This window comes from Netta rufina (assembly GCF_964035555.1).
Source record: "Netta rufina genome assembly, chromosome: 8".
NCBI classification, from domain to species: Eukaryota; Metazoa; Chordata; class Aves; order Anseriformes; family Anatidae; genus Netta; species Netta rufina.
The window spans coordinates 22045428-22172745 of NC_140131.1; the positions used below are offsets into that span (position 1 = coordinate 22045428).

At 42.3% G+C, this 127318-nt stretch overlaps 4 protein-coding genes across 7 annotated transcripts; 1 reads left to right on the top strand and 3 right to left on the bottom strand.

Moving 5' to 3' along the window:
* Positions 1 to 1339: 1339 nt before the first annotated feature.
* Positions 1340 to 3010, bottom strand: METTL18 (methyltransferase 18, RPL3 N3(tau)-histidine). The gene is made up of 2 exons (XM_084290720.1): positions 2963 to 3010; positions 1340 to 2540 (listed from the first exon to the last, which is right to left on the bottom strand). Exon 2 carries the CDS (start codon positions 2381 to 2383, stop codon positions 1346 to 1348), a length of 1038 nt encoding a protein of 345 aa, XP_084146846.1. The 5' UTR covers positions 2384 to 2540; positions 2963 to 3010; the 3' UTR covers positions 1340 to 1345.
* A 758-nt stretch (positions 3011 to 3768) lies between these two features.
* FIRRM (FIGNL1 interacting regulator of recombination and mitosis) lies at positions 3769 to 22198 on the top strand. Its single transcript, XM_084290824.1, has 23 exons — positions 3769 to 3808; positions 4534 to 4622; positions 5842 to 5946; positions 6442 to 6582; positions 7490 to 7652; positions 8031 to 8115; positions 8645 to 8783; positions 9228 to 9308; positions 10457 to 10521; positions 12219 to 12367; positions 13186 to 13294; positions 13810 to 13996; positions 15023 to 15105; positions 15482 to 15533; positions 15833 to 15922; positions 17010 to 17195; positions 17881 to 18003; positions 19172 to 19267; positions 19695 to 19808; positions 20188 to 20292; positions 20656 to 20736; positions 21542 to 21655; positions 21940 to 22198. The coding sequence occupies exons 1-23, from the start codon at positions 3772 to 3774 to the stop codon at positions 22123 to 22125; spliced, it is 2580 nt and encodes an 859-aa protein (XP_084146950.1). The 5' UTR covers positions 3769 to 3771; the 3' UTR covers positions 22126 to 22198.
* A 423-nt stretch (positions 22199 to 22621) lies between these two features.
* SCYL3 (SCY1 like pseudokinase 3) lies at positions 22622 to 37453 on the bottom strand. 4 transcript variants are annotated; one of them, XR_014618699.1, is made up of 15 exons: positions 37369 to 37453; positions 35604 to 35896; positions 35056 to 35241; positions 34313 to 34426; positions 33390 to 33446; positions 32474 to 32576; positions 31773 to 31884; positions 31035 to 31112; positions 29337 to 29476; positions 28424 to 28611; positions 27810 to 27981; positions 25893 to 26036; positions 24514 to 25241; positions 22886 to 23261; positions 22622 to 22685 (listed from the first exon to the last, which is right to left on the bottom strand). XR_014618699.1 is itself a non-coding variant. In XM_084291610.1 (14 exons), the coding sequence occupies exons 2-14, from the start codon at positions 35766 to 35768 to the stop codon at positions 23199 to 23201; spliced, it is 2250 nt and encodes a 749-aa protein (XP_084147736.1). In that variant the 5' UTR covers positions 35769 to 35896; positions 37369 to 37453; the 3' UTR covers positions 22788 to 23198. The 4 variants fall into 4 exon arrangements, 3 of the variants coding, with proteins under 3 accessions (XP_084147736.1, XP_084147737.1, XP_084147738.1); XM_084291610.1 differs by lacking the exon at positions 22622 to 22685 and having other exon boundaries at positions 22788 to 23261; XM_084291611.1 differs by lacking the exon at positions 22622 to 22685 and having other exon boundaries at positions 22788 to 23261; positions 37325 to 37406.
* Positions 37454 to 42952: 5499 nt separating this feature from the next.
* Positions 42953 to 114986, bottom strand: KIFAP3 (kinesin associated protein 3). The gene is made up of 20 exons (XM_084291609.1): positions 114862 to 114986; positions 109992 to 110123; positions 109078 to 109232; positions 107891 to 107946; positions 107256 to 107397; positions 105782 to 105881; positions 104729 to 104853; positions 104203 to 104301; positions 103328 to 103506; positions 100863 to 101025; positions 83336 to 83436; positions 78432 to 78540; positions 77106 to 77218; positions 75987 to 76152; positions 75652 to 75777; positions 75167 to 75265; positions 73650 to 73735; positions 64587 to 64776; positions 60281 to 60380; positions 42953 to 43385 (listed from the first exon to the last, which is right to left on the bottom strand). Exons 1-20 carry the CDS (start codon positions 114891 to 114893, stop codon positions 43277 to 43279), a joined length of 2382 nt encoding a protein of 793 aa, XP_084147735.1. The 5' UTR covers positions 114894 to 114986; the 3' UTR covers positions 42953 to 43276.
* Positions 114987 to 127318: the final 12332 nt, after the last annotated feature.

A 127318-nucleotide genomic window follows, 5' to 3' on the forward strand; every position in this document is an offset into this window, starting at 1 on the left:
TCCTTATATCCAGTTCACTGCAGTGCTTGGCTTGTCTCCGAGTTTATATTTCTGCAAGGGCGCCCAATGCGTTCTTGCTGCAGTAAAGCAGCGTACGCTGACAGGCAGTACCACTGATGTACCTGGCAGAGCTCTGTAACAGCCTGCTGCCTGCTTTAGTTGAAGCAAAACATACCATGGTTGACTTTTTTTTTGTGAATTGTTGGTGACACCAAACATTTGGGACCAGATTTTGTATTTCTTTGGGTTTATTTGCATCTTTTTGATTAGGTAATTTCTTCAGCAACGTGCAGTCTTGTCTCACCATCAATATCATCAGCCTAGGACACAGGGGTGTGACTTGCACATGGCCTTTTTTTCTAAAAGCCTGCTGCCCTGCCAAACTGCTTAAAAGACTGAGTAGGTATGAAAGTGTTTAGTAAGCTTGGAAAATGGGTTGTAACATACGGTCAGTATCTGGAAAGATCTTACCAAAAACGGTACAGCACTCCAGTTAGTCTCCTTTCCTAATTGCAACTTAAAACTCAGATCTGTCGTCCTCCAGTTTCTTAGATTGTGTTTGTAGGTTTATTGGTTGTTTGTTTTAAAGAACATCTTATGTAGAGTCAGTCTTCTTTCAACTCAATTTCTAAAACAAATTTTTTTTTCATTTCTGCAAAGCAGATGCCTTTTTGCAGTTCCTCCCTGACATTTTCTTAGGAATGTGTCAAAATATGAATATGAAAGTTCACAAACCACAGTACTAAATATCCTCTGGTATGCTTCTTCAAAGGTTTGAATAAAAGTAACATGCATTCTATATGGAAAAACTATAAAGATTTGCGAGATTGTTACCAGAATGGAATACAAGTGATAAATACGATCACATCCCCCTCTGGTGGCAAAACAGCAGAGCACAGTTACGCAGTTCAGGCTGAAATCTGTCACTGCAGTTAAGTCATGGCCAGGTTGAGAGCCTGGCCCTTAAGAATTACCTTTTGCACTGTATTAGGATGCTAAATGGTCACCTTCAGGCTGTGCTCAGTGGCTGTTCCTGTAATTTAGTGTTGGCACTGCCAAAGAATGGGAGAGGGAGACTGGGGACAGTGACTTGCTTAATTTTAAAATAAATATAAATAGCAAAAGTGGTATAAACAGATGCTACTTGAAGACACTACATTTTTCTCTGCAAAAACAGAACCAGAAGAGTCCCTTCCTTCCAGGCAAACACCAAAATTTGTCAAACAGTTCCAAAGCTAGAAAAGGGCAGATTCAGAGTAACTCAACAGCAGAAAAAAGCAACGATAGGAGGATTGAAGTAGTTCTTTACTAAGATATTTTTGAAGCACCAGTGGTTGAATTAATTTTAACAGGAATCTTTAAAGGCCATTTCCATGACAAACCGCTTCAGCCCTTTATCAATTTCTTTAACCGTGCTGATTGTGAACACCTTCCTCTCCTCAACGAGTTTCTCAAAGAGGTAGACGCCGCCCCCGACCCCAAAGTAATGCACTTTGCTTGCCAGGTACACGCGGCCGTTCTTGTCCAGCAGCTGAGACAGCGCGTCGTGCAAAGCACCGTAGTAGTCAGGGTTATAGATGGTCTCGGATGTGAGGATGACATCGTATTTTGAACAGGGTTCGCTGCTGCTGAGCAGGAGCCGGCTGACTTCTGACCACTCTCCAGAAAAAAATCTGCATCTGCTGAGCGCGTCAGGTAAGCACTCTGCTTTCTTGGGCTTTTTTGAAGGAGGCTTAACAATTTTTCCCTCATCTGCCCCACCAGTCCCGTTGCCATCGTTTACACAGTTAGCCACCACATTAGGCAGGGTTATTTCATCGATCACCGTGCTGTTGTAGTCCTGGAAGTGGACTTTTGCAGCTTTTCCCTGTAACGCAGCTATTCCCAGCAGTCCAGCCCCGCACCCAAGATCCAGCACTGCCTTGTTGGCAAACTGCACACCAGCCTCAGCCAGGTACTCCAGGAGATCGAAGGTGCACTCCCAGATTTTCAGCCCCCCCTCGTAGACCCCTGGGATGAGGTCAGAGTGAGCGGAGATGCTCTTCCACACGATGTCTTCCCCGTGCGTGCCACCCCGACGCGTCATTTCCACCGCGGACACCTTCACGTAACGCAGGTCTGACGCCGTTTCCAAGACTTTATTTTCCAGTACTTTGCTGACATCTTTGGGAACGTGGTGCTCCCTGGCAGCGGGGAAGCACAACTTCTTCTCTGACAGGTCCTTACCTGTGTGCTTAGCGGTGCCGGGCTGGGGGCTGCAGGTTGCTGCTGCATCGGCGGTTTGCTCGTGTTTTGGAGGGTCCAGCTGCAAGTCTGCCTCACCGTGAGCATCTGATTCAGTGCTTTCATTGTCCTCGATAGCAAAGTTAAATCGAAACGCCATTTTGAAGAGCAGCCCAAAAAGTCATGGGCAGAGATGCTCGCCCAAGAGAGACGGGATGGTTTTCCTTTTGTACGCTTCCATGCAGGCACCACGGTGGGAAAGCACGCTCTGTAGGCTGAACACCGGCTGGTTTGCCAAGGGATCAGCTTAATTATTTCTGCAAAAAGAGTGAGAAGCAGTTTTAGGCATCGTTAAACGGCGAGATGGGAATGGTAAGGAATTAACAGCGTGTTAAGAGAAAATGCTGATAGCATCCTACTGGAAAATGAGAGCCTGTTTAAAAACCGAAAATAATAAAGAATAAAATAATAAAGAATAAAAATAAAATAAAAATAAAATAATAAAGGATAAAAGAGTAAAGAATAAAAGATTAAAAAATAAACCAGTAAAAGATAAAATAAAGAATAAACTAATAAAAAATCTGAAAAATAAAAAAATGAAACAGTAAAAATAAAAAACGAAATAGTAAAAATAAAATAATAAAAGGATAAAAATAAATAAGTAAAACGATAAAATTTGAATGATAAAAAACAAATAAGCCGCTAAATCTCAGCAGCCTTTCCTGGGGGGTGCCCGTACCCCGCTCTCCCCCTGCCCCACATGGCAGCGCCGCCTCCTTCCGCGTCGCGACGCGCATGCGCGGGGCCGGGCCTGACAAGGGACGCGCGCACGCCGCCGCCGGCCCGGCCCCGCGCGGGGGCTGCTGGGATAGCGGCGGGAAAAGCCGCGGCTCGCGCCGGTTCCCGCCGCCGTGCGCTGAGGTGAGGGGAGCGGCCGCCATGTCGCGAACCGACCCCGAGCTGCTCCTGCAGGAGCTGGGCGGCTGGGACTGGGAGCTCTGCCGCCGGGAGCTGCCCTCCGTGCTGCCCCGGCTCCTCATATCCTTCCCCCGGAGGCGGTTCGGCTTCTGGGTTGTTGTGGGGAGGGGGTCTGTGGGGGGCTCCGCCGTCGGGGGGAGTGACCCTAAAATGGCGGGGGGGCGGCACGGGGCGAGCAAAGCGGCTCGTGAGAGGGAAAAGCGCTGCGAGCTTTGCAAGGGGTGAAACGGGAGAGAAAAGCCGGGTGTGCTGGGCATCAAGCGCTGCGCTTCACCGAAATAACAATAAAGTAAAATAAAAAACTGCAGCAGAAAACACCGTGTGGTTCTTCTAGCCCCTTCAATAACACCCCTGTTGCCCCCTTAAAAATAAAAGAACAAAACACCACAGCCCACAAATCTTACTCTCTGGTACAGTGCTGCTGGAACGTGGGTACTGAGCACGCACCCAGGTCAGCTGCGGAGCATCCCTGGTAATGTCATGAGGTGCTTAAAGCCCACACAGCACATAGCGTGAGAAATGACATCTTTATGGCAGAATGAGCTTGAGTTTCTTTAACGATTTTACTGTATGTACCAAGAGTCTGAAGACTGGACTGAGCATGTTCGTAAGTAGTGGCCAAGAGGTGCTGCTTCTTCCTAAGGCTTATTTTATTGCAAATATTAAGGTCTGCACAACTTACAAATACTTAAGCTATCGCTGGTGTCCTACTTTCACAGTCTAGCAATCCTGCTGGACTTTGCATGTTACAGGAATTGCATGTTGAATAGACTTTAGAAAAACCCATAAGCTATCCATGTAAAGCTGCTTTTTCCTTTTGGCTACTTGTGATTTGTAGACTCCTGATTTGTAGAAAGGAGTGCTTTTTGTCTTGTATTTTATTGTATTTTTGGCTGTTATCTTACAGGTGGTTGAACTCTTGTAATACCTGAGAGTGATCTAGAAAACGCTGATATGCACCTGGTTAGGACTCTCACTAACATTCACTGCTCAGCTGTGTGTTAGTGCCAGCCATTACATTAGATGTGTAACTATTTACAATTAAGAATGTGGAAAATTGCCCAGACTATGGGCAAACAATTGTGCCCCACCTTCAACTAAGTGTAGTCAGGTGTGATGCAGTTATTAATGGCTTTATGCACCTTGGAGCTTTTATTGTTACCTGATGATTCACAAAATGCATATGTTGCAAATGCTCTGTTACTTGTTTCAAAATCAAGTATCTGATCAGTTTCCACTTCACTCAGTTCTTTCTTCCATGTGCTTGGTAGCTACATACTTCTGATAATCACATGGCTTTCAGTAACATTTTAGACATACTTTGCTTCGCAGGTGTTCTGAGGATCATGACTGAAATGTTTTTGCCTCATATCAGCCTTGCAGATGTGGAACAAACTTTTTTCTCAAAAGTATTGCCTAAGGTATGACACCTTCAATGAAATATGAAAATTTCAGTCAGTGCAGTGCTAAAAACCTGCTTAGAATGCCTTGATTCTTCTGAGGTCTCATGATAGAATCATTGCTTTGCAAGCACAGCTTGAAATAAACATTTTACCCTTTAAAAGTTTAACAGTTTTACATTGTTGGATTGTTTCTATGATTTTTTACCATTCTTTACAGTAGGGAGAGGATCAAACGTATGATGTTCTGCTTTCTATATTTAGTAACAGAATTGTTTTTTACTTCTTCTTGAGAAGGTCAGGCTTTGTATAAATGACCAAGGTTGTTTTCACTTGGGGCAGGCTCTCAGGACAAATAAACTGAAGAACCCAACACCCATATATCATGAATAATTTTTGTGATATTTGTGAGCAATACGATGAATAAACGTTTAGGCAAAGACTAACAGAAGGTCTCTTTTTTGATTAAATAATAATTTTGGGCTGTAATATTAAACTCTTCAGTGCATATATCTTAATGGACTTAAAGCAGTAGTGAATTGCTGAGATTCAGGCCCCAGCTTGTATATTTTAACCAGCCTGTAAAAACGTCCGGTTGATTTCCATTTCCTTTCTTGCATGTCCTCTAGCAGATTTCAGAGATTACAAGAAAAATGGCTCATAACATGCATATCCTGAACAGGGATTACTGTACCATACCAGTTTATGTAGTACCCTGCACGTGCCTAGAAGCTGTTCTGTCTTTGCAGTCTCAGCAGGATCTCTCGTAAAATATACATAGACCTAGACCAAAGCAGAAATTATTGTTATTTGTACGTCTTAAAACGTTATTTCTTTATTCAAAATGTTGATGATTGTTCTCAACAAAAAGCACTTTCTGAGACAAAATGAAAATAACCTTTTATCTCAAAATGGTGTGGTTTTAATTAAGAAAAAAATCTCTGTGAGGATGAGGTATCTTATTTCAAGTTAATTAGCTAGGGAGTTTATTTTGGTAACAGATTTTTAGAAAATAGCAGCTAACTTAACTTCTGTCTGTAATTTGAGAACAATAGGTGGTTTTCACATCTTGGTATATCAAGTTTTATGATGCTAGAAAGCATTATTTACTCCTGTGAGTTATCTCAGTAGACTATGACTGCAATCTAAGCAAGCAAACAGATATAAACATATGTACACAAATAGTAACACAATTGTATATATAAAATTTTTAAGTGTTTCTTTTTTTTTTTCCTGACAGACTCTACAGCTATATGATAACTTGATGTATGAATTATCCATTGAGGCCAAAGGATTAACCAGCCAGAATACAGAGTTATGCAGTACTGTAAGGAATCTATTACAGGCAAGTCTATTATGCTTTGATTTTACCTAATAAATTATCAGATTTTAGAATACTTACACTACTAGCCAAGTCGTAAAAATGTAATCTGAACTTCTTTGCAGTTGAAGTTCAGTTAAAATTTTGTGAATCACATTTAGCATGTGATGCTAATCAGAATTCAAAGAAAATCTCAAATTCTGCTTAGTATCTAATGTAAATGGAATTTAATTTTCCAAATTTAAATAGTGAATCTGGCAGCTATTTATACAGTCAATTATTTTGGAGTTTAAAATTTTTTGTAAGTTGAGGACAGTGATGAAAAAAATACGAGTCTTTCGAAGAGTGTATAGTACCAGAAAAAGCTATGGAATTCATCTTTAATAAACAACTTATTTATGCAAATAGCTGTGAACTTTAAATGTTGTAAGAACCTAGGAGCAATTCCACAAAAAAGTGCTTCTGAAATTAATGCAGGATTGAAAAACATTGATTCCTGTTGTTTGTTCTTGATTGAAGACTGTAGTGCAACTGTTGGAAACTCTGACCGGTTGTGTACGCTACGTCTGCACGCTGCAAGAGTGTGTGCCTCTGGAGAGTATCCGCACCCTTCCATCCTCTGTTCTTTATGTAATAAAGAACACGTTTACACACTGCAAGGTAGGTCTCTGTTAGAAAGAGAAAAATTCTCCTTCTGGTTGGTTTTTAGGAAATGTTCACTTTATGAGAAATTCCTAATTCAAAATAATATTGTTGTAGATATTTTTTTTATTGCTATCAAATCATTTACAGAACGTACTTAGTGTACAAGTACAAAGATGTTTTTTCAGCTGTTTGCCCAGAATTTCTGACCTGGCAGTACTAAACATGGGCTCTGCTATTTTCAAATTTCACATCAGTGTCAGTTGAACATTTTGCTTTTGAATTTAGGCTGTGACATCTGTGTGCTTCTGATAGCTGCAGTAGTTTTCAGAGCTACAAATGGTGACCAAAACGCTGCTACTTACTTCTATGCAAGTTCCCAAGTGGATTGGAAGTTGAGATTAGGACCGCTATGTTAGTTACAAGGAGTATCAGTTTCAGATACCTGTTTTCAGATGCAACAGTAATTCTCCCTTAAACAGTGAAAATAAAACAAGGTTATTGTAAGGGCACAGTAGCTTTTGGTCAGCCTTCGTTTTCACTTATCATTTTTTTTCTTGATGAAACATTTACAGCAGTTTTCCATGTTAGGACTTGAACTCATTTGCCATACCTTTTACTTAACAACTCTAACTTGAAAGTATTGAGAAATATTTGAAGTAGTGTACTTCCTTGGTTGCTAAAGTTGTACTGCTTTGTTCAGAAACATGATGATAGCTTCATGCATCAAAGCCAGATAAACTCACCACAGCCAGACTTCATTAGCTGTTGATTAGACTGCAGGTGAATAGCATTTTATACTTAGCAAATAAGTGTTGGTATCAAAACCTATAGATCAGGTTCAATAATGAGTTAAAGTAGTTACCTATATGCCTTCTCCGATTGTGATTCCTGACTTTAACCTCTTCTTCCCCATTTCCTACAGGACAGTGAATCAGTGTACTGTGGGCATCTACACTTGATTGCTGATCTCCTACAAGCTATGTTCAAGGAAACTTACTCTCTTCAGAAACAGCTGATGGAACTATTTGATCAGATTTCCGTGGGCTCTGCTTCTGCTGAAGATAACGTCACAGATATGGTGTCAGGTATATGTGGTTCTAAAGCTTTTTGACTTTTGTTCAAAAAACAGCTTTTTTTTTTCCTCTTTTCTGTAGGAAGTATGTTTGAATCTTTAACACTGATCATGCTCAGGTCCTGCTGTCCTGACCAGCACTTCAGAAGGCAGCATTTTACAGCTTGAAACATACCCATTTTTCTCCTGAAGCTCTTTGTGAGATGGGGGATGTTGCATAGATTTGTAGGAAAGGAGAGGCATCTAAGCACTGAGCCATTCCTGATTCAGTGTCAGCATGGTGGTATTCTCTAGTGTTTGTGGTTGCTGTTGTTTTCCTAGGAGAGAAGCATAGCCGTGAACTTAGGAATCTGCTTTAACTCAGTTGTTGCCATTATTATTTCCTTCACAGTAATCCACACTGTGCTAGAGATCTGCTCTGTCATCTCCAATATGGACCATGCACTTCATGCCAACACGTGGAAGTTCATCATCAAGTATGTCTTTAAACTCCTTGCATTTTTTTGTAATATGACTAGACTGTGTTTTTATATAAGCAGAATTTCACTAATTTCGTGTTCAGAGTTTCTGCTGAGATCGAAACTAGAGAATTCGATTCCTTTGTAAATTTAGCTAGTAAGTGGAATTAAATGCACTGCCAGTGAAAATGCTTAGGAGTTGTGCATGAAAAAGTAATAGTAAAGTAGTAAAAGTAATGACTATACACTGCAATACAGAAGAGCATTTGAAACACCATTGTATGAATAAATAATCGTAAGAGGCCTGACCTGCAGTTTTGTAGATGTTTTTGGCTTGAGTTGTGCTATCCTGTCTTTCCTTTGTGCTTCCATCATGGCTATGAAGAGGGCTGTTCTCTCTAAATTTGTGGTTTCTTTGTACATGGATATTGCACTGATTAGTGGGGTATAAAAGCCTAAATAGAAAAATGAGATACTTGGATTTATATTAACTTAATGCATGATCACGTCTGACAATTCAGTATCTGCTTATATTCCTGCCTTGTAGGCAAAGCCTGAAGCATCATTCTCTGCTGGAGTGCCACCTGAAACACAGTGACATCCTCAGTGGTCTGTGCAAGGACACTCTTCTTTCTTTCCAGTCCTGCCTGCAGCTGGCTGAGGAAATGAAGATGTCAGACATACAGGTAAATTAGAAAGGTTCCAAAGCTGCTGTTGAACTTGAGGAAGATAAATGCACTTTGCTTGGAGTATTTTTTTTTTAGTGTTTTTTAATGTGCTAGGCAGAATCCCTTATTCTTTTGAAACCACCAGAAAATCAGGCCCATTGACTTTGTTTACACTGGGGATGTTTTAGTGAGGCACTGAAAACAAGTTTACACCATACCCTGGGAATTTTGTTTGTTTTCTGAACTGATGATATCCCAAGGTCAATCAAAGGATAACATTTCAGTTGAATATTGGTATAAAAATATTGAGGCACACTGAAGATTTCTAAAGTTTTTCTCCTGTTGCTGCAGAATCTATGGAGAATCAGGTTAGAAATAGTTTTTGAGTACTGTTTGCAGTTTAACTTTAATCCGTAGCATGTTACTCTGTATATTAAGTTTTAGAACTGCTTTTTTGGACAGGAGGGCACTGACCTCAGGCTGTTTCAGAAGACTGTCAAACTCTGCAGATTCTTTGCTAATTCCCTTGTACACTACACCAAGGTAGGTTTTATTACTTGAATTCTACATTAGCATCGAATATAAGCCTCTGGTCTGCACACAGAATATTCATGTACTCCATAATATCTTACCAACTTACAACTGTACTATATGAGTGGTATAACCAACGTTCACTCATAACCTTCTTGCAGTTTCCACCTGAATATACTCACAAGCCTAAGCAGGATTATTGATGTGATTTAACAGGAGAAAAAACAAATCTGTTACAAGCACTGCCACTGAGGAGTTGGTAGGAAATAGCCAGTCTTTATTTGTAGCCTTGAGTCAATGCAGTAGCACCTTTTTATCTGGAAGAGTTAAGCAGGTGAATCTCGTTGCTAAGGTTTCAGAATTGTTGCTCATTTTTCCCTAATGATTTGACTCATGGCTCTAACTTTTTGAAGTTGTTATCCTGAGACTAAGAGAATTCTCAAATAAAGACATGAGTAGCTCCCTTTTCAGTTGTATTTTCACCCAAATGTTTTTCTGAGTAGCGCTTGTAACCTTTTGCCATGGGACAACATACTTGAACAGGCAGCACAGTCAAATAGTTTGGATGTGGCATTCATAGTAAGAAATGAAACTGTACTGGTACTGGCTCTGACAGTAACTTCCTGCTCTCTCCCTGGCCAAACCACTTTGATGCTGTGATTTAATCTTGTGGTTATTAGAAGGGATGCCGTAAATCTACCCATTTTTAGAATGCATGTGAAAGAGTTTTGCTTTCTATGAATAGCAGTGGTGGTGTGCTCTGCACCTGCTTTGTCCAATGGTATCAAAGCAAGGCTTTGGTATTTTATTTTTTTTGTCACAAAATGAACAGCATTATGACAGGATAAGACAGCTTTATAGCGTGTAGAGCATTTCAGATTTTTACAGCTCTCTATGGCTACTACAACAGTTCTTATTTTTTAAGTAAGTCTAGAAACATAACTTTTCAGAAATGTATATATGTGTGTGGTAATTAATCCTAGGAATATACTTTGTTTATTATTTATTTAGCACTTGCTTTGTGCTGTGGGTTGTTGCAACTTAACCGGTTTTTGCAAATGTAGTATTTCACACATTAATATAGTAGAAAAGAAAAAAACAAAAAACATAATCATGCATTTTACATTAAAAGTACCTTTCAAAATTAATGCCTTTTGCAGGAATTTCTTTCTTTCTTCTCTGATTTATGCTCGCAGTTACATCAGCTGTTTCTTCAGATATACAGGTAAGTGAAGTACCAGTAACTAATTACTGATAGCACCTTAATAACATTTCCAAGTATGGAGATGAAATATTTTTAAAGTTAGAGTATTCTGAGGTGAGTTCTTATTCAGAACTGTTGCTTTCTTTTTCACACACAGAAATCTAATTTTTGTATAAATTGGGCTTCTTTGTGTGGTTCTAAGTTATTAAATTCATTTTTCATCAATGCTGTGAGTTTGAAATACTGACAAACCACTAACTTGGTTGCAATTACCTATGTCAGTATTTCTCATTAAGTTTTGTTAGAATATGTGCATTGATTGGCTTGGACACTGGGTCTGCTAAGGAAGGATTATTTGGAAACTGTTGTTCCTACAGTCAGAATTCCTGAAGGTAGGAGTTGTTCTTCAGTCACCCTGCCATGAAGCACTGAGGCAGAGTTAAAACAGTGGCCCAGCAGTTTAAAATAAACAGCACTTTAATACAAACAGTAACATGATATTAGTCAACTCATGCAAAGTCAAGACAATACAGAATTACCATTTCCTAGCAATCCTAATTAATTTCTCTTTCAGATATAACTAAATGGCCCTGCACTCTTTTTTTTTTTTTTTTTTTTTTTTCCCTCTCAAATTCTAGTGGGGGAAAAAAAAAAAAAGAATAAATGCAGGTGTCAGTAGCAACACTTGGACAGATCTTCTATACTTCAATACAAAGTATTTCAATATTTGTCCTGAAGGGAATTTGAAACAGTATCTAGGATTTTTTTTTTTTTTTTTTGTCACAGCTTTACTGCTGTGCTTGCAGTCTCATGAAATCTCCTAACAGGACTCTCATTCTCCTGGAAACAAAAGCTTTATTAATATGATGCTCATAAGTATTCCCTTCTATAATCTGCAAACTGCTTGTCATTTTTCTTGCAAAAGACCTGTTCTGTGTGCTGCAATAGTGGGGAAGAACAGGGTGAAGTGAAAGAGAGGTCTGATTTCAGTTATTCCTTTGGAATTGAAACCAGATTCTGTAGTAATGTGTGTGTGAGTCCACTGAATGAATTGGTGCAAGATCAGGTGGTGGGTGTTTTGTTTTTTTTTTTAAAAAGTAAAATCTTCTGACTTTACTTACCTTGTGGATCATTCTCAAGTGGAAGGTTCTAAACTTCTATTCACTTAGCAAAACTAAGCAGACTTTTCAAGTAGGAAGGTACCATTTTTACCATCTCTTTATAAGCTACAAAAGTAGGTTTTCATTTCATGATCTCTTTTACTTTATTCTCATATCACCTTCTTTTACTGTGCAGCTTGCTTTTTTTTTTTTTTTTAATTTCAAAGAAATTAAGTGGTACCCTTTTATTAGTGTTGTCTGCTTAAATAAGTACTGTCATTTTTATGATTATCAATTTTTCTACAGGTGTCTTCTTGGCTTGTCATTGCTTGTCTTTTTTGGTGATTCAGTATATTTCTTCTTAATATTACGTATCTTACATGCCTTTTCTGTGAACTTGTAAGTTTTTCTTTCAATGTTTAATACAATGTAGGGTTTTGAAGCTTACTTTTGAGGCTGAATACAAAGTTGTAACTTTCAGGCTACAGTAGATACTAAAAAATGAGGAGTCTTTTCTGTCTTTTGTTTAACAATAACAGGGAGATCATGAGTTTGCCTTTTTGTAGCTGTTTTGAAAAGTAACTCTACTGAGAATATGTTTCTTTCCACCTCCCTCAGCAAATTTCCTCCCAGTCTCTATGCTCCAGTGATCTCAGAGGTTCATCGAGATGAAATATCCCGTGTTTTTCTTGTGGCTCTAGACCCTCTCATCAACCAGCTTCTTCCCTTTAGCCCTTTCATGGAGCAAGTGTTAAGTGATAATTTAGGTGGGTTTAAAATACAGCTACCACTGTTTCAATACTATGCAATCATCTCTGAGGGATCTGGCTTGATATTTTGTCTTTCTGGACCACGTTCTGTACTGGTTTGCTTGCCTCTTTTTCTTTTGTAAGTACTATGGTGTAGGCAGCTGCATGCTTGTTCAGATGAATTTGTATAGCAGTTGATGTTGCTGTTGAATTTGTGTTTTGCAAAGCAACCGAGTTAATATTGCAGTTATTGTGAGTAACAGAAATCCTATTAGTTTTGCTGCCTTGCACAATTTCAGTCTGTATCTGTATCACAACCTTTTGAAGTAAGGTAAACACGTTCTGCTGTTCTGTTGATGGAGGAAGACAGTTATTTTTCCTAAATTATGTATTTTTAGTGGAAAATAATGTCTTCAAAATGAAGGATCATAACCACCATTAAAAATTCTGCCCTGCCCAACATGCCATGATTCTGAGCTGTTCTACTGTGTGGGATTTATGATGTGAGCAGCAGTTCCTCCTTTTGTCAGTGCAGGCTGGGCTTACTTCTCTCTCATATGTGCACTCTGGCCTTGTGATTATCACAGCACACTTGGAAGAAAATGCGTCCGGTGTCTGAGGCACCCAGTGCTTTCAGGCAGATCGGAAGCATGAGGCACCTGGACTGTAACTCCTTTGCAGTATGTTGCAGCAGCACTTCAGAACTGCAATATTGTAGCTTCAACCAGATGCAGGATATTGCATTTATTTTTCATTTCAAATATAATGTTCATGTTTACACAGCATATATATTTCCAAGAGTGACTAGCATCACACTTCAAAACAAAATTCTACAGGTCTTCCTCCTGAGCAGCAGCTGCCCCAATGTCTCCTTCTGATTACCATCATGGACAAGCTGTCTTCTCAGCCTGAAGAAGTGCAAACCCTCTGGAACACAGGAAAACGGTACTAAAAAGGTTCTCACTGTAATTCTTCACCAGAGCGATCTGTCAGTGTGGGCGAACAAAGGGGCTTACTTGCTCAGGTTTCCCTCACAACCCAACAGTAACGTTTGACAGACTATCAATTTACGTCCTTATGCTGGGAAAGACATCATCTGATGTTCTGCTTCAGGGGTGAAGGACACAGAGCCAGAGATGCCTTTGTTATTTTGGGAAAGGGATGGTATTTAGACTAAGTCCAGGTCAAAGAAAGAGATAAATATGTAATTTGTTGATACTTGCATTTTTATGCCTGAAAGGTCACTCTAATAGTGACCTTTGTAAGTGAGGAAGGTAGTCAGAAATATAAATCTAGTATACAAATAAAGCACTGAAGTTACTGCTGCAGCTTCTAGTCAGAAACACAGATTCTGTAGTAGAGATGATGTTTGCAGGATTTTGGACTTGTCTGTCTGTAACCCAACTGTTCTTTTTTTTTTTTTTTCTCCTTCCTTTCTTACCCCTCACCCTCATCCCCAGCCTGTCTTTTTTCTCAGCTCTTTTCCTCAGTTTCCAGCAATGTTCTGCCGAGCTTTCTCTCCCTGTTTGTTTGCCAGAGGTGATTGGCACAGGACAGCCAGCAGTTCCCATCACTCTGTATCACTATGTCTGCATTCACCTGTGCTCCTACATTGCTTCCACACTCCCATCACACTTTCCTCAGCTGGTAAGACTGATTTTTCCTTATCATTTCTTCAGCTGTTCTGATGCATAGATAATACTTGAAAAAGAATGAGCTCTTGCTAATGATCTAGTTCTGAAGAGATGATTAGTTATGAAGTTCTTTGAGTTATTCTTCAGACAACAGCCATGATGCAGTTGCGTGGCAGAAGTTTAGGTATCCAGAAAATGTCATTCGTGAGGCAATGGGGGAAATCGAGCTTTTTACAAGTTTTTGGGAAACTTAATTGTATTAGAAACTTTTGTTCTCTTTGCAGGGGAGCATGAAGTTGTTATTAAAAGTTCAGTGCTTTCTTTTACACGGTATTCAACTTGTATTAAGAATACCTGGTTGTTGGTCTATACTGTGAAGTAATAAGAAAGTGCCATTTAATATTTCGAGTAGACTGTCTTCTTATGATTTCAGCTAAGAACACTCCATAAAATGGTAATGAGAAAAATTTTCTACTTCAGAGGAGTATTCTGGGATTTGATTGCTGTTATGTAATGTTTTAGAAGTTTTTCGCTTTTTATTATGCATAGATGAAAGAACCTCTAGATAAATGTAAAGCTTTAAAAAGTTAAGAGCTGTCACAAACATTATAGCCCTAATTTATTCTTTTTCCTGCATGCTGCTTTCAGATAAAATTTGTGTTCCTAAAAGAGGAAAGGTTTGATTTGTTTTTTTAGTAAGGTGCCAGTAAAGTTGGCAAGAAAATTGGTGATACATTGCTTTATACATATTAAAAGTTGCCTTGCAATGAAGAGATGCGCATACAGAAATATTTTGAAAGGTGAGGGATCTTCAGCTCATTGTACTGAATGTACATGTACGTACAAAGTATGCAAAACTGAGGATGTAGCTGTTTGGTTAGTACTGCAGCTGAATACAGAGCATGAAAATCGGTTATTAGAACATTTCAAATTGGGAAAGCTGAAAATCTTATTAGGTTTCATGCCAATTAATGGAGTAAAAGTAATTGTAGGCCTCCAGTCTGTTTCTACTTGAACTTAAAGAATACGTTTTCCTCAGGAGTATGCTCTGCTGGATGCTGTGCTGGGTTCTAGTATGATCACATCTCTGCTGGCAATAGACTCGTGGTGCTTCCTTGCCCGGTAAGATGTTTTCATTACAGGTCAAGCAGGATTTCCACAGATCCAGTTAGTTCTGTTGTTGCTTGTAATTCCCTTTTTAAGACAAAATTGTCCTAGAATTGGATTATTTTCAAACGTAAAGCGTATTTTGAAAATTAAGAGCAGAAATGGCTTAGCCATGTTTACATTCATACAAGGGGAACATACTTTTTCTATTGCTTACTAATTTTTTTATTTTCTTTGGAGCAGTTGTCTCATGTAAATTGTATCTGTGCTTATTGAGTTTAAATATTTTAGGGAAAATGGCTGTCTCTGAGACAAGACTTATGATGATTAATTTGTAGAAGAGTAGAAAACACAGACTCACTATCTTTTGTCTCTCTTTTTTGCATTCCAGGTATGGAACAGCTGAGCTGTGCAGTCACCACTGTGTTGTGATTGCTCAATTGGTAAGAGCTTTCTAAGTGACCAAAGACAAGAGTTTAATGTTTTTTTTCCAAATCCAGAATGGAGATTGCATTAATTCCTCCTATTGGGCTAACAATTAGCAAAAGCAGCACTGTGCAAATATAAAGCTTTATACCCAGTATTTCTGGTATGTCCTTCACCGTTTTATTTAGTGCTACTGCTCTGACCTAACATAGCAGCTCTTAGAACATTGTGTAAGGAACTCATTTGCTGTGGTGATTTGAGTGGTGATTTTTTTTTCTTAATTTAATTAGATGCATTTCCTGTTATCCTAATTCAGATAAAGTCTTGGCCCAATGAGTGTTACCAGGTCTCTGCCCTGGGTGTTCTGCTGAGGCGTATGCTGTTCTTGATGGCTCCAGATCATCAGGCAAGTACAGTGCCAGCACATTCTGACTTTAACAGAAGAGCTTTGAATCAGTGGCCTGTGTTTAAAATATTTTCTGCATAATAAATGGCAGGATGTTGAGTGCTCGCTTGCTGTACTTGACATTGCACTTGCTATTACTTTGTCATAGTGGATCCTGATTTGTGCAGATGTATACGTGCCTTTCTTGTTTTGAAGAGCACTTCTCTAATAGTGGTCTTACTGGGTGGCAGTGATGTCCTGTTTCGACTAGGTATGAAAAGAGCATATCTCCCAGTTGCTTAAACTGTATGCCCTGTATTGAATCTGCACCTGGTGTTTATGAGGGCATAAACTCTTGTAATCGTCACTTGTGTTTGTTTAATAGAGATTGGATTGTGACAAAGAATCATGCTGGAATACATAACTAATACCAAGGAAATCATCAGGGTAAAAACAGTTCTAGACAAAGTAATTTCATTATTTGATAATACACTTCTAACTTTTTTGTTACATACTTGTGTGGGCAGAGTGCATCTGCTGCACAGGGAGACGACAGTGGCTGTTTATATGTTCATTCCCTGTAGCATTTCTGAAAAGACAAGTAGGCTCAAATTTTCTTGCCAGGTTGTCTCAGGGTAGGAAGAAAAACAGCCTGCTTCTGCGAACTCTTAAGATTCATCATCGCAGATGATCAGCCTATTTCTGATACACAGATGTTGGCAGAACTGATTCATTGTTAATAAGGAGACTTGATTGCTGCAGGAAAATCCACTGGTATATTGCTCTTCAGGAATAAGAAAGGATTTCATTGTCAAGTTCTCTAACTTAGTCTGTAAATATGAGTTTGCTTTAGCAGTGATACATATTTATGATCCTTAAGCTCTCTTCTACTGTCTAGGGCTGTTGCTTCAAGTAGATAAAAGAATAAATTGCTTAACTGCTCTATGTCCTGTATGTGACAGGGAGCTGGTGGTATTTCTAAAGCAAGTAAGTAGTGCCTTTTTTGTTTGTTGGTTTCTCAGCTTTTTGACAAGTTATCAAATTCTCTTCTAGCTTCTTTACTTCATATTATTTTATGAACTTATTTATTTTATACTCCTATCTGCAGGTGGAATTTGCTCATAAGTTTCTTCCAGAAGAAGTGGAAAACTTGGCTGTGTGGCAGCATGTATCTCTCAAGGCCCTGAATCCTGACCTTGGGAAACGAGTGGCCCATCAGCTGTGTGTGGCAGGACTCGCACAATGCAGGCGATGGCTGAACAGCAGACGTGCTGTGGGAGAGCTCCAACCTGTGGTAAAAGAGACTGGCTTCTCTTTGTGAAAATGCTTGACCTCTGGATTTACAAACTGAGGATGCTGTGGCTGTCCTCAGTTTTGTTTTTCTGTCTGTTGCACTGCTTTCTTCCATTACGAATTGGCAAATGCATAATCAAGAGCTTTCATTTTAATGTTTTCTTACAGTACACAGTGCCTTAGGACCCTCTGCTCTGAGAGTGATAGTGGAGGTCTTGTGATTTACTAGTCACTCTAGTTGCTGTTTGCTCTCTGGGTGTGTGGATGTATTTTTCTTTACAATTTCCAATTTATACTATGCCATACAATTACTTTGAAGTTTTAAAGTTCTGGCTGTTTTTACGTGGCATCAAATCTAAGAGATGCTCACTGGTCTCCCTGGCAAAGGAGAGGAGCGAGAGAAACCAGAGATTTCCACACAAAGTACCAGCTGCCAGCTTTTGCCTGGCAATGCAGCTAACAGCTCCAGCACCATATGAACTCCCACAGAAGGAACGGATGGTTTCCTCACTTTAGAAGCTTTATTGGCCAGTGGCCTGGTGGATTAGCTGTACTGTACAGCTGACGCAGCACATTAGGCTTCTTGCCATCTTGTATCATTTTAGATGCTTAATTACAAGCCTGGGGCTTGGGTTTGTATTACATGTAGGTTCTTTTTGGTCTTATACAGTGTTTTTTCCTCCTAGAATATTGCCATTTCTGTCTTGTTGGCTGCCTGCAGTTTTGCTGGTGACACTCTGGAGGCAGAACTTCAGGCATCTATCTTGGGAGTGCTTGGTCAGTTCTGGACTTTTCTCCAGGCTAAGCAGGTGAGAGGATTTGCTGTTCTGATGGTGAAAGCATCATGTCTTTGGGAGGCTGGTGCTGCTGTTTCATCATGTTTTGTTTTACTTGGATTAGGCCGTTTCTATAAAGCAGAGTATAACTGTGCTGCCCATGTGCTGTCAGCTGGTTTATTGGACAGGCTTGTTCTCTGGGAAATGGACTTTGAATTTTCCTGAATGGTACATATATGGCTCCTTCCTGCTCCATCTGTTATGCGGTGTCAGATTCAGATTCTCTTAAGGAGAAGCCTGAAATACCTCATCCTGATTCACACCGGTTATGTATTTGGCCTTTTTAAAATGTTTGTTAGAATGTGGTTAACAACCATGGTGATATTGCTTAGCACATGGAAACCCACAGAGCCAGTAACCTTTCTCTCCTATTTGAGAACAAGGAGGTAAGGTGACCCCTCCTGCTTGTGACTATATACCTAACCGTTTGTGTCTGCAGCAGGAGTAAAGAAAAAAGGATTTGTCATGGTTATTACTCAGATAAAAAGGAAAGCTTGAGAGAGGGGATTAAGAAGTGTCAAGCGTGCCCTTGAGGCAGTGAAGCCTAGTGATATCCTGGGCTGCGTTAGGAGGAGAGTTGCACATCAGGTCAACGGAGGCAACACCCTCCACTCAGCTCTGGTGAGGCCACACGTGGAGCACCGTGTCCAGTTCTGGGCTCCCCAGTACAAGAGGGATGTGGAGCTCCTGGAGAGAGTCCAATGAAGTGCCACAAAGGTGATCAAGGGACTGGAGCGTCTCTCCTCTGAGGAGAGGCTGAGAGAGCTGGGGTTGCTCAGCCTACACAGGTTTTGTGAGGGCCTTATCAATGTCCATAAATACCTGAAGGGAGAGTGCAGAGAAGACCAAGCCAGGCTCGTTTTGCTTATCCTGGTGAGTGGAAAAAGTGGAATAAGAAAGATCCTTAATAAAAATCTAAGGAAAAAGCCTTGTGAAATATGACTACCTAAAGATATTTGTATCTCTGCTTTGATCTTCTCTTCTGCTGCTTACGATGTATTGTTTTGTGTGTGTGAAACTAGGCTAAGTATTTTGGAATGCTACTGCAACTTCAAATTCCTCAAATAGTTATTCCATAAACTAAAATGCATTAACTACATTAGTAACTAAGCTACTACTACTATCTTGTGATCTGTTCAAGGTCTCAGATGTGCCGTGTCTCCAGCAAACACTGTGTTTATTACTTCGTCTTTTGGAATTTTTCATCCAGGCATTAGATGCTCAATTAATCACTCAGGTAAAAACAAAAACCAACAGCACAACCTTACAAGTAACTTACTTCATGAAAAGCCAAGTTCTTAGTGATTTCCTGAAATCTCAAATGAATGATTTCATTGTCTGGCCTTAAAACATGGAGATTCCTAACTTTTTTTTTTCCTTTATTGCTTTCCTGGTCTTTAAACCAAGTATGTGGCACTTAGGATTCTCAAAAATGGTATTAACCAATCATTCTGTAAGGTAACTGGGATGTATGGATGTGCTATAGAACATATTTATTTCTGAGATGCACACTGCAGCTTTATCCTAGCCAGTTATTCAAGCTGTAGCATATCTCCTTTTGTTTTCAGTCCTGCTTTCTGAACTCAGCATCCTCAGATTTAATGATTGGAGTAGTTTTTGTCTGCACTGTTTGATGGAGCTTTGCTGGGGTTTGTTTCCGGCAGGTGTTTGCACTGCAGTCTTCCCTTTTCCAGTTGGATCCCCCAGATCATGTTCGTCTAGCAATGTTGGATTTTCTCTCTTCTGTGGGAAAGGTGTTCATACCCCAAGAAGCACAGGTAATGGTAGCTGTGGCCTTCTTTAGTCTTTTTATGAAGTGATCCTCTGTTTAAAGGATTGGGTTAAATACATACAAAAGCACCATGACATAATCATCTATGAGACTTAGCTTTCATTGAGGCACACTGAGTGCACATAAGAGGCTAGGTTTGCTCATTTGCTTCTCACCAGTTAGAAAAGACTGATGTTTGAACCTCCAAGAAGAAAGAACAGAACGTGTCATCTCCCTTACGGTGCTTTTCTGTCAGATAGGGCAGTAACACTCTTCATTTCACAAACCTGTCCCTTGACCTTAGAGCAATTCTTTAGTAATAAATCATGATGGTAAGATATGCACAACTAACTCTTTGTAATTGACAGATATTTGTTCTTTTCCAGAGGCAAGTCATCCCCCAGTTGTCATTTCTGTTTGCTTCCCTGCTAGCTGACCAGACGTGGCTTATTCATCAGCATGCGCTGGAGGCATTCAGACACTTTGCAGAGGTAAGCACAGCAGAACTTTGGGTTTGTGTATTCAGCTCAGTTACCTTTCATCACACAGAAATTCTTCTCTCTTAAATGCTCATTGCTCTCGACTGAACAATTTGGATGTCACTGATGTAATTGCACATGAATAAAAGTAATGAGGGCTAATGTAGTTACCTGTGATTTCAGGAGCTGGAAGTAAAAGAAAATTAGGCATCGGTTGCAGCAAGGAAGGATGTTTAAAACGCTGTCATCACAGAATTCTTCCCAGAGAAACATTTCTTTCTTTGTCTATTCCTTTGTTAATATGAGCTGCTGTTACCTAATATTTTTACAACTTTTTTATATTTTAACAACTGCTGTTACCTAATGTTTTTACAGGAGACAATCCATGAAGATGTTGTTCCTCAGTGCCTTAATTCAGAAGAAATTAAGAACAAAGTCGTTAATTTTATGGCTAAGGTATGTTGTTGAACCATTTTACTGCTTTCTTAGTTGGTGCTGTACACATCCGTAACACGATTTATGAGCTTGTCTTCACTGCTATACGCATGTAGGATTTGGCTTATGTCTGTACCATCATCTACATGCAGATTAAATAGCTGAATTTTAAATAAATTATTAAATTGATCTGCTAACTGGGATTCAGTTGAATTTTTCTATTCTCTTAAGTCAAGAGTATTGGCACATGTTGCTTCTATGCACAGTGCTCTTCCAGGACTTTCCAACTTTGATTTAAAATGCTTTGTTTTTCCCTCCTTGAACACAGAAAACGATTAAATTGCAGTTATTGTTGCAGGCAGTGAAAGTATCTATGAAAAAGGCAGCACTTTCTTCATTCCATTTGTGTGATTTCCCTCCCTCTTCTTGCATTCATTTCTCTAAGCTCAGTGAACATGTATGAATATGAACCATCCCAGTCCTTTTTGCACATTAGAAAACAGTCTTGTAGAGCAGGCAGCTATTTCTGCAGAACAGACAACTGGAAAGAAGTGGATGTTCTCTGCCTGTAAGCCTAAGGGAGCACTATCTGGATGAGTAGTACTTGAAAAGCAGCTAATTAGCGAAAGAATTAATAGCCAGTGAGTGATGCTACACTGAAGTTGCAGCAGATAACTTTGATCTGCTAAGAAAAATGTGAGAAACTAGGTTCAATTTCAGCTGCACATTAAGATTTCTTCCCCCTGTTGCTCTGGTATACGCAGAACCTCTGAAGGCTGGTAATGCCTTCTTGCTTTAGTTATCTCTCCTGTGGCTCGCTCCCCAGGTAAGGCAAGCTGAAGAGACAACAGAAGCACGAATAGAACGCCTGAAACAAGAAAGGATTACCTGCAGTGCACATTTTACGAAAATGGCTAGAGAACTGGAGTCACCGGGAGAGGTACGTGTACTTCAAATTATCTGGGCTCTATTGTAAATTTGTGCTATTTCTGGGAAGTATCTAAAGAAGTTCAAGACAGCCTTTGCTGCCCTCTGTTTTCTAGGAAATAAAGTCTGTGTGCACTCCTGGCCCTTAATGCGCTGTTCTGCCTGTCAGCCAGGAAGAACTCACAAGACAAGGGTGTCTCTTACAGCTTTTCCCTATCTAAGAATATTTGCATTTGGATGGAGACTGGTTGCTTATATAAGGGGTTATAAATGATGTCTGTTTACTTAACTCCACAGCCCCTGGCAAAAAGAGCATGTCACCCCCCCTCGGAGGAGCAGTATAAGTCAGCCATAGGCACCATAGAGGGGGCAGTGGAGGCTGTGAAGCTGCTGCTCCAGAAAGGGTCACCCCCGGCGTGGCTGGCAGTGAAACTGGAGGCTCTACACACAGCTATGGCCGGCCTCAGAGACAGCATACGGTAAGGTGCTCAGCGGGCTTCAGTGGTGCTGCCACAGCTCCACTCCCTGTTCCGAGGGAAGCTGCTTTTGTACTGTGAATGCTGGAGAAGAATGAACTGTGATACAGGGCGATGGATGCTCTGCTGTACTGCTAAACCTTGGTTAGTATGCCCAAAGGAACTGAGGTCTATCTTTTATTTATAATAACTGGCTGGATGAGTGGTATGTTTTAATGGACGCGACTGTGCATCTGCGCTGTCATTTTGTACATTGCCACTGTATAGCTTACTCTTTGTATGATGATAAACATTGAATGAAATTGTATTTTGAATGCGGAGATGTTTCAATGTGTTGTAAAAGTAACAGGTGCCATTGTTCCTGTCACATACAGGTGATAAGGCAGTAGCTGTTTTTATATTATTTTTAAAATACACTTAAGAGTAACAATTTAAGGCTCTATACTGTTCTCTGAACATACCTCACCACTGGTTCCACTCCAGACTAGGGTCATCTTTTAAAAATAGTAGTGCTTAAGTCCTTCACTGCACAGTTCCTAGCACCTTTCATGCAATCCACTGACAGAACTGTATAAACAGAAATAAATATACTGAGTAAGTCGTACATTCATCTTAAAATCAGCTTACAGCTAAAATGTTAGAAGCCAGTTCTAAGGGCTTGCTTTCTGGGAAAAAAAAAAGGCACGTTAACCAAGTAATTCAGGGTAACTTTCGTTTATTGTCATCAGTTTTTCAGAGCAGGGATGAGTTCTGGAACAATCACTCACATCACTCGGCCTCCAGTAGTCCACCAGCACCAACACACCTGTCGTGCTGTCCCTCTTTCCAGTAGCAGTGGCACGCACCACAGCTGGGCATATTGCTTGAGCGCAGGCCTCACCCCTGCAGTTTTTGGCACAGACTGGAAAGGAGCATCCAGTGCAAGGGGTCAGGCCCCCCAGGATCCTGCTGGCTGCTGCAGCAAGTGCCTGCCTTCTCCCAAAAGCAGCGCTGAGGTACTTATCCATTAGAGTGTGGAAGCAGCGACTTCTCTTACAGAATCCACCACACCATAAATTGCCTTTGTCTCTTTCAGTCCCGTTACCAGTTAGAATCATCTTCCCAGTTCAACTCCTCTTCTTCACCCCAGCCTGCAGCTTCAGCCTGGAATCATGTAAAATTAACAGTGTTAAGGTGTGCGTGTGGTACTGCTGTACTTAACGCAGCCACAAGAGCCAGGCCCTACCCTGTGGGGCTTGTGGGGGCAGAGCAAGACATCCTGAATGCCTCAAGAGAAAGGCAGCCTCCTTTAGCACCTGGGCTTACACAGAAAGCTGTAATAGGAGAAAGCCCCTCATAAACTGCAAAACCAAAGATAAAAAACAAACTAGCAGACTTTGTTACCCTTCCTTCCCCAAATTAAAGCAAGCATTGTTTCTATCACATCCACTTTCCATTACAAAAAGTACGCTATAATACAGGTGACTTCTTTCCCCTCCCCTTAGGAAACAGCTGCTGTCCTGCCCAATGCTTCTTGGTCTCACCAGCCCCCTGACAGCAATTCTGCTGCTCCAACTGCACTACACTAAGCAGAAAAATGAGGCCAATATCACACCTGTGCATTTAAAAATCAAGTGTGCCATATTCAAGTGTTGTAAACAACCTTAGTTTAGATCCAAGGCTCCTCTCCCCATGCTACCTGCTACCTCTGTGGTAGCTCTCCTGAGGTGCAATTAGCAGAACAACTTGCAATCAACACCTGGTCCCTAACGGACTTAAATGATCAGGTAGGAGTGCTTCCCCTCCCCCAACAAACAAAAGCAGTCTCTGGAGTCTCAGAGATGGGGGCAGATGGAGCTACTTACAACCCTCATGGTTCTCTGAAATGGAAAAGTGTCTCAGCTATTCCTCCTGAGAACAAGGCATCCAAAAAGCTTCATTGTGTAACCCAGCGGTTCTTGTTTCCTGGTCCTTTACTTACACTCCCACTAGGTTTTTCTAGAAGAGCCAGGAGCAACAAAGTCCTGAGCATCCTCTGTGATTGAAAGCCCTTTTTTCTTTGGGCTTAGAGGCATGTCTGTTCAGCAGACACTATCCAGCCTTGTTTTGCCTCCCATCTGACCAACCAAGACTCTCCCTAAATTACTTTAGGGTCTTAGCATGCAGGATATAGCAGCACAAACTAAAAACCAGAGGCAGAATTCAACATTGCTGCCAGAGTAGCAGCCCATGGAATGACCTGGTGCCCGATAAGATGCATCACTCAGAACTCAGCATCCCGTATTCACAGGTAAAACCTCAACCGTACAGCCATGGCGCTTCTCAGGCTATCTGCCCTCTGATTACAGAGCCTGCACGTGCTCTGGGATCCTCTCCAACATGCATTCATTTAACCCCACTGCCTATAGCCTCTTACCTCAATAATGTCAGCTGCTGCAAATTTGGAGGAAAACAGCGCATTCTGGGAGGCACCTTCTCTGCTGGATACTGCACCAGAATGACTGGGAACAACTGCTTCTGTCCTCGCTTCAGGTAAAATCAAGACAGCTGAAGAAGGTTTAATGTCTGGGGTCATATCAGCAAACCAGTCCAGCTCAGGGTCCTGCACTGGTTTCCTCTTCACTTTAATTGTGAATTCTTCTCCTAGGCCAGGCTCCAGTGAAGACTTCAACCTTTCCTGAAAGGTTGTTTTTGGCAGCATAGTTTTCCCCAGTTGTTCCTGGCGGTCGCTATTCCAGCTATTCCCAGGGCAGGACTTCGTGGGGGGGCTCACTTTGAGGCTTTTGAATTCTTTGCTCAGCTGATGAGTACCTGGTGGAGGCCTCTGCATTTCAGCTGCATCAGCTCGCGTCACAGTGAGGCAGTTTCCTGAGGACAGTTCAGTACGAGGGCTGCTGGGCTCAAAGTCATCCCAAGGCTTCTCGTCCACATCACGTTCAGCAAAATAAGGTCCCACCCTGCCCTGCGGCTCTCGGGGCTGAATTTGGATGTTCACAGTTTTCTCAGTGTCCGTCTCCTCTGGCTCACTCCAGTCCGGCCACTCCTCTGCTGGCTTTTCAGAGGTAGTCAAAGAGCTCCTGCTGCTCCCTAGCACATTAATGCTTCCAGGAACCCCGTTCAGGGGCAGCTGAGTGCCTTGCTCACCTGTGGAAGATAAAGGTGTTAACATACTCGTTTCAGAAGGGCAAAAGTGGAGACCAAGCTGACATCACCAGTAGCACCTGGCATGGAGATGAGCCAGCTGTCAGCTCAGAAAGCAGTGGTGATTGGAAAGATGTTCCAGAGCTAAGCTCCTCTCAAAGAAGCACAGCCAGCTTCCTGTTTGCAAAGGAGGGGTATCAGTCTCAGAGCACTGGGGCAATAAAGGCTGACAGCTGAGAGGCATTAGGTGATAGAGAAGAGGCCATTAGAAGCCTGAAAAAAGGTCGTGAAAGTAAACTGAGCCAGCTTCTGAGGTCACAGAATGAGCTGACCTCCAAATGATCAGAGGCAACAGGCTGCTGCGGGGTATCTGCCAAGCTGTGGAGGGATAAAAAAGCACAGCAGAGAACTCATGGTAAAGAAACACTCTCAAGGCTGGCCAGCCAGCAGCGTGTTGATAAATAAACACATCGACTCCCAAATACTACTCCCTAGGAACTCCCAAGTTCATGCTTGTGTTTCTTCACTGTTACCTCCTATGGTTCACTGAATCTCTTTCAGATCAGCACATGGTGAAAATTAACATTTTTCAAGCAACCCCTCATTTGTAGGACACTTGATTTCTAGGCAGGAAGAGCTAGGACAAAGGTTTACCTGTCTTTAAAGCCAGCGGATTGTCTTGTTGCACAGAATGCTTCTTGACAGGTGCATTTCCAGAGATGGGCAGCAAGCTAGAATTGTTCTTCAAGGGCCGAGAGGTTTGATTTCTCCGATTGCTTCCGACATGACTGGGTGAGTCTGCAGGGACAGAAGAAAAGAAAGGCCACCAAGTCCATCAGATGTGTTCTGTCTTGGTTGAAACTGCCTGCAGCATTAGAATCTTGTTCACTGGAGACAAGCAATGCCAAATGAAGACTGGCATTGCAATGCAACAGCTGCACCCCTGATCTGTATATAATACTCCTCTGTTCCTACAGCCTGCAGCTCTTGCCAGAACAAACTTTAGGCAACTGTAAGCGGTCAGTTTTTGCTGCTATGTTGTTTCAAGAAACGCACACTGAACAAACATTATGATCTGCACAGATGCTTGAAAATGCTGTCTGCCACCTGGCTGGATCCATTTGGACGCATGGCAACGTGGATCTCAAGATCTGCCTCTCTTACAAAAGCACAGCAGTGACAGTCACAACAAGCTGAAGCATAAGCAAAGCCCTGCCACCACACAAACTTCTGATTTATGCTTGGACACGAGCAAAGCAGCTCACTCTCTACCCCGATGGCCTCTCTTGTATCATACCCTAGGTACTCTGAAGTGCACTCAGAAGCTGCACAGGGCAGGTTTGTTCCCCTGGGCATGACAGCTTGGCAAGTGTCTTCTTCCAGCTCGTTTTGGTGGAGCTGCAGCAGATTGTCACCAACAGCAAAGATTCACCAGCACTGGCTTGGTTGTGTCCCTGCTCCCACCCCTGCAGCCCAGTCAGGGTTGAAACGACGCGGCTTGGGCTGCTGCTGCCTCTGCCTCCCCGCGACAGCTGTGTCTGCCCAAGCGAGAGGTCACCAGCCAGGGACACGGGGCCTGGGGTACACACAACACGACCCCTCAACACAAGGTACAGCCTTTTAGGGGCTTGAGCAAACATCTCATTAAGCCTCATGTATTCAGCATATAGTACTGCTTTTTGTAGGTTTTCACTCCCTGTTGAGGACAGAGTTATTTTGTTTTGTTTTGCTTTTCCCTCCTCCATCAGGAGTTAAATCAGGTTTAATTTTAAATATACTCTGAAAGATAAATCAGTTCTTAACATGCAAGCTGAAGGTTTTCATTTACTACATTCTACTAAAATAAAGAAAACTAATGCAATGAACCATCCACAGATTTTAATGAAGGGTGGTAGTTGTCAGTACACACATAATCAGGACAAAAACATGCTTAGATTGATCGCTATCATGCACTTTGTTTGGTATCTATACTTTGTGTCTAAAGTCGAGCATTGCTGATCCTTCCCTCCCGTTATAAGCATTCCTATATCCAGAAAAGCTTTCCCTGAGTACACTTGGCTCCAAGTTATCTAGCAGGCGCAGGGACTATTTTCTTCATTTGGATTAGCTGAAAAGCCTCCAGAGAGCTGAGAAAATAGGGAAGTTCGTATTCCTTTTCCAATCTACAAATAGAAATTGGGGGGAAGAGGATGAGATTTACCGTTTTTAAAAAACATGAAGGACATGAGGGAATATTAAATAACTACCTAGCTGTAAGTACATAAGTCCTACGGAAGGGCAGTGTAGTTCTTCTACCAAAGATAAACACAACTGAATATAATCTCTTTTGCACACAGAGCTTCTTAAATGAAGATTTTTCCACATATTTCCTGTATTTAAACTACTTTCAGATAACGTTTTATGTTACCAATTCTGCATCTGCAAACATTCAGCACCTAATTTAGAATTAAAGTTTAGCTGCAAATTAACTTTTCTTCAAATGAAAGAGTAATCAATAAAAAAATTCTAAGCCTAAGCTGCTTGGACACAATGTGCAAGAATCATGAGAGCACTCGAGACCGTATCATTTACCTTCTGGGGAGAGATCAGCAGTTTTCATGAAACTCGGTGCAGAGCTTTTGAAAATCTTCGTTCTTTCACCACCTACAACTACTTCAGGCCCAAGGAGGGAGACGAGAACTGCTAAGCTGTGCAGAGTTATTGCCACGATGGAGTCACTAGTATCTCGAAGGCCCAGCAATACCTGCACCAAGAACAGAAAATTCTGCTTTTTCACTTTTTTCTCTATACAGTTGCAGCATATCTCATTGCTAAAATCTCCCACAGCTCTTAGTAGATTCTAGACATTACTCCATACCAGAAAATCAGCCTTCCACTTCGTGTTACAAGCTAAAGAGGGTGGCCCATCCTAGTGCTCGGTGAGCTTAGTCTTGTCTCGTGTTGTGAGGCTGCCAGTCAAGGCCGACAGGTAGCAGCACAAGGGGTGTGTGACAGAGGGCACGAGGTTTAACAAAGACAGTATTCCAGATCAGGGTGGGGTGTAAGGGTTAGGGCTTGCATAAAAAGGAGGTTGAAAACTGTTTTTTGCCAGCACTGAGTGCTTAGTTGTGAGCTAAGAGTCAACCCAAACAGTAAAAACCCCATATTGTTGGATATACGCCATGTATTATTTTCCTGTCCTTAACCTGTGGCAATATGATGTTTTTCAACTCTTCCCGAGAGAATAGTTCTGCATAGGCATGAATGTGAGACAGCAACACCATTCGAACGTGCTCCTCGTGAACCTCAAATAGCTTCAGCAGCACAGGAATCACGTGAGTCTGGAACAAGGCTGGCGACAGGAGGCAGCTGGTCTGGCTTTCTCCAGTTTGCTCTGGGGGAAGAGAGGTGGAGATGGGGAAAGGCTGCTTTGCAAACCAGAGGCAGCTTCCCAAAAGCTATTCAATGAGAGACTGTCACAGCTGAGACCCACGGCGTCACCCCACTGCCAGGTCTGACTCTGTCAGCTGCCGAGGATGTCAGAGGACAGGGAGGGAGGAGAGGCAGCCGTGCCATTATCCATGGCCTTACAGCAACCAAATGCGTTATGTCAGACTGTCACGAGATGCACTGCTTGGCTCACAGACCCCTAGTTATCTAGGAAAAACTCTTGAGAGGGGAAGCAAGCAGCAGGGACAGAGGCAGCTGGGGACCCAGCAAGACATCCTGAATGCTCCCCCTTAGAGAGGGCAGAAGGGCCTGAGCACCCTTACAGGAGACCGACTGCAGTGACAGAAATAAAGAGGGCAAGGAGGGGTAGGGGGAAAGGGAGAAGAGGGATGTGCAGTGAGACAGAGAGAGCCTGGGGTGGGCATGTGGTGTGAGATTTAAACACAGGAAAGAGCCCAGGCAATTTCTAATTCTCTCCCACCATCAGCAGAGCAACGGAAGTACCTGAAATGGGGAAGCCCACATAACTCTCTTCTCTCCAATTCTTTACTTTACAGTGTTTGTTCTGCTTAAACAAACAAAGCTATTTCCTTGATTCAATGGAGTGACCACTCTGAATTCATTCCAAACTTGTTGGTGATATTTCTGAAGGAAATATGTAAAGGTCACCTTTCTTTGGACCCAGCAGATGAGGAAGAAAACTCTTGACAGCTACAGGTTCTGCAAACACAAGCTGGTTGAGTAGAAGAGGCACCAGTCGTGATGCTATCAGCTCCTCTGACAAGCCAGCCACCCTGTCCAGCAGGAATCTGTGTTCCAGGAGAGAGCAATTAGTATCAAGGCAGCCTCCCATGCATTTATGACTGTTTCCCTTAATATCGTCTACCCTTCTTTTTTGGGTCTGCCGTGTCTCCTTAGAGACAAAGTCCCATCACAGCTTCTCACCGTGTGCGTACACTATGCTAGGAGGACGCGGCTCTGCTCCTGACTGAGACTTTCAGGCAATAAGATAAACCATGAGCGAGTAAGGAAACATCCAGAGACACATCCTGTAAAACTCCATGCCCAGATCACACAGCCTGTCAAAAACGCATCCAGGAGCACAGCTGCAAATGCAGCTGGCACATGAAGGCTTCTCCACACTCAGCAGCTGTCCCCTCTGCTGTGTCACAGCGCCCAGATCACAGTGCTGGCAGCTCACGTGAGGCACTACAGCGTTAAAACTGCAGAATAGACTTGTTCCCTCACCCCACAACCCAGTGCATCACAATCATTTTTCTACTGCTTGAGTACAGGCAATCTTGCCTACCACATAAGGGAAGTTTCCCTTGCAAAAAGGGAACCCCGCTTTGAAACCACATCCACCTACTGCATCCTAGAGGTGGCCAGCAGAGCATGCTTTGGGTTTATTTAAGTCACAAGTGATTTTGTGCAACTGCTCTTGTAGAATTTTCATTTTAAAATATCAGTAGCTGTTTTTCTCTAGGTTTGTAGAGATTGAGATCAATATTCCCCCTGCTGTGAAAGCACCTGCACCTGTTTAGGGGCAGTACTGCTGTGTCTTTTAACAAAGAATTTGTTCCCTCCTTCAGCAAACACTGCTGCTACAGAGATGGTGGCAACGGTTCTGCATGCTCCTGCTAAGATCTCCTTTCTCTTCTTTTCTCACTGAGTCCCAAACAAGTAAAATCAAACTGGTGTTAGAAGTATAGAACAATAAAAAATAGAAGAAGAAAGAAAAACTCAACTTCTCCCCTTTTCAGGCCCAGATAATGCCATGACTGCATGGAAACTTCTAGAGAACTCTTGGGGACCGTGACAATAGGGTTTTCTGCAGATGCTGCACTTCTGCAGCTTCGACATTCATTACAGACAACAGCTTTGCCCAGAGAAGGCTGGGACCAAAGATTAATTCCCCCAACATGTCTTGAAAACTCTCATTAACAGTTTACAAGATCTGCCTAAATGAAAGCAATTTTCAGCCTCAAGGCATCTGGTGCTAGATTTCACTGTTTACAAAGTCAAATCCAAAATAAAGCTACTTCCAAGAATGGTGTGAGGGAAAAATTCTTTTCTTCTACCACACTGAAAGAATTTCTCTGATATTTTATATTCTGAAACCGGGTAAGCAGATAGCCTTTGTGTAACACAGCAGGACCCTCGGACAGCTCCAGCGAGGAGCCGGAGGACAGGCTGGTCTCCAGATTGTGCAGACAAAGCTGTGACACCACGCTGCCTCCCCTACCACAGCACTACGGCAGATCAATGTGCTTCTCAAATGATGCCTGCTTAGCCACAGCACACACCCTAATCTGACAGAAGCATTTCTCAGATAAGTAGCTTCCAGGTTACAGTTCCTTCACTTACTTGAAAAATTCAGTTTTTTCCTCCTCAGATTTTACTGTTAAGGTCTTCAGAAAGTTCACAACTTCCAGAAAATCATTCCTAAGAACAAAAAAAGGAGGCTGTCAGGCATGATCCTCGTTGATGCTTACGCCACCCACCGCTAAGAGCCTGCAGATCCCTGTCCTTTCAGCAGACAGAAGCAGAAAGGCGAATACAACTCAAAAGCTGGTGGACCAGGAATGTCAGCGTGGCAGTCTGACCAGTTACCCAACAGCTGCACCTGCACAGCGCCACGCTTTGAAGTCAGCAAATTCACGGGGCACCAGCTGCCTCTCAGCACCCTCCCAGGGCAAGAAGCAGAAGGAAATGCCACCTCACGCTAGCGCCACCATCCAGACAGCACCTCGGTGACAGCAGACAGCTGCCTGGATTATCTCTGAGCGCGCTTAGCTCAAGTTGTACCTCTAATGATTTTATCTTCCCACTGCCTCCCTGAGCTTGGGGCAATCCAACTGGCTGCATGTGGCAAGGGGACAGACTTCTGTCCCCGGTGCTGACTCAGAGACTCACGTGGAAGGCTGATAATGCCTTCGTAATTTAAGGAGTCTCTGTCAAAGTGCCCTGTAAGAGGCAGCGATCCAGGCCACGCTTCCCATCAGATAAGTAACACCGTCACAAAACGCAGGTGTTGCACACATGCAACACAGCAATAAGCACTACCAAGACGTACCAAGAGAGGCGAGGAATTTCTTTCCTTACCTGAAGAACTCGTGGGACAACAGGCTGGACAGTGGCGGACGACACTTGGGATCCGGATTCAGCAGCGTACAGTGCAAGGTTTGCTGAAAGCTGGAGAGAATATCTGCTGAAACTGAAAGCCAGAGCACCTACAATTAGATTTCTCTCTCACCACTGGGCAAACTATGTTCAGGAGTCCTCCACCCCTCTAAAAAACTTACTTTTAGAAGCTCTGTTTGATAGTAAAATTGCTCATAGCTGCTCCAAAAGGAAGAGAAGAGAACATTTCCACCTCTCTCCCTAAGCTGTGTGGCTATCAGGGCATCAAGGAGTGTTACTGTCCTCTGAGCTTTTTGTTCTTTCTCTGCTAGTAGGCAGCAGCCCCCACTCAGCTGTGGGCTGTGTCTGCGTCCCTAACCCTTGCTCCAGTGGCTGCTGGGGCAGAACCATGCAAATCTCCGCTGCAGAGCAGATTTGGGAGTGCTCGTGTTGCAGGGGCTTTTGCATGTGCTCCAGCCACACCTGCCCACATTCAAATGCAGTGAGATGGGGAAACAGGAGGCGCTGAGGTCTGGATTTTAACCTGGCAAACACGAAGAACAGTGATGGACACTACACCTGTGGTGCATGTGTCAGCTCCAGCAAGCAAATGCCTTTGGTGACACAAGCAAGAAAAAAGCCAGACAGGTCTGTACACAGCAAACAAACGTGTCAATCCTCACCCTGATCGTTTAGGACCGTCAAGAGGCTTTCAACCATTGTTCCAAACGCGTAGGCGTCCCTTGCATGCCCATAGCTGCTGGGCAGAATTTTGAAATCTGCAGACTGGGGAAAAAAAAAAAAAAAAAAAAAAAAAATACCACCAAGATCAGCAAAGCAGGAGTTTATGAAATACTTGGTAGTTGCCACAGCTCTCTGTGCCCTCCCCCGTATATACTCTCCAATTCTTTTTATATCAACAAAGCTCCACCAAGTACCCTACAAATAGAGCATTATGGCAAAATAATAATAATTAAAAAAAAAAAAAGGCAAGTGCAAAAATAAACAAACAACAGCAAAAGCCACACATCTACCAGGGAATTTACAACCCAAAGGAGCAACCACGTCACGATGCAACAACTCCCCCATGAATACACACGGCAATTACAAGTCAACAACTTTCAGCATTTCTATGGAAACAGGTGTTAATCAGAGAGAGCTCCTTTAGGATAAGCAACTTAGAGGATATTCCATAGATGTAAGATGACTTCAAGTGGAGAAAAAAAGCTGTGTGAGAGCTACGCAACTGTGAGACCACAGCGAACTTGGCAATCTCAGCAACTACTCTTACTTTCGCAAAGCATTAGCAATTTAAAAGCATTAAAGCTGCAATGCAAAGTGACTGAAAAAAAACATTCCAAGAGCCTGCTATTTCATCACTCCTCATTCACGATTTCACTTCTCTGTACCCAACCCCATACCCAGACCAAGGACAGGAGGGAAGGGGAAGGAAAAAAGGAACAGAATAAACCCCAGCTATTATCCAATAGCCACTTCCTCCCATTCAGACGCGAGGGAACAGAATGTGTGAATGAAAACGAAACGATTTTCTGAACGTGACACCAGCTCCAAGCTCCGCTGGGAAGTTGTGGTACCCACCATCTCCTCGCACGGGATGCACGACTGGTCTCGGACCGACTTGACGTGACAGAGGAACTGCAAGGGGAAAAGGGAGATGTGAGCTGCCCCCGTGGCTCGGCTGGGCCATGCAGCAGGAACGAGCCCCTTCTGCGGGTCAGGACTGAACCCGTGGCCAGAGGCCAGTCCTGGCCCTTCAGCTGGCGCCCAGGGCAGGCCACGCTTTGCTCTGCCCACAGGGAAGCAAGAAGCAGCAGGTGGGAAGCAGCAGGCTGGCAGAAAGCAACTCCAGGGCATCACAGCCAACTCGTCCCATTTGGTCTTAGGTCCTGTCATCCCTGCATGATCCATCTGGGCAGGGCAAGGATTTAATGTCCTTCACCAGGCGGATTTTACTGCTGCGCTCTTTGCATCGTTGTGCACCACCACGCACAATCCCTTCTGAAAGGTGATACATGCCCGGGACACTCCGCGCGGTTTGTGAAGGATTTGTGGATCCTCTGGGAGAAAAGGCAATCTAGTGCTGCTGCACGGTGCCAGGCTGCAGCAATGACTCTGCACAGCACGCAGCAGCAATCAAACCACTTTTTCCGCCAAGACCAGCAACAAGCAATGAAGATGCCAGCAGCAAAAACTAGGGTCGTTTACGTTATTTTTGTATTGATTTATTTTAACTTAGGATCTTCATGCTGCACACTAAAGTTTTGGGTTTTGGTTTTTAATCAGTCCAGAGGAGCAAAGATTTCTCCCTGTCTCCAGTCTTAATTTACCCTCCAGCCAGCTGCCTCCCTTAGAAAAGTCGCTGCTTTCTGCCTGATGGGGAATTAGTTTCAGTTTCTGTAGATGCTGTTGTTTATAGGAAGCGTCCCTAAAGCAAAAGCTCAGGTGAGAGCTGGAGGTGAGCCCTCTCCCTGCACCCAACGGACGCCTTGCAGGGCTCCTACCTCTGGGGTGGCTTCGTTGAAGTTGCAGACTGTTTCCATTCCTCCCAGTTTCCAGTGCCCATCCTCGCTTACAAACACAGATGATAAACAGACATTGTTATGCGTTAGGTTTCCCTGAAAAAAAAAATAAAAAGAGGATAACAGATGTAAAATCTTAATCAGTGCTAATGAGGTGCCACGAGGAACTGAGGAAAAGCTGCCAAAAAGCACACGATTCTACAAATCCTTCGGGATTTTGTAGGTGACTATCAGATATCGTGCAGAATGGCTGGGGTTTTAGAGCAGACAAAATTCTGTCACAGCCCCTGCAATGCAAGTGTAAGTCCAGAGAAAACTTCCAACCGTGAACACAAAGCTCGAAAGCTACAGTCAGAGCTGGAATTGAGATTCAGCCCTGGACAAACACACAATGTTTGTCCAGGAGGAGCAACGACACCAATCGCTGACCCGTGGCAACAGCTGTAAGTCAAGGCACAAACCGAGCAATCCATTTCATTAAGTACAAAGCACTGCAAGCAGGTCTCAGCTCGTGAGCTTTACGCCCTAGAACCACACCGTTTTGAACTGCCCTTCTTTCTAAAAAGCAGGCAACGACTTCAGCAGTTTCAGCCTAAAAAAAACACGTGGTCTGTCCGTGAGGAACCAGGCATGAGCCAGTCACCCAGGCAAGCCCAGTGAAAACATTCCCCTGGCACGTGCCACCCGGCTCCCACCAAAGCCCGACGGCTGCTGCTGGCACTTACCCTGTCATGGAGGAAAATGAGCGCCAGCAACACGTCGTAGATCCCTGCGCAGATTTCTGCAGAAGAGAGAGACTCCAGGACTATCTCCAAAGGCTTCACGCGTTCGGTAACCAGGTGGATCCCATTGGCTTCCACAGTACAGGAAAGGAAGCGCAGAAGGCAAGGGTGGCGCAAGGTTTTCAGGTGCTTCCAGAAACAAAGACATCCGTTAGACCTCACCCAAGCTGCAGAGGTCGGCCGTACAGCTTTAGCCACGTTTTCTGCTTGAGTTGAGACAGCCCACCCCTGCTCCTCACCAAACCCTCAGCACGCTCACTGCAAAATATTCCATAATACATCTGGAAACAAAGTCTTACACGGAAGAACAAACGTGGTACTGTAAGTAAGGTCTGGCTTAGAAAGCCTCTGACTTGGAAAGCTCTGCCAGGGGCAGCTCTGAGCGCTTCTCCTTCCCTTACCCCCAAGAATCCAACCCTCAGTGACCAATCCCACCCCTCCCGGAACACGGAGGAACGACTCCCTCCCTCCAGGCACGCTCGCTCCGGTACCTTGGCAGCTTTATGAACTGTATCTTCGTTCTCCTGCTTGTACACGAAGACGGAAGCCAGCTTGCCATCTTGCAGCACGGCTGGGTAGATGGTGTGTCCGGTTGGCAGCGTGAAGGGCGGCTCTTCCAGCGCGTAGCTCTTTAAAGCGCTGTTCTCCGAGCCCATCCCTCGCGGCGTTAGGCCGTTGGAGAGTTTCCCTCTCAATGACAAACAGGCCCGTGGGTGAAGGCAGTTTTTTTTTCAGGCGGACTTAGCGCTGGCAGGCACTTTCCAGTTCACTTTCGGAGCATTTTCTGCAAAGCATGAGACAGCCATGAAGAACCTCATCCCGTCAGCACCCCCTCCTTCGGGTTAAGGACAAAAACACACTCCCCATCATCAGAGTGTCCACAAGCAGGTTCAGATCAACCAGTGTTGATCTGCACCAAGCTTCCCTCCGACCGCCTTCCTTCCATCTGCAATGCTCCGTCTGCCCGCCAGCCCTTCCTCCTTCCCACTGCCTCTGTGAGGAAGAGGCTGACAGATTTCTGTGCCGCTTCCTTGCACGCAGAGCTGGTAAAACAAACACGCTGATTGCAGAGGCTCTTTTGGAAAACACTGACAGAGCACGTGCTCCGCAACCAGGCTGCTGATCAAAGGCTACAGCTGAGATCCTGACAACCGCTCTGCGCACACGGGTTGGCAAATGATCTTCAATAATGAGCACAAAACCTGATTTCAGGAAAAGTGGGAAAAACATCGCTCGCCCCGAGCATATTTTTTTGAAACTGCAGAATTGCTTTGGGGTGGTTGTTTCCAGCCATGACCTGGGGCTCCAGGAGGGCAACAACGCAGGAGTCTGTCAGCTTGCTGTCAGAGCTGTTCCTGCAGAGCTTCTGCCCCAGCCTTGTGATCAGCCTTCCCAGGAGCTCCAACCTTAGCAGGGCCAGGTGTATTTTGAAAAGTTTTTCTGCTGCGGTTTCCCAGTTTATTCTCACTGTTTTGGTCAAGAATTAGTTATCCTAATAATTCCCACAACCAAAGAAAACAAAAGAAAAGTGTGCTATATTTAAACACGTCAGGATCTCATGTTTTCATTAAATATAAAATACACTGACTCGATAAGGCACTAGTCAAAGGGTGCTAGCAAGAAATAGAACAGGACTTTCTTGATAGACCGAGGGTGTTACTTCCTCCCCCGGTGACAAGAGTGCTCTCTGGGCAGGAGGCTGGTTTCACAGAGTTACACGAGATGCTCACACCTCACGTACCCGTCTCTGACAGCCGCTGCCCTGTGACATGCCAGCAGCTGTAATGCGTTAGATAGGGAACCTGAAAGCATTACAGCTTTAACTGATGGAGCAGAGCTTCACCCTCCAGATTGCACCAGCTGGGCGTAAAACGCCTGCTACAGCCCGAGTTTTATTTGTAAATCGCGCTTGTGCGCTCTGACCCACCTAAAACCCACCCCTGAGCTCCCTGTGTCTCCGTCCCCGCTATCCTCAGGGCTGGACGTGCCTCTTGTCACCGTGCTCCTTCTGTGCAACCTCCGGGAAAGCCGCGGGGCTCAGCCACAGGTGAGGAGGAGACGCGGCCAGACGGGCCCCAAAGGCTCCTCCAGGAGCTCCCAGGCGCTGGCAGCGACCTGAGGCCGGCGGGACGCGGCCTCCGAGCATCGCCCCCACAACCGAGCCCCGCGGGCAGCCCGGCCTCCCCCGCAGCTCCCCCGGGTCCCCCCTCACCGCTCACCGCCCCCGGCCCTCCTCAGCCCCCCGCCGCCCCGCACCTGCAGGCAGCGGCCGGGCCGGGAGCTGCCACCGCGCCCCGCCGCCCGCTGCCGCCCTCACGGAGCCGCTGCTGAGGCAGCTTCCGGCAGCGCGGGGGCGGGAACAGGAGGAGGAGGAGGAGGAGGAGGAGGAGGAGGAGCGGCCGCCATCTTGAGCGAGGGCGCGGCCACCATTTTGGTTGCGGGCGGAGTCGCCTCGCCCCATCCCCGTGCCTCAGCCCAGCCCCTCTGCTGCCACTGCCACTGCCACAGGGGGTTACAGCCCAGCCCTGTGCCCCCCACGTCCCGCAGCAGTCCCTCACACTGAACGTCCCGTTAGCAGAAGCACTCACCAGCACACCACAGCCACTGGGGCTTGTGGCTTCGCTCTGCTCGCTTTAACCTTGGGAAGCCAGAAAAAGGCAGGGCTGAGGTTTCATGGGTCACCAACACAACACCAGCGCCACATCCAAGGTGCACAACAATTAGCCCCAAGGGCTAATCCCATCCTCTGCTCATTTTCCTTTGCCCCGTGCCTCCCTGCCACAGTGCTACACAGAAAGGAGCCGTGTGTGTGTAGGGTACAGACCCCAAGTGTACGGGGACAAGGCACAGCCCCAGCTGCAGCCCCTGAGCTCATTCCCTTCCAGCTCCCCTTGCGGGGTCACCGCTCAGCCCCACAGCATCCCCCCCGGGAGCACAGCCACAGGGGGTGACGGGGCGAGAGCTGTGGAGGCGAGGCAGGTGGTCTCTGCCTGACAGCTCTTCTGGTGGCGTAACCCCTGCATCGTAAGGAGATCTATTTAATGCCATTAAAACTAATTGCTCTCTGTGCTGCAGCGTAAAGGGGCTCCGGGGAGAGATTTCACGTGAGTATTTTGGACAGCAGAACGAACGTTGAAAGGAATTACTATAGTGCAGTGGGAGGTCTGGGCTTTTCACACACTATTTTCATATTGCCAATGTTATTCCAGTTTCATGCAGCGCCAGGGCATTAGGATGTGGTTTGCTCAGTCGTTTTGAACCTAATGTTTCGAGCGAGCAGGGCCCAGCAGCACACCCCATACCTGTGGCCTTGTCTAGACAAAGATTTAATGGCAATTGCAGGGTGCTTAACAAAGGTGGTCTAAGCTGTGCTAACTCCTTGGCTTTCTTTATAACTGAACTCCACCAATTTAGCATGCATTAAATTTTGTGCTGTCAAAGCTGCCCTGAACTTTGCAGAGCCTATTCTTTAGCAATGAGCTCCCCCCAGCCCCTTTCTGGTAAAGCCAGACACCGCCCAGAACGTGGACAGTCCTAGAGATCCTGCTCTGCTGGCCGGTAACTCGTTGATGCCAGAGCCCCTTTGACATCTGGACAGAAAAAGGGGTCCCCTCAGATCTGCACCAAACTCTAAGTGGAGAGGAAGGTGCATGGGGAGGTCTAGCAGTGGGGCAGAGTGCTCGGGGTCCCCTCCTCGTGCAGATGGCTGTAGGGGTAGCTGGAAGAACTGGGTCTTCTTAAATAAAGCAGGAGGAGGAAGGTGCAGGGGAGTGCAATACATCCGTATCCTGACTAGTATGTGAGGCATGTGACACACCATGGGGTGACAATAAGGCAGACAGGAACAGCAATTAAAATGAAGCTCGGAAGTGCAACCTCCCTATTTCAAAGGTAGGACAGACCAGAAAGAAGTCTGTGTCCCAAATACTTATGCTAAAAGACCCTGGCCTCAAAGTGCAAAATAAGGGTGGACATTCCTCACCCCAGAGAAGCCACACAAGGACCTATGCATAGATTTAGGTGTCCCCTGTGCCTGCAGATTTGATGGGGAAAAGGAAGAAGACCTGAACAACTGCAGGAAAAGACAAAATACACTTAATACACAATGGTTGACATTGTGTATTAAGCTCTGGCTGCAGGCTTCAGGCAGTGAGGTGACTCAGGAGGCTCTCAGGAAAAAGCATGCTGGCTGCTCTATCATTTGTAGCATATTTACTTTGCTCGACTGCCTGTGATCCTCTGGAGAAGCATTTCTTCCCTTTATCTGCTGTTCCCATACAGCTCCGTCGTTTCATTCACACTGAAGTGCTGTGGAGGAGCTCGCCCTCACCAGGGTCCTACAGTGCTAGGTACTACACAAACACCAGAGCTAGGTTTCTGCCATTCAAAAATTGCAATTTGCCTTTTATAAGAGCAGCCCACGTAGGCTCCTTCAGAGTAATTCAGGACTCCCAAGAGCAGACAGGGAACTAGAGGAATCACAGAGATGTCAGCAAGTATCTGACTAGGTTTGTAACTAGAAAAAAAGGGGCTGGGGTAGGTGGTATTCCCTGCACCAACCTGAACCACAGCTGATCCCTTTTCCAAGGATGTTCTCCTGCTGCATAGTCACATTAGTTGCAGCTATGGTACAGCACCTTTCTGCTACTAAGAGCATTTCTAGAGTATTCAACTGCTCAATAAACAGAAGTGGCGTTTTCTTTCTGGGGGATGGAGACCCCAACGAAACCAAAACCAGCCCAAAGCAACAGGTTACATACCAACTTGAGAAAAGTCCATGTTCTCATTTAAGCACATTTCTAGACTGACTGGTTGAAAGCATCAGCTTCTAGCTGTGAGCTGCATGCAAGGCAGCGCTGTCCTCCCCAGCCTGCGCAGGCAGCTCCAGTGCCTCTCGTTGCCTCAGTGCTCTCTCCTGAACCTCAAAGAAAAAATGAGCAGGTCACAACAACTTTAAGGGCTGTTAGCTGCAAAAGAAGCTGCACTAAGTCAGCTTCATTTTTTTTTTTTTTTTTTTTGGACAGTCATGGAAGAAACAAAGGTTGGGGCTATTCTGAGCATGCTGCCTTTTCCCATGAAGAGCTTAGTTTTACCAGCAGCGCATTGCAGGAATTTCATTAAAGACCCTGCCAAAGGGGCTTGAAATCTGTTGTATCTAAACAGAGCTTGTCCAGCTTATTCCAAACGGATTAAATTTAACAGAATCACAGCAGTCTTATTTCAGAATAAAATACATCTTAAACTGGTAGCAGACAACTCTGCACACACCAGTGTTTAGAAGACTTTGAGCCAAGTCCTTCCTAAGCTGTCTAGGCCAAGGATATTTGTTCACTTCTGCCTTTCCCCACCTTAGGTTGTTCTAGTAACCTTCTAGGTGCTAGTGCAGCATAAACAATAATTTAAAACAAGATCTTAGGATGCTGCATTAAGTAAAAAAAGCTCACTGAAAGTATAGTGTACAACTGTAGAAAGCCTGAGTGATAACTAACAAACACATGAACTTAGCCTATGCTTATTTCACTGTACTATTAACTTTACAGCCTAATTATATCTCAGGCACCTGCATAACCTAACTCATTAATTAATTAACAGCAGACAGGGAAGGATACTCCTGTGAGGGTTAGGGATTGCTCCTGTAGGGGGAAGAAAAGAGGAGCAGTGCAAAATCAGGAAAAGGAGGAAAGTGCAAAAGTAGAAGTTGCTAAAAGAAAACAGATCCCTCTGTGTCCCATTTTATGCAGGATACAGTACTCAGGGACTGAATCCATAAATACAGATAATTAAAAAGTTACCCTACAGGTCAGACTCTCCAGTCTCCCTCTGACACCCACAGGAAATGTGATATAGATTGAAAAGTGTATGTGCTCATATCTTTTTTTTTTTCTTTTCCCCCTTTCTGGCTCAGGAACTGTAATTAAAGAGAAAATCAACCTCTCTCCTGTCTTAGAGAGTGTAGTGGCACAGCTGGTTTTCATCTTGGCTAGCAGGCTCTGTCCTCAGGCTACTAAGTGCTGAGTAATTTTTACCAAGCTCTGCTTGCAGATAAATGATGTTCTTCTCTTAGCTGCTGCCAGGCAAAGCTACAAATACTTGATCTTTTATTCTTTTCTCATAAACTCCTAGCACTGAATACTAAAAATGCAGCCAGAGATTTTTCCACTGCCATTTATTCTCAGCATGGTCACAGCTGTATTACAATTACAGATACCCACCCATTTGCTGAAGCTCAACTGTAGTTCCTTGTTAACCTGAAGCTTCCAATTAAAGGCTCCTTCAGTTTCATTGATAGTTTGAGTATGCTCTAAGGACCCACTTTTTTTTCCCCTCCCCAACACACATTCCATGAAAAGGGCAATTTCTTTAAATAACTTCATGCTAATTTTCTGGAAAGGAGGACAAAAAAAAAAGCCTACATTTGAATATGCAGTTTGGGTGATTTCTCTCACAGCTACAGCTATAAAATATCTGAAAGGTTCTCACTAAATGCAGCACGACTGCTGGGCAGATAACATGTGGGTTCAGACCAATGGAAAAATTCTAGAAGGGTATGACACTGGAAACCCACCAGAGTTTAATTCATGTTTTCTGCAGCATTTCTAGTAAGGACTTAAGTTTTCTAAGCAATTGCACGTGAGTTAGTTAAAAAAATATAGAAAAAATATTAAAAAAATGTTAGTTAATCTTGGCAAGGCTGTTCTTCCACCTACCTCCAGTAAGTGAAGCCATTAATGTGAAGCCAGCACAGGGAGGACGCTGAAAACTAGTAAGAAATGCTGTGGCTAATTTTAGACTCATTTCCAATCACGCAGTATAAGACCTAGCGAGCAACAGTGCATATAAATGTACCTGCACACCTTTAAAAGATAAAGCAAGGTTTAAAAAACATCTTGATTTCAGATACTTTAAAGGTATAAGGCAAATACAAACTTCTTAAACACCCCCAATGCCTTCCTTGCATCACCACCGGTCATAAGGGATCACTGGCTGTTGTTCTAGTAGTGTCAGCCCATCATCCAAGTATATTTTCATGTTAGGCAGCCATGAGAGAGAAGAGAGGGACAATTCTGTACATCAATAACCATTTTAAAATAATCACGAGGTAGAGGTAGGTCACAAGGTAGAGGTATTTCAAAGTAAACTATTTGAACTGCTGTCTTGATAGTAGTGGCCAAAGGGCACTGTGCGTATGCTTTGTGTGTTGTTACGTGTAGGGGTGCAAGACCTTAGCCTCAACTCTGCTTTCACATAGCACGTTTCAGACATGGACTTGCACTTGCAATGCTGTGATTGCATGAAGCCAACACGAAAGGATCTCACAATGTCTTTGCTGCTGCTTCTCAGTCCATCACCTGGGTTTAGATCCAGCTTACACCCCTGTAAACAACCAGGACAGGATGGCTACATTCATATTTTAGGATAGGGAAGTTGGGGGAAAAGACTTTGCACCTTGATTCTGAGCCAAGCCACAGTGGTTTTATTCCTCTCTCTGGTCCTCAGTATGCTGGTGGCAGTCTTCTCTCACCCTATGGGAACACCCATGGTAAAGGTATTTTTGTGTTACAGTTTCTAATTTTGAGTGTTTTCAGCTAGGCTGTAAATGCTTGAAGCCCAAGGGGAGTGAATCTTTGCCATCTTTCCGTTATTAAAAGGTGTCAGGCCCAAGACTGGACTTCAGCAACTACGTGTGAAGACAGTGCCAGGAGATGCTGGGGCTTAACAGTGTTCCTGTTACTGAAGTGTTAGAGGGAAACAGTCCACATTAAACACGCTTCACATGAAGCATTCTTCTTAAATGCCTTGTAAAACAAATGAAACGTCGCTTAGAAACGCATTCACCACATTCAACACTGACCACACAGGTTTTTATATTTAATAGAAATTAAATTAGTAGCTTAATATACATAACGTGACGCTTTCCAGTCCAGTAGCTTTCAATGCTTGCTTGCAAGTCACAGAGCAAATACTGTACAAAAATGATAAAGAGCAACTGAGGAGTAAAACAGTCACTACGACACTGGACCCAGAAAGGCTAGGTTTATCCAGAGCTACACACGCCAAAGGATACAGAGGGATGGACCCGTCGTGGTACAGTCATGCATTACCAAGGGACAGATCTCCTGCAGGCCGGGGCAGGGAGCAGTGTCTGGAGCACGTGAGGGGCGTTTTATCGCGCCCCGTAGCTGTAGTAGTATGGCTCATCCGGGCGGTACCCGTATGCAGTCGCTGGGCGGCCAGGAACCCCTGGTGTCTGACCAAATCCATCAACTCCGATGCTATAAAAAAGAAGGGAAAGAAATTAAAGGTTTTTCTATGTTACAGAAGGTGTAGTGGTGCTGGTTGCTCCAACTCTGCTTGCCACGGAGAGTTCAGCAAGCCATCTTCCCTAGCCAGCACTGCTCCAGCTTCTCTTCCCCTGGCAAAAATGGATATGCTGCGGAGAAATCAACACAACTCCTGTCCAGGAAAGGCAGGCCTAGCAAGTCATTGCACTAACGCTTTAAGTTCTTTATTATTTTTATTATCTGAAAGCAGAGAAATGGAGAGCTGGCACTGTGGCATTAAAAGCAATTCACAAGCTGGTTGACTTTCAGCTCAAGTGAAAATCCCGGGAGACACACAACTCTTCTCTCCTATCCTTCTATGGATTTACTGGCAAAGCACTTCGCTTCTGTGACTCAGTTTCTCTGTCTGTACATTGAAGGTTACGTGTATTTCTGGGAAGGCTTCGAGTCTGCTTCTTGCAAAGCCCACTGGTAACCCCGCGCCTGCACAGCACATCCAAATAATCTATTTTTCTTCCAAAGCGACAGCCAATTTTTGAAGCCCCTGGGCAAATACCAGCTAGAAATGAGAAAGTGAGAATATCTGGCATAGCGACATAGTTCAGCAAAGGACAATGTTTCTGATGGGCTGCAAGACTGACAAGCAAATGGCAGAAAGAATTCATCGTATAGTAAATGGCTATGTTCTGATGAGCCACAAGAAGCCATTTTTCATCCAGAAGAGCATCTTTTACACCTAAAAAGTCCCACAGCACAAGAACTGTGCAGGGAAAAGTGGCACATATTTCACGCTCAACAATAACTCTCACGCAGGAGGTAGAGGAAAAATGAGCATTGCCTAAGATACTGGATGCCTGCCTATTCTTAGCTATGTCACTTTTTAACTTCCACATCAGCAGGACAAATAGAAAAGGGTTCTGATTTATTGTCTGACTGAAGATGCATTGAAAGGAGCTGAACTTCCCTTCTGAAGACTGTCAAAACACAAAGAACCAAAGTGCTTTTGGAGTGGGGAAAAGCTGAAGCTCATTACTGCCAATTAGACATATGGAACATGGGTTATGCAACAGTCAAGGCCTGGGAAAGAATGACCCAGCCAGAAGACGTACAATGGGTGGGCCCCAGGCCCTGGCTCACCAAAAAGCTGGCACTCCCGCATCGCTTGGATTGAAAGGGCTCAGCTGAAGCGCTGGGGGACCATGTCCAGCACTTTGTCCTCACAAAGAGATTTTCCTTGGTTTGTGCTGCCACAAGGGCCGAGGAAAGGACTCTGTGCCTGGTTTCTCAGGGAAACGGGTCACTTGTGGGATATCCTGATAATCACGCGAAGGTGGAAGGTCTGAGGTTTGTCCTCCGAGAGGGAGGGAACACAACCCACTCATCCAACTGCTGAGAAAGCCAGTCTGCTTCACCTGAATGTTTCTGGAGGAATGCAGTGCCCTGGAAGTGGTGTTTCCACATCTGCCTGCCTGAATTCGGGTTGGCAATGCCTCTGCCTCACACCTTGTGCCATCAGTCTGACCCTAAAGTCCGAGCAGTCCCTTCAGCAGGGCCAAGGAAGCAGAGCAGGAGTACTGCCCCCTGCAGCAACGCAAAGCTACGTGAGCACATGCCTCTGGCTCCACATCCGCCTCTGGCCACCCTTACCTACTCCAAAATCCTATTACTCTTTTAGAAGCCCATTATGAAACATGCTGGTAACATCTGAGGCAAATTCTCCAGGTCCCTTGTTTGTTCTTGGCAAACAAAAGCTTTCTTGGGAGTCTTCGAAAGCTTCAGGTCTGCTAAAAGATGACACTGTGAAAAGTCCTGTTACTTTCTCAGCATCTCTTGTCTCCAGAAACACCAAACCCTGCACTCCAGCTTTCCCTCTGCCTGCACTCACTTCGGTCAGATGGTCCCTGCTTCTGCCACTGCTCTGCAGCATGCAGACAGACCGCTGTCAGGCACAGCTCCCTGACCTGCAGAGCTTCGAGAACTCCTTTTGGCCCCTCCTAGCTCTTGTTCACTCTGCTACCGAACCCAAACCCTTTTTTCCTTTGGGTGAGGTGCAATAACGACGCTGAGCCACGAGGTGGCAATGGGTCTCTACGGCTGCAGGCAGAGCTCTCCCAGCTACTTCCAGTTCAGAAATCCTTATTCAAAAACTTTTAAATATATTTAAATTGATAAAGTGAGCAGGGAAAATATGGTTTCAATTACATTCTCAGCAAATCATTTTTATATATATATTTTTTTTTATAAATGTGTAAGTAATTAGGTAAAGATCCCTAGAGTTTAAACTTTGAGGAGTATCAGTTATTTCCAAATGGTTTAGACATATGTTAGTGTCCTGAAGAAAACTGGAGGAGATGGATCAGCTGATAACTGCTTTGGACAGTTTAAAAAGAAAAAAAAAAAAAAAAAAAGGAATAGAAAATCACATTAAAACACCTTGATCATATCACCGCTCTTCCCTATTTAAATATTTCTCATCAGTAAATGAAGGCTTGCCCCTGCTTCAAAAAAAAAAAAAAAAAAAAAAAAGTTGGCTTCATTTTTACATCTCAGTGATCTTGAAACATCCCCAGATTTGCTTGTTTGATTGTTTGGGCTAGCAAACAGCAAAAAGCTTGTCCTCTCGGTGGAAGGGAAGGCTATTGAACCTCAAGAGGTAACAGGGGTAGGGCAACAAAACAGCAAACACACGTCTGTGGACTGAAGTCTGGCTTACTCATGAGGCTGGCAAGCCAAGTGCAATGACTCTGCAAGCATAACCTACAGAGGTGGAGACGGGTTTAAAAACTGAGTCCTGCTGAATCCTTGCCACTCCTGCCAAGAACAGCAGAAAGGGTACAGCCGGGAAAGATGGTTGATTTCAGCTGTAAACACTCCTGGGCTAATGACTGGCCGGAGATGGTGATTTGTGCTGTGTGCTCTTAGATTTATACCAGCAATCGACTTCTAAATTTGCTCCTAGGTAAAGCATGTTGTTGGTTTTATTTATACAGCATCTACACGGAAACTGTGCTCAACAGAGCATCACCCTGTCCTCCCAGGAAGTGAGGGGCATAGTTATGCCATCAAGGCAACTGTACACATCCCCAAATTGTTATTTTCCTACCTTTAGGCAGCCGGGTTCAGCTGGACACCTACCCTGCGAGTTCTTTAAGGCAGCTTTGTCTCACAAAATCGCACGCGTGCGCACCGGTCGGAGCTTGCTACCCACGCAGCCGAAGCACAACTGCTTTCCTGTGCACGTTTACCACCACGCCTGGAGCTCATGGAGTTAAACAGTGAACAGCACAGCTAATTACTATGTAATGCTAACCTCAGTTGCTGGTTCATTTTGAGACCCTTTAAAATATGAACTGTGTATTTTACCCCTATGCACTCTCTTAATGATTTGTTTTTTTTAGACTGAAATCACTTCCAGCCATCAGTTATACTCGCGGTCTCTACACATGCACTTCTCCAAGCACAAATATTTCTTTTTCCTATTGGTCTGCCAGCCCCTGTCAGAGCAAATTTCACTTTAAACTAAATGCTATGATACTTAAAACCTCTTGGATTACTCGGGCTGCTAGTGTGATCTATGACCTTCCCCAAATGACAGCTGAACTTTCCAATTTGCTTGTACTGCTGGGGAGCTGAAGAACACATGCTGAAGAGGAAAATGTTCCTGATGGGCATGAGGACGGGGAAGATTTCTTAACAGCTCTGCTTATTGATACTTAACGCCAATTCATAACATCCAAATTACTGTGCCCGTCTCAGATCCTCGGTGCCCTGACATCATTTAAAACAAAGTCCAACCGATCGCAGGAAATGCCAGCCAGCATCCCACTGCGTCCACAAAATACTTTCCTGAACTCCCTCCTGAACGCAGAGCCTCAGACAGGCTTTGTGGCACGTCTGGAAGACTTGGCTGCCTCAGACACTCCGCCAGCAGCCCTCTGCTGGGGTCCCCACGCAGGTTTCTGCGCTGCTCACGAGCTCGTGGTGCAGGCAGGGGGGCTCCTGAGGTTAGCCTGCACTGTGCCAGCACCTGGGTGCAGGCTGACCACGGAGCAAAGCTGCTTTCTGTGAGTTTTTGTGATGCGATAGACACCTGAGCCTGTCCACGCTTGCACTCACACTGTTAGCAGTGCTGGTGTTGACAAGCTGCTCTCAAACTGGGACTAATTCCTCTGGCAGAAGCAGGGCCTCAGAAAGGCAAATCCCAGATCACTTGGGAAATTCTTGCTTGAAACCAAGCCCTTGAAGTCCAACTGGAGACCCGCTGGTAGGATGCATGGATCTTGGAGTAATCCCAGAAATAAAAACTGCTTGGGAAGGAGGCACGGAGCAGTACAGCGAAAAAAATCATACCATAAAGAAAAGGTGGTGGCTGCCTAAGCAGGCAAAGGCGGCCCAGGAACAGAGCCTTGACTTGTGAGGGTGCCATATTAGTTTAGGAGCTTATAGTTTAGGACTGACATTTCATCCTTTTCAGGTTCATGGTTAGAAGTCCAAAATTAAAGCACCCTGAAATCACCAGCCACTGAAAACGAAATCCAAGACAAACCTTACTTGAAGCACACACAGCTTCCCCCAGAGCTACATTTTCAGCTGCATCTTTTCTCATCCTAAGCCTGCCCTGAAGCCCTGCCAGTCCTCTCCTTAATCTGCATCAGCAAGGCTCACGTCTGACAGGCCACCACTCAATAGGGATACAAGTTTTATAGTTTTATTTTACAATAAAAGCACATTTTATTGTAAAATATATAAGTTTATAACTCACTAGGCACTCTGACCTTGATAAGACCAGGCAAACACAATGTGCACAGCTCTCAGCAGCCCTACCAGCTCCTCAGGAAGGAATCACACCATTCTCCACGTGTTCAAATGAAGAGCTGAGGGGGGGTTATTTGCAGGCCTAAATACTCAGCCCGTCTTTACACAAGCGACACCTTTTCTTGCTCCCACTGATCACACTTCTGGCTTCACAAAAGCCCTGCTGAGTCAGAGAAGGGTGCAGTGCATCCCTCAAGTCCTCACGTTTCCCTTTGTGAGCCTTAGGATTCAGGGTGGCGTGCATCCAGCCAAAGGAGGTAGGAAACATTTTTGAATTCTACAATACAACAGAAACTTCTGGTTTAAGTTATTTCAGGTAACAAATACTTAAGGTGGTGGAAGCTAATCCCCTGCAGGTACAGCTAACCCAACGTTAACAAAGGCTCAGAGTCTGGGAAACCAAGGGCTCTCTGGCCTTTCTCGTGATACATGCCACCAACTAACTCTTAAATTATTTTCATAATAAACATCATGAAACAGTGGAAGTCATCAGAAAATGGCATAAAGCTTTTGCCTTTGCTTAGGGTCTAGCAATTGAGAAGATGATCCTGTTTACTTCTGTGCCAGCTGCTGCTTCAGTTTTGCATTGCCAGCCATAATTTTTCCTGTCCTTCAAAGTAAGAAGGCAAACCATTGGTTAGAGAGAAACAGCATACAACTGAGAAGCCTTGGAAAAAAAAAAAAACAAACACATTTCTTTATATAAATGTTCTGTAACCATAGATTCTCCCACTACTGGTAATGACGTTAAACTATAAACCACAAGCCTCTTAAATTCTGCCTCTTACAGCCCCACTTTCTCCCCTATCTGGGAAGCTTTTTTCCCCATACTTTCTATCCCTCAGGCTCAAGTGGGAGGGGAGCTTTGGGGCAGGGACTCTGCATCAAACACCAAGCCTGCCTCTACGTTAGCATTTAATATTAATGTTCTTTTAAGAGTAATACTGTATTTGCTCAAAAGATAAGAGATGTCAGAACGAACCCAGGCGATGTTATTTTAGCTCCCTTGTGCACCATGATACAGCTTTTATGGATATGATCATGTCTCCCCTTCCATGTGATCCAGCTTTCTGCAGTGCACTTAATGACTTAAAGTTTCCAGTTGTTTCTGGACTGGGTGCCCAGTTGTATCTCAGCACAATACCGCTGTTTCTGCCATTTAATTATAAACAAATGCAGATCTGACAATTGTGGATATGCGAGCACTGCATCTTCTGTGTCAGGCTCCAGCTACGCATCAAGCAACCAGCGTGCCAGAACTCACTGGTGGGAAGGCAGCATTTAAAAAACATATTTCCCAACTGAAGGGGAAGAAAGCACTGAGCTGAAAACAAATGACCCTGCTCAGCCAAATTCAGGCAGAACCTTGCTTGAAAGCCATGGAGCTTGCCATCTCAGCTCTGTGAAAGCAGCCCGGGACTCGGGCTCAGTTTCTTGCTCTGTCAGTTACCTGCTGTGTGATCCCAGGCAAGCTGCTCTTTTTCTCCATGACCTCAGTTTCCCAGCTGCAGTATTGACAGAAAACCAAACCAAACATTAAAGACACCAGATGATCAATTGCAGTAATTAGAAGACTCAAATTAGACCAGTAGAAAAGAATCAGAAGCCTTCATCTACAACACCCCTCAAAAAGAAAAAAAGACTTTCTCAACTGCTAGGAAAGCAACCAATCCAGATGACAGCCAGCAGGGAAATCAGTGATTCAGGTGTTTCATACAACTCTCCTGTTCCTCCGAAAGCCATCAGAATAACTTCCCCAGCGTTCCCTCACCCAGACGCACAGCTCCACCACACGGTAGGGGAGTTTCTCAGCTATTCTGCCCAGGATTTGTTAAAGGTCAAGTGCACAGTCAGAGCTGGAACGGAAACCAAGAGTTCTGACTTTCCATTATAAGCCTGACAGAAACCTCTCCTATGCTCTTGGCTCAACAACTGCCCAAACCCGCTGATTAGATGCATCCATTTCTAAAAAATTAATTAAAAACTACAACATAAAAAAGGCCCTCAGAAACAGGCAATAAAAAAAATAATCAAGGAAGATGTCTTTTCCTCCCCCTCTCTTCTTGGGCAGACTAAAGTATTTGTGTCAACACCATAAATTGAAGAGCACATTGCCTTCACCTTAACCCAGCAATAAGTCTGGCTTGGGGCTGTTTCAAACATCTCTTTTACTGAGCTCTGGTGATGTCAGTATTATGCTTTGTACGGCAGCTTCAGCCAAGAGCCAGAGCAGAATAAGATCCTGAAGTGGCAGCTCCACAGAGGTGACTTGTCACTGCCTGTATCAGCTCAGGATCTGATCCACATCTTGCCCAGGCTTCCGAGCAGCCTTCCTGTTTCCAGACGAGAAGTGTTTCTTGCTTCCTGTGCTAGGTTACAGATCAGGGTCACTATGGAAATGCGCTCCCAGATAAGCAGTCGAAGCAAAAATGCCAGTTCTCAGTGCCTTGGACTGAAGCACTCCTAGCTGAACAATTATTCCTTTAAATATTTATACAAGCTCCTCAAGTCCAAGCACTGCCACTCAGCTCTGTGCTTCAGTACAAACCGGGAGAAAAGTTGGCCCTTGTGCACAAATACCCAGAGCTGTGCCAACAGGTTACTGGCTGATAGTCGCGCTGCCTCCAGGCTCAGCACCAAGAACCAGGCAACTCGACAGGGAGGATAATCCAGATGCTGCAGGGAAGGAGGGAAGAGTCAAAAAAAAAAATCTGCTCTGCCTTGGGTTACAGCTGCAGCCAATAAAAGCTTTCAAAGTCTCTTCTGAAAGTTAACATTACTAGGGGATTTGCAGTGTTCGCTAGAGCACACACAGCAAACGCAATGGGAGCATTATTACCGATGAATAAACATTCGATATTTTTGCCACCAGAGAGGATTATCCAGATTTCAACCCGTTTATTTATCAACGCAAGGCCCTAGTGAAGTCCTGTCAAAATCCATCCCAGGCCAGTGATCGTTTTAGTGGAAATCAAGAAGGAAGTAAATCTGAGCGCCTCTTACCACTTTTCTTTGCTCCACCACTAGATACACTAGGGAACGCACCAGATACAAATACAGATGTTGAATATTTTCTTGGAGATCTACATCTTTGAGCAACATTATTATGCAAAAATTTCAACTTTAATTAAATGGAAGGAAAATAAAATGTTTCTAGGCTAAAAGTTGGGCAGGGAGCCTTGGAAAAAACCAACAAAACTTAAAAAGCTCAAAACCCAGAAGGCAAATAAACTCTCTAAACTTGTAGACTTTTTTTTTCCCCCCTTAAATCCCATGGTTAAAAAAATCTTTTTGTTTTCCAGAGGGAGAGAAGGGTAGCTGTCATCATACATGCATGACTGAGGCTGATAAAGACAGATTCCGTGTCAAATTTTATAATCAACGCAATTTCAACTATGTGGCAAAAGAAATTAATTTGATATGTTCATTTGTTTTTTAATACCAGAGACTTGTTTGCAGCACACGTTCATTTCAGATAATAACGATCAGAAATATCCCACTGATATATGGGACTTAAGAACTACTCATTGTATGTTTAATTTTGAATCCTGTGAGCATGCTTATACGTAGCGTACAAAATACCCTTCACTTTATTACAGTTTTAAATCTTTCTTCCAGGTCTGGCCTTGCAACCACTTGTCTTGATAAAATAGGTCACTTGAAAAAGGAAAGCTCAATAAAATGAATTACAAAAACAACAAGATTAAACTGATTGTGCTGTTTTTGTACAGTGCAGCTGAATTCTGCAAATATGCTGCTGGCTGTGGTTTGGCATTTAACAGCATGCGATCAGTGAGAAGGAGGAAATTTTATTCTCATTAACTGTTGCAGATTTACTGCAGTGAAAAAGGGCTATGTAACCTGAGAAGTGACAGAATGGAAAGATCAAAGCAGCAGTCTGGAAACTAAATAAACCTTCTGGCTACTTCCTGCAAGGAAAATTCACTCTGGCAATGTAAAACAGAGTCCAGTTAAAAACTACTCTCAGTTTTATGAGCTGTCACAGCAGCTTGAGTGGTTTGGACCAGTCAAGTTTAGAACATTATATTTCCTTGTTTTTGTCTCAGATACTTCTGTAAGCAGTTTTATAGTTTCTTTTTCTTTTTTTTCATTTTAAAGAGAAAAATAAAATTCTTTTCTTTTGGTTGAAATCGAGAAGGTCACAGCTAAACTCATTAAAAACAGGCAGGTCTTCATTTGCACATTCCATTCCCATTTACTACGTTTTAATATTTTACTTTGAGATTTATAAGCAATGTACATTTGCTTTAATAACTCTTCCGCGTTCTGTTCACTTATTGTTTAATATAAGTGCAAATCAGTTTACAGAGCCCAGATGGCTTGTAACCAGGGAGCCAGTCTATTCCTAGTAGCACATCTGGAGGGACTAAGAGCAGCAGACAGAACGTGGGAATTAATTAATGTTACATTTCAAAAGAGGCAGACCCAGGTTTGGAGGATTTTTTGGTAGGACATTCCACAGGACTTGAGCTAACTGCTGCAGCATTTTGGCATTCTTTTAAAATTCTTAATAGCCACCTAGACCATGTCGGTTAAACGAGGCCAACTGCAGGTGGAATATAATAAAATCAAAAGCAGCCCAAAAATGTGAAAGACGAGTGCAAGTGAAAGAGGCCCTAGTATCCTATATTCCAAAAAAGCTGAAGTGCATTAAAACCTCAGCACTAACTCTTCCCAAACGACATCTGCACCTTGCTGAAAAAAATTACACCTTCAAAATATTCCCAAGCAACCTATTTCATCTATTAGCATACTAGTGTGATTGTTCAGAGCAATTAAACAGCTCTTACAGTAAATTAAACGTGTGCAACATGATCCTCCATGATCAGGGACCACACACCTTGGAGAGGTGGTGTGGTGTGGTCTGATCAACGGGGCACAGAGAGCAGCCAGGAGAGCACTGCTCTGCTGAAGGCTCTGGCACCTGGCTTTGGACAAAACTTTTCACCTTTGGTTCCCTTCCTACCTCAACTATCCTTGCTCTTTGGGCTAAGGGCCATACGTTGTGCTGTGAACATCAGCTGCGTGTTGGGGGACACAGAGAGCCATTAGGAAGCTTCTCCTCGTGCAATCTAAGATGAGAGCAGTGATACATAAGCAACCAAGCACATTAAGAAGTTGCTGTATGAAGAATACTGTTTATGAAGACCAGTGTCCTTATTTCGGTGCAGTATGTGCGGATCTCCAAGCTCTGGGAAAATCTTTTTCCCTTGAAGAATCAAATCGCGGTCTTCAAAATTGCTACAATAACTGCCCACAGCGTAAGAGCATAATTTGATTCAATACATATTAGTGAGACCCGAACTGGATTGCAACATGATCAGGTTGCAGTATGTAATTTATATAAACATGGCTTTGAAACAACAGCACGAAAAAACTACTAAAATGACAACTAGCAGGGAATATGACCACCAACTATGACCACACTGGGGAAAGGAATGAGGTAACTCTAGTTTAATACTAGTACAGTAACAAATTATTATAAACTGGACAACAAAAAATTAAAGCTTGCATTCAAAAGCTCAGTGATAAAGTGTTCACATTCTGAAAGCACTGCCCTCACATCTACACGCCACAGGGAAACAAGTGCATACTGTGGATCTTGACATTCAGGCCATGATCCAAGACCTACAGAAATTAAATTAAGTCTGTCCATTTATCTGCCCTAGACTGTAATCAAAAGCTCCAAAAGACAGCAGATCCTGCTTCCTTACTACTATCTTTCAGATGCAAGATGTTCATTCCACGCATACAGAACACCTGAACAGACCCTGTTTGATGAACAAAAAGAAATGACTAAGCTTACCTGCCTGTTGCACATGAATAGTCACTAAATGCTGCACTGTCCACCTAAGAAGTGTGCTTTCTCATGGCAAGCCTTATCGAGCAGCATCAGAAATGTAGCGAAAACCTCCTGGCCATGCTGAGTTTAACTTCTTAAAAACTAAACATGTAGGCAGTTAGAACAACAGACTATGATAAAAAAAGATACAACTGCTACCACTAACAACATTTTTGTGGGATAAGGAAAACCAACAAAAAACCTTATTTGTCTCCAGAAACTTCATTGGTTCTGGGCCTCTCTTTAAGGCCTTTTCAAATTCATTTCAGTGGGATTTACAATTTGCTAATACTGATGTGTGATAAACTAATAAAAACTTGCCTACAAGGTTATAGGCCCAATTTACTAGTAAAACCTAATTCAATTCTCTTAGGAAATGCAAATTAAACAGTGTCCAAATGGTAGAAGCTGAGAAATGGTAGAAGCTGAGTACAACTCCGTACTTCAGAGGAAAAACTGTTTTACCTCTCCCCCCCCCCCCTCCCCCCTTTTAAAATAAATTTTAAGTATGGAAATGAAAAAGTAATACGCAAAACCAAGTGATATCACTATGGTAAACTGTTTTGAAGTAGAACCATATTGCAATAATAATTTACATTATAGCAGCTTTTATTTCCGTCAATTAAAAGATTTTATACTTTCTGCAAGTCCATCTCTGATCACACCTCTAAGACAGGAAAACATCGCTACCTCTACTCAAATGATGAAGAAATGTGAATACTTTCATTTCTACTCTAGCACAGACTCCACATCAGAACTTTTTTTTTTTTAATTTAATTTATTAATCTTAATTTATATTTCTAAGACCTGTGAAAGAAAGCTGCTTCTGCCACTGATGGCTGTAGAGGGTTGCATGAAGCAGCACACTTTTACTGCCAACTCATGCACCAGTTTTTCCACCTTCAGAGATAACCTGTGAGATGGCAATTAACTGCTGAAAGGCTGGGAAGGGAGAGCTCAAACTTCTAAACAAACCTTTCTGAAAGCGTGTTTCAAAAGAAAGATATGATGGATGAGAAATACTCCCACAGCAAGGTCCCCCCACTCCTCCAGTCTTCCTTAGGAAGAAGGGTCTTTATATCAGAAACAAATCTGATAGGGTTTAGAAAGTAAGCAAGGAAAAGAAATGAAATCGTGACCTCAGTGCTTGAGAAGAACAACATCGGACTGCTTTGTGAAGATGAGGATCTATATGGAAGCTAGCTGTAAGTGCTGATGTAGGAGACAAATTACAGGTACAACCGATTAAAAACATTTTGATAAACATTTAGAGTGCTTATTTGCCAGCACATGATGCAGTTCCTGCACCCAACCCGAACAGGAGCTACTCAGCTGTGACACACGACTGAGAGCTTGCACCACGCTGCAGAAGTTAAGAGGAGTGGAAGGCTACAGCCCTAGGTCCTTCCCTCAATAAAGTTCACATCTGATTTTCATCAAGGTACCCAAGCAAAAAAAAGCTGGAGATGGCTTAAGCCACAGTAACAGTCTTCTCTGTGCTCCACTAGCACCTACAGCCATGCTGCCACTGTAGCCCACACAACCAGTTTCTGCCAACCCAAGACACAAAACCTAGCTTATGTATGCCCATACTTCCCCACAGACACAGCTTAAAGGCAGCACAGAGCAGCCTGCAGGGTCCTGGCTCCATGTCCCGAACTCACAAAATATCACGATGTCCTACCATGGTAAAAAGAGGAGAAACAGCTACAGATTTAGGTCGTGAATCCAGGTAAGAGCAAAGATGTTTCATCAAGGAGTGAGACAGTCACCCCATAAAAAACAATTTTTTTTTGCAGCTCTGCTCCAGTTTATAATCAGGTTAAAAGGTTCTGTACTGGAGGAAGCTTCCTCTAGAAAAAAAAAAAAAAAAAAGATTGGGCTACCTCCAGCACTCCTATTAATCTTTCTAAAGCTCCAGACAAGACAGAATTTGGGAAGTCTGATGAAGCTATTTACAACAAATTGCCTTTCACATGTAAAGGTTTCTACCATTATCTAGTTATAGCTGGGAAAGGTTAAAAAGCTTCTTCCCAAAAGGGAAAGAAAAAATACTGTGGAAATCTCCATTATATGATATTTAGCCATCACTATGATGCCTGTGTCTTAAGAAAATAATCTCTAGAAGGTGATTAAAATTTGATAAATGACTGTAGATTCCTGAAGATGTCTTTCAGCTGTTTTTTCTCCCTTGCAGCTCAGACACTAAGCTGTCATCACTTTAGCCAAAAGGTGAGGGATTTTTTGTTTGCTACACTCGTAAAACCTTCACTCTATATTAAGAGTTATCAGAACCAGGAGCACTGAATACAGATTTTTAATAACAGATGAAAAATTCAAATCTATGCCTAATGCCCATCTGCTTCTGAAAGACAGTATGACGATTCAAAGCTGGTAATCTAATCACAAAAGTCTTTTCCTAGCCAATGAAACAACCTGGATACAAGCTGTCAAAACAACCTTCTCAGCCATTTATTTTGTGCAGAATGGAAAACATACCTTACGATCTGCTTGCATTCTGCTCCGAAGTTTTAAGGAAAACAAGAGAGGCTATTTATGTATTTTATCGGTGTTTTTACATACGTTCTATTCTGAAATACTTCTACAGACATCTTACACCACTCTATTAAAAATATAGTTCAGAAATAAGAGCTTTAATCTAAAGCTGTGAAACCTCACAAGCTATATGACCAGATACAAAACAATTGTATTTCTAACAATGGCTTGGGTCCGTAAAACAAGGGTGGCAGTATTATAAAACGCCAGCTTTCCAGGTTTTTGCTGATGTGCTACTTCTCCTTTATGTTGACAAATACTGGAGACATCCAGTATCCTGGCTTGCCATCGTGGTATGGCCAGAATAGCATGCAAGCAAATTTACATACTAAATTCAGGGCTTGATACTTCTATAATTATTCTCTTCGAAGTTGTTCTGTACTGGAGGAGTCCATCATTCAGGGCAGCATTCTTAACTCTGATGGTACTTAGAACTCTGTTTCAAAGGGAAGTCTAAGAAACCCTACAAAGGGAAGTAGTATCTTTGAAAAATCCAACCCTTATGATATTCCACCTAGTTTGACAAATCTGTATGTGTTCTTACTGCTAACAGTCTTCTTTCATGCTTCCCTGTTAAAAAAAATGAAAAAAAAAAAACACTGTTCTAGCCCCAGGAGTCCAGGCACATACAAATATTTCAAATTTTTTTGTCTTTTATTTTTAAGAAAACTCCTACTTTACTCTCGACTTCAAAAAAAGACTTTCCTACCCACATAAGACTGTGCAGCATGTCTGGTCCAACACATGTAGGTCTTGTGACTCCTAGGACAGGGACTCCCCAGGAGATTGCAGCAGTAGCCCTGCTGGGTTACAGGGAAGTCAATTTCATTGATTACACACCTGGATATATCTGCTGCTCCAATTCCCTTCCATTTTCTTGAATGTAACTCAGTGGAAGTAAAAAGGCAATCCCTGGACCTCTGCTAGAACTAACATCCTACAGGCAAGGCAGCACATGGTTTTCACTATCTGCTCCATGCAATATAACTGGTCTAAGTCTGATACACGGCAGCTGGTGTGGGCTGAGTTCCCTTGTACAGGTGTTATTAAATACTGCTTATGGTGAAAGCCTTTCAGGCAACTTGAGTTTGGTTACGGTCATGGAAAAGTCTCCCAGACCCCTTTCTTTGGTTCCAAAAAATGAGGTTGGTGATCAGACACTCTTAAATCTGGGTAACGCCTCCCTTTATGAATACACTGGGGACATCAACACTAGTTCAATACCAGCTTGGCTTCTCAATGAGATTCAGGCACTAAAAAGGTCGGTCTCGCTGGCTGACCTCTAAGCACATTTATGCAGGCTCTCCTGAAGGTAAGGGGAAGTCCCGATTCAGTCTGAACATGCTGCAAGGGTAGGAAATAACCTCAGAGAAATTAAATAGCTGACATAGCCTAACTTTTCCTCCTAGGACTGCAGAAAGGAGAAGAAAGGATCATTCAAAGTTGAGTAGAAAGGAATCTGCTCATGGTTGTCACCTACCTCAAATTTCACAGGGTGGTCTTAAACGATGGAAAAGACTCACTCCGTTCCCAACTCACTGCACTGCTTAGCAAACAACTGTTTCTATTACAGAATAATAAAGCCTAATATAAAAGGCCAAGACCAGAAGACAGACACAACAACTAAATGCTTAATAAAAAGCGTAACAAATGAAAAGACTGAAAAACATGCATCTACTCATTTTAAAGTCATCCCTCCTCAAACTCACAAAAAGATCTTAGTATTAACTGACTTGTTAGTTGTCTATGCAAATCATAACAGCTTTCTTTTAAAAAGTTTCTGAAAACATATCCAAATATTAATAAAATGAACCATTTTTATAACAAAAATCTTGATTTATTAAAAGCTGGAACTGGTTAAAAATAAATCCTTGACATAAGGTTCTTGTTAGCTTTAAACTGTAAGCATAAAAATACCCTCGAATTATGTTTTGGTATGGATGAAATGTACTCTATATAACACATAAAAAGAGCCTTGACTTGCTGCTATTATTTTTAATTAGGGTCCCTAGCACGTATGGTTTTACCTTCCAACACCAATTGAAATTTGGGAAAAGGGAGGGTCTGACTCTTCAAACTCATGGGACTGGCAATTCCATGCCTCATGCCTGGAGCAATAATGCATTTTACATTAGCTCTAAGCATCAGGAAATCCTGGCTTCTGGCGCCAAGAAGTTCAAAACGGTAATGACACACATCTGAAAAGTAGGATTCGCCATCCGACTGCCAGTATCTATTCTATCAAACAATTCAGTCCTGCTACGTTACAAATAGGACAGAACATTTGCAGCAGTCCATACTGTTTCCAATTAGACTATGTCTGGACTGCAGATAACCATGAAGCAGTCACACACAAAAAAAAAAAAGCCTACCGAGAAAACAGAATCGTAACAAGAAATCTGAATATTTACAGAGGCTATCAAAAAAGGGCAATTACAAAGTTTGCAGTTAGACAAATTGCAGTTTGTCTGTCCTCTTTTTTTAAGGTGGGCCTCCAAAATGCCTGGAGACATCACAAGGATATTCTACAAATGTTTATTTTGATTAAGGATACACCAGGTGCATTTTGCTGCTCATTTTACTTGGAAGACAATCAGATTAAAACATAGCTTATTAACGTAGCTCACTGATAAAGGCTTGAAATATGAGACCGAGCAATGTACTTTAACTTTTACCCATGGACACTCAAGACTTTTTCCCAGTTGAAAACTTTCTAGAAAGCCAAGACGACCGTGACTAGGGCTATCTTAGTGTATTGGAAAGAAAGGAGGCTACAAACATCCCTCTTCATCTTTTTTTTCTTCTTCCACAGGGCCATAAAGACTGTTGGGACTACACAGCCATACAGTTCCTGGTTAATACAGAAATCTGTCATCTCCTGGGTTGTGTGTCTGTTAATGTTGAAGACCGTGAGCCACACAGTAAGACTCCAAGAGCAGCAGATGGCTCATACTTCGCTCAGTTTCTCGATCGACAGCCTACCCTGAGATGAAGGCTGCACATGTGGAAGAGATCAGATGACGTGGTCCATACCAGCCCATCTCTAATCCTTCTGCTAAAATATTAATCATAGTTTTCATAAATAAGTTCACAATGTCACTCTTAGTAGAAGTTTAACCAAAACTTTACCTGGCAAGCGACTCTTCTTAGACTTCATGCCAGTATCCCCTTCCCAAACACAAGCTCCACACAAAGGGTTGCACAGTTGACCCTTCCTGAGTATAAACACTTTTTCCTTCTCAAGGTAACATATCTTAGCTCTATTTTTTTCCCCAATCTGAGGATTTTAGTTAATTTTTTTCTTATATATGCTGCCACTATTACACCCTATGCTGCCTGAATGTTAATTCAGCTTTCTGGTGCACCATGAGTACAATAAACAAAAAAGTGTAACCTTCCACTGCCCCTTAAATACTACAAGAAGCCAAAGAAAAACTTTTTTGCTTCAGCTATGCATACTGTGAATTGATCATACCTACAAACGGTGACTGAAGTTGTAAGTGGTGCAAAAATGTTATTACTTAGGAAGGAAACAGATGTTTTAGACAACATTGGTTGGTATAGATGGTACAGACTGACTGTAGCATGGTCTGTAACTCAGAATATTCTATGATTCAATGGTTGTATGCGTTCTCCACAAACAGCAATTTACCTGCTGGAGAAGGGATGCTGCCCAACAAGGTCTCCGTTTTGAAGATGATAATCACCGAAGAAATCTGGACTCACTGCTCCATCAGGGGCCATTAGGCCATCTGCAAAAACAAGAAAGATACAGAGACTGTAAAAGAAGGGCATGATTTCAGGGCGGGCAGGCAGTAATTTGTGCTGGTTTTTCTCAAATTCATTAGCAACTTGGATTATTTCTGGGAGGAATATCAAGCAACAATAATACTGAAAAGGAGCAACTTCAGCTACAACAGAAGTTTCACTAGGACTCCATCTAGTCTACTGCCCTGAGAAAAGCTACACCTAGGAAAATTTCTCTTACCTCTTCATCTTAAGGCCTGGAGATACTAGATCAAGAACCATATTGTCTGCCACATCATGAAAGGGAACACAGAGGAAAAAGTAATGACAAGTGTCAAACATGGATCTAGGCCAGCAGCATAGAAGTAGAAAAGCAATAAAAGTCTTAATTTTTCAAGAGACTACCTTTTACCACTATCTTTTAAAATTGGTTAAGGAAAAGAAATAGGAAAGCATCTCGGAAACAATTTCATATTCCCTATATCAACGTCTTCTTGCTATTCCCTAAAAGGGTGGTCTTTTCACACAACAAACTCACAAGAACATAGATTAGTGCTTCCTTTTGCTTCATTTATCTTAAAGCACCGGCATTTGAAGATGCAAACATCTGTAAAGCCAGTAGTATTCTTTAAAGGCTTCCTAGTCTCTGCTTGCTTTATAAAGAGAAGGAAATCAAGGGCTAACATCTTCCCTCTGTTACATCAGTGTAAATCCAGAGTGTCTTTGAAGTGAAGTTGAAGTGAAGTCAGTGAACTGACCCCAGCTGAGTGAGAGCTCAGCTTAACTCTTTCCTGTTCCCATTCCCCAAACTCATTTCTTGTTAATAATAAGGGCACAGTTAAAAACCTGATAATTAATACGAGGCTCTAATTAGGTAAACACTATTTAAATAGACCCTATCTGAGTTCATCTCCGTCACTGTATGAAAACAACCCCAAATTTGCAGTGCAGAAAGCATCCCAATAAAAACAGGGCAGAAGCAGGTACATTCTGACGGGTACTTTAATGGTTTAACAGAGGATAGAGAGATTCCTAATGACTAGGAAGTTACAAATGCCATTCCACTTTGAAGAAGGAGAGATAAGATCCAGGGAATCACAGGCCACTTAGCTTAACCTCTGTGGTTTCAAATCTACTAAAACTGCCTGTGCAGGAAGCAGTGGAAAGTTACTTACAGGCACAAGGGCTTAAAGATGACGACTCAGGCATTCAAACAAATCTCCGTGTGCTTTATGAATTTACCTGATGGTTTTTTGAAGATAATATAGTGACAAATGATAAAAGGAATAGAATTGACACATCTAGATTTCTAACAGACATTTGATGAGGTGCTACAGAGATTCATTTAGAAGATAATGCCTCATGGGAAAGTGACTGAATACAATGCAACAGATCGCAAATGAAAAATGCTAGCCATGATCAGACTACTTTTTAGCAGCATAAAGACAGCTGTAACATGGCTATATTCTAATTGCATGCATGTGTATACAGTATGTGAAAGAGTATTACTTGACAAGCAAACATTCTGGCACAGATCCGTATTACTGCCTTCAGCGTGTTCAGATAGACGGGAGTGCACATGGATGTAAGATGACCAAACAGCAGGGAAAAAAGTTTAAATGGTTCTTATTAACACTTCTGTAAAGTTTTCCTATTCTTGTATTGTTCAAAAAAAAAAAAAAAAAAAAAAAAAAAGAAGCAAGGGACATTAGCATTTCTGTACCTACATTTCAGATGAAAACCAATAAAACTAAGGGACTTTGTATTTTAAACGGGTTGGCTTAAAACTTCTTGGAAAGCAGAGACAATTAAAAATAACATCTCACTATCTTTCTACCAATGAAGAAGAAATTACATTTTCACTCTGAGGCTGGAGCTGCTGCTGCTTAAAGTGTCTTCAATCAGGAGTGCTAACATTCAAACCATAGCACTCGGTTACGGCTCACAGGAATTTATATGAAAATGAAAGCACATGGATATCATCAGCTGCATATAATACAATTACAGTTAAAGGACATCTGTTGTTATGCACATTTCAACATAAATTAGGGTTTTGTACTTTCAAAGCAAAGACGACACTGAGCTGAAGGTAACTTCAGAAATTCTACCAAGTTTTCGGTGCAGGTTTAGATCTCTTTGCAAGAGATATTGGTATACCTTTGCAACAGGGACTCATCTTGTCGGCAGAAGACTCAAGAATTGTTATAGCTTGGTGGGGATTTGTATTATGCGTGAGCCAGCAGTGCAGGCAGTTTCTAAAGCCACCGTGCCAAAACACTAACATTTCTGACTGCAAAAAAGATTTTTTATTTTTGTTATTTTTGACCAAGTAATGCCATGCTGTTCAGAAACCCAAATGCCTACTCCAGTTGGTACAATAATCCATAGCCTTTAAAAAAGGAGTACTATGCGTCCCTCCCCAGTCCTATCTCAAATCTATAAATCTAGCAGAGTTCAGAAGCACACCATGACTGGTGCTTGCTGGAAGGAACTTGAGAAGTGAATCTGTATCTTGAATATAATCAGTTACTCTCATACATTTGAAAACAAAAGCACTTTTCAAACATCTGCAGAACATATCATTGGAAATCTGCCTCTCCTTCCTGGTCAAATATCAATTCCAACACAAAAATCTTTGTTGAAATAACATTGAGCCAATAACATGAACGATTAAAAAACAGGAAATTCAGTATTACTGGTGACACTCCATCTCTAGCTCATATTGTTGGGAAAAAAAGCGGTCCCGTGAAATAAGCAAAGGTTTAAGACTTATAAAAGGAGGACTGCAACAAGCATGCTGTCATGTCTTTAACTTAGGAAGCCTGAAATAGACTTGATGTAATCAGAGACCCTGGTACTGTACTACACATGGCTTACACTGCTAACCTTGAAGGACCAGTGCAGGAAAACAAATCCAGTGCTGCAGGATGTAACCACGAAATAAATAAGAATCCTTAAGTTCTGTTATACTTTGAGAATGAATTTTGAAATTCTGCTGAGGTCTTGCACATTTCTTTTCTCACAGCAACTACAAAGCGAGCTTACAGGTTTCAGTGGTTTTGTTTTTCATATTACTATCCCTGCAAATTCACCCAGAGTCAGAGTTTTGTGACTCATGCTTCATAGCAAAGGATTGGACACTTACATGGAAAAAGAAGAGAAAAAGACTCAATCCCAGCAATTAAAAGAAACACACGCACACAGAGTCATCCAGGGGTTTAAAAAGGATATAAAAACCACAAGTTTGAGAGCACAAGCCAACTCCTAGTTATTAAAGGTTATGAAGACTTTTATCCAGTGCGCACATTATTTGATGAGCATCTCCTGCAGGGCTTTTTGAACCACTCTCTGAAAGGGGTGGCAAGAGAAGATACTAGATTAGATACATCAGTGTCTCAATCCAGTATGGCAATATTTAATGCTCTTACTAACTACAAATCTTTACAGGAGAGAGCAAGCAAGCAAATTTCACATGAAAACCCCTAGAACCATGCCACTATGCACTATAAGTAAGAGTAAGCAAAATTATGAGCAACATTTTTTTCCTTTATGAAATATACGAGGGTTCATCTCCAATTCAATTAAGAGAAGTTATGTTTTTAAGTTTTTATTCAACTTCTTCAGATTATCAATTAATGAAACTTATCTATATGATGATCTTGAAAACAATAGAAATTCACATGCTTTCCTAGATATGTGACAGCAATATTATACAAACAGTGATTCACAGCATGATTGCTGCTACTAAGAACATACACATTTGATGTGGCTCAAGTCAAATTTTGCATTAAATTCTGCAAAAAAAAATCTGTTACAGAAGTAACACATAAGACCAAGCAAAATTCAGCATCAAATCCCATAGCTGTACTGCTCTGTGAATGTAACAGGAATAAGAAAGGGTTTGTGTTTGGCTAAGTAAACAAGCTATGGACATAAGAGACAGCTATGAAGGAACAAGGCTGGACCACCTTTATTTAGATCAGTAATCATGCTCTGATTACTCTGATTAGCTAAGGTAGATCTGTTCGCATTTCTAAAGACCTGTCACACTTTGTGAATTCATGGATATACAGTACTCAGTCCTTCATTAACATCCTAACAAGGGCAAACACATCCCTGGCTAGTATTCATCAATGCTGCTGACACACAATGGTAACAAATACCAATGGGGCAGCAATCCCCGTGCTGAATACTAACACATGCTGCCTTACCTGCGTTGTAGTAGAGGTCAGGTCTTTCCAGAATGTCCCCTTCGTGGATGTAGGGCTCAATACGATCGTCCCCATACAGATATTGCTCGCTGTCATCCATCTGCCGACTCTCCACCATCTCCAGCCACTGAGAGTTGTGCCATCGAAATTTCTCACTCTGGATTTTTTTAGCCCATTCCTCATCGTATTCCTGTTTAACAAAATCACACAAGATTTTAGAATGAAGTATAGAGAAAGATCTGTTTGGTTTGACAATAATTTAACATCAGCAAAAGATCCAAGTTTCAGTGCTCAGTGACCTAAATCCTCTATTAAGCCTACAGAATACTTTCAGCAAAAAATGGTAATGGTTTTGCAAACTCAATGCATTATTCTGTTTTTGTACACGTGACACCAGTACAATATTCCCTTTACAGTTTTTAGCTTTACACTATTCAGAAAAACCTCCTGCTTTGAGCAAAGGACTTCCATCACCTTGGTCTCCTCACTTGGAGGATCAAGAAGAGCCAATTACTGCCAATTTTAGTAATTAAAGACTTCAGTAATTAAACACTAACACTGACCAAATACACAGTATGATCTCCTGAGACAAACATTCGCTGTGACAATTAGTTACTAGAAAACACAACAAAAAAAGGCTGTGATAAAACCAGTAAGTCTTTATTTTATTTGAAGAGCTCCAGTAAAACAGGATTTAATTTCCAACTTCTTGTCAAATTTCGTAATAGCTTACTATTTCTACTATCGAACACCCACAAAAACAACACACAGCATTCATTAAGAGGTTATGGGAACCACAGACAAAGCTAAAGCTGGAGAAGAACTTCTCCAGAGTGCTGAGTGAAACAGGATATAAGTACAGGCCACTGCGGAAACAAAAGGCAGGCATGAAATTTCAGCCTGGATTACAGCCCGACTGCACTCTAATAACATGATATTGGGTATAAAGGCGTACCAGAAGGAAATGACATAGCCAATGGTCACCGTGCAATCAGCTGTTTCGAAGGGAAGGCTCCTCTAAGCAGACCCGACTATATGGGCTGTTGATTACTACTGAGCAATCACAGACCTCATAATCCTCAGATTTTCAATATGACTGGAAAAGTAGGGCACAGCTAACTGTAGGAACTCATGAACATGTGAAAATTGCAGATGTTATCAATTTGGGAAGATCGACAAATAACGAACAATGGCTATTACTTTTTTAATCAAAGGACTGTGACCAAGAGCAACATTCATAACCAAAAAGTGGTTCCTACTTGTGGGAAGAAATATCCCTATGAAGCAAGTCCCGCTGTATCTACTTCACTGTCTTCTAAGCTAACTAGGAAGGAAACAAAACTGAAAATCACATGTTAACCATCTTGAGAGTTAAGAAATGATCTAGGCAGACTTTCCTTGGAGATCTAGCTGGAGAAGTTTAAGGTTTTTAAAATCCATTTTACTTAAGCCCAGAAGGGGAGAAAGAGTGTTCACACAATTAGCGATAATGTCTTGGCTGCAGAAGTGGTAATTTCTTAAACTGCTCCAGCTAGACATGCAAAAGCTCATCTGTCTACAACTCGAGGTCAAAAACCAGCAGCGAAGACAGAGTAAGTTGGCTAAGCAGCTCAGGTTAAACCTCCAGATTCCCCGTGGGCTCAACTTGAGCTTTGAACTTAATAGTGAAGCTACCTTGTCTTTACTGCTGTTAACCTGACGTAGGTAACGCCTCCTATCCTTTGCCTTTTCCATCCTTCTGACTGTTTGATAACGCAAAAACCAGCTGGTTCAGTCATTCTGGCAGAGGATTCGCTGGCATTGCCAACGAGTCTATCTGGAGCCTTAAAGATTTCATGGGGAATCACGTTGCATCGCACAACCACAAACCATTATTGTATAGCAGCGGGTTTTTAAGCTATGTTTTACTTGGAGGAATGGCAAGGTTGTTTCTCTTGGCTTAAAGCAGAATGTGAACTCCTTTTTGATGGGACATCCACGCAAGCACCTGCAACTGTGGGGCTCTGATCAGTCTGGGGCATTATTGTGAATTTCTCAGATTCCACCCCTGACCAGCAGCAATTACGAGACACTTCTAACTCCCTTCTGCACCATTCTGGCACACAAGCAGTTCTGTTCGACACCTAGTGTCTCGCATGGCTTCTGTGCACAGAGCAAGCATCATCTGCAGGATCTGTAAAGGTTCCCAGTCCCTGCTGGCCTCCAGCAAAATTCCAAGTTCCTGTCAACCATACAGTAATGCAGCACCCTTTGGGAGGAAGACAGACAAACCAACACTACACCTTATACTGTTAGGAAAAAGAACTCCGAGAAAAAAAAAGAACTTCCCCAAATTGAAAGCAAAGTCCCCTTGGAGAGGTAGGCTCATTGTTGTAATTTGTAAAATAACCCATAAAAAAATGAAAGGGCAGGAGTTTCAAGGATGATATCTGACTAGTATCTTGGAAACATCTACTTTGCTGCGTCTGCCAGAGCTAAAGTGTGGGCTATCAACCCTCAGCAGTCGTTAAGGCTTTAAAGAAACACCTTGTAACTGCCAGAGATCAGACTGGAGCCTTAAGAAAACCATTCCCAGAAATCATGATTGCAAAGCAGTGAGGGAAATAAACAAACTTAACAAACAGCAAATTAGACAGATCTGTGGGAAAGCTGAATTCCTTTCACATTACCTTGTTTACTTTTAAAAGTTCCCAAAAGAAGAAAAAGCCAGTAGCTAAATCCCTCATTCATATTTATCATAAGTGCACTTGGAAAACATGTCAACCTTTCCAAAGTCACAGCCCCGAATGAATCCCACTTGCCCAACATCACCGTCTGAACTGGCTGGACATTCGCCACAAACAGACGTGAACTTACTAGCCTTCAATCCTTCACAAATTAACTAACATTTCTCAGACCCTAACTATTTTTGCTTGTTTGTTCTTCTTCAGACAGCAACAAGAGCAGAGTATTCCTATGTATTTGATGTTTTCTATCTTATATTAAAAGGCTCCAAAATCTCAGGTATTTCACCTCACTTATTTATCTATGTTTTTGGAAGACAGAACAAGCAACTGATTGGTAAATTACTAGTTTTGAGACTGAACATAGTTTCACGCTACCTAATCACAAGTTATCAAACTCTTTGGCTATTTTATTAAGTTTTTAACTTGCATTTCACCATGAATGAGCAATAAAGACAAAGATGTGACCACACCAGACTCAGACGAACGATCAATTATGTCAAGAGTTTCATTCTGGCAGCAATCCTAGGGAAGGACGATTTGCAGTAATCTAGAACAATTTACATAAACTCAGCACAGAAAAGATCATTTAAGTACTGTGAGATCAAGGGTATGTCTGTAGATTTTCCATAGAAATGTGCAGAAACACCACTGGGTAAGTGATTAATGGAATAACATCAGAATGGAAGAAAAGCTGTAAATGCAGGACTACAGCCAAAAGGCACAAAGAAACCAAATTACAGAAATGTAGGGCAAAATGCTTCCCTAAAACACAGTGAGTTTTCCAATAATCCTATATTCAGCTATAAAAAGCTTTTTTTTTTTTTTTTTTTTTTTTTTTTAAATATATGAAGTTCACCTTCTTTAAACTAAGGAATTCCTGCAAAAATGAAACCAGAAAACCAAACATTGCAGAGACACAAACACAGGTTTGTGCCTTCCAGCATTTTTAAACTTTAGCCCACTGGAAAAGCAGTGGATGGAATGTGCCTACTCTCCACCCCACAACCACCCCCCTCCTCAAATACAGCACGGCCAGTAACATAAAAGGAGGAATCCTGAACGTTGATTTTATTCTCTTTGGAGCTCCCTGACATCACCGTTTTTAACATTCGGTTTCCATAAATCCTAAAGTGTCATAGAAGATGTATGGTTCGACTCTGCGAGGAATGTGCCATCCTTTTTGAAGTTCTACTTCCAACTTTGTTTACTACTGAACCATTGAAATATTATGAAGCGTTAACTGGCCTATTATCAGAGCGTGTCTGTTCCCTATCAGGGGTCCCCTTTGTCACTGGCTTCCGTCACACCTTGTATCTGATTAACACACTATAGGATAACATAGAGCTACACAGATCTGCTTTGTGTTCTCTCACAGCTGATGAAAAACAGATTTTCCTTTTCACTTTAATGTGGTTGCCCTTTAATTGGGTCTGTAATAGGGTTCATTTGATGCGATTCCTCATACTAAACTAAAACTGCTATACAGTAAGTTGAATGTTCATTATGTTTAAGGCCATAGCTGGTAAAGTGATATGTTATATTCTTCATTATTTAACCATCCCTAAAATACACAGTTTACATGAAAGGTTAAATTAAACATTTTTTAGTTAAAGAAAGATTTATCTTGTCTAGTAACCCAAAGTTAGGCATGTAATTTGAACTATGTGCCTCTATAAACCACGGATAGAAACAGATGTTATGGATCACCTTCTGCAGGTGTCTGTGACACCTACCTTGGGGTAAGTAGCACCAGAGGACAATTCATTCACAGGTCAAAAAAAAAATCCTTCTGCCACTTAGACCCACAAAACTCAGTCACTTCTCTGCAATCAGGCTCATCACTAAATATATTCTGATGGGAAGCTAGCAGAAACCTATGATATGAAATTAATGGCAAGGTAGAAAAAAGAACGAGCATTCATGCCTCCTAAATTTAGGTGCCTGCATAAAAAGCACACTTTCCACATGGTTCCTACATCGTTGATAATTAAGAGAGGTTTTTCCTTAGAGAAATTTAAGGTATCTCATTGGCCAGTTGTTATGGAAGTGATGAAGATCACTGGCTTGGCTCACCTTCCTAGCTTTTCTATTCCATTGAGTAAGCACCAACGCTAGAAGGTAACCCTTCGGATAGGTTCATGTGAAGACAAAGAATCAGAGCCCACCTGCCCTATCCAATGCCCCTCTGTGTGGCTGTTCTTCTAGTCCAGGTAGAGCCTTTCCTGCTGGATGCACACTCTTTGCCACCAAAAGGTACTGGCACCAAAGTGGACTGATTTCGTATTTCACAACGCAGGAGTTGACCAGTGAAAACTCATTTCAACAGTTCAGTCTGCAGCCTCACACCCTAGCTGTTTTCTGCCCACTTCTCTGCATTCAGGATTGTTAGAAGGTAACAGAGGAACAAGACACATCATGAACATAGGAAGTCTTAACAAACAAAGGTAGAACCTCTTTTCCTGCAGTATAGCACTCTTCATAGATGGAGGACACCAAGTGGAGTCAAAGGTTATCTACTTTCAGAGCACACTGACATAAAGCCCACACCAGATCCCTGTGGTCTGCTCTTCCTTGATTTTGAGAACTGGTCAACATCTTGCACAGCTGGCCCCAAATCCCTCAGAGCACTGAGGGTCCACAGCACATTCCTAATTCTTAGGTGAACTTCCAGCATTCCCAACAAGGAGGATTTGTGTTGGGCACGTGGCTAATACAGAAAGATGCAAGTCATTCATCAACACAGCCTTCTGTATGAAAAAGGTTATTTGGCTTTCGTTACAAATACTTGGGGAAAACAATAAAGGCTAGAAAAGACACCTTAAGCATGAGGTCCTTCCTAAATCACGTAGACAGTGCTGTAGCTATCCTTTTGCTTCTGCAAAAAGCACAATGATCCACTACAGAAAATATGGGAAACAAGATGGTGCCCTGGACCTGGATTCAAAGCTCTTAAAAAAAAAAAAAAAAAAAAAAAAAAAAAAAAAAAACACGCAATGAACTGGAAAATGGGGGAAAATAGGGGAGTGGAAAGCATCATTAGACCAAAGTCTAGAAGATCTGGCTATGGTTAATTAAATGTCCTTTGAAAAAATGAGAAAAAAGCATTTAACAGCAATAAGGGAGAGCTAGGAACACAGGATGAGAAAGATCAGACATTAATAATTCCCTCAGCTCATGGTAATGCTGTCTGAAGCGAACAGAATAAAACCTTCCTAAGCTGACATTTCTTTCACAAGCATCAAGAGCAGATGGTCAGGCTACTGAATCAAAGGAAAAGGGAACTTCATTTGCCTGAGAACCCTACACCAAGTGTGGATTCCAGGCTTTCAGCTGAACCATGGGACCTGTCCAGTTTTAGGTGTACAAATAAATACCCTAAACTAGCTGCTTGGTGTTAAGACTGAGCATACGACACAGAACTGAAGCTCTCCTAAATTATCAACACAGACAACAGCAGTATCTTGCATCTACCAGTGCAAAGCCAAGACTCCCCAGAACACACTATGCTAAAGCAACACATCTGTTTCAGTTCATCAATGGCAGAGTCCAGCCAAACTATATTAAACAAATCATCACCAGTGTAACATTTCCATAATTTCTGTGACAATTACTTTACTACAGAAAGCATATCTCCCCTAAGGCTTATAAGGCATCTGATTTTCTTCAGTGTTATTTCAATCACACTATATAGAGCTTATTGATGAGTGAAAGAAGCATTTGTCTTCCCCGAGAAGAAATTACTTTAAAATCTCTCTTCTCCATCATTTGCTTTCTGATTTCCATCATCAGAGGAGCTAACTCTGTCAGCATGTACGGAACAACAAGACTGCAAACTTCAGTTTTTATTGTTGTGGATTTAGCACTGATAAGAAATTTCAACGATCCTAGAGATGTCTGTTCAGACACCTCAGAAGGCACTGGCAACATAAAACTGCCACACAATCGAGCGTCTGTGTTTACAGGCTGCTTTACCGTACCGCCTGAGCTAAATGGCAGAACACCTATCAAAATCCTCAGGTTTTGATAATTTACTGTTTCATATATTCTCCAATCACCATCTGGGATATGTTGCCTTCATTGCCTGTGATTTTTTTTTGTACTGGAAGATGGTGTAAAACCAGCCTGTAACATACCAAGAGAGAACCACTACTTGACTGTTTTCTGTCTTCCAGAGAAGAGGGTGTGCTGTACTTTCTGTTCACCGCACAGGCATGGTGTTAATTATGGTTTATGCAACTTCTAATCCAACAGCTAGATGATAAAGCTGCAAAGACCTTCACAGAAAAGTACCTCTAACATGCCAAAGAACATAATTCTGTGTGGCACTGCTCCAGTATAGTTTACCACTGTATGAAATACTCCCAGTATGTGCCTGATGGCATTTTCCTTACTCCCAATATCAGCAGTACCAAATCATTTCCTCACCTTATTCTTTTCTCAAGGCCCTGGAAGCCCTGTCCAGTGCTTTTCACAAGTTCAAAGATCTCCTCTCCATCTACTGTCACAGCACTTTTTTTTTTTTTTTTTTAAAAAACATGCAGCAGAAAGATTACCCCTTCTCAGGAAGGAAGGACAAAGAAGCCAAGTAGATTTTACTCAGAAGTTAACGTTGAATGTGAAGCAATGTAGTTATTCTTCTGGATTCTATAAAATAAACGTCGCTCGATAACACTACTAACATAATAGGATCTAGTAACATAACTACTAACATGATAGACTCTACTAACTCCTAGCATAATGGGATAACTCTACTAACTAGAATCTACTGAAAAATTAAGTGCCAGATTGCAAAGTTTCCCTTTATGAACTTAACAGCCCCTCAGACACCTAGAAACTGCACTGGCTCCAAGGGAAAATAAGATGTGTTGGAAACACTTGCCAGTGTCCAGCCTCACCCAGTGGATAAAGACTTTCTATTTCAACTGGAGATGTCTCTGGAAGTGATTGATCTTGATAATCTGAACATAAAACCCATCATAAATAAGTATTAAGTGCAAATTCATCTTAGTTGAAATTGTGATCTTAATGAACTCCAGTGGCAGCTCTGCCACTCACTAGTGGGTCATGATTGTTTTTCCATACCTCTGTGAAGCAAAGCAGAGATGGTAACAAGAATTCCACCACAGAAAATGTCATTTTGCTTTTTGCTTTAGAAGAATATTAAATTAAGAGATATTACTAATGAACAGAAAAATACAAAAGATTATAGTACCATGCAGACCAGAATTTAGCTCTTATATAAAACCTTTCAGAGAACAAGCTGCAGTATGCATGATCCCACTGAAGAAGAAACTAGGTGGCCGATAGCAAAAGCATTACAGTAGTCAAATATTTTATTATTATTCTTGACTCACAGTTAAACTCTTTGTCTATAAGATTAAATTTAATGAGGGCTACTCTATATCCAAATGATGTACAGTCCACATAGTCCTAAAACAATTCTAAAAGATGCATTATTTTTGTCAGTAAGTCAACCAATTAAACAGGCTAGGAGGAATTTTAGCAGTGAAACACAACTTTTACATGGAATCTGCATCACAACGTTTTTACTTTAGTGGAAAACACCACAGGAAATATTAAAGCTTCTAGAGTCAAGGATCCCTAGAAGTAGCCTATATGTGGTATAAAAGCTAATAAAGCAACAGTGCTTCAAAATTCAATATTCCTTTTTCCCTCAAGGTAAATTCAGTACAAAACAACTGTCCTGAAAGTTTATTCTGATCAATTGATAATTAGACAAACTAAGTCACGTAGCTAAAAGGAGATCTATCCAATAGTTGATGACAGTATTAAAAACTTCAATGTTATACTGCCTGCTCCCCCAGCAGAAAAGCCAGCTTTAGGATCACCCCCCACATTTTCTTTTTGAAAAAAAGAAAATACTGGCACCGATCACAGTAGAAAAACTGAATGAAAGCTGCTGGGTAACAAGAGCCATTTGTTTGGAAAACTAAGACAATGAAAGGTTGGCATACTTCTGCACTGTGATTAATTTTAATTTTCTTTAAGTAAAAAAGCATTCTTTAGAAGTGTTTGTAGTGAATAGTTAACTCTAAGTGTACTTCATACACTTAAGCATGATTTTTCATAATTATTTTTTCATATAGTTAAGTATGACTTTCCAAAGTATACATGCACTTCTTAGAAGTTTGGTACACAGCCTAGAATAATGATTGTTATTGACCTGTGAAAATTCATTTTTTCCTATGTGATTAGGAAGCCGCACATAAAAAGTATTTTTACTTTGCAAGTGCAAAGTATTGGTATACAGTTATGATTTCAGAATTATGTCGTGTAAAGAGGCTCTTGAAGGGCAGATGAGAAAAATCAGACCTACCGCTATAATATCCAGTGTGTTGTCACAAACTTTGCGTATCTCAGCATTTTTATCATGCATCAGGTCTATTAGATATGCCGGAGCTTCTGGAAAGAAACTGTTAAGGATAAAGGCTAGGTCTTTTGCACAGCCTTCCTCCAACTTCAAATTTCATAACAAACTGTAGCGAGGAATTTTCTATCACATTTGAAGTTCAGCAGCCTTCCCACCACCAGTTTGTTGTTTGTTGTTGTTGGTGGTGGTTTTTTTTAAATCACATTTTAAGATATCCAAATATCCTTCAAAAGTTGTGAAGAAAAATTACTTGTCCCTTATAAAGTAAATATATTCTGATCTGCTAGGGGAAATCCATGCACCTGTGCCTTTTTGACTAACATATGTTAGTCCATTTCTGTGGAATAGTTTAATCTTTTGAGAATGTTACTTTCGTAATCTTTAGGGTGTTCCCCTCTCTCAAAAAACATTCCAGTGTACTTGTCTCAAACAAAAAAAAAGTCAGGTGCAAATGATAAAATTATTACCAGACTTGTTCAAACTGAATGAGAAAAGTGTTACTTGAATGCTGATGCTTTACTATTACAGATATAAACAACATTTTCTTCTCTAAAAACCAGGCACTCGGGAGTCCAAACAGGGACAAAGAACACCCCAACGAGCTATTCAGATATTCCACAGAGCCCAACAGAAGAAAAGACATTAATAGATAGTCCTTGTGTTGTTAGTAAAGTAATCATGAATCTGCTATCCTTACAAGGGTCCCAATCAACCTACTCTTCATGTTTCAATAAAACTTAACATTCATGTAAGAACCACAGAGACAAACAATGCCTCCTTCCACAACTTTTGGATCATTTGAGTAAGCTCAACATCAAAAGTGATTAAAAGAATAAGTAGTAATGACTGAATAGGAGTTACAAGTACCATATCAAAAGTTGAACAGATCCACAACATGAGGAAACCAAAGAACAGATTTAGTCACAACAGTCAAGTGAAAAAAAGGAGAAAGAGGAAAGCCAGGAACAGAAATCAAAGTCTAGGTACAGGAAGAAGCTAGGAGACTTATGCTAAGCATAAAATTTGAAGAACGGTACAGTTCTTCTTCTTATTTATGGTATCCAGAGTGATGCAAAAAAGAATGCTACTGAAGTACTTTAATGTACTTCAAACTATGCAATATATACATATAAGAGTGCAGAGAAAGAAGTTTATCTATGTTTTAAGTTACTTTTTCTATGGACTATGATTGGCAAAACAAGTCATAGCATAATTAAGGTTGGATAGGAAGTGAAGGATCCAGTCCAGTCCAGTCCAGTCCAGATCCCCTGCCCTATTTCAAAGCAAAACAAATTTTAATCTGTACTATCCATCCTGCAGTCCTTCCACATGCCCAGGCTGTGTGGATTTTTCCTTCAGCTGAAATAAACCATTTACCAAGACCTCTGAGACAAGAGGTTTACAGGCCAAACATCAGTAAGTTAGCTGCTGTGATTCTAGATGTGTGGCCATTAAAAAGATACGTGTTTCCTTGATAATGACATCTCTGGTGGCTTGGTGGAAGACCATCTGATAAAAGACATAGATGATCTGGCAGACAAACTCATCATCTTCCTGCTGAGCTGTAAGGGGAAAAAAAAAAAAACAAACCACAATTTAAGATCTCACAACTAGAAGTTCTTGATGCTTAGAGAAAGCCCAGCTCCTACATGTCAGCTAGACAGTTCAGTGGTATGCATGAGACTTCATCACCTGACAGTACAAACTGTGTGCCTCTTTCCCTGTTCCAGTCAAATTGAAAGGTTACAGATTGCAGCTAGAGCTATGGAGGTATTAAAAAAACTAATCCAAAACCTCTAGGTAAACATCTCTTTAACAATAATGGAGCAATTGCGCCTCCTTTTATATACAAAACACTTAGCCCTGTCTTGCAAGAGAAAATGAATGGAGCATTTGGCTACAGCACAGCTACGGCAACAAAACATCTGTGAAGGACAAGACAAAATACCATTTAGAAGCTCAATGAGCGCAGGAATGATTCCAGACTTGGCCAGTAGAGCAGCACAAGAATCATCCATAGAAACCGTTCCAATCATTATCACCACTTCCAAAACGAGGTCATCCTCTGCAGAACCTGGAAGACAAAAGGCAGAAAGTGTTACCTCTTCAAAGCCCTTAGTCTTCTGGCAGCTGTATTTTGTTTCTATACATAATGCTGTTTTTCAGTGTTATGCTTCCCCAAACAACCACAAGTTAGAGGTGAATATGCTCTACTCTGAAAGAGCACTCTGTAAGTACTCTTTGAGAGACTACTTCGAAAGACTAATCAACCTTTGTACAGACCTGGTTTCAGTTTATCCTTGAGGTATGGAACGAGTTTGTATTCTTTCAGCACAAGTTCCCAATCCAGATCTGGTAAGGTCAAATTTGCAAGTGTTCCCAGGCATTCAATCACAAATTCTTCCTCTTCATCATTCGATATTTGAGCTGCTAAGTCACCAACATAATCCTAATGAAAACAGAGCAGACAGATAACATATTACAGGCAAACTATCTGGGGTTCTGAAGGACCCACCACTTGGTCAAATCAAAACTAGTTCTCCAAATAAAGCTAAAGGAGACTCTTCTCTTGAAACAAGGGCTAATAAAGCAGATTCACTTTCAGTTGAAAAACACAATCCAAGCATGTCAGCATTCTTCCTCTCAGTCCTTTCACTTTCAGGAGAATGTGAATCAGGTATTCAGGTGTTCCAAAAGAAGCTACTCTACTGCACACTCTAACAAAGTTTGAAAAAACTATTAGAAAATAAAGGAATGAAGAATGTGAACACCATGCTTTCTTAGTGACAACAACAATGCCATCTTCCCTAAAGATTTTAAAGAAATGACTACAAGGTTTTCAAACAGAGAAGAGTCATAAATTTCACTTATTAATTCCATACAGCTTTAAGACAATTTGATATTGAGTTCTTATTTTAACAGTACACTTAATTTCCACAATAACAATGATGCCCCCCCCCCCTTTTTTTTTTTTTTTGAAAAGGCAGCTTTACATGATTAACTGAATAATAAGAACTCAAAATTGTTAGAATATCCACTCATACAGACCACTTGGCCCAGTGAGAAGCCCCTTATTTTGCCTTCTAACTCTAAAAGCAATTATTTAGAACAACCATTAAATGTTACGACATGTACCTCAGCAGTTGTTTTGCTTTTTGTTCCTTTTGGAACAGGGTTTTATTGGATGGAGCTTAGGATGCGTTTTCCCTGTAATAAGAAAACCAAATCCTGATCTATCAACTGAGATACCCTCCTAAAACAAAACATAAATACTAATCAGCCCATAACAGCCAAGAAAAATCAAACTGGGCATCCGCAAAGCCATAATACAGCAGCTCTCCAAAGCCAGACTTTTCCAGTAGGAAGAATCAGAGATCACATTAGGGAACAGATAATACTTACAATAAACAGGTTTTTAGTTGGCCCATCATGTTGTGAAATATTCCTGATCATCTTCATTAACAATGGGTCCTTAAATTTCAAAGCCCGTTTCATTAGCATTTTCAAACCATTTCCTGAAAAGAAAAACACTTAGAAAGTCTTTCAAATAAAAATGAGAAATGTACTGGCCTATCAAAACAGAAAAGCAAAAACCCAAAAGTTTAAATAGAAAAAAGTGAAGAATCTACACAAGAACTACTGCTTCTTCCAAGTTTAAGAAAAGAAGGAACTACTCTGTATAAATTCTATAGCCTCTGTAAAACAACTACATGTACTGGTGGCACACTGCTAAAGAAATTAGATGAATGCTTCAGGTATTTCTAGTTATTTATTAAGATCAAGGTTCTAGATCTGAACCATTGTCCTATTGTCAGTGGAGATGCAGCACAACCATTGGTACTAGCTCAGAGACTTCTCCCTCCACCCTAGAATAAATGCATAACTGTGGTTTTACAAGATCATTTACCAGTCACATCGACCTGTGTGTGAGAATGCACATACAGACATGCAGATCTGCAGTACGTGATTGCACAGGGCAAGCTGCACTGTTATAGTTATGTTTCCAGAAGATCACCTCGCTCATCTAGTAACTGCTACAACTTGATGTTTTTTTCCTTTAATATAAAATTGGATCTACCCCTTCTACAGAGCTACACAGAGAAATCTGAAATTGGATTACTCGCATCAAAATCCATTGATTCAATTTTCCCTTTTAAAGTCTAATAAATTATTTACAGTAGTCCACAGTGAAAATTTTGAGTACAAATTAAAATAAGAGCTACTAAATAATAATGTGCCACTTAAAGCTGCTAGGATGAAAATAATGAAACTTAATGAGCAAGACAGAGAGCTACTGAACAAAATGCAGACATCTATCTATGCCACATAACAAAATACCAGAATGTCAGAGAAGCTCAATTAAAAAAATAATGGAAAGATGGTAGTGGCAGATTAAACATCAATTAGCTGGAGGTGGATTTTAAGCATCAGGATGAACGAAACCTTGATCTCTTCATACATCCATGTTTTCCTAGAGTAATGTCATCAGTATATTTTATAGAACTTCATGCATATATGAGAGACATGGGCATACATCACTACTTGGTTTCACTCCTGCCACCAAGACCAATTCTGGGGAGGATATAGTCATTTGTTTGCAATCTTACCCAAAACAGTTTCATTTTTTAGAAAATATATATATATAAGTAGCTATGTATTTGTTTTATACATATATATACACACACACACACAAAAAAAAAACAAACACTAAAATCTGAATACGTTTACCTTCACAGATAAGTTGCACATTTCTTTTGTTAGCAGCAAGATTAATACAGAAAGAAATAAGTTCCAGGTCAACTCGCTCATCAGGACACTCAAAGAGCATCTTCATTAACTGCCAAGAAACGCAAGCACATTTAAGCCATTAATCTTTCCAAAGCTTTAGAAGAACAGTATTATGATGTCAAGTCCAGTATTTATTTTTAAATATTCAGCATTTCTACAGGCACAGTGAAGTTATAAAAGTCAAGGGTACAAGACGTATGGTTCCATTATTTGGGGATAACAATGCACGTACAGAGTGCCAAAAATGGCAGTCACTCATCACCTTAAAATAACTTGGGTTAGTTACATTTTATTGCTGCCACTGAGGGTTTTTTTTTGTCTTTTTTTTTTTTTTTTTTAGTGTTATTTAAACTTGCGAATGGATAAATTTGTTTTCAAAGGTTAGGTAGACTTTATACAGAAACAAGTTAGTTCCATATAAATTCAGAATAATACCTAGTTGTTTAATAAAATTATGACTCTAAACAGATACTTAATTGCAAAATAATTCTACTTCTATTTTGCTTTCAGATTACTCTGTTTATAGTGAAAATGTGTTGCATCTGTAACAACATGCTGTACCTCTGCACCTTTAATTCCTATAGCAGAACATGGCCATATATCGAAGACTTCTCAGCAGTAATCCTGTGGGTTTTTTTGGTAACAGGAAGAAACGACCTAGGTTAACGTAAATAGACAATTGCCTATAATACTGTTCTGACTGCGAATTCCCAGATGATTCCTCAGCAAATAACCTATAGATTGTCATTGTTTTATACACCTGGAGGCTGTATTGTCCATTACATCTCAGGCATTGTTTTGTTCAATAAGAACGTTTTGTGAAATGGCATATTGAGTATATGAACATGACTCTACATCCGTTTCATTCCTTTGTTTCCAACCGCAGAGCAGGCAAGTTGCACTGCTTCCCTACTGAGGGGCTGTAGGATATCACCCTGCTTGCTCCTAAAACCTGCTCAGTTCATAAGACACGTCAAGTTTACAAGGCACTGCAGTGTGATGACAAGACTGAGATTACTAGAAGTAGAAACAACTGAACCTAAAGATAAGTGAGACAAAATAAAATATATTTAGCTCAGCTTTTCTCAAATAGGGGTGCAGGAAGAAAAATGCAACTAATCATTATGTATTTGTGTGCTTGCCCCCTGGTGGCAAGACGGTTTGTAATGCATTAAGCACTAGAGAAAGTGGGTAAACAACCTATTTAGGGAAAAAATTAAAAACAGGAACAATAGGATTGCAGGAATTTCACTCTGAAGTATTTTTGTGCAGCAATTCAGTATGTTTACATATCATGAGATAGCAAGCTGTCAATTCCAAACAGAGCCCAAATAAAGCCATACGTTTTTAGGTTACAACAGTTATTAATCTTTTTTCCCTGAGACTTTCACATACTGATTTAAAAGCCATCACTGATTTCTTCCTCCCTTTCTTAAGAAGGTAGAATCAGATTTCCTTACGCTGTTTTAAGAACTTATAAAACCTGTAGTTTATTAAATCCGTAAGCCTGACAATCACGTAAGACTGAATTAACCAGAGAAGAAAGTTGCCACTTAACAAGTAGAACATGAGCATTCAAAAATCACCCCCTGCAACTCTTCTGTTACAAAACCTTTAAAAATAGATTTTTAAAGCCCTTCAAACAATTTGAAGGGAAACATTCTCATTACTTACACAATACAAAATCTGTGGAAATTAGATGTTTAACAAGGGATTACACTGTTAATTACTGAGCTACTTCTCTATAAAAAGGAAAAATATATCCAGTTTCAATTAAAGCTGTTCAAATTTTAAAATAATAGTTTCGTACGAGCTCCATGTTTCCCATTATGTCTTCATTTAATTTGATTGCTTCTTGTGCCACTTCAAAAGGAAGAGTAATTGCTGCCAAATAGGAAATATTAAAATTAAATTTGTTCTGCTTTTACTATGTCCATTGTCATCTTTTACTGATTTAACAGGAAGGCAGTAAAAAGACTGCAGCATGTGCAATGAAGAGGCAGTAGTGTTCAATCAGACAAGTCCCATATTGAGTATCAGATACCACAGACCAGGACTGAAATCACTGTGTCTAGACTCTCTGGCACCTGCCTTCACTTATTTACCAGTGACCAGAGGCCAACCCCCACAGCTCTCTGCTCACATACACCTCTGTCCAACCCCCTCCCCGAGCCCAGCTCAAACATCTTTGAATGATTATGCCAGAACTGCATGCCTCAGGAATCTCTTCTGACCGGCTACTCCCTAACTCTGCTGTTTGAAGTGATGCTCTGGTTTCTGAACTTCAGCAGATAATGGCGGACAGGAGCAAAGGGTGCTGTCAAGAGAGGACGTTTACCAGCATTAAGCTGAAAAGAAGCTTATAGATCAAAGAGGGGCCAAACAGGACAACTGTGGTGGAAAACATGTGGGTAGCTGCAGAGAACCTTGCACACTGCTCTGCGGTAAAATATTAAATATCACCATGACATCACTGCCTAACCATGCCCTTTGATTGGCCAGGTTATTACCAATAAATGCTTTTATAAGCATCTGGATGGCATTTGCACCTATTTAAACAAAACACGCATTGCTGAGGTCTAAACAAGAATGAACTGTTAATACTCACTTTTAACTGTTACTAGAATAGCACCCACTAACTCCTTCAAGCCACAAGGATGTTTACCTGGGACAGCATGAGAAAGCCCTCCTCATGCACCTCACATGTTCGAAAGACAACAGGGGATGGATTTTCTACAACAGCTAAAAATCCGTTATCGAGCATTTGCCAGTTTAGATGTACACCTTTCCTCAAGGAGACAAAGCCACTGAAGGGTACGCACTGTTATTAAAGAGAGAATTCAGTTTTCTGGGATAGAATCAGATAGCAGGGAGTCCCTGAAAAAGGTCATTTTCTTCTCTTGATGCAATATCTACTTCCATGGTTTTTGCTGCCTCTGTTTTCCTTAACAATTGTCCTAACTTTTAAATAAAATCTCCAGTTGTCCAGCTTGTCCTTTTTGAACAGCCTGCAGATATCATCTGTATATTACATCAGCCACTAAAGAATCAATAGCCATAGGTATTTTTCAAAACTTGCAGTTTTATCCAAAGTCCAATTAAGGCAGTGGAATTGTTTCCTGTTCCAGCAGGCTCTGGATAAAGCCCTACAAACACTACTTTGAGCAGCCACTGCCCATCACAACAATGATGTTTACTAAAGCTCACTGTATGATTTCACTGAAGATCCACATCTCCTTATGTTTGACACTGGGGATCTAAGATGCAAGCCAAGATTCCCTAAAAGCAAATCATAACTGAGCCCTGAAACACAGTGAATTTGTTTGGCAGGTGACTGTTGAGAACAAAGCAGGTCCTTTGTATAATGCAAATATCTTAACAAAGTTACTTCTGTGACAGAAAAAGTAGCCAGTAGGATGTTTGCAAGAACATTTGGTAACACACACTAATTATTCCCACCAGTTCTCCCCTCTCTTTTCTCCAAAACCCTCCTGTATTTGGAAAAACATCACAATTTTTGTCATGAAATAATGACCAGAAACATTCTGAATTTTTTCCATGGCAACTTCCCATTCTAGATGTATTTGATGTTAAAAACATGTTTGGCAGGGAAGAAAATACAATGGTGCAATTCTGAAAGAGCTACCAGAGAGCTTTCTACATTTACGCAACGCAGGCTTTCTCAACGCCAAGCCTCATCAGGACCGAGAGAGATTGGTTAGAGATTATTCACTGTTTGTTAAAAAACATGCTACAGCCCAAAATCAAGGAAGTACACAAAAAATACCTCCCTAAAAGCATGAAACAGTGTCTGTGCATGGGTCAGAGACTATGGCCGGAGATAAAAAGTTATGAAAAAGTGTAGCCTGAAGGATCTGTGAAGAGCCCTCTATAGCCCTCATGTCTCCAACTGTTGTACACGCCTGCAGTTGGAAAAGGAATTGTCATGCAGCAATGCAACACTGCTTGGCTGGTTTCCAGTTCATATCCTGTAACACAGGAGACACTGAAATTTTGATACCCAATGGGATCAGAAAAGAATAGCTTCTAAAACAGCAAAGGAAATACTTTCCATGAGGTTCCCTAAGGATCTACTATGCACAAGTTTTCATCTCTTTCAAGTATTCCCAATCTTCCACAGAAATTTATTGGGTCCCCTGAATTTTTCACCAATTCGATGTATCTCAAGGCTCAGCAGTACTGATAAAAATATCTGTCACCCGACCTTTTTCTAGGGAACAACAAAACACAGCAAGAACAGTCAGACTGCCTGAAGAGTAGGTGGCTCACTACTGACTCAGCAGCATCATGCCTGTTCCCATTCTCACCTGTGGGTGTCAGTGCGAGCTCTGCTATAAGTGGGGAAAAGATGTGCACACAGCAAGATGCATCTTGACACCTCCAAGTCCTACAAGGAGATGCTGAGGGAGCTGGGTTTGTTCAGCCTGGAGAAGAGGAGGCTCAGGGGCGACCTTATTGCTCTTTATAAGTACATTAAAGGAGGCTGTAGCGAGGTGGGGGTTGGTCTGTTCTCCCACGTGCCTGGTGACAGGACGAGGTGGAATGGGCTGAAGTTGCACCAGGGGTGTTTTAGGTTGGATGTTAGGAAGAACTTCTTTACTGAAAGGTTTGTTAGGCATTGGAACAGGCTGCCCAGGGAAGCGGTGGAGTCACCATCCCTGGAGGTCTTTAAAAGACATTTAGATGTTGAATTCAGCGATATGGTTTAGTGGAGGACTTGTTAGTGTTAGGTCAGAGATTGGACTCGATGATCTTGAGGTCTCTTCCAACCTAGAAATTCTGTGATTCTGTGATTGGGACCTCATCAGCCATAAAGCACATACCTGCGGGATACAGTCTGTGTAGGCAAACATCGATTTGAAGCGATCGTCCATGCTTATGTGATACAGAATGCACATGGCTACTTGTTTGTAGTTTTCATTTGCTAGAAGGAAAAACAAACAAACAAACATTAACAAGATTTGCACTTTAAGTACTATAAACATTTAAGGGGAGGAATGAAAAGCACAAAAATCCTAATTAAGGAAGGGAAAATTTAAAACAAATGCAACATTTATGAAAGGGTTTTGTCTGGCATATCCAAGTGAACAATGTCTTTGTGCAAAGAGGGAACAAAGGCAATGCCAACTACTCCCTCTCTTCCCAGCACCTCAAAACATTTCCCTAGTACCACTTTGCAAGGAATCTATTTTCTGAAAGGAACACTTATTAATGATGGACCATCCAGAGAAAGCCTTCATCACATCCCAGCTAGGAAATTAAATACCAAATGTAATGCTGGTTTAGCTGTGGATATTCCTGTTGAAACGATAAGCTTGTCTCAAAGTGAAATACCAAAGAACGCATCAATGTCACAGAGATAAATAAGAACTACTGCTCTAAAAAGTGTCGTAGAAGGAAACCAGTGCCTTTCACATAAATCACACGCTGATTGTTTTATTATCCTAAACTGTGGGTGCCTTGTGTTTCATACATTTCAAAGAAAATAGTATATTTTATTTGCACGTTAATGCTTACCAAAGATTCTAAAGGAAAAAAAAAAAAAACGAAGCAACTTAAATGAGCAGGCTGTGAAGTATTTAACAGGAAGACTATAAAAACAGCTTAGACAAATGCATAAATGCTTGCTAAGAAAAACATAGATATGCCTGGCCCTGACTCTCTGCTGAAATTTGGACTGAGCACTGTCTTGAGCTCTCCTCTAGCCCCATATTAGCAGGATACTGGCTATATGTGGGATAACACATACAACTGGATGTTTATATTAGTTAGGCCAGTATGTAATAAGGTCACCAACTCAGAATTAATTCACAGGTCTCATACAGCTCAGAAATATCTTACCTCCCACTTATACTTCAGTTGGACCATCTCTCGTGCTTTGGCAAAGCATCAAGACCTCAAAGAGCAACCAACCCAAGCCAGTTAAATCTTTCATCTGCATACATCATTGGGAACTGGAATTTCCTTTAAGCAGCAAGGATAAGTTGTCTTTATCCTGAGAACGCACATTTTGTGTCTCTTTTTAAAATTGAATTACCAGAAAAACCCATGAAACCCTTCTGGCAGTTGCTATACAATAGTGAAGTATTCTTTCATGAAGTATTCTTCTCCTAAAAAACAAAGCTGACCTTTTGGATCTTACTGGCAGATCACCTACCGAGGGGAGGGTGAGGAGGGTGAGAGGTAACAAAAAAAAACAACACACAACTTTTACCTCAACCTTCCAGAAATTTATCAGCTAGGTAAAGGATAATGACGAACTTTGAAAGCTGATCAGGCTATTACTAAAATAAAAACAAAGACTATGCTAAAGCATATAAATTCTGTTTTAAGCAAACAAAATGAAGCATTCCCTGTCTTTTGTGCTTCTCTGGTGACTGGTCATCTTACCTACCTATCAGCTTGTAGTGACATAGTGATCCAACAAGAGCATGGGGGAAAACGCTTTACTATGCATACAGCTAAAGGCTTCTCCTAAGCAAATATAAAAATTTCAAGGGTAAATTATGCCTTCAAATTTCACAGGGCTAGGGAAAAGCTGTTTACACTGCTCTTAACACTTCTTTCCATGCCTCCATTTAAGACTCAAACATCAAGACTCAAATTTAAGACTCATATTACAATTACACTTCACTGGGTAATGCAGGAAACACTATGTGAAAAAAAAGGTAAACCAGAATAAGGGAGGAAAGTTGGCTCCCCAGTAACATGGAAAACAGACTAGGGGCAAGTTGGGCCAGATCTTCAGTGGGTACGAACTGGCAGGCAGCCAACGAGAAGGATGCTACTTTATACTTGCTTAACCTCTACCCTTCATGTTCCCCGCCTTATTCTTGCAAATGTTATTTGTGCTAAGATATAGCATCAGTTAAGGTAAATCCTTACATTCTGTAGCAACCATAGTTTATTTCCTGGTATTTGTTAATATTACGAGCTTATTTGAAAATAAGACAGCCACAGTAGCAGTCAAAGCCTTTTACGTCCAACCTTTCCTTGAACACCTCCAGGGGCAGTGACACCACCTCCTCCCTGGGCAACCTGTCCCAGTGCCTGACTGCTCTTTCTGAGAAGTAATGTCTCCTAATTGTTTTACTTGTTGAAGAGCAGTGCTCTTTGTTCAGTTCTTTTATTCTTGAAGAGTAGGAGCATGACGTTTCCATTTTTCCACTCCCCAGTGACATCACCCCACTACCAGGACTTTTCTGCTGTGATGGAGGGAGGCTTGGCAACTCCATCAGCCAGTTCCCTCAGGACCCTGGGATTCTTCTTATCAGGTCCCGTAGACCTGTACCTCTTTGGATTCAGCAGCTGGTCTCGAACCTGCTCTTTGCTTACACTGGGTGGGACTCTGCTCCCCCAGCCTCCATCTATGTGGTCAGGGAAATGAAAGATGGGGGAAGCCCATCTACCTGTGCACACAGAAGCAAAGAAGTTGCTGAGTACCTCAGCCTTCTCCACGTCTGTCATTACCAATTACTCAGATAGAGAAACTCACTCCTAATATAAGAAATTAGCCAGCTATAATCACTCACACACTACTGTTTTCACCCCTCGGTTTATTTTCATAAATGTTGAAGGCGCATGGTGGTTCTTGGGGACTCCTCCTGTCACCCCAGTGCAGCAGCCCCAAGGGAGCTGGGGCCTCTCTTGGGCTCTTCCTCAAGGCTCTGCGCAGAAGGGCTGCCACCTCTCGCACAAGGCCTGCTGGATGGGAAAGAAGCACTCACACAACCCCTGACAATTGGCAAAGGTCTTTATTGCCACGTGGCTCCAGGCTAATGCCTGGAGTGGAGCCTGGGTGATGTGGAATAGGGAGCTTGCCGAGCCCTTCTGCACAGCTGCCGGTGTTCCTTCAGGACACTTTTCAGAGAGCTGCCGGCGGAGTCCCATCTTTGTTGTGGCCGAGGCGGGTCCACTTCCATCGGTTCCTCTTCATCTTGTGCACCCACCTCCATGGGCTCCGCGGGCTGGAGGACGAGCCAGTCCCTGGCAGGGACTGCCCACACAGGCTGCCTTCCACCGGGCATATTTTCTGGCCACGGTGCCGCACCAGGACGCCTCCCAGTTCCGGGCCTCAGGTCCTTTCCATTCTCCGCTTGATTTTCATTCACGGAGTTCCTGCTGTCATCTCTCCCTTGGCCACGGCTGGGTCCCGCATCATATTCTGACCGCTGGGCACGGCTCCGCTTCCCGTGGCCCTCCAACCCACGCTCTCCGTCATCACTGGACCTCCGGCTAGGCCCAGGCCTGCTGCTGCTGTCCGTCCGAGGGGCCGGCCTGCTCCCCGCATCACTTCGGCTCCAATGATATTTATCAGAGTAGCCTCTGGGCCGGGCACCAGACACCTCCTGGGCACTGCTGGTTCTTGTGCTTGAGGTGCTGGCCCTCGACCCATGGCGCTTTCTCTCAGAGGCAGACATCCTTCTCAGTGGTCCTAGGAACAATTTCTTGTCCTCGCACTGAGAAGGGCTGCTGCTCGCCTCTCTCTCTCTTTGCTCTTAACTCTGGCCTTCCTTCAGCCAATGGCTTTCAGAAGACCAAATCGCTGAGCAAGTGGTGGGCCAGGGGCAGGGGGGCCCCTTTTATAGGGCCCGGGCCAAGGGCGGGCCCGCTGGTGGCCACTGTGACCTCGGCAAAGCTCTGTGATGGAGCGGCCCGTGCGAGGCCGAAGGCGCCTGCCTTGGGAGAGGCCTGGAAAATGCCCTCATGTGGAGGGAAGGACGAGGGTTGGGGGGCTGAGGGCCCCCTTTTCTGGGGCTGGCTCCCCCCCAGGCCATTTGGCTTGCCAGAGAGAAAGGCTGCCCCATGCAACCCTGCCTCGACCCGTTTTTTCTCCAGATCTCCAAGTGTCAGAGTCTCTCATTAACAAAAAGAAAACCCCACCAATGAAACCAAACTAGACCAATTCACAAGGCTAAAGCAGTCAAAACTGAACATTATGACTGTTCATACCTTGCAAAAGTTTCTACTGCTCATTTGGTAAAATTCTGGAACACGCACGTGGTGTGGGGGGAATAGAAATCACATTCAGAGCCTGGACATTTTTGCCTGACCAGGGAAAAGCCAAGGATGTGTTTAATCAACAGGCTCCAGCACTCTCTTCTTCGAAGAGAAAAAGGCACAACTTAAACTTGATAAAACTCCTTACAAATAGCAAGTGAGGAATAAAGGTAGGACACCAGCATTCCTCTAAAGGAAGAAGGAACATGAAATGGAGTTAGAATTAAACACATCCTTTACACACACACACACTTTGTATTATAGAGTACAACATGAGTGCACGTCCAGTGATTTCCCTACCTGCACTCCCAGGTGGATTACTGGTGTCTTATCTCTGTGCCCTGCAGTACACCCTCTTATAAACCATATGCTTGATTCACGGGGCGGGGTTAGGAGCTTCAGCTGAGAGCAGGGTCCTCTGGTGGGAGTCGTTAGATATTCCTCGACCTCTCAGTAACACAACAGCATTGAAATAACAGGACTATAGAACTAAACTTAAAAGAAAACAGTGGAAGCACTTCAATGGAAAATAACAAAAACAACAAAAGAAACCTCCCACTTCTATCAGTTCTCACGTAAAACTGTGGCTACTCACGAGCCAAAGAATAAAACACTTCAGGAAAATCAAGAGGTGCTTGTTCTTTAGCACAGTCAAAATGATTTAATGCAAATTGTTAATATCGTGCTAATATCGTGCTCAATGAGAAAGCATAGAGCCTATTGGAAAGTTGATTGGAAACTGTGCATTACTACTTTGTCTAAAATTAGGAAGAGAACAGATTCAACAGCTACACAATGCTATGAACACTAAGCATCATCTTGCAGGCTAAAGATGGTGTAAAAAGGTAGGAAGTGACAGACTGAAGAAATCCACCAATAAGCCAAATGCCATCCTGTGACACTTGGGCTTCATTCCCAAAAATACCAACTGCCAGCTACTGACTATGACTTGGACACGTTGGTACCAAAATCACCTTTTGGTTTTGTTTTATACTCATCTGAATGATGAATAAAGCCACAGGTAAGTCCTTGCTCAGAAACATGGCTGCAAAAATTCCAAACCCTGCCCATTACCTGGCCAAAGAACAACTTTCCGAAGCAAAAAAGGTATCGCTTCTATGCTATTTGTGACCACGGCTTAAGGCCACACATGAAAAAGCAGACACTGCAAGAAAGGCTTCCTTATGGGTTGGTACAGTAGGCATCAATTATTCCCCTAACCAGAAAAAGCAAGAGAAAGAGAAGAAAAAAGGTCTTTGCCAAATGTGTTCATAAAAATCACCAAAGTTTTGGTGGGGTGCCAGAAAGTTGTGGCCTACAAGCGCTAGTAGTTTTGAGCATCAAGCATTTTATGACTGAAGGTGGAATAGCCAAATGGCCTAAAGCAGTAAGGGCAGCCCTGGAAAATAATGGCCTAGTCATTATGGATTCTTCTGGTATTTATGGCAATAAAACATGAATCATAATGAACTCATTGGATATTAAATGTGGGGGTCACAAGTACTTTGATAGGATTTCCAAAAGAATTTACCATTAATTAACCAAATAATTATTTGAAAGTGTTACTGAATTATCCTTAGTTCTTATACAGCCATTCCAGAGAAATTGGTCATTCCCAGCTGAGTGCAGTTAATGCCTTAACAAACCGGTCATTAACTGCAGTTACTGATTTTGTGGGAATTATTGTGTTATAAAATACACTCAACAGTTTATAGAAACAATACTTAGATTTTTTTTGCAGCTGTAGTTCAGCTGGAGCAGCTGGGATGGAAAAATATCAGGTCCCTCGGGCTGTTTTCACAACTAGTTTTCTGCAAATTAGAGAGGGAAATAAATACACGATGGGTTCTGAGTTCAAAATGGCTTCAGATTTTTAGCCTTTGAACATTAATAAGAAGCCATGTGCCAGTTCTGCGGACCAGCGCCTGAATCCTAGGTTTCATTCTTACTGAGGTTAAAGATCGAATGGTACCAGTAGCAGAAGCTAAAGAAAAAAATGATTTCTTGATAACAAGATCTGGTCCTAACATTATAGTTGAGTTTGTGAGCTTGAAATGAAGAGATCCTCCGTTCGCTCCGCAATAACAAAAGAGAAACCCTAAAGCTGTAAAACTGAAATGCCAATTCAAGTTTCAGCAGCAGCATTCAGCTTTCAAATGCTAAAGTAACAATGAGAATATAAATTATGGATTAAATTATCCAAATGTAAGAGTATCAGTAATTCAAGTAGCCATCATTTCTAATGGAATCATCAATGTCTCCACTTCAGATATGAAATATGCCCTATCCAACTCACGTGCAAAACATTAACTACACCAAATCAAAACCAGAAGCCAAAAGAATTATCTCTTAAAATGGCAGAGTGATTCTTGGTTTCAGCTTCAAATTCTGATACTCTTAAGTCAAAGCTGTTACAAAAGTAAGCAAATAATACATGTAGGCGGATGGAAATGTAGCAAACTGAGCATCTTATCCATACACTGTCTCACACTGCTGTCAAAACTTTATTTACACTGAAGTGACGAGTTCATTCATTCATATGTATCATAATTAATAGGGATCTTGGGGGGAAGTCATAAAAAGGTAACTCAATTTTTCTGTCCGGTACAGTGCCTTGCAGACTACTCTGAAACAGTTGTGCTAAGTTGCTCCACGTGTGGTTTAAACACACAATGGTTTGATTTACATATGTAAATATAAATCATATTGGATATATCAGTTTGTTTTATCAAGAGAACCTGAAGGAAACTGCAAGTCTGCTCATACTCAAAAAGACTAGACTATGTAAATAATGCTATGATATTAATTACCATCTAATAACCCTTCTTGTGCCACCTTTGTGTTTGAAACCGGTTTCCTACCATAAGCCTACCTTAAAATCCAGATTTCTGTGTCCTCCCTTCCCCCATCCCTCCCCAAAGAGCAAAGCACATGCCACATCTGAAATATGGATACACTTTTTTTTTTTTCTAGGAAACAAAGAAGGAACTATAACGGTAATTTCTAAGCCAATGAAGTAATAAACGACTAATTTTGGTTGAGTTATTTAATGTTACAGCTACAGACAAAAATGAAGCTGCACATCTGGAGCACTAGACTCAATTTCTTTGAACTCTACACAGAACAGCCAGACTGAAAAATACACAGTAAGCTCCTCACCCACAGCACTGCTGCTTAGATAAGAAGAAAAAGCACAGCCACTGAGTAGTGCACTACATGCTGCTAAATTTAGATATATCCTTTATTGAAACTGACCTTGCTTGAGGTTTAAATTGGATATCAGAAAGAACATCTTTATGGAAACATGGGCTAGGCATTGGAACAGGCTGCCCGAGGAAGCGGTAGTCCCCATTCATGGGGGTATTTAAGAAATGTGTGGATGTGGTGCTTGCAGGCATGATTTAGCAGTGGACTTGGTAGTGCCAGGTAGATGGTTGGCCTTGATGATCTTAAGGGTCTTCTCCAACCTAAACGATTCGGATTTGAAGAGTACAAGTGCCCTATCCTTAGGGAGGTTCTCCAGGAAACTAGAGTTGGTTGGTTCTGTTCTGTCACGCTTTAGGCATCCAAGTTGTGCCCTGGAAAGCTTTCAGATGTAAACAGTTCATGTAGAAGACCAGGTTACTTGCTACTGAGAAGTATTAATTTGTTCTTGAAATTAGGCAAAGAAACAACTAAAAAAATTCAATTAAGCAGTCACATATTGTAAGCTCCTCAGTAGAAATCCAGGCTCAGGTCATCTTACCTACCTATCAACTTGTAGTGACATAGTGATCCAACAAGAGCATGGGGGAAAAACGCTTTACTATGCATACAGCTAAAGGCTTCTCCCAGGCAAATATAAAAATTTCAAGGGTAAATTATGCCTTCAAATTTCATGGGGCTAGGGAAAAGCTGTTTACACTGCTCTTAACACTTCTTTCCATGCCTCCATTGAAGGCTCAAACATCAAGACTCAAATTTAAGACTCAAATTACAATTACACTTTGCCAGGTAATGCAGGAAACGCTATGTGAAGTAAAAGGTAAACCAGAATAAGGGAGGAAAGTTGGCTCCCCAGTAACATGGAAAACAGACTAGAGGCAAGTTGGGCCAGATCTTCAGTGGGTACGAACTGGCAGGCAGCCAACGAGAAGGATGCTACTTTATACTTGCTTAACCTCTACCCTTCATGTTCCCCGCCTTATTCTTGCAAATGTTATTTGTGCTAAGATATAGCATCAGTTAAGGTAAATCCATACATTCTGTAGCAACCATAGTTTATTTCCTAGTATTTGTTAATATTATGAGCTTATTTGAAAATAAGACAGCCACAGTAGCCGTCAAAGCCTTCTGTTTTTTGGGGGTAAAACACTACGCACTCTTCTTTCTTTCCTGTTTTTTCAAAGGTCCAGCGTGTTGCATCACTTCCAATGACCGAAGAATATCATGGCTATCAGTGACAGCAATGCTTCTGTTTCTAGATTGCCCAAAATAATCAAAAAGACCTGGAAAATCAACCTGAAGCGTGAAAAATACCTACAACTCAAATCATCTTATCTGAACGAAGTCACTCACCAACACTTAAATCAGTCTCCCAAAGCACGTTCCATATGGCAGATTTCATGACACACAGAAGAAAAGATAGCTATAGTTTCAAAAAGAAGAGCCAAATTTCAATTTTTTTGCTCCGCAGATAACTGAGCCACCATCCTGTAAATCCCTTGTCCTGCTGGCAACTCCAGGAAAAGAGAGGGGTTTTAGGACGCTCACAGTCAGAGCAAGAAAGTCCTTTTCAATTGGGAATGAACAGGAAAAAAAAATACCTCTAACTTGGAAATGAAACTAGAGAATCATAGAATAAATAAGGTTGGAAAACACCTTCAAGATCATCTGGTCCAACCATCGCCCTACCACCAATGTCACCCACTAAACCACGTCCCTAAGCACCACATCCAACTTTTTCCTTAAATGGGGAAATGAAAGATGTGGGAAGCCCTTCTACCAGTGCAGACAGATGCAAAGAAGTTGCTGAGTACCTCAGCCTTCTCCACGTCTGTCACTACCAATTACTCAGATATAGAAACTCACTCCTAATATAAGAAATTAGCCAGCTATAATCACTCACACACTACTGTTTTCACCCCTCGGTTTATTTTCACAACTTTTAAAGGCGCATGGTGGTTCTTGGGGATTCCTCCTGTCACCCCAGTGCAGCAGCCCCAAGGGAGCTGGGGCCTCTCTTGGGCTCTTCCTCAAGGCTCTGCGCAGAAGGGCTGCCACCTCTCGCACAAGGCCTGCTGGATGGGAAAGAAGCACTCACACAACCCCTGACAATTGGCAAAGGTCTTTATTGCCACGTGGCTCCAGGCTAATGCCTGGAGTGGAGCCTGGGTGATGTGGAATAGGGAGCTTGCCGAGCCCTTCTGCACAGCTGCCGGTGTTCCTTCAGGACACTTTTCAGAGAGCTGCCGGCGGAGTCCCATCTTTGTTGTGGCCGAGGCGGGTCCACTTCCATGGGTTCCTCTTCATCTTGTGCACCCACCTCCATGGGCTCCGCGGGCTGGAGGACGAGCCAGTCCCTGGCAGGGACTGCCCACACAGGCTGCCTTCCACCGGGCATATTTTCTGGCCACGGTGCCGCACCAGGACGCCTCCCAGTTCCGGGCCTCGGGTCCTTTCCATTCTCCGCTTGATTTTCATTCACGGAGTTCCTGCTGTCATCTCTCCCTCGGCCACGGCTGGGTCCCGCATCATATTCTGACCGCTGGGCACGGCTCCGCTTCCCGTGGCCCTCCAACCCACGCTCTCCGTCATCACTGGACCTCCGGCTAGGCCCAGGCCTGCTGCTGCTGTCCATCCGAGGGGCCGGTCTGCTCCCCGCATCTCTTCGGCTCCAATGATATTTATCATAATAGCCTCTGGGCCGGGCACCAGACACCTCCTGGGCACTGCTGGTTCTTGTGCTTGAGGTGCTGGCCCTCGACCCATGGCGCTTTCTCTCAGAGGCAGACATCCTTCTCAGTGGTCCTAGGAACAATTTCTTGTCCTCACACTGAGAAGGGCTGCTGCTCGCCTCTCTCTTTGCTCCTAACTCTGGCCTTCCTTCAGCCAATGGCTTTCAGAAGACCAAATCGCTGAGCAAGTGGTGGGCCAGGGGCAGGGGGACCCCTTTTATAGGGCCCGGGCCAAGGGCAGGCCCGCTGGTGGCCACTGTGACCTCGGCAAAGCTCTGTGATGGAGTGGCCCGTGCGAGGCCCGGAAGATGCCCTCATGTGGAGGGAAGGACGAGGGTTGGGGGGCTGAGGGCCCCCTTTTCTGGGGCTGGCTCCCCCCCAGGCCATTTGGCTTGCCAGAGAGAAAGGATGCCCCATGCAACCCTGCCTCGACCCATTTTTTCTCCATATCTTCAAGGGTCAGAATCTCTCATTAACAAAAAGAAAACCCCACCAACAAAACCAAACCAGACCAATTCACAAGGCTAAAGCAGTCAAAACTGAAGTACCGATCACAGAATCACAGCATTTCTAGTATGGAAGAGACCTCAAGATAATCGAGTTCAACCTCTGACCTAACACTAACAAGTCCTCTGCTAAACCGTATCACTAAGCTCTACATCTAAACGTCTTTTAAAGACCTCCAGGGATGGTGACTCCACCACCTACCTGGGCAGCCTGTTCCAATGTCTAACAACCCTTTCGGTAAAGAAGTTCGGGCATGGTTTAGCAGTGGACTTGGTAGTGCCAGGTAGATGGTTGGCCTTGATGATCTTAAGGGTCTTCTCCAACCTAAACGATTCGGATTTGAAGAGTACAAGTGCCCTATCCTTCGGAAGGGTCTCTAGAAAACTAGAGTTGGTTGGTTCTGTTCTGTCATGCTTTAGGCATCCAAGTTGTGCCCTGGAAAGCTTTCAGATGTAAACAGTTCATGTAGAAGACTAGGTTACTTGCTACTGAGAAGTATTAATTTGTTCTTGAAATTAGGCAAAGAAACAACTAAAAGAACTCAATTAATTAAGCAGTCACATATTGTAAGCTCCATAGTAGAAATACAGGCTCAGGGAATCCTTTTCATTGATTGGATTTGCAAATTTGCAAGAACTCAGCCTCCTCATCTTTAGACTGCTGCCATCTCTCCACTCCTGCCCTTGTTCCTGCCATAAGCATTTCTGTTTTTCAGTCACCTCACATTTGTTTTCTTCTTCCACTCACCTAAAGTCATAGGCTTAGTATTAAGATCAGCAACATTCCACCTGTACTATCTGTAAAATGGCAATACACTTTGTTTCTAACTCAACAGCACTAAAATAGAGTCAAAAGTATTAGACAATAGTCCTTAACTTGCAAGCAAATACAGAAACGGCATCAATTTCAGTTATTCCTTCCTGATAAATCACCACAATTTGCCAGTGGCATGAAGTAGAGATATAGGGAAGGCTTTTAGCATAAAAATAGTTAGTTGGGATTCTATTTCTGCTTCGAGCACAGTATTGATACTGAAGAATCTCTACTTTGTTTTATATTCCTCCATGTCTGAGGCTAGTTCTTTAGTAATACTGAAGTTGCCTGTCTAAATCACCCACTCTACTCAAGTCAGTTAGACACGTTACTTTTATTTGGACATCTGATAGGAAATTAGAAGTTGAATGCTAAAGAGGATTTTTCTGTTTTTGTTTTGTTAGTTAGTTTGTTTTAAAAACAATGGCCATACTTAGCACAAATGATAAAAAAAGCTACCATTAAAATAAATCCCTAAATAATTACTGCTTTCCAACAGACCGGTCCCTGTAGCTGAACTGTTACTTAATGTGCTACAGCCAGCCTCCACTATAAAGGAATGGAGACACCCCAGGCAATATTCACACAACAAGGATTGGAACCAGCTGCTACAGAGCCACCTCAGAAAAAAAAGGTTTCTCAATTTAATTGGGAAAACAGGAGGAAGCATAAATTTTACTGCCATTAATAACTTCAAGCAATCCCGATATGACTTTACCTCACCCTGATGGCTGGACATGTGCTTTTTGTTAGGGTCTTTGCCACATCTGACCCCTATTGTTTGCTCACTTGATCAGGTAAGAAAATGTATGTTCCTTTATAGGATAAACGAGGCCTATTAAAAACAGAAAAAACACTGCAGTAGCCTATAAGAAGCTCCATTTCCCAACAGATGTGTGAAGCTCCATAATAAGTTCATTACAAAAAGGCCAAGTGAACTCATAAAGAGAACACATCTACTTTAAGCCTTCTTAAAAGAAACTTTCATAAAAGGAATCGAACATTAAAAAAACCACAGCACTCCGTTAATTAGAGAGCAAACTACTTCTTGGGTTTTTAAACAGCAGTCAACATACAACACACCTTGGCTGCATACCATGATCAAGACCTGATTGTTAAGCAACCCAACATACGACCGTTTGGCAATTCTTTGATTGCTCATTAAACCTAACTTGTAAAGAACAGAAAAATATCAGAGGAACTTCAGCAGTTTCCAGAAAAATCAGAAAATTTGATGTTAGAAAATAGAACTCTTAAAAAAAAAAAATCTGTCAGTGAAACCAATGAAAACACTCTTCAGTAAATCTCAGACTGACAAAGTCACACCCTGCTCTGGTTACCTTCAGCTCAAATAAAGAACTCACACACAGTGACCTACTTTGGAGTTTGCAAACTGTTGCACAACCCTTAGATTTCTACCTAAGATTAGGTGGCTGTTACTTCCACTGTGCGGAGACCAAGTCTTGGAACACCAAGAAATTAAGAGCATCAGGTCAGGACCCTCACATTAATGAAATATCCAGGCTCAGTACATGCTGTGACCAGAAAAACTCTACTATTGCTACTTGGGACTGATCACATTGTATTTCAGAGCAACGTATAACAAACATTCCTTGGCTAAAGAGAAATCCACAAAGGCAATTTTCTTTCAGTTACGGTAATCTGTACTGGAAAACATAACCCGAGATGGTCACAATCTGCAATCTTTTTGAGATGGAACACCTTGGCACTGTGTAACACAACCACATGAATAACCCTTCTGCACTGCACGTCCCATCTGAGCTGGAGCTGTAACTGGCAGTGTTTTGCAACCCACTCATTTTTCAGCTCACTAATCTCTGTGTTCCATCAGATCTTGATTTTCAAAAACAGCTTATTTCTGAGCAGCCATGACGAGATCCTTTACTCTGACTTCCAAGCATATTGGATTTTCATGCTTTAAACATGGCTTGCACTGGGAAGTGAAGTGAATGAAAACAGAGTGGCATTTCAAGACAATTGTATTCAGTACCCCTAAGAACTGTCCAGCAGCTCAAAGGGACGAATGCACGTAACACAAAATTTTTGCTCCCTGCATGCAGCCAGGGCTACTCTTTCAAGGAAATCTTCCCTGCTCATTTTACCTCTTGAGTAGCAGCATAGCTCCCACTATAAGAGCTTCCACACTATTCCCTAGCATTTCTATCGTTTGGAGAGCAACACGTCACAGGGGAGGACACAGAAACCCCAGCAGTGCTTGCCACACCTACTGCCAGGAGCTTCTTGTGAACAGGAGTCCACCAAGAAGAGATTGCAGCCTGCCATCACACGCACAGCAGCACTCAGCTGCTTCTGTTGTACAAGCTGCCTGCTGTTCTCATGGAGAGTGGAGAACTATTTGTCTCACTTCACAAACGCTAAGAAACCACTCAGACACAACACAAAAGAGCACCCTCATTAGAAGAATGTGAATCACAAGCTGTGCATGCATTTAAGAGCTGTTCTGAAAATTTTGCATTTGGTTTGGCCAGTTAACTGAAAAACAAAGTGGATTTGGTCCAGACAAGAAGTTATTTTATTCTTCCTTGTAGACAATGTTTTTCTCCTGTTTGCTGCCAGGGCATTTACTTTAGAAACCAATCACACAGGGCTCGGATTATGAAAAAGGGTAACATTTCCCTTTTGTCCAACACTGGAAGAATGCTCACAGGGATTAAGACAACAAATTCAGATCCTTCTTTTAAACGTTCAGCTCTACATTTCACCCTTTCAATGACAATACTTTCCTCAAGCAAACTAAGACTAGCCATCAAACTCTACTGTACTTGGAGCAAGTCACTCGTACGCTCCACTTGAATTATGCCATGCAGAGCAAAATGAGAGCAGTGCAAGAGCAAAGCAAACTTCCACACAGTATTCTGTCATGTACAGCTTTGGTCTCTCTTTCTAAGGTGATGATTAGAGGGCACTGAATTTGTGTTTATCACATCTCAGGCAAGCAAATAATTTAATCACTTGTTGAATTTACTCAAATTCTCATTCCACTTTAAACTATATTTCTTGCACATAAAACAATCACGTGGTGAATGTATAAAAAAGAAAGACCACTAAAAACAATTTTTAAGAATTTAAGCAAGGCCATCAGCACAAAAGAAAGATCTCAGCAAGGCCCTGGTGACCACCGAGAACAAGATTGTATTAAAAAACGTGAAGTCACACAAATCAACAAAATCTCTTTCCATACCTCCTCAAGTAGCTTGCGTATGGAAAAACCTGAACACAACAGGCTATATCCCACAGGCCTCCACAGCTCTGCTCCAGCTTCTGATCAGCAAGTCTGAAGCCAGATTTCCCTCAACTGCACCCAGTTCTTTGAGATTGAGCATAACAAAGATCAGCTGTAGTTGATTAACTTGGGTGCCTGGAGGGAACAAGAGGAGTTTTGTCACATACAATACTTCAGACTTGTGAAGAGAAGCCGCGAAAACTAGCAAGTAGTGTTGACTGGCAAAGCTAAATGGGGAAGCAGGCATTGGCACTGTTAAAAAGAAAAGGCTAATTAAAATGGAAACAAAACTAAGCAGAATTTCTCATGTCTATGCTTTCAACAGCAGCCTCAACATGCTGGAAAGAGAGGCAAAGATGATGGTCCCTCTCTGACATATCCATGCCACACTTGGTCCATTCCTTTGCTAGCTCAGCCGAAGCCATTCCACCTCTTCCACTTTCAGATTCAATCTACATTCAGAGCCCTCCTGCTCGCAAGCCACCACGAGTGCCTTGGCAAAGCTGCACATCCTCCAGGATTGCAAACTGTCAAAGAAAGCCACCTCAGTGCTCAGCCCTAAACTCCTGCCTGACAAATCCTGTCCTTTCCTTCCTTGCAATCTCAACTCTCCCCTTAAACACCTACTACACTTAATTTACACTCATCTCAAACCCAGCACTAAAGACTGAAAGGCACAGCATGCACAAATGTTAAATTTCAGTAGGCTGAGTCAACAAACTTGACCTCTTGGCATTAGGATCTGTATGGTAACTTGTCAACAGCTGCTGAGATGTGTTAGCACTTTAAGGTGACCTGCGAATGTAAGCCGAAGGGCACTGAGTTGAATAATGTGTGTTTAATACCCAAATAACCTGCATAAAAGGGGCACCTGGCACATGATTATTTTATTATTAAGGTTACAGCCTGCCTTGAGCCAGGATACACAAAGTGATGAGTTGGAGAATTATATGAATCGCCACATCAAGACAGATCTCGTGAATCACAGAGCTGACTTAAAAAACGAAGTAATAGACAATATTTCCACCTACATTTTCTCATTAGCACACCACAAAATAAGTATCAAATGATTTTACAGGGGGAAGTTAGGTCAGACAGCACTTGCCTCCAACCACAAAAAAAAAGGGTTGAAATCTTCGAATTCAAGGGAAGGACTGTCCACAGAGTCAAGTACTTCCAGAAGCTTCACTGTCTGTGCTAGCAAAACTTGCCATAGATCACCTTAACAGCCACTTCAGGAACAGACTGTGATTTTAGCAGCCAGATCTTCTGAAGAGGCCTATGCTCAAGTCCAAGCGACTGGCATTTGAAGAGAAATTTTCCTCTCCACTTTAGAATGAAACAGTAGAAAGTGGATAATCTACAGATATCTAACTGCTGAGTTTAGTCTGACTCTAGTATCAAAAAGGGGATTTCCAGGAGCAGGGACTTTGATGATTTGAGTTATGCTATTGCTTGGGGTGACTTGTAGCCAGAAACCATTGTCTAAGCTGAACCAGACTACCTAATAAGACCCCTCTCAAATGAGGCAAAATGTATTTTCTGACCAGCTCCCACTTCTCAGTCTACTTTTCTGAGAAATGTCACCATCACCAGGATAAGGAAAAAAAAAGTATAAAGAGGGATTCCAAATGTCATTTTTCTTCTTCCTAGCCCAGCCCAGAGGAGGATATTAAGTAAAAACATGATTGTGAGGCAGAAACCATAGAAAGATCTAAGAACTTCAGAATATATCAGATAGCCACTACATTAATCACTTGACAGGATTAAGGTTTCCAAATCAGTGTAAGTTTTCATGGTATTAACTTGTATACTAAACAGCAATAAGGCCACACTGAGGCTGATTGTAAAATTGAGAAAGCAAATAATCCCTAAAGACTACACAAAGGTAGAAGAGAAAGCTCAGTTTCACTGTTGCATTCCACTTGTTCCACTACATCTGGATACACCAGCTGTGCTGGATTGAATATATCCCAAACCCAACATATCACAGAAAACTTAAACGATGTCTTGCAGTGCTTTATGCATTTAGGGCTCCACAATACAAGATCCTCAACTTCCACTTAAAAATGAGCACTCAGCAACCCTTACAGCCAAATCATACTTAACATTTTTGTAAATCTACTGGAGCAGCTTCTAGATAGCATCAGTCAAAGAACATACAGGGAGTAATAAAAGCTCCGTCTTGAGAGCTCTAGTATACAACAGTGATCAGATATTCCTTTGCTTTTTCTGGCCTCCCTCTTGTCTTCGTAGATTTCCCCTATAGGCAACAAGTTTTGCTTGCATCAGAAGTACTCACGTAATTGTAACATAAATTAGACCATCAAGCTGGAAGTCTAAAAATCAGTACTGCCTAGAGTTGAGGCTGACAATGCTAGGAAGCTTCTACTCCTTTTATTTAGACCACTGTGGTAACATGAGGCAGAACGTATAATCAGCTTCATAAAAGCCAGAGGTAGCTGGTAGCTTCATCAGCCAAGCTCCCTGAAGTGGTTGGCTATCTTTCCTAGGTGCTCCTCTAATATTACAAGCATCACCCATGTGTCAGCTCAAATGATTCTAAGTTAGCTATCAAAGCTATTTTTAAAGACCAGAATACTCATTCAGGAGCTTGAGAGAACCTAGGAATAAATGTACTGGGAACTGCATTATTTTGGACTTCCATCTAAACCTGCATCTGGAAAGATGATTTGAATGATAAAAAGTTGGGTGTGGTGAGTTCCTTGGCAAAGAGAGAAGCGACCCAGCAATTTTTAGGCACAATACATCATGATGCGAACAGCTTTGCTATCCCTGCAGAAATGTCTGTGTTGGAACAAAACATACCTAGCAGCGCAGTGAGTTTGGGGAGCAGACCAACTTGCACCATTTTATTTCTCAGGCCTGTGTCAAACGAGAGATTCAGTAAGAGCCGAAGAGTGATGTTCAGCAGGTCTTCATGTTCACAAGGTACCATCTTCACAAGTTTTTCAACAATATCCATTTCCACCTGTATATCAAGAAAAAGAAAAATCCATAATCCATTCAAACTTGGCTTTGTCTTCAAGGTAAAAGCCCTCTCAGTGTGCTACAGATTCACGTGCAAGCATGCACAGACATGTGATTTGTACCCGCAACAGTAACTGTCAGTACATTTTCATCTCAAGCAGCTTCACTTACATCTTTGCAGTTGAAGTATTCTAGATGGGTTTACTGTGTAATGTTGATTTTAAAAAATCAGCCAAACTGTTTAGATGCCTTGGAAATATTCCCCATGATTAGAATACTGTAAGAATGTCATCTAAAGAAATCACTTGCAAGACTAGATAGGGCTAGAAGGCAGGCATACATGGAGAGTGGTGAACCCATAAGTGGGAGCAACCCTGGAACAACTGATGTAAAAATAAAAGAGATACCTCACCAAAAAAGACAGAATTGGCATCCAAAAAGAGACTGAGACCTTTCCTTATGAATTTGAAATGAGCCCCTAGCCAGAGCTTTGCATGTGCTCTCGGAAAAGGCATGAGCTTTCCTGTATGTTAATTTAATAGAAGTATGAAAGTCATCTTGAAACATGTATCACTTTCAAATTAAAAAGTGGAATCCAGGAACTGAGAAGTGGTATCAGATCCTGAGATCATGTTCACATTACCAGCCAGAAAAGACATCTGAGCATTGACTGGCAAGACTTCAGAAAGCTTTTTATCATCTTTTAAACATCATTTCTCTGCTTTTATTTGATAAAAATCTTTTAAAAGCATTCTTTGTCTCCCAGAACCTTCTTTGGCGAGAAGGAGGAACATAAAATTATTTTGTATTCTTCAAACTTATACATGGATGTAACTGGCCCTCCAGTTACAAATACACAGAATTAATTCTAGAAAAAGAAACTACAGCTCTCCTCACATAGCATAGTGCAATAATCAAACAACTGGGTACCTTTGATCAAAAACCATCAGATACCAGGAACTCCTACTTCACTGCTTTGAATTTAATAAAGCACTTGAATAACAAAGGAAAGAATGTGCTATAAATAAGAGGATTATTTAGTTTTACTTAGAAACAGACATTGCACAACTAGTCTTAGCTCATTTTTGCCTTCAATATTTGTGTATTATAGCCTAATAAAAGTATTAGAACGTCTCCTTCATAAGTACCTTCCCTTAATAATGCTTTGGAGGGGAAAAAAAAGCATGCATCTTTTTATCAGACAGACAGCTGACTTGTAGCATACAAACGTTTTTAAAAGCCTTTTCAAAACATTTCAAACACTATGCAATAAAATAAACTCAACAATTTTGTTTCATTTGTCTTTCTGCTGAATCAGATGGAATGTGTAAAGCATGCCAACAAATAAGTGGGCTGTAAAGCTAATCCTTATTTTCCTAATAAAGTCCGTCAGGGCACTACACAGCTATAAAATAAATCTAAGACCAAACACCTGATAAATAGCCTATATTCCTCCAAAGCAGATACTTTGCATCTTATTTTTGTTAAGAAATAGGATAGTCCTATATAAATAGGTGGGATACATGTCGTCTACGGTGCTCAATGCATATGCATGTGTGATAGTTCCAGTAACAAAATTGCAATTAATTCTCTATTACATAAATCTTTTAATCTCCTAAATATAACATTAATCTCAGATTACCTCAGGATAAGGAAAATCTATCATTTTTACTTAAATAACTGTCACAAAGATATAGTAATGAAGGCGTGTATCTACTAAAATCCACTGAGAATTCAGTAAATCAAATACTTGGCTAGAACCAATTTTTTTTTCTTTTTTCAGGAAGGAAAAAAAGTCTACAGTTTCAAAAGTTTGAGATTTCATATTAAAATGTTTAAGAATGTTTAACAGTTCTGAGGTGCCTTAGAAGACCAAGCTGAGTTAGAAACTAGTATACTAGTCTAGCAAACCACAAAGGGATCACTGTTTTTCTCTTTCCAAGATAATACGTAGAAGAAACAATAATATGTTGTCAGAAGAGTCTAGTTTAGGGAAAGGATCACTGACATCTCCCGAGGCACGTGTATAATAAAGTTTTGTGGGTGCCAACTTAAAAATTTCGAACTCCATATATCACACTTTGAGTTCGCTTCAGTCTGTTTGGGATAACAGCCCTTCAGAAATTTTTGCAACATGCTGTGGTTCAATGTTGTATTTCTTTTTGGTAATTTTTTCATTAGGAGAGAGGACAATCAGGGCGGCAAAAAAAAAAAATATATCTCCCTCTTCCTTCCACCCACCCAAAGTTTTCAGAGACTGCATACAGTTTTCCAACACTGCACTGGAGTACTAGGAGCCTTACCATATCGTTTTTGTTCTCCATAAAAATGCTGAGTTTCTTCAAGAAAGATACTACCAGGATAAGCAGCTCAAAATTATCACGGTCCAGTGCTTTCACTAACATATGGACAATGTTCTTGTTTCGCATCTTCAGCTCGGTGCGAGTATCCTCCGCAAGATTCAGGAGCAGGTAAAGTGCAACTAACAGAGTCCAACATAAATCATACCAACAGGTCAAAGACAATCAAACTAAGTGGGTCTCCACATACACGTTAAGTGCTTAAGACAAGACTTTCAGAAGCATTCCACTCACTTTCCAATGAATTTTAAACAAAATTGACCACGAACACTTTTTATTCCTGTTTAGGAAGCATTAAAAAAAATAGTTCTAACAGTGGTTTTATAAAATAATAAAATCATAGATAATGATCACTAGAAGTTTTTTTTCTTTCAATTCCAATGAGAGCCATTAGAAAGTTTTCCCAGGAAAGCTCTGCCACTCAGACCATTTCAGTCTGACATTAAGTATATTTGAATACAAAAATTGAGACAGGGTGGAAGGTATTCAACCTGAGTCAGACGAAGGCCAACCTAAAAAATAAATAACTCAAACATACCGAAACAATCAAAAAACCACCACCACCAAACCCAGCATCACTAACAAGGAAAATTTAAGCTGATCACTTTTGCTGTTTTATCTAAGACTGACGTAACACTTGGAGAATTGTTAGCACACTGTCAACCTGATTAAGTACTTCTCTTCTCCCTATTCTTTGGCAAGATGTTTCACATTCATACACACATTCAGTATGTTCAAGTTGTCATAACAATCAACTGAAAAAAACCCTCTACCCACACTAACCAATGAAGAAATGCTTTGCTATTTGTATTCCATACCTCTGAGTAGCTGTTCCTGCTTGACAACCAGCCCTTGGTATTTCTTATACGTTTTCTCATAGTCCTTTTTCAGGGTTTGATTTTCAGGATCTTCATCAAGTACATCACAGAAGTTAAGGAGTTCAGATAGAAGTTACATAGTCTGGATGACCATTGCCCTCAGATGTGTTATTCAGCCAGTGGAAAGACACCACCTCAGCCACAGCTTGCTACACCTGTAATCAACACTGATTCACCCCCCTATACTCCCCAAATCTTGGATGTATTACATCTTAATAGTCAGCAAAAATGTTTCTAAGACTTACTGCTTATACAATAATACAGTCTTTTTTCTTGTGTTGTTTTTATAGCCTTCACATAATCTCTTCAACAGATTCAAACTTCTCACGTAGATTTTTTTTTATATCAACAGTTATATTTCCACTGCTTTCACTGAAGTTTCTCTATGCTGATCTTGTATAACTCGACAACAGCTATTAAGAGAAGTCAAAAGCCCTCAAGCTGCCCCAGCATACCAAAAGGATATCAGCTTTCTTCTTTTTAGCGAGTTCTTCCTGCCAAAGCTCATGTCTCTTCAGCTCATGGTCTATGATATTCATACACAGGGCTCCGATTTTGTAGTGTGTGATTATTCCATGAAACTGAGAAAAACTACATTGAAGAAAAAACATCTGAGTAAAAAATAAATGCAAACAACCTCAAAACTGTTTTGGCATTTAGGGTAGCAAGGTCCCAACACCCTATCACCTAATTATCATAAAAAAACAAGCAGGTATTTACTTCTCTGCCCTATTATAGCATGTTTTTATAGGAAAATTATTTCAAAATAAACTCCCAAAAACATATTTTTTCAAGTTTTCAGAAGTGCAAGCAAGCTTTTTCACAATCGAGTTGTCAAAGCAAAACAATTTTCAAGAGGAAAATTTAGTTCTTATAGTGATAATGCTTAATAACATGAATTTAAAAGGAAATACAGAAATAAATGTTTTGCGTTTTTGATTTAATATTACGGACCCAAATGGAAACTTTTTCTTCCTTCTAATGAGATGAAAACTCCAACGTCTCCAAGTGTTGCTCCAAGTCAAAACAAAAACAAATTTCATGCATACAGGAGAATGTTTTCCAGTCAGCCCTGCTTTCCATATTTGAAGCACTTCAAAACACCCTCTGCTCTCAAAAAAATATGATTGAGGTCTAAAATCAAGTCACAATGCAAATTCCATTTGAATTATTTTCTAGTCAGGGTATGCTGAAATGCTGGCATATCTCATTAAGAACACACACTTCAGTTTTGAATGCTGCTTCTTCCCTGTAGGAATGCTAAAGAAAATACAAGATAGCAATGCGGCCTCTTACCTATAGGTCAAACTTCTTACTACTTTCTTCCTACCTGTACCACACACTGCCTCACCAAGGAGATTCTTTCTGTGCCTCAGTTCTGTCATTTAAAATGTGTTCTAAACTCAGAAAATTTTACCCCATTTCAGTGAGGTGTTATAATGCAGTGCAAGAAACAAATGAAAAGCCACCAAGCACAGAAAAGTTCTCGATGTTCCTATACACAGGGCCCTGAACTTACCTTGAAAAACAGAAGAAAATATAAATTATATTAGTAGCAAGTTCCACGCTTTGTTTCCAATCTTCCCTCAGCACTCTAGCCAGTGCACCCAGGGCAGTTTCTGAAGGAAAACAAGATTTAGATGAGCATTAGCATTTCAGCTCCCTCCTTTTATCTCATAGGACAGAATCTGAATACACTCTATTCTACATCTATCATTTTTAATGGATGATTTTCAGATCTATCTCACTTTAATGTGTAACACTGTTCAAAAATTCTGTTTGCACATAGTATTAACATAAAGAGTACCCTGAGAAGCCATCCAGATACAAATCCTAAGAGGAGGTGACACGCAAGGATACTGCAACCAAACATTAGTCATCTTAAACCTGCTACTGACCCTAAGATGCCATTGCCTCTGCCACCCAATATGTTCCATATTACACTGTGGCTCCTACTGACAACATCAACACATTCACTTCCAAATTCCCCTTAAACTCCACCTAAATCTATGACTACATTTTTTCATCCATTACTTTCTATTTATGTACTCCTATTCCAATTCTTGGAATAATCTTACTTGCAGACACTGCAGAATGGGTAAAGCACATGCTGAAGTCATCACAAACTTGAGTAACGAGGAGGCAGAAGGATCAATAAAATATATAAAGGATGGAAGGAAAAAAGGACTATATTAACAGGACACCTTCCCTTTGGAAGTCTGTTTTGGATTGTGCTTATCTTTTGTTTGTCTGACTTTCCTTTACACATTATAAGAGCTTTTTTTGCACCTTTGTGGAAAGGAGGCAACAGGAAATTTGTGTATGCACAGGTACACGTGTATTTACAAACACATCAGGTGCTCTGCCATGCACATTTTGAGAGCTGCTTCAGTGTGGAATACATATGCAGACATAATGACACTAATGTCAGTGTCTTATCATGAATTCCATTATGATTTTAAAATGGATCCATCTTAAACAAAAGGAGTACACTAAATAGTGAAGTAAGTGGGTGATGCATCCACATCCAGTTGATTAGTTTTCTTGGAAACTCAACAGCTATAATTATGTCAGACTGCAGATCTCATTTTCAAAACATGTTTCATCTCCAGTCTGATCTTCAGGGTACTACTCTTTTGTTTGTCTGTTTCCAGCACCAGTGCCAACTTAAGGTAAAAAAATAACTAGGATCTATATAATAAAATAACTAGGAAAAAACAGATGACACCTGTTGAGACTTGGAGGATTTCTGGTCTAGAGCCACCTAAGAACAACCTAAAATGCATCCATTTGTACAGAGATCTAACTGAAGTTTGACAGTCAGTTTATTATGAAATAAAAGTCAGTCTAGCATATTACTGAGGACAAGCATAAAGCATAACTACAGTATATAGCAAACTAAGAAAACCTTAAATGAAAGGTGAACTGCTTTTCCCTCAAGATATCATCACAAAAACAGCACAGCATTAAGAAAAGTTTAAATCCCTTGTTACCGTTGATAAGCAGCTCTTCCAGATTATCAGGATTCCTAGCCAGCTGCAAGATGAGGGCAGAGCCGCGCACCTTGTCGGGAATGTCCTCGTACAGTAACTCAATGTACTCATCCATGTCATTGATATTGGCAACTTCATCAATCTGAAAGCAGTCATAAGGAACAGTTTCGCAGATAAAGAGATGTCAATTCGACACGATTGATCACAATGTTATTCAGTCACAAGACAAAAGAGCGCACAGCTTTGAGTTAAGACGTTTGGAAAAAACAAAATGAGAAAAAAAAAAAAACACATCCAGAATCACTGCCAATGAACACCAGGAAATCCGAGAAGATTTAATTACAAAAAAACAAAGGATGCTCAGACATGACTCCCTGCATCCTGTCCCATGTTCCAGACCTCACTTGCTGTCCTGCTGCGTGCTACAGTTGGAGGGGGAAGTAGGCAAGTCAAATATTTTACCCTTTATGGAGATGATTTTTATTCCATTGTGCAATATTTCTAAACCAAGTTCTTTGTTCAAAAAAACAAAAAACAAACAAAAAAATAGCATTAAGCTTTTCTCCTCCCCACTTATATAACCACTTGTTAGTAAATGTTTTTTTTTCCATTTCTCATCTAACACCAATATTTACCTCCATGCCTTCAAATGGGGGCGGATCTTTTGGCTTACTGGATTTCTCTTTCTTTTCTATAATGAAAAGACACGGTTGCAGTTAACTTAGACATATTCACAGGCCAAAACGTACTATTCCTACGGTATACATTCTGGTAAAATCAAGGTCAAAGTTCTCTTGTGTCCAGCTGACCTGTCAGACCAACACTGTTGGGTGTGTCAGGTTTCTGAAACTAACCAGCCCACAGGGAACGAAACAAACCCTCGGATGCCTTCAACTCCTCAGGCTAAAGGACCAGTTACAGCCCAGTTAGCTGGGCAGAGAAAGGGCAATAAGCCCTACTGCAAGTTCAGAGCAACTAAACTCACTTCCACACCTTAAAAGCTTTGATTCTGCTTGCACACTGTGGCAAAGCTGCCCTGTGATACACCATTACACAAATACATAGAATAAAAGAGGGCAAAACGCCTGAAGCAATCACAAAGCGTAAGAAACATCAATCTTCATTTTCAACTCATTCCATGGAGTTGAAAGTTCTCAAGTTCTACTAGAAGATAATGCACAATCAGATGCTGAGCATGAAATCGTCCCTTGAGCAGAACATTTATCTTAAACTTAAGGCACTCAGGATGACCACCAAGATACTTCAGCATCAGAGCACAAAATTATTGTGCTTGGTAACTTGTTCACCAGGAACTTAAGAAGTTCAGACATGAGTATTACCCCAAGCTGCTACACTGTACCAAAGGTCGTCAGGCTGTGAAACTCCTCACCCCACCTTTACAGACGGTGTGAATTCCGCCAAGGAACACTATCCCTGCCCTTGCACCAGGTGATGACTGAGATCTCTTTAGGAAGATCTTCCTAACAGTCTTTGATGTCATTGCAAGGGCAGATGCAACATGAAGAGGCTGCACCAAACAGTGGAATTTGAAGTCTTGCTAAAGCACAGAGCAGCCAGCAAGAAACACCAATACTATGCTTAACCAAAAAGGTATTTTGGTTGGTAACATAACAGTTCCCCACACACAGACCTCACTCCATGATTGTCATTGTTTTCAAGAGTGGTTTAACTAGACACCTTCTCCATTCTCAGCTCTGGAGAGCTTGTACATCAAGATGTCAGCTACAGGAAGCCTCACACTGTGGTGTTTCCAGCATTGAAGCAACCCAGTCCCAAGTTACTTTTTTCTTGAGTTATTTACCTTTTCCAGCTGAGGCATCTCTGCGATTCTGTAAATAGTACAACAGCTGTTCTACTTCTGCAAGCTTGGAGGGGTGAATGAGCTTGCATTCTTCAACCACCTTTCGAGCCAGGGAAGCGATGTCTGTGTTTGCATTAAGACTCTTTAGCCGAATGCTGCAACAGAGTCAGACAGGTCTCTTCTCAGTTTTAAGATATTCGTGTCCTGAGTCCTTTGATTTAAGCTTACACAGTCAGAGATTTGTTGAGGCAGAAATAATCCAGATACCTCCAATGTCTGTGCCGTGGCTTACACAGGTAACATGAAAGCAGCAGCTCTCTACAGTCCTAAAGGGTAGGTAGCTGTCAAACAGATTTGACAGAGTACCAATGTCCATCAGCTGACAAGCAGCAACACTTGCAGCTTAGAAATAAATATTGCGGTAGTTCTCTGAATTTTTTCAATTGGGAATATTTTAACACTCAAAAGAAAAACACCAAATCTAAAATGCAGATACAACAACAAAATCAGTAGCAGTGGTGATGGACTGAAGGAATAGGAGATATGCAGGCTAATAGCTAGAGCATAAGGCTGCCAAAAGGTTCAGCAGCATTGCATGCTCCAACGTTAGCCATCACTTGAGTAGGAGCCAAACATTTCACTTTTCCGTACCTCAAGTTTCTAGCATGTAGAATGGGAATAATCACTTTTATTTACAGAACACCTTAAAGTACACAGATGAAAAACAGTTGACAACATGGTTTAGATGTCAACTCTCCCAGGCACGTTACTTCATAACTTCTAAACCCTCTGTTAATCTAGCGCTAAGTTCTATAAAGATTAAAACCTGTTATATCTTACAGGCTGGTGATACTCTGAGTTACTGAATTTATGGCTTGTAAAACCAGATAAGTTATCAGAACTTATGACCTTACATTTTCTGGCATTCTTTGCGCTCCCCCAGCATGGGGTCTCCCATCTCTCCCAGAATTGTTGCTTCCACTTCATAGTGAACAATGAGGGCTTTCTCAGATGGATGCACATCTATGTTGCCTCCTTTTACTTTCCTGCCACAAGGAGGAAAATAAATAAATTACTGATCAACTGAAAGCTTCAAAAAACATGCCAGAACATATATCGTTAACAACGACCTGTTTCCAGTTCTATTAATATCCTTAACCCAAGCACTGCTGTCCTTCCACACCATATTTCTTCATTTCAGACAGCTGTACCATAGTTCTTCTCAAGCTCTGCCTCTAGTATGTACAGAAACACCCAAATCATCGGCCATTCTTAGCCATGAAAGTCAAACACGGAAGAAAGAGGATTAATCTTTAATTAAGTCTCACAGCTCTCTTAAGGAACCACAATAAGGAAAAAGATGTACTTCACAGGGAAAGTGAATTACCCAGCTGATTCCCTCACCAGTATTGCAAAATCTCCTGCTAATGGCATCGATCTAGTGGGACAAGTACCGCCACTTATAAGGGAGATTTTTGCCCAAAGACTGTACCGGTAGGCATAGCTAAATCTTGACATTTCTAATTATTTGTAATTGATTTTTAATTCCAAATTCACTATTCTCTCCTGAAGCACGGACATCTTCACCTCGCTGTGCTTGCTGCCAGGTTTAGGCAATTACCAGATCAGCAGCTGGCATCAATATGTACAAATCAAGCACGGGTGCCTGCTTTACTACAGCTACAGGCACTTGGGAAAAGCCAGCTGGGTTTGTCACTGCCAAAAGCGCCTGTGCTGCTTGCTTCTTTGTGCCAGCAACTCTGGTCACACAGCTACAAGGGCCACATTTGGCTATGTTTTCAACTGATGGCGGAGCCTCACCCAGAGAAAACAGTTACGTGTCCGTCTTTAACCTGACACTTGCCTTTCCCCCTTGGTACTGCCAATAGAGTACGTACAGCTACACCACAAATAGAGCTGCTAAAGCACTGCAGGTAAAACAAAAAATCCTAACGTGTTTGGGTTTTGTTTTAAAATCAGGTCATGGCAGTAAAGAGATTTACAGGTGGCTGTCTTCACAAATATCATCGTAAGAGAGGTGTCAGCCAGCTGTGGCACAGGGTCGATTAGATCAAAGGAAACTTCTTAAGCCTCACAGAGCTAGAAAAATTAGGAAATCTGGATGCAGCCTTTGGTGTAACCACTCTCTATACAAATTGTCTGGAATGCGTGCCTCCATCCACTCAACTGCTATGGTGTCTGCTTTCCCTTCTGCAGAGATGCAACTGCAAAAAGTACCTTTTTCTTAAGATTTGTTAATCTTAAGAGAAGATTTGTTAATCTTAAGAAAAGATTAATCTTAAGCTGCCCAAATAACCCCACAAACCACAGAAATGACTGGGAAATACAGAGTCTAGTTCAACTACAAGCCTTAAAGGCTTAAAGCTACAGGGCAAACAAATATAGCTCGCTGCTAAAGAGCAACATCCTCCTTGATGAGACCATAGCCAAACTCCATTTATCACTTAACATTTTTGAAGATACTTTTTTTTTTTTTTTTTCCCCTTTAACTGTGCTCTGAAGCAGACACTTCATGTCAGTCTGTTCTCATACAAAAGCCTCAAAAGGTGCAGCCTTGCAAGGCAGACAGTTTACGGGAAATCTATTTCAAAAGAAAGCAGCTTTCTCTCCTTACAGCCAAAAATATTTCCCCCATATTTATACCTACCAGGAGATCCTAGCCACAAAACAATCCTCTTGATGGTCAAACCCCTGTTAAGTGCTTGCTCATTTTTACACATAGAAGAAAGGGATCGGTGGAAGACAAACGGCCCTAAAGGAGCTGAGTTTAGTTTTACAAGAACTAAGCTGAACTAACAACTCATCACTGAGAAAAGGGATTTGATCTTCCCATCATCTCCCTGGTCCTGGCAGTCACCTTGGTTCAGCATGAATGATCATCAAATCCTTCCACAGCCACTTGCAGCATTCCAACAGAAAACTTGTTTTATTTGGGGCACAGGGAGTTTTTCCATTTTTACTCAACTAAAGTGCTCTGTAGAAAGGGAATAACACTTCCTAGCTACAAGCAGCAATAATAAGGAAGCCCTGAGACCTCCTTTTGGCAGCAGTAAACCACTGATGAGCTTAGCAACAGCAGAACCTCAGCCTAAGACTGCTTAAACAGTTATAGTATTTCCTGTGTTTTTTCCTCTTACGAGGGACAGATGGGTAAGCTGGTGAACTTACAGCTGCAGAGATTTTCTGTCCTCTCGTCCTGACAACCACCCTCGCTGTCTGAGCTACTTCCTGGCTAAGTGATTCACAAATCAATTCACATCTAACCTCCCCCTCTGAACAACCTTCCCTTGTGAACTGCCTGGAGACCTACGCTGAAGTGCACCAGGCTGCCGCTAAACCTGTGTTCTGTTTGGAGATCGCTGCATTCAGACTGCCAGCATCATCCAAAAAAAAATAAAATAAAAATCTGATTTAAAGAACTCCCCCAATCAACAAACATCTACTTTACTGATTTTTCTATCCATCTTCAGTTTGTAAGCATCCAGTAATTTCATAAAGCATTTAAACATACAGACATCCTTGCAGCTGGTGGAAGCAGCAATGCACTGGGGAACTCCTGCACACAGCAGCCTGTCCTCCCCCTTCACTGCCTGCTTTGTCAACAAGAATCCCACTCTATTAAAGGTTTAAAAGAGGAAGGCCTTTGCTACAGACAAAAGCTGTGCCAGCTGAACTCACATAGCCATAGCCGGTGTGTGAATGCCCTTTATCGACTAATTCCTTCAGGGGGAAAAAGCAAAACCAAGCTATCCTAATTAGAAGTGGCACAACTCGCACACGTGGATAAGGCTGAAAATCCAATAACAGATCCTAGCGAGTCTGATGGTGGAAGGGGGGCTGCTCATGCAGGACGACAAAGGGAAACAGAGCCCAGAGAAACTCCGGACTTGCACACAAGCCTAGTCATGTTAAACAGCACTTCAGCTGTTTTTTGGGTTGCTCTCCAAAAAGAGAAATAACGATGCTTGTCGCAGTGGTAACTACATAAAGAAGATTCCTGCAAGGTCACATAAGATGGCACAAACAGAATATGCACGGTAGCTACGGGTACTGCTGTGACACTGCAGCTATTTCCGTACAGGCAGCCCTTTGAATTGTACCTGTTATCACATTTATATGCCAGAATGTCACGTAACATCATCTAATGTTCATGAAAGAATATCAGGAGTTTTTTCCACTATTTCTGATTAAACATCTTAATATGTGGCACACTGGAGGAAAAAAGCAAAACCCAGACAGCCTAACAGCAACTTCTACAAATGCTACTGACTACCATGGCAAGGAAAAGGAAGATTCCAGGAACTCCACAGAATTCAAAGTGTGATGGGTCAAATCACCCACATGGTGAGAGAAAGTGACACTGTTCACACATCAAGTCTAAAACAGGCTTTGGTGGCCTGATATCTTGCGGGGTTGCTCGCTAGTACTTTTGCTCTGAAACAACTGATAGAGATCTCATGTTCACCTAATTGGACGCCTAATTGTAGGCTGACTAGCCTCACTGCCAAAGAGAGGAAGGCGCCATTCATCCATCACATCCCTAATATCAGGTGCAGATCACCCCCTGTAGATGCCGTGGTGACCCTTCAAGAACATCTTTCCACCCACTCTCTCTTCTTAGCCATGCTGTCCCCATTGAACCTTCCTCCCCCTCCACGACCCATCCCTTGCTATTCCTTACTCTCAATTCTCTGTATGTCACTTTGCCATCTTCAAGCCCCGACTCACCCTCTGCTTCCCCTCCGCCAGACACAAACCGCCCCACAGCCACTGCCACCCACTCGCACCCCCTCCAACAATCCCCATCCCACCCTTTTATCCCTCACCTTGTCACCCCAGCCTTTCCTCCCTCCTTCTACATGGACTCATACCACAATTCACTTTTCACAATACTCATCCTCCCACCCTCAGTTTACCATCCCAAAACTCTTGTTCTCCCCCTTATTACCTGATATTATTACCTCAATCTGCCATGCCGTGCTCTAACATCTCCTCCAAACCAGTTTACTTCCCCGTTGCAACCTGAACGTGCCCTTGCTGCCCAACATCCCCTCCTTTGCCTGCATCCCCAATTCCCCACCATAATCACCTGCCCCATCCCAACCCCTACAAACCTCCCTGCTCATCTCCTAAAAGCATCCACTCATCTCTGTGCTTGCTTCAACCCAAACACACACCAGTGACACCACGGTCATCCTGAAGCAGGGCATCTCTCCAAAATACAGCCTTCCTCCCACCAGCGTGCCGCCCATCCCAAAATCACCTCACAACCTTCACTCCCCCCTAACCAGTCCCCACCAAGCATCACCCCCCAGCTTTCCCCAAACCCCTCAGCTCCCCTTCCCAACCCATTCACCCACCCCATCACCCCAAAACCTCCTGCCCGCCTTCCCCCTCACCCCACAACCTCCACCCACCTCCCAAACCCCCTCCATCCCCAAAACCTCCCCTCCCACACCGCTCACCCCCACACACACAACCCCCCTCCCCTCCTTCTCACCCCCAGCAGCCCCCCGACCCTTTTCCCAGCTCCCACCCCACACACAACCCACCTTCACCCTTCACAGCTTCACCCCTCACCCCAACCCCACACCTCACCCCTTTCTCCCTCCTCCCCCCCCATACCCCACCTCAGGGACACCAGGTCAACCCCCGCCGCGCCTCAGCCCTGCGGCCGCGCCTCAGCCGCCCCCTCCCCGCCGCACCCCGCTCCCCTCAGCCTCCACCCCCCAGTGCCGGTGTCCCCGTCTCCATCCCGGTTACCTCTTGAGGTACCGGGCGTCCTCGCCCTGCATGGCGGCGGGGGGGAGGCCGGGGCCGGGCGCGGCCCCTCAGCGGTGCTGTTACCAGGGTGAGCGGCAGCCCCGCCCCGCCGCCCCTCAGCGCGCAGGCGCCGCTGCCTCAGCCCGTGGCGGCTGAACGCGCATGCGGGCGGCGGGGCTTCGGCTGCGCCCGTGAGGCGGACGCGGAGCCCCCCTGAGGGCGTGAGATGGCTGCTGGCTCCCTGCCTTGTTCAGGGCTGGCCCTTGTGTCCCCTTCTGTCCCCTTCTGTCCCCTCAGGGCACCGTGCAATGTGTGTTTGGTTCCCTCCAGCCCGCCCGGTGTGCCCCCAGCCGTTAGCTGCCTGCCTGCTGCCTCAGGGTTTGCCCCCTCAAGGGGTTGACAAGATGGCGCCTTGAGGGGAGGTGTAATGCTGGGGGTCTGGTGGGGTGAGAATCATAGGAATACAGAATTATTAACGTTGGAAAAGGCCTTCAAGGTCATCTGGTCCAACCATCACCCTACCACCAATGTCACCCACTAAACTATGTCCCTCAACACCACACCCAACCTTAAACACCCCCAGCGATGGTGATGCCACCACCTCCCTGGGCAACCCATCCCAATGCCTGACTCCTCTTCTGAGAAGAAATTCCTTTAATTCCTTTAATTTCCAACCTGAACTTCCCCTGGCACAACTAGGGGCCATTCCCTCTAGTCCTAATGCTAATTATCTGCAAGAAGACGCCGACCCCCAGCTCTCCACCCCTTCCTTTCAGAGAGCAGTGAGGTCTCCCCTGAGCCTCCTCTTCCCCAGCCCAAACACCCCCAGTTCCCTCAGCCGCCCCTCACAGAACTTGTGCTCCAGGCCCTTCACCAGCTTCGTAGCCCTTCTCTGGACACGCTCCAGGGTCTCGATGTGCTTCTTGTAGTGTGGGGCCCAAAGCTGAACACAGCAGCTGAGGTGCAGCCTCACCAGAGCAGAGTACAAGGGAACGAACACTTCCCTGGCCCTGCTGGATGCACTATTCCTGACACAAGCCAGGACGCTGCTAGCCTCCCTGGCCCCCTGGCACACTGCTGGCTCATGTTCAGGTGAGTATTGACCAACACCCCCAGATCCTTTTCCTCTGCACAGCTTTCCAGTCACTCTGTTAGGGCACAGGTCCTCAAACAGTGATGGAGTCAAGCAGCAAGCCTGCCCTTGCAGGGTGATACCGCTGCTATTGCGGTGTTACTCCATTGCTCCATACCACCATATACATAATTACGTATATATGTATGCTTGTACACACAAATAATCACTCAGCGGTTGGTGAAGCACTGGAACAGGTTGCAAAGAGAAACTGTGAATGCCCCATCCCTGGAAGTGCCCTAGGCCAGGCTGGATGGGACTCTGTGGAAAGTATAACTGAGATTTTTTTATTTTTTCTCAAGATGTGGACAGATGTAACCAGATATACAGAATATGCTCTGTGACATAGAAGCAACACCTGCTGTAGGAACAGCACCTGTCCTGTCTCATGGTAGGTTTGTTTTGTTTTGTTTTGTTTTGTTTTCCTACTTGTTCTCTCCGTTTAAACAGATTTGTCATGGTGCTAAGCCAGATTGATACTAAGCCTGATTTTGAAGTTAACAAAGAATTTTTCACTTTCTTCAATGAATTTTATGTGGGCCTTATAACAAGGCTGCATACAGAGAATGTCTTGGGTTCTTATTGCTTTAAAGTTTTATTGAATCCTGTCCAGTTACTTCAACATCATCATGAAAAAGAATCAAATCAAATAACCAACATTGCTTTTGTGTAGAAAGATTATTAAAATATAATAGATTAGTTTTTCTCTTGAGAAATTAAGAAACCAACCCTGAGGTTTGTAGTCTCTCCCTGAAAGATGGTATCTTCCTCTTAGGTAAAAGAATATACGTGGGTTTCAAGGGGAAAATGGTGAATACAGGACGTTTACCTAGCCCTTGCAAAAATGAACTATGTATAAACTTCTGTAATGCCTTTTATAAGCAGAAATAAAGTACAGCAATCTGAAAGGATGACTTTAAGAGTAAATATTTTAAGTGATTAGGCTCTGCAACTCAGTGGGGGATACAGATGATGTTGATCTGATGTGCTGTCACATAGTAAGTGATTGAGGCATGAAGGTAATAAGCCTTGCACTTAAAGTTTATATTAAAAGGAAGAAATGAGATGAGGCAAAGTAAAATTTGATATGCAAAGAGAAAGTCTGGCTTAACTCTTCTTGATTGAATGAATCTTGGGACATAGATCAAGATGATTCTCAAGTGGCTTTTTGATCAGCAGTGACGGGACCATCTACACAAGAGAAGGGCATTTTCAATAAAGCACATGATCATGCTGGTAAATACTAGGTGCTGTTGTTATCCTTGAAAGTGAGACTTGACTGAAATGAGAACAAGAGTCTCTGGAGAGCTTGATTTGTATTTTTTACAATATCTAGTTTGACACTGACCTAAGTAAATACATCAATTTGCGGCTAACTTAGCCAGTGGGGAAAATTAGCTGTAGATTTTCATTGTTTTAGATGTAAAAAGAAAATTTTAAACATGTGAAAAGAAACAGATCTCTTCATAGAGAAGCAGAGCTTTCTTTTAACTAGACACTATAGGTCAAAGGGTATGCTGTTTTTTCCCTTGGTTTATTCAAATCAGAATTGCTCACTTCCGTGAAAGCGACTTCATTTGGTGGCCTTGCACTCTTGCACACTTGGCTGAGCAAGTATATCCAGCTGGTCGTAAATTGACCCTCAGCCATCTTGTGCCTCAGTGCTCCTCAGCAGCAGGAGTGTTATAAACTCTGTGTGCACACCTCTGCAAGCCTGCGGGGCAGGAATGCAGTACCCAAGTTCAGCCACAGCTGATGATGTGGAATAGCAACCATCTACGTAGACTTTCAGTGCCTGACTTGAAATGTGAGGGTTGCTACTTATGGAAAAAATACCAGTTTACTCAGGTCCTAAGCAAGGCTGACCTCAGAAGTGTTGGAATATATAAAATGTACCACGATGATGCTACATTACCTTTTTTTCCCTCAGTGGATCAACCCTTTAAGAGGGAATTTTGCTGCGAGGCACACAAAACAGAAGAGTGAGTTGTGTATTTTCAGTATGTTCTCTAAATGGTACACTAGAACTTGTGCATCTCATTTATGCTTATTTTCTCACACCCTGAAATGTAGTAACCCTATCGGAAGAGCCAATAATGTGCTTTCAGTTTGGGTTCATTTTAATTAGACCGAGGAAAACACAAAAAGATGAAATATAAAATTGACCACATAGTAATGAGCAGGTTGCCTCTCTCTGCTGATACCGTCTTGGGGACCTCGGTGATGATGGTGCAGATTTCTTATGCAAAATCCTGGTTCCACTAAAGTCAACGAGAATTTTTCCATTGACCCCAATGGGGACAGAATTTCACCTCTTAACGTTTATTAGATGCAGCAGGCAGAAAGCAGACTCAGAGCTATAAAGGCCATGACATTTTATGGTTCTGACTCTGCAACCACTCAAGCACATGCTTAATTTTGCCACAGTAATAAAGTTAAGTGCCAGCTTAAGTGTTTGCAAGAAGGGGTCTCCTTTACACTTGAACAAGCCTATGTTTGATCATAAATCAGGAATTCCCCCTCTTCTTCATCCCTCCCTTCCAAAAGAAAAGGATTCTGCATGTGATCATCAAATTCTTTGCAGAAAAAAATGCCTTTAAAAAAAAAAAAAAAAGACGAAAAGACGAAGAGTAAGGAGTAGGTACTTTACCTGAAGTGGTGTTGCTTTAGTGTTGTTTGACATGAAACAAGTTACTCATTCAAACAGATTCAAAAGAGAAACCGTTTACTAAAAATGTCTCAGGCAATGTCTGTTTTCTTAGACAAAAGCGAAGATTTTGCAAAGCACTTTACATGCAAAATCTTTTCCATTATCTTCAATTTCCGATGCTTCAGCTGAAGGGAAGAATAGATAAGGACGACTTCATGTTGTTAAGGGGATGAAGTATTCCTTCTGCTTGGCACTGGTATGCTGGTCTTGATGCAGGTATCACTGAGTAGGGATCTTTGATGTGTATTAATACTGAAGGGCCAACTAGATGGTCATAAAAGTCCCTTCTGGTTTTAAATGTAGAAAAGAGAACGTGGATGATGAGATCTACTTCTGGTGATGATCTCTACTTCTCTCTGATTTAGTGCAGTTGCCCCTTCACCCTACTTGCTCTTTCCAGAAGCATTTATGGCAGTGAGGCTGGAGTGGGAACTGGAAAAATGTATGCAACAAAGCCACTTGTAAAAACAAATGTCACTTATGTGATAGTCAGCTGGAAGATGATATCAAGGAGTGAAGGCTCATCATGCACAGAAGCATCTCCCTCAGACTTAGGAGAGCCTAAAGTCTGTACTTGCTTGCTGCCTACATCCCACCTTGTACTCTTACCTGTGCCATCAGCTCTGGGTGGAATGATGTCAGTAGGCAGAGTGACCTGAAATCTTTCTCCTGTGGAGCTTCCCAAAATGTCTGTGACAACAGTGGATATTATTTGCCAGCAACTTGAGCTCTGGAGTGTTTTTTGTTCCAGGTGCTGTCCTTGTCAGCTGAGCACAGAAGCAGCAAACTGTGAAACCCAGTGAGGGAAGAGAGTAGAGTGTATGGGGAGCTTAGAAGAGACTGTGTCAGAAGAAGGTGGTGATTGCCTTAAAAACAAGGCATATGAGGAGCAACAGAAGGCAGGAGAGGAGGAAGGGAACACAGGGTCAGGAAAATTTCTTCAGCATTGCAGCTGTAGTTTCCAGTAGACTGGAAAGCACTGGAGGAAGGGGGATCAGGCCCTGCTCCAGACAGCCATGGGTAAGAAAATATGAGAGCCCAGGAGCTGAGCTTTGGTAATGACTATTTCTCATGAGCTTCTGGGTTACAATAATGGAAGTTTTACAGTGCTGTTGAGCTGTGTGTTGAAAAAACAATCCTTCAGCTTTCAAGTAATTTACTTACCATCTGTGAGCTGTTTAGGTAATTCCCCTTGTTTAGCTTTCACTGTTTAATTTCGCCACGTATGCCTTTTCTTCATTACACCTCCTGCATGTGCATCTGTATGGGCACAGGGTAGCACATAGGTGTGTAACTCAGAGGATTTTCTGTAGTACTGGAAAACACAATTGTCACTGATGTGCCTTGTGGGCAGAAAGGGGTAATGCCAGGTTACTGTAGCCCATCCACAGACTGTAGTCATTTTGCTTTGTGGACCTGTGGTCTGTTTTTAACACCAGCAGGCTTTAGACAAACACAGAAAGTGCAAAATAAATAAAAAAAGAGCTTTATCCAATGAAACTCCAACACTGGCTTTTGTATAGGTGTCTGAGTTTCATTTTTGTACAAAGCCCAATTTGCTGTTGGATTTCAGATTTCAAAGTTAACTTAATAAGCTTGTCCTTAGTTCACCCAGCTCAGGCTAAGTACTGCATCTGATATGATTCACAAGATTTCCCTGAAACCCAGGGGCATATCAGTTGTCATGGCAAGGCACAGCGAGGTGAGTTAATTACTAGCATTCCAACATATCCTGGCCTTTATTGGCTAATACTGAAGAATCCCAGAAGAAGGAAAGCACTGTAATTGTGCCAGATCCATCCTGTGTTTCCTATAGTTTCAGTCTTGAATTTTTTCATATATATTATATTGTCTCGATGCCAGTGCTCGTGATCTCTGAAATTAAAAGCATTCCTCATAAAGGGGATTACAAGATTAAAAATATTGCTCATAAAGAACTTGTTGATCCTCACTGAGAAGATGATAGATTTAGAAACATCAAATTACTGATGTCACCAAGTAAAATTAATTTAGGAGATAACAGTGCATTTTTTAAAGAAAAACTAGGGATGTGTTAGATTTACAAACTGTAAGAGCCTTCCTTCCCAGTAAGCTCGTTCTTCATTTATCATTTTATAATAAGAAAACCCCTTAAACTTAGTCTCATACAAATGTCACTTTCTAGCTTTCTTGCTAATCCAGAGGAAATATTATCCTAGTGGTCCCTGAGGTCCAATGTCTAGGTGTTGGATACATGATAAACTTACTTGAAGCTTTCTTAGTGAGATATAGTACTCTGGAGACAGCTGTGGATTTAATTTTTCAAGCTTTAGTACAACCTAACCCTTTAAAAACAAGATTTAAGTTTCCCTTGTCAGGTCACTTAAGAGTTTCTTCTTTTATTTTATTCTTTTTTTCCTCCTCTGCTACTTGCCCAGACTTCTAATCCCCAGCCTCTGGAGGAAGCATTAACCATCTCGAACTTTTCATGTCTTGATTATTTTTCAGTTCCGAAGGACAACACACACCCGTTTGGCTTTTGAGTGTTTCTAGTCTGCAAGCTCAGATAGAAAGGGTTCATGCAAAGCAAATAGTTTCCAGTCTTCATCATTTGTGTTTCTACTTTCAATTCTGAATGAAGGTGTCTTTTGCAGCCACTCCTCTTGGTAAGAGCTGTATTTATAGTCCCTGCAATCCATGTTCCTTTGAGTGTATGCTGCCCAGGCTTAATCTAGTTTTTTTTGCCCCTTGATAAGTACCACTTAGTCTTCAGAAACTACATTTAATGTTCCAAGGCATGCACAGGATTTAACTGCGTAGTTCCTACTACTGTGAAATTCCATGCAACTCAAAGACGATTTAAGGATGAAGGTTATCCCAGCCAGCAATGTCACAGACACATTCTATCTGAAACGCAGGGGCTAATGTACTCATGATGCTTCTATTGATCCAGTACAAATGCTGCTTACAGCTCCTGCTGCCCTCTAATTTCCAGTTCCCTGGAACCACACCCTGTGGCTTCTGCCAAACCGTACCTTCTCAGGAGCTAAAGGTGGAAGACGCCTTTCAAGCTCACTGGTCAGACTCATTTCCTACAATCAACTTTTCTTTTTCCCTTTCAGCTTGTTTTCCTTTGGCTTCCTCAGGAAATGATTTTTATCCTGTGTTACCTATCCCTGCATTCATCGGGTCTCTTCTTCCTCCAACTAGTAACTTCTTGACATGTTGGTCAAGCATGTCACCATTGAAAGATGTCCGTGCAGTCCAGCTGCCAGGTAGATGAGAGAGACCCATGATAGGAACTCCACTGAGGGAGAGCGAAGCAGAGTTCATCTGTTTGGCAGCAGCGAGGGGTCAGTCACTCTGCACACCAGCCAGCCAGACAACACAGGTGAATGGGCTGGCCAAGCTGTCCCAGAGCAGCTCAGGGCTGGCCCCAGCACAGGCAGTCTCTAGTCCAGGATCCGTCTTTCACAACAGGTGGCAATGAGAGGAGGCATGGAGGTTATTTCAGGTAGAAGCAGTAAGTCAGAGGCATCGTGTGGCTCTGCAGCTCACAGAACAACACGTTTTCCAGTCTAGCTTTAACTGGCCTAACAAGAAGGATGTTCTCCACTGGTGCTATGAAGTGTGCTGCCCTACCAGACCAGGGGAATGCCAATCTGACGTTTGCACTCCTAGCCAACAGCAGAGAGGGATCCAGACCAGAGCTCCTGATCTGAAGGCCTGGATCTTTACACCTCAGCCTCTCTGATAAGCCTGCTCCTTCTCTAGCAAATTGCGGAAGGTTAAATAACCTGCCTAACCCATGGCCTGCCCACATCACTTCTTTCTACAGATCTGTTGTTATCAACTGCACCCTTTAGTTCCTCAGGTTGAAGTTTCTGTATTTTCATGATGGAGTTTCTGTATTTTCATGATGTTCACACTCCAGAGAAGGGCCATCCCCCTCATGTCCCATCACATCGCTAGGGTGTGCTCTGGTTTGCCCAGGATAGGAGCTTTCATGCCTGGGTATTTTAGGGGTTCACAAAAACACAGTCTGGCTGTGAGGGAGCAGCTTGATCAGCCAAAGCACATTTCTCAGCTAGTGGATTTAGGCTGTTTCCCTAGACATTGCGGCCATTTGGCATTTGAGACCAGCTAACCAGGCGAGACGCTTTTTGGTCTGAGCAGATGGGTCAGTGTTAAGCCTTAGGTCGGAAGGATCCAACTGAGAAGGAAGTGGGAGAGGCATGTTTTTCTGGCAGTGCTGTGTGCAGAAGGAGCTTTGATGGTGTGGTTTGCCATCTTTCTTTTGCCTTGGAATTGAAAATAAAGCCTCTCTGAGAGACCTTTTACCAAAGTGTTTCTGGCAGTTCTGTGCCAGCGCTGAAAGAAATTGTCTAGCTTATCTCCCACTTGCCCAGTTCTCCCACAGGCTTTTCTGGATTGTTTTTTTGTACTGTTTCCTGAGCGTGCAACGTCCTCTTTATCCTAGCTTACCAAACCACTATACCCTCCGGTCACTCCTTAAAACTCCCTTCTCATGTGCAGTCCACAGTGGCTGAGACAGCCAGTCTCCAGACCTCCTTCCTCCTTGGTTAAAGAGCTGTGCCTGCATTCTTAAACGCAGAGAGAGCACTGGGGGATGTGAGCTGTGCACGCACACGTGGGGCTGCAGCTAACTTGATCCTGCATTTTCCAAACCCACAAGCCCTGCCACTCACCCAGAAGGAGGTTTTTGTTAGCTTTCACCTAGAGAAGGAGCTTTATCATGCACTCGAGCCAACAGAGGGCAATATATACAAAATGCAATATCGAGAAGAAATGCTTTTAAAAGATGACTCTGAGCAGCCCAGCCCTTACTGTATCTGGAGTCACATATCACAGTGAAAGGCGGCATTCCACGCTGGACCTAAAACCTTCTCAGGCTCCATCAATTAAACCACCACATATGGGGTGGAAGAGACTCAGCAAGGAACTCTCACTAGGGTTCAATGAAAACCAGATGTTGTGGGCACAGCTGTCATGCTTCTTATCAAGAACAACAGAGCAGCCCCCGCTGCAGTTTCGTCAGGAACCCTGCCCTTCCTTCCCTCCAGCCCCAGCACTACTGAGAGTCCCTAACCAGAACCAAATAAAAGCCTCCCAGCCAAAGCATGCAGGAGTCCTCCCCAAATATCGCTATTTGCGTTAGCACACTGTTTGTGGATCTCCAAATCAGGGCCCCACTGTGACTGTCGCTGTGCTTGAGACATCACGAGGCAGGCTCCCACTCCTACCTAAGACTGGCTTCGCTCGCTCCCTTAAAAACATAATTTAGTGTTGGCTCCAGAGCTAGAAGGATTTGAAGGCAAGAACTGCGTATTCCCTCCATAGGGATAAAGCTCTGGCCAATTTCATTTACATGAATTATAATGTCTTTACCCATAGGGCTCCCATGCTGCGTTTTGTTGCTTGAGATGGAATTCCAGATTGCTAAATTCCAATTGCATAAATGATAACAGATTGCTGCTGTGACTGTACCCGCGAAAGGGCACGGGAATTGTGCAGGATGTGCCCCGAAGGGCGTGAGTCATCCTGACCTACAGGCAGTGAACTCTGCTTTGGAAATGTGCTTCAAAGAGAGGATTTCTCATGAGAGATCAGAAGTCTTATCCCAGGGATTGGGTCTTTGCCCAAGGACCTGTTTAGCTCTGCATTTCCTTGTGTCCTTTTACCGCAGAGTGATTTTGTGAGACTGACTGCTCTACTGGTGACAACAACATTATTATTGTTTGCACTTGTAAATGGTACACTGAAACCACATTTACCTAAATTTAATTACAAATAAACAAAGAAGTAGAAGGGAAGTAACCCTGCAAACAAAACAAAACATTTTGTTTGGCCTGACACAGGATTTTCTTATTCGTCTGAGACGAGAAATATTTCAGTTTCTCATCTACCCAAAACACTGTTTTTTCTCAATTCCATGCTCAACTGAAAAACTAATTATTTTCACAGCAATACGTCTGAAGATCGCTGAGTCTAATTGGACCCAGGAGTGGAGTTTAGGTGGGTGAGGATTGTGACTAAGAGTTCTGGACTTCAACAAGTCAGACAATTAGTTCATTCATTGTCACATTGCTATTTCCCAGCTCGGCACCCAGGCACTGGCATCCACTGTTGCTCTGAATCAGCGGCTGGAGCTGCAGGCAGAACAATCCAGGCAGTCGCTTTTCGGGCTGCAGCAAAGTCGGTTATGAAGGTTACCACCTGCCGCCCAACCTGCAGCTGTTCTCCACTGCCCTCATAGCTGCACGTGTGCACTCGGCTTGTGCCTCTTCTATCAACATGATCCTGTGGTTTTCAGGAACTTTTAAAAACTTGTTGTCAAAGATAAAACAAAAATTACTCGCTTTAACCGCATTTATTGCTGACATCATATGCCAGGCGTGAGAAGAATTAATATAGATGCCTTTTCTTTTTAAGATAAAGAGACATCTTACAGCAATCCTGATGGCCTGTCCGTGTGGAAATCACATTGCATACCAGGTGTTTTGTAAGCAGAACACAGTAATTTAAAGGCCAAATTGACCCTTTGTGACCTGCATGATATGTGGAGCTAGTGCACATGTTTCCCTTTTTCTCTTCTGTGCAGCTGATGTGTTTCAGAAGTAGCAAGTACAGCTCAGATCTGCAGAGGCAGTTGCCTACTAGTTTAAAAGTAAGTCCAAGCTCTCCCTGATGCTCCAACAAGCAGGGCTGCTTTGGATCTTGCAGTGACTCATCATAAGCCATCTGATACCTTATTTTAAACCTGCTACCCTCAGGCAGAGATCAGCTGCAGGTATTTTAACTCCAGCTAGGAGCCACTCGAGCTGATCCTTCATTTTAGTCTGTGATAAACCTCATGTCCTTGGGCTGCCTGATCTCACAAGGAGGAGGAAGAAGACAGATGGAGGAACTATTTGTTTACTCTCTTAAATACAAACACATTCTTATTTTAGATGAGAAGCTGTTTAAGGCAATGACTGTCATGCATGATGGCTGTGTCTACTGTTATTTTAGTGTAGGACTTCACCCAGAAGTCCAGATTCTTCAGCACCTCTACTATGAGAAAAAAAAGGTAGGCTTGTCCGCCTCGGAAAACTTCAGAAAGAGTCAATTTTGGGAAACTGACCGTTGGGAAAAGGCCATTTGGGAAAGGAAGCTAAAGTTGAGAAGTGGACTGACACATTTCAGCAGTGACACTACAAGTCGTATGGGTGTCACTGTACCCATACTCAATCCTCACTCTTCTTGTTAGTGGAGATACAAGCTATACATTAGTGCATGAACAGTTTGCAACTTCTAGGTAGATCTGTACCAATCCTGCTGAAAACAACGAGCTAAGAGGCAGTGTGAAGCAAGCAGAGTTGTGAGTAGTTCGTAGCAGGAGAGATTGAGATGCTGCTGCTGACAAATAGGCAGAAAATACGGCATCCACTTTTTGAAAAAAAAAAAAAAAGCAATTTCTGTGGTCTTTTTCAGGCACTTCTGGACATAAATCTGTTTCTGGCTAACCTTTGACAGCAATAGGAAGTGCTTTGAAAGTGCTTTAAAAGGCTTGGTGCTGTTGTGACTCACCTACTCAGCTGCCCTAGCATCTGAGGACTCGGTGTGCCTCCATTGGTAGCTCTTAGAATATAAAGCTATTTTGAACAGGGACTTAGGCTTGATTACATGCAAATAGAATGAATATAACGAGTGTTTATTCAGCCTTCCATGGATCTTCACTCTTTTCCAGTGGGACAAAACCAGTTAAAGCCACTTGGTCTAAAGAAGCAATCCAGTGAACCTCGTTCAGTGACCTCGTGGGTGTCAAAGCTATGGGGAGCCCTGAGGCTGTGGTCCCAGCACACTCAACCGTGCTGTCCTAGCACTCGACTCCACTAGGAGACACCACGGCTTAGGTTTCATGCTTGGAGGCTTTTCTGTCTCTAAGCAGGGAGGTCACTGTGCTACACAGTGGCCACTGCCAAAACCAGAGCCTTGACAAATGTGAAGCACGATGTCAAATGCGGAGCAGGTGGGCCCTGAGTTCCTCGGGGTGTCTTTTGTCGGTGACAAAGTGAGCTTGTGCAACGTCTTTCCGAAGCATTCACATGCTGTCTTGAGACATCCGCTCCTGGCTCACTTACTGGCAAGTGGCTGGAAATAGATAAGCAAAGAGAAAGGGCCAGATTTGTGAGAAAACCAGGAGATAAACCAGGATTGTGTCTGGGCCCAGATATATCACAAACAGTTGGAGAGAGCCTTATGCTTCTCTGCTAGATTGTAGCACGGAAGAAAAATTGAGTCTTGAGTTATTCCAAGGGATGGCTGAAGTTTCTAAGGAGGGCTGAAGAATGTAGCTCTCTGTTCAACGGAGCTCTCAGGCTTTGGTGCAGTGGCCCCAGAGCTGTTCTAACCCCTGCCATGATTCCACTCTCCCCACCCCATGCTCAGCTGCATGTTTCTGCCTCCCTTCTTGCACATTTCTGGCAACTGAGCTGGTTCACAGCGCTGACCAGACAGGTCAGGCTCCCAGGCACAACGTGTGGAGGTCAGTGCCATCGGCACAGAGCCCCCAGAGGTACCTTGCCAGCCACCTTTGCAGATGTGAATCTGTACTATACCAAGTACCTGAGCTG

Bases quoted from the DNA above. Each gene is read 5' to 3' on its own strand.
- METTL18 (XM_084290720.1), bottom strand. From the start codon at position 2,383: ATGGCGTTTCGATTTAACTTTGCTATCGAGGACAATGAAAGCACTGAA.
- FIRRM (XM_084290824.1), top strand. From the start codon at position 3,772: ATGTACCAAGAGTCTGAAGACTGGACTGAGCATGTTC. The intron at 3,809-4,533 runs GTAAGTAGTGGC...TTTGCTTCGCAG, and splicing joins AGACTGGACTGAGCATGTTC to GTGTTCTGAGGATCATGACT. The intron at 21,656-21,939 runs GTACGTGTACTT...TTAACTCCACAG, and splicing joins AACTGGAGTCACCGGGAGAG to CCCCTGGCAAAAAGAGCATG.
- SCYL3 (XM_084291610.1), bottom strand. From the start codon at position 35,768: ATGGGCTCGGAGAACAGCGCTTTAAAGAGCTACGCGCTGGAAGAGCCG. The intron at 32,577-33,389 runs GTGGGTACCACA...TTTTTTCCCCAG, and splicing joins GCATCCCGTGCGAGGAGATG to TCTGCAGATTTCAAAATTCT. The intron at 31,113-31,772 runs GTAAGGAAAGAA...TTTTGTTCTTAG, and splicing joins TTGTCCCACGAGTTCTTCAG to GAATGATTTTCTGGAAGTTG.
- KIFAP3 (XM_084291609.1), bottom strand. From the start codon at position 114,893: ATGCAGGGCGAGGACGCCCGGTACCTCAAGAG. The intron at 107,947-109,077 runs GTAAATAACTCA...TTTTCATTATAG, and splicing joins AGATGCCTCAGCTGGAAAAG to AAAAGAAAGAGAAATCCAGT. The intron at 60,381-64,586 runs GTAAGGCAGCAT...TTGTTTTTGCAG, and splicing joins TGACCTCTACTACAACGCAG to ATGGCCTAATGGCCCCTGAT.